Below are 111,580 nucleotides of genomic sequence, written 5' to 3' on the forward strand. Positions count from 1 at the left end.
GAAGAAAACAGTTAAAAAAAAAAAAAAAACATGCAGGAGGCTCCGCCCACCTAAGTATATTCTAGTGTTCTGAAAAAAGAAAGTTCCAGGCCTGCACAGTGACATCACAAAGCTAACCCCCACAGAGCCTTTATATTCCAGACGCATAGGGCTCAGCCTCAGATAACACAGAGCGTTGAGGAGTGTGGATGTGTTGTTATTTGTCTCTGACAAAACAAGCGAAAATGAACAAGTTATTGTCATTATTTCTTATTGTGTTGGCCATGCCAATTGCAATGATCAACGGATTACCGATTCCATCAAAAGGTTAGGACTCTATTATATATTTGTAGTTTTCATTGGAATAAAGAAGAGTACACATTATACACATTGCACTTTCATATTCGGAGCTTTGCTTCACTCATGTGACTTAAATCTTCCTGGATTCATTTGAAATCAAACTGTCACTTTGTAAAACATGAACCTTCCCCTCCCCCGAAGTGTCAGTTATTTATGAAAATGACAAAGACCCTGAAAGCTTTGTGAAGTGAGCCCAATACACTGCAGTGTAGTAGATAATAGAAGCCATAGAGATCCATCCTATATACAGGACATGGGAATCCCAGTGTACATCACATTGAGGGAGGAGATTACAGCTTCTTTACAATTACTTACATATGGTCACAACACCCGTGTGAGAAGGCTGTGCTGGAAGCAACTTCATCACCCTAGAAATGGCATTCAGGGAACGGTTACTAGACATACAATAACCCGCCCCTCACCTAAGTCACGCCTATATCCACCCCATACCCGCCTCTCATCTCCACCCCCTACATACCTTCTAGCACCGCCCCCTTTTGAGAATAGGGAACCAAGTATGATTCGTAAGGAGGTCTGGCTGCAGAGTGGAGCTCCACCGATGACAGGAAACATATGGCCTCCACTCCAATTTTTTTTTTTTTTTATTACTGAACTTCATTGGGAATCTCTGCAGCTGGAGCGCCATAGGAAACATGTGTCCTCCACCTTTTTTTAAATGAACTTTAATGTAACAAAACAACAAATAGACAACACTACAGGAAGTGGAGCCTGGGATTTGCAGAAACACAAGATATTTTTGGGAGGTTTTGTACTTCCTGTTAAAGTGCTGTCCTTCAGTTAAAGCGGAGTTCCACCCAAAATTGGAACTTCCGATTATCCCACCCCTCACCCCCTTACATGCCACATTTGGCATGTAATTTTTTTTGGGGGGGAGTGGGGGCTTTAGGAGGAGTGGGACTTAGGGTTGCCACCTCATCCCTTTAAAACAGAACACATATTAATTACACAGGTTCTGTGGCTAATTAAGGTGGTAATTAGGACTCATTTGGTGCCTTACCTGCATTCAATTAGCCTCAGAACCTGTGTAATTCATATGTGTTCTGTTTTAAAGGGATGAGGTGGCAACCCGAGTGGGACTTCCTGTCCCACTTCCTCCTTCCGCTGAGAGGCTGGTTAGGCGATTAAGCTTAAATGCCTACAACAGCCCCTCCCTGTAGGCGATCGCCTAGGACACGTCACAGGTCCTAGGTGATCTCCTGTCCAATCAGACGGCGCCGGGCCACGCCGCGCGCACATGCGCAGTGCCGCTTGCGCATGTGCAGTGGGTGCCTGGCCGTGAAGCCGAAAGCTGTCACGGCCGGGTGGCCCACAGTTGAAATGAAAACGCCGGCCGGGGAGGGGGGGAGAGGAGCGGAGCCCCGGCCGACGCGTCGATGGAACGCTGGAGCAGGTAAGTGTATTTTTATTAAAAGCCAGCAGCTACACTTTTTGTAGCTGCTGACTTTTAATAAACATAAAAATTGGCTGGAACACCCCTTTAACTTTGTAAACTGTATTGGTTTGTAAACAGCGATTGTTTAACCACTTCAGTCCCGGAAGGATTCCCCTCCCCCTTAATGACCAGAGCATTTTTTTGCGATACGGCACTGACAATTGCCAATCGTGTGACGCTGTACACAAAACACAAATTTATGTTCTTTTTTTACCCACAAATAGATTATTTAGGTGGTATTTGATCACCTCTGCAGTTTTTATTTTTTGCGCTATAAAACACAAAAAGAGCGACAATTTAAAAAAAGAAAAAATAAATAAATTGTTTTTACATTCTGCAATAATAAATACCCCAACCCCCCCCCCCAAAATATATATATATATATATATATATATATATATATATATATATATATATATATATATATATAATGAATTTATTCATCAGTTTTAGGACAATATATATCCCTGTACATATTTTTGGTTAAAAAAACAAAAAACTCACAATAGGCGTATATTAAGTGGTTTGCACAAAAGTTATGGCATCTACAAACACTGGGATAGATTTTAGGGATTTTTATTTATTTTTTATTGTTTTTACTGGTTTGTGATTTTTAGCGCGGACAAATCTGACCCCAAATAACACTTTTTGGGGACCAGTGACATTATTACATTGATCAGTGCTATAAAAATGCACTAATCAATGTAAAAATGACACTGGCAGGGAAGGGGTTAACTGTGTTCCCTGGGTGGCTGCCTGGGACATGACAGATATCACTGTTCCCGATCACAATAGACAGTTCCCAATATCTAGCAAGAGAGACAGTCCCATATATACAGCAAGAGAGACAGTCCCAATATCCAGGCAGCATTATAAGACATCCCCATATCCTGACAGCGGCATTACTAGACAGTCAAGCAGCCCCTATATTCATCCAGCAACAACACTGACAGTTTTAAATAATTACCAAAATCAATGTACAGTCTTCCTCAGGCAGTGAGCAGTCAGAAGTTTCAGGACAGGACACCACACTGCAGCTCTTCCTCACACTCACAGGAACATCCACTCTACTACAGGGAGAGGCAGAGTGCAGCTGATATTGCTCCACTCTCTTAAAGGGGTTATAAAATAAAATAAAAATTCCCCCCTAAATAGCTTCCTTTACCTTAGTGCAGTCCTCCTTCACTTACCTCATCCTTCCATTTTGCTTTTAAATGTACTTATTTCTTCTGAGAAATGCTCACTTCCTGTTCTTCTGTCTGTAACTCACCACAGTAATGCAAGGCTTTCTTCATGGTGTGCAGAAAGCCTCTTGAGGGGGGAGGGGGCAAGCAGGCAAGTCAGGACACTCTCTACTTTGCAGATAGAGAAAGGAGCTGTGTGCTAGTGGGCATCCGGACACTCCTGCTCGCCCTTTCCCCCCTCAAGATGCTTTCTGCACACCAAGAAGAAAACCTTGCATATGGTGGTGAGTTACAGACAGAAGAACAGGAAGTGAGCATTTCTCAGAAGAAAAAAGGACATTTAAAAGCAAAATCGAAGGATGAGGTAAGTGAAGGAGGACTGCACTAAGGTAAAGAAAGCTATTTAGGGAAAAAAAACATTCCTTTACAACCCTTTAAGGCTGCTGCCGGTACTATAGGAGCTGTGTCGGCTTATGTGGCCGCCAGCTGACTCTGCGGGCTGAGAGCTGCTTAAAACAAGCTATATATTAAAAAAAAAACTCTGCTCCCTGTCAGAAGTACCAGAACTCAGTTCTGGCACACACACACAAAATAACTGAATATAATATAATAGGATTGTACTTATCTTTCTTAGATAATATAAAATTAATATTTGTATTTATTTTCTCTTCTGTGATTATAGATCCGAATGAACGTTATAGATATGTTGTGTATGAGCCGTCAGGCAAGGAGTACAAGATTGAGATATTTCTACCTGAGCCAATAGTTGAAGATACCAAAGCTGATGAGAAGGATTTACCTGCGGAGTCCAACCTCACACCTGAGGAGCACAAAGTAGACGTGCTATATGCACCTGAAGAATCCAATCTCACAGCCGAGGAACACAAAGCGGACGTGCTATATGCACCTGAAGAGTCCGAGCTTGCCCCCGAGGAACACAAAGCGGACGTGCTATATGCACCTGAAGAATCCAATCTCACAGCTGAGGAACACAAAGCAGATGTGCTATATGCACCTGAAGAGTCGAGCTTGCCCCGAGGAACACAAAGCGGACGTGCTATATGCACCTGAAGAGTCCGAGCTTGCACCCGAGGAACATATAGCGGACGTGCTATATGCACCTGAAGAGTCCGAGCTTGCACCCGAGGAACACAAAGCGGACGTGCTATATGCACCTGAAGAGTCCGAGCTTGCACCCGAGGAACACAAAGCGGACGTGCTATATGCACCTGAAGAGTCCGAGCTTGCACCCAAGGAACATAAAGCGGACGCGCTATATGCACCTGAAGAGTCCGAGCTTGCACCCGAGGAACATATAGCGGACGCGCTATATGCACCTGAAGAGTACGAGCTTGCACCCGAGGAACACAAAGCGGACGTGCTATATGCACCTGAAGAGTCCGAGCTTGCACCCGAGGAACACAAAGCGGACGTGCTATATGCACCTGAAGAGTCCGAGCTTGCACCCGAGGAACACATAGCGGACGCGCTATATGCACCTGAAGAGTCCGAGCTTGCACCCGAGGAACACAAAGCGGACGTGCTATATGCACCTGAAGAGACCGAGCTTGCACCCAAGGAACATATAGCGGACACGCTATATGCACCTGAAGAGTCCGAGCTTGCACCCGAGGAACACAAAGCGGACGTGCTATATGCACCTGAAGAATCCAATCTCACAGCTGAGGAACACAAAGCAGATGTGCTATATGCACCTGAAGAGTCCGAGCTTGCACCCGAGGAACACAAAGCGGACGTGCTATATGCACCTGAAGAGTCCGAGCTTGCACCCGAGGAACATATAGCGGACGTGCTATATGCACCTGAAGAGTCCGAGCTTGCACCCGGGGAACACAAAGCGGACGTGCTATATGCACCTGAAGAGTCCGAGCTTGCCCCCGAGGAACACAAAGCGGACGTGCTATATGCACCTGAAGAGTCCGAGCTTGCACCCGAGGAACATATAGCGGACGTGCTATATGCACCTGAAGAGTCCGAGCTTGCACCCGAGGAACACAAAGCGGACGTGCTATATGCACCTGAAAAGTCCGAGCTTGCACCCGAGGAACACAAAGCGGACGTGCTATATGCACCTGAAGAGTCCGAGCTTGCACCCGAGGAACATATAGCGGACTCGCTATATGCACCTGAAGAGTCCGAGCTTGCACCCGAGGAACATATAGCGGACGCGCTATATGCACCTGAAGAGTACGAGCTTGCACCCGAGGAACACAAAGCGGACGTGCTATATGCACCTGAAGAGTCCAAGCTTGCCCCCGAGGAACACAAAGCGGACGTGCTATATGCACCTGAAGAGTCCGAGCTTGCACCCGAGGAACACATAGCGGACGCGCTATATGCACCTGAAGAGTCCGAGCTTGCACCCGAGGAACACAAAGCGGACGTGCTATATGCACCTGAAGAGTCCGAGCTTGCACCCAAGGAACACAAAGCGGACGTGCTATATGCACCTGAAGAGTCCGAGCTTGCACCCGAGGAACACAAAGCGGACGTGCTATATGCACCTGAAGAGTCCGAGCTTGCACCCGAGGAACACAAAGCAGACGTGCTATATGCACCTGAAGAGTCCGAGCTTGCACCCGAGGAACACAAAGCGGACGTGCTATATGCACCTGAAGAGTCCGAGCTTGCACCCGAGGAACATATAGCGGACGTGCTATATGCACCTGAAGAGTCCGAGCTTGCACCCGAGGAACACATAGCGGACGTGCTATATGCACCTGAAGAGTCCGAGCTTGCACCCGAGGAACACAAAGCGGACGTGCTATATGCACCTGAAGAGTCCGAGCTTGCACCCGAGGAACACAAAGCGGACGTGCTATATGCACCTGAAGAGTCCGAGCTTGCACCCGAGGAACACAAAGCGGACGTGCTATATGCACCTGAAGAGTCCGAGCTTGCACCCGAGGAACACAAAGCGGACGTGCTATATGCACCTGAAGAGTCCGAGCTCACCGCTGAGGAACACAAAGCGACGTGCTATATGCACCTGAAGAGTCCGAGCTTGCACCCGAGGAACACAAAGCGGACGTGCTATATGCACCTGAAGAGTCCGAGCTTGCACCCGAGGAACACAAAGCGGACGTGCTATATGCACCTGAAGAGTCCGAGCTTGCACCCGAGGAACATATAGCGGACGTGCTATATGCACCTGAAGAGTCCGAGCTTGCACCCGAGGAACACAAAGCGGACGTGCTATATGCACCTGAAGAGTCCGAGCTTGCACCCGAGGAACACAAAGCGGACGTGCTATATGCACCTGAAGAGTCCGAGCTTGCACCCGAGGAACATATAGCGGACGCGCTATATGCACCTGAAGAGTCCGAGCTTGCACCCGAGGAACACAAAGCGGACGTGCTATATGCACCTGAAGAGTCCGAGCTTGCACCCGAGGAACACAAAGCGGACGTGCTATATGCACCTGAAGAGTCCGAGCTTGCACCCGAGGAACAAATAGCGGACGCGCTATATGCACCTGAAGAGTCCGAGCTTGCACCCGAGGAACACAAAGCGGACGTGCTATATGCACCTGAAGAGTCCGAGCTTGCACCCGAGGAACACAAAGCGGACGTGCTATATGCACCTGAAGAGTCCGAGCTTGCACCCGAGGAACATATTGCGGACGCGCTATATGCACCTGAAGAATCCGAGCTTGCACCAGAGGAACACAATGCGGACGCGCTATTTGCACCTGAAGAGTCCGAGCTTGCCCCCGAGGAACACAAAGCGGACGTGCTATTTGCACCTGAAGAGTCCAAGCTTGCACCCGAGGAACACAAAGCAGACGTGCTATTTGCACCTGAAGAGTCCGAGCTTGCACCCGAGGAACACATAGCGGACGCGCTATATGTACCTGAAGAGTCCGAGCTTGCACCCGAGGAACACAAAGCGGACGTGCTATATGCACCTGAAGAGTCTGAGTTCACAGGTGGATGGCGACAGACGGCAGTTGAGGAGGATTTAGCTACAGAGTCCAATCTGTCAGCTGAAGATACCAAAGCAGATGATACAAGTGTACCTGCGGAGTCCAAGCACACAGGTGAAGATACCAAAGCAGATGAGATGGTTGTACCTGCGGAGTCCAGGCTCACAGGTGAAGATACGAAGGCAGATGAGATGGATGTACCTGCGGAGTCCAAGCTTGCAGGTGAAGAAACAAAGGCAGATGTGACGTCTAAGCCCCCAGACACCCAGGATACAGGTAAGAGAATATAACGTGATCATTTGAAGTCAGTGCCATGGCTGCCTGAATATAATAGAGATCCCTTCATCCATGCTGCTATTAGGGAAGACTTACACAGTGGGCAGGAACACTATTTGAGGGGTTTGAAAACTTGGGTGACTTCTGGGGAATTGAATTCCATGCACATTCTGTCTGTCTCATAAATCCCCGGGGGCCAGGCCAAAACGGCAGCAGGAGGTGGAACACAGAGTACCCTCCGTTCTTATGCTTGGCTGTGCACCGACCAGCTGCCGAGTCCATAATTTTATAGATGCTTGCACAATCTTTTATTTTTTGGTAGTTCTAGGGGACTTCCATACACCCCTCTGGTGCTGTCCCTGCATGGATGTATATTTTATAAATGTCCAATAGTAAAAGCACTTATGGAATTTGGGGTTCTAAAAAAGAAGGGCCATTATCAGTTCTAAGCAAATACACATTCTTTGTCATGAAGTAAAACGCCTGTGTGAGAAGGAAGTAACCATCCCCTGACTCAGGAGCCACACACCTATGTCAAGTCATTGCCTCGGTGAATAGGTTCTGGCCCACTGCCCCAGAACTAGCATGCAGCACATGAGCCAGGGAATATCTACTTCAAGCCAACAAGGCTTTCTCTCAGGCCCCATACACACGACCGAGTTTCTCGGCAGAATTCAGCCAGAAACTCGATCGGAGCTGGATTCTGCCGAGAAACTCGGTCGTGTGTACACTTTTCAGCAAGGAAGCCGACGAGGAACTCGTCGGGGCGAATAGAGAACATGTTCTCTATTTCCTCGTTGTTCAATGAGGAAAGTCAGCCCGCCGAGATCTCGGTGGCTTCCACACTGAACTCGACGAGGAACTCAATGTGTTTGGCACGTCGAGTTCCTCGGACGTGTGTACGGGGCCTCACTTATTTTATCACAGCCACAACGGCCAGAACGGTGCAAGGCAGGCTGGAATCTGATTGCCCGCTGTGGGGAAATAATAGCCGTTCTTATGCTGACAATTATCTAGAAAACCCAAAGGACTTCTAAACTCTAATCAAATTTTTAATGTATAAATAACATTCATGATTTTGTATCCTTGTAGATAATGTACCTGAGAAATGTATATCTTTGTTTCTTTTCTGTTATTCTAGGACTAGATTTGCTGGGTAGAGACTATCAGTATATTCCAGCCCTGGGAAAAGACAATGAATATCTGGCCATTTTGCCAGGTGGTCAGAGGATGCTGGATGAACCCGAAGGCCAAGATTCCTCAGAAGATGTCCGGGCTTGGTATCACACCAAGGTGCAAGGTAAGTGAAATGTTCTGAAATAAGAATGGGCTTAATGCAGCTAGTGTAATATTAATTATGATTTAAAGCACAGCTCCAGCCAAAACTTTTATTTTTTTAGTTAAAGCGGTTGTAAACCGCATAAACTTTTTTTTTTTCCCCCCAAACCTGCAATGCAAAAGGCATAATAGGCTAGTATGCACCGCATACTAGCCTATTATGAAATACTTACCTCGGAACGAGGTGTGTACCACTTACCTGGTCCACGCCGAGCAGGATGTCATCTTGCTCCGGCGTGTCTTCCGGGTATCGCCGCTCCAGCGCTGTGATTGGCTGGAGCGGCGATGACGTCACTCCCGCGCGTGCGCGCGGGAGATTTAAAATCGGCAGGGTCCGGCGATGCCGGTCCTTCAGCCGTGGAGTCCCCCCTGCGCATGCGCCGCCCGCATTGCGGGGGTAATATCTCCTAAACCGTGCAGGTTTAGGAGATATTCTCCTTACCTACAGGTAAGCCTTGTTGTAGGCTTACCTGTAGGTAAAAGTCCAAATAGTGGGTTTACAACCACTTTAATATGGTGTGGGGAGGAGTTGGGAAGATTTCTTCTTACATCCTGTGTGCTCTCCAGAACACAAAGGGAGGTAATCTCCCCAAGTGAGGAGACATAACGTTTGTTCGCAATTTCCCCACCTGGAGTTCCACATGATTAATTTTACCCAGCTATGTTATCCCGATACATTGAGGCCCCGTACACACGGCCGAGGAACTCGACGTGCTTGGCACGTCGAGTTCCTCGTCGAGTTCTGGGATGAAGCCGCCGAGGAGCTCGGCGGGACGCCTTCTCCCATAGAACAACGAGAAAATAGAGAACATGTTCTCTATTTTCTCGTCGAGCTCCTCGGCGGCTCCATCGAGCCAAAACTGTACAGACGACAGAGTTTCTCGGCAGAATCCGGGTTTTGACCGAGTTTCTCGGTGAATTCTGCCGAGAAACTCTGTCGTGTGTACGGGGCCTTAGAAGTTCTTACATGTGCTCTTATCATTGACAATAACGCTTTATTTCCTTCTTTTTGTTGAAGTCCCTATTTGGCTCCTGGCTATCATGACGGTGATACTCAGTGGATTTATTTTCATGTTGGTCGTCATCTGCATCTGCAAAGCAAAGAATCAGTAAGTATCCACAATTTATACAATTGAAAATATTTGTATTTATTTTTCTGTTTGGCCAGTACTTCAAGACATGTGCCGGTGACAACCTGTGCTATTAAAAATGGGTCACTGATCCTGTACTTCGAGGCATGTGTTGGTGACTACCTGTGGTATGACATGGGCCACTGATCCTGTACTTCCAGGCATGTGTCGGTGACTACCTGTGGTATGACATGGGCCACTGATCCTGTACTTCCAGGCATGTTTTGGTGACTACCTGTGGTATGACATGGGCCACTGATCCAGTACTTCCAGGCATGTGTTGGTGACTACCTGTGCTATGACATGGGCCACTGATCCAGTACTTCTAGGTCTGTGCCAGTGACAACCTGTCATACCACAGATCTCTAATCCAGAACATTCATGCCTGTTTTGGTGTCATACCATGTGGGCCCCTGATACAGTGTTTCTAGGCTTATCCTGCTGTTTACCTCTGACTGTATTTGTTGCCCATTTTTTCTATTGTCCACTATAAACTAAACTTTTTCTTCTTTTTGCAGGTGGAAACAAAAATCAAGATTAAATGAAACAGACCAACTGACAAGCGTTGTTGTAAAATAAAACAATAGATTTTACAAGGAAAGGAAGTTTTTTACCAAGCCAACAAATGAGGAAATGGAACTATATCTTCGAGGACGTGATTCAGGAATTGGAAAGAGAAGGGAGTGAGATGGGTGGGGTGGGTGAGAAGGGAGGGGTGGGTGCAGAGTGCAGAGGGTGAGGTGGGTGTGATGGGTGCAGAGTGCAGAGGGTGAGGTGGGTTCAGAGGGTGAGATGGGTGGGGTGGGTGCAGAGGGTGAGAAGGGAGGGGTGGGTGCAGAGTGCAGAGGGTGAGGTGGGTTCAGAGGGTGAGATGGGTGGGGTGGGTGCAGAGGGTGAGATGGGTGCAGAGGGTGAGGTGGGTGGGATGGGTGCAGAGGGTGAGGTGGGTGCAGAGGGTGAGATGGGTGGGGTGGGTGCAGAGTGTGAGGTGCAGAGTGCAGAGGATGAGGTGGGTGCAGAGGGTGAGGTGGGTGCAGAGGGTGAGAAGGGAGGGGTGGGTGCAGAGTGCAGAGGGTGAGGTGGGTGGGATGGGTGCAGAGTGCAGAGGGTGAGGTGGGTTCAGAGGGTGAGATGGGTGGGGTGGGTGCAGAGGGTGAGAAGGGAGGGGTGGGTGCAGAGGGTGAGGTGGGTGGGATGGGTGCAGAGTGCAGAGGGTGAGGTGGGTTCAGAGGGTGAGATGGGTGGGGTGGGTGCAGAGGGTGAGGTGGGTGCAGAGGGTGAGGTGGGTGCAGAGGGTGAGGTGGGTTCAGAGGGTGAGATGGGTGGGGTGGGTGCAGAGGGTGAGGTGGGTGCAGAGGGTGAGGTGGGTGGGATGGGTGCAGAGGGTGAGGTGGGTGCAGAGGGTGAGATGGGTGGGGTGGGTGCAGAGGATGAGGTGAGTGCAGAGGGTGAGGTGGCCGGGATGGGTGGGGTGGGTGCAGAGGGTGAGAAGGGAGGGGTTGGTGCAGAGTGCAGAGGGTGAGGTGGGTGGGATGGGTGCAGAGGGTGAGGTGGGTTCAGAGGGTGAGATGGGTGGGGTGGGTGCAGAGGGTGAGAAGGGAGGGATGGGTGCAGAGTGCAGAGGGTGAGGTGGGTTCAGAGGGTGAGATGGGTGAGGTGGGTGGGGTGGGTTGCAGAGGGTGAGGTCGGTGCAGAGGGTGAGGTGGGTGGCATGGGTGCAGAGGGTGAGGTGGATGGGTGCAGGGTGCAGAGGGTGAGGTGGGTTCAGAGGGTGAGATGGGTGGGGTGGGTGCAGAGGGTGAGGTGGTTGGGATGGGTGCAGAGTGCAGAGGGTGAGGTGGGTGCAGAGGGTGAGATGGGTGGGGTGGGTGCAGAGTGTGAGGTGGGTGCAGAGGATGAGGTGGGTGCAGAGGGTGAGGTGGGTGCAGAGGGTGAGGTGGGTGCAGAGGGTGAGAAGGGTGGGATGGGTGCAGAGTGCAGAGGGTGAGGTGGGTGGGATGGGTGCAGAGTGCAGAGGGTGAGGTGGGTGGGATGGGTGCAGAGTGCAGATGGTGAGGTGGGTTCAGAGGGTGAGATGGGTGGGGTGGGTGCAGAGGGTGAGAAGGGAGGGGTGGGTGCAGAGGGTGAGGTGGGTGGGATGGGTGCAGAGTGCAGAGGGTGAGGTGGGTTCAGAGGGTGAGATGGGTGGGATGGGTGCAGAGTGCAGAGGGTGAGGTGGGTGCAGAGGGTGAGATGGGTGAGGTGGGTGCAGAGGATGAGGTGGGTGCAGAGGATGAGGTGGGTGCAGAGGATGAGGTGGGTGCAGAGGGTGAGGTGGGTGCAGAGGGTGAGATGGGTGGGGTGGGTGCAGAGGGTGAGAAGGGAGGGGTGGGTGCAGAGGGTGAGGTGGGTGGGATGGGTGCAGAGGGTGAGGTGGGTGCAGAGGGTGAGATGGGTGGGGTGGGTGCAGAGGATGAGGTGAGTGCAGAGGGTGAGGTGGCCGGGATGGGTGGGGTGGGTGCAGAGGGTGAGAAGGGAGGGGTGGGTGCAGAGTGCAGAGGGTGAGGTGGGTGGGATGGGTGCAGAGGGTGAGGTGGGTTCAGAGGGAGGGGTGGGTGTAGAGTGCAGAGGGTGAGGTGGGTGGGATGGGTGCAGAGTGCAGAGGGTGAGGTGAGTGCAGAGGGTGAGGTGGGTTCAGAGGGTGAGATGGGTGGGGTGGGTGCAGAGGGTGAGGTGGGTGCTCTCCTCTCCACCCCCCCCCCCCCCAGATTCCAGTACAGTCAGAGCTCCACATTCAACTTTCCTCGTTCTACTCACAGCGCTCTTTCCTCGTTCTCTTCACTTCCGCCCCCCCCTGAGCTCAGCTGAATAGTCCGTCGGACGGCCGCGGAGCTGGCAGTGGTGAGGCCGGCTGAGCGGCCCCGACTCACGGAGCAGCCCAGATGACGCAGCACTTTGATAAGGGATGGGGACCCCGGCCAGAAGGACATGGATGCGGCTCATCCCGAGGAGCCGGCCACGGAGAGGCCGGCAGCGGATGAGCAGGGCCGGCTCAAGCAGCTGCAAAATCAGGCACAAAATTGACATGTGGCCGGCTGCCGCGGCCCACCGGGCATATGCCCGGTGTGCCCTATGGCCAGTCCGGGCCTGGGGTGGTTGTACAACAGTCCGGGCCAGGACAATGGGTGGGCAGGAGGAAAAGCTGCCCTGGGCACTGTGGTATTATGTGGGTTTGGGGGGCACCACAAGAAGATTAGAGGGAGGGGAATTGTGTTGGGTGGAGGAATTTTGGGAGTGACAGGGGTTAACAATTGAAGATTTGGTGAGGTGTGTGAGAATAGCTAATTCTAATTGGGGGGGGGATTTGTGTTAGGATGGGGAAGAGTATTTGTGCTAAGAGGGAGGATTAGGGGGGTTTGTGCTATAAAAGTAATATGCTAGAGGGGATTTTTTTTGGGGGGGGGTGGGGGTGGGGTTGTGCTAGTAGGAGTGATTGGGGTATTTGTGCTAGGAGGGTAAATTTGTGGGGGGAGATTTTTTCTAGGATAGGGGGATTAGTGAGGGGAATTTCTGCTGAAAGGGGGGGGTGGAGGATTGTGCTTGGAGGGGAAAGTTGAGGAATAGAGGATTTGTACTAGGAGGGGGAATATTTATTCATTATTTTATTTTTTGGGGAGGGGATCGATTTTTATTTTTTGGGGGTGGGGTTGCTGACACATAATGCTCATACATAATGGGGGGGGGGCGCATTTGGTATGTTTGCCCTGGGCAGAGAACACTGCTATGAAGGGGCAGGGGGCACTACAATGGAGCAGGATGTACAACAATCAGGGCCAGGACAAGGGGTGGGCAGGAGGAGAGGCTGCCCTGGGCACTGTGGTATTATGTGAGGTGGGTGGGCACCACAAGGAGATTGGAGGGAGGGGATTTTGTGTTGGGTGGAGGAATTTGGGGGGTGACAGGGGTTAACAAATGGAGATTTGGTGAGGTGTGCTAGGAATTTTAATTTGGGGTAAAGTTGATCCAGGGAAAATCCGATTGCCTCTCGGGGGATCAAGAAGGAATTTTTTTCCCCTGCTATAGCGAATTGGATTATGCTCTGCTGGGGTTTTTCACCTTCCTCTGGATCAACTGTGGGTATATGGGACTGTATGATACTGTTTTATTTTTCATTTTTTTTATGGTTGAACTGGATGGACTGGTGTCTTTTTTAAACCTGACTAACTATGTAACAATGGAGCGGGATGGCAGAGGAAACTGCTATGGGGGGGCAGAGGGCACTGGACACTGCTTTGGGGGTGCACAGGACCCTACTGTTAGGGGGAGAGTCAGAAGATGCTACTGTGTTAGGTGAAGTTTCACTTTAAGTTGACCGGAGATGAATCGAAGTTCGGCGGGCTGTTCAGCACTGCTGTATAGACATGTCCATTCATTATCGTCCGACTGCATTTTCGTCCAAATTTCTGGGATTTTCGTGTTATTTAATAAAATACTATTTTTTCTCAAGATTACTCCCACGATATGTAAATCAGCGACTACATCGCTGTAGAAGGTGATTTCACTATCACAGTTAAAAAAAAGAGCGTATATGCTGAAGTATGGGGGCAGGGGTGGAGGGGTGATTTGCCCCTAACATTAGGGGCGGATTGCCCCCATGCTTCTGCATATATTTTTTAGGCACAGATTGCATTAATATTTTTTTGTTTTTACAATGTTTTATTACATTTGCTTTGCAGTTATTGTATGTCTTACTGTTATAATGTAATGTTACTTTGTTTTATTGTTAACCATCATTTGCTTAGCAGGTATGCCATTCAACTGCAGCACTGATTTATTTATCTTGACAGCAACAGCGTTTGCTCCCACAATACGTAAATCAGTGACTCCAGTGCTGTAAAAGGACGATTCCACTATCACAGTTAAAAAAAAAGAGCATATACTGTATGCCGAAGCATGGGAGCAGGGGTGGAGGGGTGATTTGCCACTAACATTAGGGGCGGATTGCCCCCATGCTTCAGCATATATTTTTTAGGCACAGATTGCGTTAAAAAAATGTTTTTTACTATGTTTTATTGTATTTGCTTTGCAGGTATGGTATGTCATACTGTAATGTTACTTTGTTTTCTTGTTAACCATCATTTGCTTAACAGGTATTCCATTCAGCTGCAGCACTGATTTATTTATCTTGACAACAGCGTTTTCTCCCACGATACATAAATCAGCAACTCCAGCAATGTAGAAGGTGATTTCACCACCATAGTTAAAAAAAAAAGAGCATATATGCCAAAGTATGGGGGCAGGGGTGGAGGGGTGATTTGCCCCTAACATTAGGGGCGGATTGCCCCCATGCTTCAGCATATATTTTTTAGGCACAGATTGCGTTAAAACATTTTTATTTTTACAATGTTTTATTGCATTTGCTTTGCAGTTATGGTATGTCATGCTACCAGCATTTCATGACTTAGGTTTCACCGTATATAAACAGCGCCATTGGGAATTGCATTTTGTCTGAGACATCATCTGGGGTGCGTGCCATTTTATTTAATAAAATACCGTATTTATCGCGGTATAACGCGCTCTGGCGTATACCGCGCACCCCCAAAGTGGCCCCCAATCCTGTGGGAAAAAAAGATTTTTTGTTTTTTTGTACTTACAGTTTTGATGTCTTGCGCGGCGTCCATCTGCGGCCTCGTCGGGTCCGGCGTCCTTCGGCGGCGTCCTCCCGCTCGTTTCCCGCCACGACTTTGAATACTGCGCCCGCATATAGCGAGCGCAGTACACTCGTGAATCTTCGGGCAGGCTCGGGCGCCTCTCGCACTGACGTCCTGTACGCTCAGGACGTCAGTACGAGAGGCGCCGAGACTGGCCGAAGATTCACGAGTGTACTGCGCTCGCTATATGCGGGCGCAGTATTCAAACTCATGGCGGTAAAGCGGGTATCGGCGTATATCGCGCACCCACGATTTTGCCCTGATTTTCAGGGCAAAATAGTGCGCGGTATACGCCGATAAATACGGTACTCCTTTTTCCCACGATTACTCCCACGATACATAAATCAGCGACGCCAGCGCTGTAGAAGGCAATTTCACCATCACAGTTAAAAAAAAAAAAGAGCATATATGCCGAAGTATGGGGGCAGGGGTGGAGGGGTGATTTGCCCCTAACATTAGGGGCGGATTGCCCCCATGCTTCAGCATATATTTTTTAGGCACAGATTGCGTTAAAACATTTTTATTTTTACAATGTTTTATTGCATTTGCTTTGCAGTTATGGTATGTCATACTGTTATACTGTAATGTTACTTTGTTTTCTTGTTAACCATCATTTGCTTAGCAGGTATGCCATTCAGCTGCAGCACTGATTTATGTATCTTGACAGCAACATCGTTTTTTCCCACGATACGTAAATCAGCGACTCCAGCACTGTAGAAGGTGATTTCACCATCACAGTTAAAAAAAGAGCATAAATGCCCGAAGCATGGGGGCTGGGGTGGAGGGGCGATTTGCCCCTAACATTAGGGGCGGATTGCCCCCATGCTTCAGCATATATTTTTTAGGCACAGATTGTGTTAAAAAAAATATATTTTACTAGGGTTGTCCCGATACGATACTAGTATCGGTACCGATTCCAAGTATTTGCGGGAGTACTTGTACTCCCGCAAATGCCCCCCTAGCCCCCCCTAGCCGAATACTCCCCCCCCCGCTGCCACGCCGCCGCTTGGTTAATACGGGCGGGGAACATTACAGCTTTCATTTGAATAGCTGTAGTGTTTCCCGCCGCGTATAGACACTCCCCCTTGCTCGGGTGATCTGTCCAATCCCGAGCAAGGGGGAGTGTCTATACGCGGCGGGAAACACTACAGCTATTCAAATGAAAGCTGTAATGTTCCCCGCCCGTATTAACTAAGCGGCGGCGGCAGCATCAATGTATGGGGGACATGGCTTTTTATGGGGGGACATGGCTGCTTATAAGGGGGACATGGCTGCATATATGGGGGACATGGCTTTTTATGGGGGGGACATGGCTTTTTATGGGGGGACATGGCTTTTTATGGGGGGACATGGCTGGATATGGGGGGGACATGGCTGCATATGGGGGGACATGGCTGGATATGGGGGAGACATGGCTGCATATGGGGGGACATGGCTGGATATGGGGGGGACATGGCTGCATATGGGGGGGACATGGCTGCATATGGGGGGGACATGGCTGGATATGGGGGGGACATGGCTGGATAGGGGGGGGGGACATGGCTGGATAGGGGGGACATGGCTGGATATGGGGGGACATGGCTGCATATGGGGGGGTACATGGCTGAATATGGGGGGGACATGGCTGCATCTGAGGGGGGACATGGCTGCATCTGTGGGGGGACATGGCTGCATTTGTGGGGGGACATGGCTGCATTTGGGGACACATTTAAAAAAAAGTATCGGTATTCGGTATCGGCGAGTACTTGAAAAAAAGTATCGGTACTTGTACTTGGTCCTAAAAAAGTGGTATCGGGACAACCCTAATTTTTACAATGTTTTATTGTATTTGCTTTGCAGGTATGGTATGTCATACTGTTATACTGTAATGTTACTTTGTTTTCTTGTTAACCATTATTTGCTTAGCAGGTATTCCATTCAGCTGCAGCACTGATTTATTTAACTTGACAGTAATAGCATTTGCTCCCACAATACGTAAATCAGCGACTCCAGCGCTGTAGAAGGCGATTTGACCATCACAGTTAAAAAAAAAAGAGCATATATGCCGAAGCATGGGGGCGGAGGGGCGATTTGCCCCTAACATTAGGGGCGTATTGCCCCCATGCTTTAGCATATATTTTTTAGGCACAGGTTGCATTAAAAAATGTTTTATTTTTACAATGTTTTATTGCATTTGCTTTGCAGTTATGGTATGTTATACTGTAATGTTACTTTGTTTTCTTGTTAAACATAATTTTCTTAGCACGTATGCCATTCAGCTGCAGCACTGATTTATGTATCTTGACAGCAACAGCGTTTTCTCCCACGATACGTAAATCAGCGACTCCAGCACTGTAGAAGGTGATTTCACCATCACAGTTAAAAAAAAGAGCATATATGCCGAAGCATGGGGGCTGGGGTGGAGGGGCGATTTGCCCCTAAAATTAGGGGCGGATTGCCCCCATGCTTCAGCATATATTTTTTAGGCACAGATTGTGTTAAAAAAATATTTTTACAATGTTTTATTGTATTTGTTTTGCAGGTAGGTATGTCATACTGTTATAGGGCTGCGCATCTTCACTGGTCTCACGATTCGATGCGATTACGATTATCAAGTCCACGATTCGATTCTGCGATGCATCACGATTGCAGCGCAAGTGCGCATGGCTCTCCCCCCAAAATACTAAAGGAGATGATCAGAGACTGCAGACATGCTACAGGAGATGATCGGAGACTGCAGACATGCTACAGGAGATGATCGGAAAATTGCAGACATGCTACAGGAGATGATCGGAGACTGCAGACATAATACAGGCGATGATCAGAGACTGCAGACATAGTACAGGAGATGATCAGGAAGAGCGACATTTAATGCTTTTCAAAGTGTTGTCAGTGAGAGCCACTCACCCTGGTACCTGTAGAGCTTACCTTACCTTTTAAATGTATTTATGAGCTTTTTTTAATTACAGGATACTTTACACTCAGTGACAAATATTTCACAATAATGAACAATGTGTCCTACTTTATGTGACTTCCACGGAAAGATAAAACATGCATATTACAGTTTACTGAAACATATGTGTCACATCGTTTTCAATTTTCTATACAGGTTTGCCTTAGGCAAAAAAACAGCATGTGTTACATTCTGGAATTCCCTTTACCAAGTGGAAAAATAACATTGGAAAAAAAAATAACTCCTTTTGCTCTTATAGCCATTAAAGGCTTAGCTCTGACCCAATACAAAGTGCTTGACTCTTTCACAAAATCAACTAAACAGACTTTGGGGTGTGCCATAAGAGGACTCGGTCACCAATGGAATTTTGTAAGTGAGAGCCCCTCACCCCGGTACCTGTAGAGCGGGGAGCTCGGTTGTCAGTGAGGTGTACAGGCTGCGCTCCTCCCGCCTCCATCCCTCTCCTCCTCAGATCATCCGGTACGGCCCGCTCCGCTCTCAGGAACTCCATCCAGGGATCACAGGGGGTAGGAAACGTGACAACAGGACGACTGGAGCGTGTACAGGCGGACACGCCCACATAACTATCCTGAGCAGCAGAGTAGGCACGTACAATCAGGTCCTGTGGGAGGAGCTGTGCGAGTCATCCAATCACTGCGGGCCGGGCAGTCACATGAGCAGTCACAAACACTGGGAAATTAGGTAACGGCTGCACGGAGAGTTCTCCCGGGTGGGGGCGGGGCTAGACATTGATTATTATGATCGCCTGCATCGGAATCGCATCAGTGACACCCGAATCGCGATGCACCGATTAAATTCGACACCCCTAACACCTGATAGTAAAAGAAAGCTTACTGGTGTAAAGTGTAGGAACCTCAACCCATTACAGAAAAAAACTAAGGTGCGCTGATAGTCAAGTGCTGACCCTAGTTCGAACAACCAACAGTGTTATACATACAGCTTGTAAAATAAGAATTGAACATGTAACCATTTTTCTAGGTAAATATTTCTAAAGGTGCTATTAACATTAAATGTTCACCACATTTCAGCAACAACCCATGCAATCCATACATACAAAGAAACCAAAACAAATTAGTTTAGAAATTAAGTTACATGTAATAAAATGGAATGACACAGGGAAAAAAATATTCACCACGTGAAGAAAGGGAGGTGCAAAAAAGGCATGGAAAGCCAAAACACCAGCTGGAATCTATCAGTAGTTAGAAAGCAATCCTACCCCTTGTCAGTGCAAATTACTATCAGCTGGTTGTGTCTCAAATGATGGCCTATAAAAAAGGTATAATTACCAGGGTGTCACAAGAAATATCTCATGATCAAACTTATTGTTGCAAAACATACTGATGGCATTGTTTACAGAAGCATTTCTAAACCTGTTCCAGTGAGCACTGTTGGGGCCATAATCAGGTAGTGGAAAGAACGTAATTTCACTATAAACCGGCCACGACCAGGTGCTCCTAGCAAAGTTTATGACAGAGTGAAAAGAATTAAAAGTAGTCCAAGAACCAAGGACCACTTGTGGAGAGCTTCAGAAAGACCTGGAATTAGCAGGTACAATTGTTTCAAAGAAAACAATAAGTAATGCAATCAACTGCCATATCCTGTATGTCCGCTCACCATGCAAGACTCCATAGGTGGAGAAAAAGCCTGTTGAAGCTTGTTTAAAATTTTCTGCACAACATTTAGACAAGCCTGTGAAATACTGGGAGAATATAGTCTGGTCATATGAGCCCAAAATTGAACCCTTTGGATGCCATAATACACACCATGTTTGGAGGTCAAATGGCACTGCACATCACCCCAAAAACAGCATACCAACAGTGAAGTTTGGAGGTGGGAACATCATGGGGATAGATGGGGGGAGGGTTATGGCAGGTGACAAGAAAGTTCCCATGTTGCAAACAGCCACTGGAAATAATAGTGCCATTTGTACTACTATAAATTATATGAAAAACACCGGAGAAAAATGTAACAATACATTTAAGTGTTTGTTCACCAATGCCAGAATTCTGCCAAGCAAAACAGGTGAGCTGGAAGCTCTGGTGCATGAGGAGAGCTATGATGTAATCGGTATTGCTGAAACTTGGCTTCAATCCTCACATGACTGGGCTATTAATATTCCTGGCTATGCTCTTTCGGAAAGACAGGGTAAAAAGGAAAGGTGGAGGGGTCTGTCTCTATCTGAGAAGTGACCTCAAAGCAAGCGTGAAAGAGAACCTGTTTGATGGAGAGTGTGATGAGGCTGAAGCATTATGGGTGGAACTGCATACAGATGTGCGTAGTTCAAAATTAATCATTGGAGTTTGTTATAAACCACCCAATGTTAATGAGGAGGTGGAGACTCAGCTCCTTGCACAGATGGGAAGGGCTGCAAGGGCTGGGACGGTGATAATAATGGGGGATTTTAACTACCCAGAAATTGACTGGATTAATGGCACTTCTGGGACAGTTAAAGGACAAAAATTTAAAAACCTATTGCAGGACAATTTTATGGTGCAGTTTATTGAGGCCCCAACTAGGAATGATGCTGTTTGACCTGATAATCTCAAACCATGCAGAGCTTATTACGAATGTTCAGATAAAGGAACACCTGGGTAGCAGTGATCATAACATGATTTCATGTAATGTTAACTATAAGCAAGAAATACATACAGGAAATATTAAAACACTAAATTTTAAGAGAGCAAATTTTCCAAGGATGAGGGCTGCTCTCCAGGACTTGGACTGGGAGGGACTATTGGCACAGATGAACACAGAACAGAAATGGGAATTCTTCAAAAAGACTGTGTGGAACCTCACTGCAAAGTATGTTCCCATGGGTAATAAGTTTAAAAAGCTAAAAATAAAACCTATGTGGCTCACGGTCAAAGTTAAAAAAGCTATAAACAATAAGAAAGTAGCTTGTAAAAAATATAAAAATTAAGGAACACTAGTGTTGTTTAAATGTTACAAAGGATATGTAAAAAGGAAATCAAGGATGCAAAAATTCAAAACGAACGACAGATTGAAAAAGATAGGACAAACCCCAAAAAAATTCTTTAAATATATTAATAGTAGGGTTGTCCCGATACCAATACCAGTATCGGTATCGGGACCGATACCAAGTATTTGCGCTAGTACTCGTACTCGCGCAAATACTCCCGATACCAAAATAGAATACTTTTTTTTTATTTGTATTTATTTTTTACATCGAGCACAAATTGGATGGCACCATTGGATGGCACTGATAGGTGGCACTGGCATTGATTGAATGGCACTGATGAGATGCACTAATAAGCTGCCTCCCTGCACTGATGCACTAATGGGCACTGATCTGCACTGATAGGTGGCACTGGCTAGCTGCACTTTTGGGCACTGGCAACGATGAGCTGCACTGATAGGTGGCACTGGCAGTGATCACTCCTTCAATGATATGTAGTTTTCCAGTACCGTATGCTAAAAAACAGCCCCACACCATGATGTACCAGTTCTTCATAATTCTATAGAAAATATCATTGGTCTGTATTGTGGTTTGAAAACGGTCACATGACATTAAAAAAAAGTATCGGTATTCGGTATCGGCGACTACTTGAAAAAAAGTATCGGTACTTGTACTCGGTCCTAAAAAAGTGGTATCGGGACAACCCTAATTAATAGTAAAAAGGTGAAGTCTGAGCATGTAGGCCCCTTACAAAATAATCTAGAGTGGGTGACTGGGGACAAAGAGAAGGCAAATTTATTAAATTATTAAATTTATTAAATGCTTTCTTCAGCTCTGTGTATACAATGGAGCATGGGGGAGCTCATGTCCAAAATGGGGGTGGGAGTGACACAGCCCCAAATCCACAATGGCTCAAAAGTGATATGGTCCAGAAATATTTAGACAGAATAAAGGTGGATAAAGCACCTGGACCTGATGGCATCAATCCACGGATCCTAGGTGAGTTGAGCTCTGTCATTTCAAAGCCACTGTATCTAATATTTAGGGACTCATTAAAGACAGGAATAGTACCACTGGATTGGCGCAGGGCCAATGTGGTGCCCATATTTAAAAAGGGAACAAAGTCTTTACCAAGTAACTATAGACCTGTTAGTTTAACTTCTATAGTTGGGAAGATACTGGAACGTTTAATAAAAGACCACATGGATGAGTTCTTGCTGGAAAAAAACTATTTAAGCAGCAGACAACATGGATTCATGAAAGACAGAAGTTGTCAGACAAACCTGATTTCTTTTTATGAAGAGGTAAGTAAAACCCTGGCGTGGCTGTGGACGTGATATATTTGGATTTTGCAAAAGCGTTCGATACAGTTCCGCACACACGGCTCATGTGTAAGGTAAGGTCTACAGGATTGGATATATCAGTTTGTAAATGGATAGAAAACTGGCTGAAAGACAGAATTCAGAGTCGTGGTTAATGATTCTTACATTCTTGGAATGGTCCAAGGTTATCAGTGGTGTACCCCAAGGTTCAGTGCTGGGACCCTTACTTTTCAATATATTTATAAATGATATTGGGTCTGAGATCAAAAGTAACATTTCTGTCTTTGCAGATGACACCAAGCTATGCAGTGGAATAAAGTCCTTGCAGGATGTCTCCAATTTACAAGCCGACCTCAATGCTCTGTCTAATTGGGCGACTAAGTGGCAGATGAGGTTTAATGTTGATAAATGTAAAGTTATGCACTTGGGGGCTAAGAATATGCATGCGTCATACATACTGGGGGGATCTGTAGTGGAGAAGGATCTGGGGGTTTTAGTTGATCATAAGCTCAACAATGGCATGCAATGCCAAGCTGCGGTTTCCAAAGCAAGCAAAGTCCTTTCTTGTATTAAGAGAGGTATGGACTCCAGAGACAGATATAATTTTGCCCCTGTACAAATCATTAGCAAGACCTCATCTGGAATATGCAGTTCAGTTTTGGGAGCCATTTCTTAAAAAGGATATCGGAGAAAGTGCAGAGAAGGGCAACCAAACTAATAAGAGGAATGGAGGAGCTCAGCTATGAGGAAAGATTAGAAGAACTAAATTTATTCACTCTTGAGAAGAGGAGAATAAGGGGGGATATGATCAACATGTACAAATATATAAGAGGTCCATACAGTGAACTTGGTGTTGAGTTATTCACTTTACGGTCAACACTGAGGACAAGGGGGCACTCTTTACGTCTAGAGGAAAAGAGATTTCACCTCCAAATACGGAAAGGTTTTTTCACAGTAAGAGCTGTGAAAATGTGGAACAGACTCCCTCCAGAGGTGGTTCTGGCCAGCTCAGTAGATTCAATAATAGGTGAAATTAGTGCAGCGCAAAAAACTTAAAAATATATATATGATGCTGGTATATGGCCAGCACATTTATGTATAATAAAACAGACCAAATATGTAAACTCAGAATAACGATCCAAAGTCCATAAATGTCGAATAAATAAAATAGATGAAGTAGATATCCACCACGTGATAAACCACCACACTTAAAGTGATCCCTCCACCGTTAGGAATGGCTACTCTCACCTTCATGCGTGGACCACTGAATTAACAAATGGTCAATTAGGCAGGTCTCACAGTAAACAGGAACCAGGCTGATGTATTAGATCCTCATTTAGGCAACCATACCGCATAGGACAGGTACATGGAAAAAGATATCACAGACTAAGTGCTCTCTGTTGCAATAGGTAGATTTATTCACAAAAGAATATAGAAGTCAGGCTACTCACATTTGGCCAGACTAAAAACGGCATGAAGTACAATCATGAACAGATGAAGACGGCTGAAGAGCGACGTGATGTGCAGGCTCCTAAACCCCCGAAACTAGCTCAGTAGATTGCTTTAAGGAAGCCCTGGATTCTTTCCTAAATGTACAGAATATAACTGAGTACTAAGATTTGTAGGTAAAGTTGATCCAGGGTAAATCCGATTGCCTCTCGGGGGATCAGGAATGATATTTTTCCCCAGCTGTAGCAAATTGGATCATGCTCTGCTGGGGTTTTTTGCCTTCCTCTGGATCAACTGTGGGTATGAAGTTGGGTGTATAGGATTGTACTTTTTATTTTTAATTTTTGTGGTTGAACTGGATGGACTTGTGTCTTTTTTCAACCTGACTAACTATGTAACTATGGTGTGGAGCTGTTTTTCAGCGTACAGGGACTGGCAAACTTCATATCATTAAATGAAGGATGAATTGAAAAAAATGTACCAAGATATTGTATATAAATGTCTTCTGCCATCTAATAGGATGATGAAGATGAAACAAAAGTGGACATTTCAGCAAGACCATGATCCCAAACACAAAGCCATATGAACTCTCAATTAGTTTCAAAGAAAGAAAATAAAGCTGCTAGAATTGCCCAGCCAATCACCTGACTTGAATCCAATTCAAGATCTATGGAAATAACTAAAGATCTGAGTTCATAGAAGAGGCCTACAGAACCTTCAAGATTAGAAGACTGTGTGGAAGAATGGGTCATAATCAGCCATCTTGAAGCTGTCATTACCAAAAAAAGGATTTTGTATGAAGTATTAAATACATTTCTGTTAGCCTGTTCAATACTTTTTCATTCCATTTTATTACACAACAATTTTTGAACTTATTTGTATGGATTGCATTGGATCTTACTGAAAATGTCATGTCAATATCACCCTTAGAAATATATTTACCTAGAAAAATGGTGAGTCCAAGATTACAGTTATTTAGAAAAAACACAATTTGCAAAGTTGATATTTCTAAATTCCCTGCTTGTTGATTACCCTTCAGGCCTCATGCACACTGGGTGTTATCAAAAAGCTAGTAGCTTTGCAGTGAATTTTCTTTGCATTTTTTAAGTGTTAGCAGTATTTTTTGTTTTTTCAATGGGACCAAAGATGTTAAAAAAACACTGGCAAGATGACGTTAGAGCGTGTTTACAGCTGAAAAACCCCTCTCAGAACCCACTAGTTTTTAGAGGAGGGTGGGGGGGGGGTTCCAGACAAAAACAGTTGATAACAGCCCGCATGGATACATAGGATAACATGCTGGAGAGTTGGACTGTAGAAAAAAAACGTCTGAAGCCAAAAACAGCAGCTGTAAAAACGTCCAGTGTGCATGAGGCCTTATTTAGAGAATGACATGACTGACAAAGGTACACAGATGTAAATAAAAATTACTAAGAGACATTAAACCTGTATTTTATTTAGATGAATACGCATCAAAAAGGCAACATTTATAAACTTTTTTTTTTAAATATATCCTAAAATCAGTGTACAAAAGCATCAGCATTAAAACCAAGTTGCACAAGCAGCCATAAGTTGTGTTGAGCTGAAACGTATTGATGCCGGTAGGAACAGAGGCCAGTCTACAGACCAGCTTTATTAAAGCCAAGAAAGGCAACATTGCTCTGTATACACTGCACAAACATCCATACTGAAAATGGAAAATAAAAGGGTATCACATTGGCAAACGTACTCATAATAGTTTCTACTGCAAATTTATCACCAACATGGAAATATGGAGTTAGATTTTTAATATGCCTAGAATTCAATTTTTGCTTGTTTTTTTTAAGAACATTTGCCACTGCTGGGTTGAGAAACTACAAGCTAAAAACAATGCTACACACCGAGTTACAGTATAAACAAACTTTAGCAAACTGCTAAAAAAAAGTGTAAAGTGACAGCAAACATGATGTGCCTACACATACCTTTATTTTTCTTCCAAAACACTTGGAAACCTGAAACACTGGGCACTAATTTTGTTTTAGGCCCCTTTCACACGAGGTGGATCAGTAATGATCCGCCTCCTTATGCTCTGTTTGCTTAGCGGGGATCGCTCTGTTGATCCCCGCTGAGCTGCCAGATGACAGGGCGGTCGCTGCAGTTTCTCCGCTCTCCCCTATGGGGGGATCGGATGAACACGGACCGTATGTCCATGTTCACCCGACCCGCAGACTGAAGGAAAAATAGGGTTTTCTTCTGTCTGCAGAATCGGATCTTTGCGGAGGCGCACGAGATCGGGTGTGAGCGGATATTCATAGGGACCAATGTATGTCCCTTTTTCATTCGCAAACGGATGGATGAAAAAGCGGACATACGGTCTGCACGTGTGAAAGGGGCCTTAATGACCATTGCTTTTGTATTATCATCATCATGTAAATACGTACAAAAACGAATGTCTCAATCTAGTTACTAAAGATAACATGCAGTATTAGATTCTGGTACACAATGGCTTTGCATTTGTTCCACAAAGTTTATGGGATTCCTCACAAGAGCTCCGTAGTTTGTCAAACTTATGAGTAGGGTTGTTTCCAGGGCTATTCATTTTACATGCCAGAATCAAAGCTGTGGCCCAACCTCGTCCTGCCTGACGTACCTCGCTACTGGTCACAAGAACATAACTTAAAGTGATTGCAAACATCATTTAAGAATAAATAAAATAACAAACATGTTATACTTGCATGCTCTGTGTAATGGTTTTTCAGTCCATTTAACATGGTTTCCTAGGGTCACAGCTATGCGTTTTTCATCCGGTATATTTCTGGAAAGGGTCAGGGACGTTTTTTACCGCAGGAAATTGCGTGCAATAGACTTCAATGCATCCACACCAAAAAACGCAAGCTACTGACAGCTAAATGTAAAGAAATAATTGCAGGCAATAAAAATAAAAATCACTGTAAATCCGCCGCAATGCCGATAACACCATTTTCGCATTTAATGTTTCCGCGGCAGCAATTTTTGTGCATCTCTAGTGTATACACAGTGGTAAATGACTGCCCACTCCCTTCCTCTTCCTCCATGCCTGCTAACCAGCTAAACACAATGGGGGTTGGATATTACATGTTGATTAATGGAGGGATCACCTCCCTCTTATTCCAAGACACAGGCTGGAGGGGTGTGACACAGCCTGTGACTGGCAGGAATCCACCCACACCATGTTACTGCCAAAAAATAATAAAGATTTAATTTCAAATATATATTTGTATGTCAATTTAAAACTATTAATTGATTTTTTTTTTGATTACTCTGTATTCCAAAGCCATTTCGAAGCCTTCATACTGAGAATCTGAAGGTTTGGGTCTTCTGGAAGAAACTAATATGTATGTGCAAGCCTGCTGTCACTTTACCAACATTAAAATAGTGTCTAAAACTCTTTAAAATTGATGTATTCCCCAAAAAATGAAGTCAGTTTAAGTGAATTAAAAATCATATACACCAATATGCAAGATACAACTATGCAAAATGAATGCAAGCACTACTATTAAAAATCTTCTTGGATTAATTCAATTTCTTTCAGTCTTAAAAGGAGGTGTTGTAATCCACACACGATTTCAGCAGGGGGTGGACAACCTATCAAGAACAATCTGAGACTTTCAGGGAAGATATGCTGACAATGGCCCAGATTCAAGAAGCACTTGTGCCCGCGCAACCATAGGTTACGCAGCGCAAGTGCTTACTTGCTCCGGTGTAACGAGTGCTCCTGATTCAGGAACCTCGTTACACCGACTGCAGGCTAAAATCTGCGCGGCATAAGGCTCTTATGCCTCGCAGATTTTAGGCTGCATTCTTGCGGGGGCCGCTCCCATTGTGTATCAGCGTGTAGTATGCAAATTGCATACTACCACTGATTCACAAGCTTGACCCCGGCGGGATCATTTAACTTGCGCGCGCTTACGCCGGGCAAATTTGCCGGCGCGCCCTCGCAATTCACGGAGCTACTGCTCCGTGAATCGAGGGCAGCGCAAAATATTTGTGGGGGCGCAGGGCAAAATCGTTGCCCTGCTCCCCTGCAAATATCGCGCAATTCTACTTGAATCTGGGCCATTATCAGCAGGAATGGCTCAAAAAATGTTAGCTGCCATGTTAGCATTTGGGCTACTTGGCTCCCAGGATTTTCCAGCACTGATCTCGGGTGCTGTTCCAGACTTCTGCTCTTATTTATTGAAATAGAGTGCAATGTTCGGCGACATGCACCAGCTAATTTCATAAATCCCCCGTTTAGGGATGTTTGTTTCATACTATAGCTTACATTTTAGATCATGTTGATAAAACATGTATTCCTGTTCATATATGCTACATAAATACCCGGATGATAAACTTGCCTTGCTTCCACAGCAGCTATATTAGATAATGGAGCATTTGTGACACTTTTGGTACACATTTTAAAACCTTACTTATAACACATATAAATTTTCATTTTTTTTTTTTTTAGTAACATGAAGGAAACATACTTTATATTTCCATGAATACTTTAAAACTGCATTTAAGAAAAAAAAGTGTTGCAGGTTATGATAGATGGAATTATACCCATAAAAAGCCTAATAAATATCATTACATCTACATGGAAGTCAATACTCTGTGGCATTGTATTCTCCCAAACACAAGACTGTTAAAGGCATGATATCCAGTCACAATATATGGCACATTGAATGAAGCACACATACAAAAGCCACAAAGTCACTCCACATTTGAGGTCTTCTTCGTGGTGCAGGAGGTGGGACCTGCAAACACGCTGCATTTTTCTCAAAGTGCTTGTCGCTGACACTATGGATATGTATATACAAAAGTTTCCCTCTGAGGGGCAGAGTTATTTGCAACTGTATTAAGCAATATCTTCGGTTATAAAATACGAGTATGCAGGGACCCTACATGATAGTACAGAGATATTTAAAAATAATTCAAACAATAAAAACAGTCTTCTCCCTCAGAAAGCAAGCATCCGAGAATGCAAGCAAGCAGCAAGGTTCCCGTCACAGTACACGACTGATCAGTGGTAACAGAGGGAGGTTTTCACATCTGATCCTGAAGGAACTGACCAGACACTGAACGCATGTAACCATTCACTATTATCTCTTAACCCACCCTTGTAGATATTTCTCATGTTCATTTAAAAACTGGAGAAAGTGTAGCAGCACACAATGTCTACAATGCATCCTTCACAGAGTGGTGAACATGCCATGGCTCTTGGTATTCATGGCAATCAGATTTTGTGCAAATGCCACCACTGGAGTGATTTAGGGCAAGAGAGTTATATGGGAAAGGAAAAAATAAAAAAAAAACCTCCCCATCTTGAAAATGGTTGGATCAAAACAGAGAAGACGTGTGGGGTGATGGTATGTGTGTGTTAATGAGGGGAGGTATATTATATACAGATATAAAAAGATTTTAGCTTTTCACAGCCTCCTTTTCTTTGCTTTCTGTATCCTCTGGATAGGCATGCCACGTCAATCTCTCCTCATAGAATGCAATAACTATTTGTGGACATTTCACATTGGCTTCTTTTGCTAGTACCAGATCGGCTTCATCAGAATCTTTCCTATGAAAGAAAACATGTGTTAATGATGCAGTACAAAAATGGCAATTACCGTATAATAAAGTCCTTTAACCACTTCCTTCCCTCCCATTGTCATACAATGGGAAAAAAGTAAATATTATTGTGTTTTTTTCAAACTTGTCACTCTTGTTTTGTTTCTAGCGCAAGAAATAAAAACCGCAGAGGTGATCAAATACCACCAAAAGAAAGCTCTATTTGTGGGGGAAGAAATTATAAAATCATTTGGGTACAGTGTTGCATGACTGCGCAATTGTCAAAGTGCGACAGCGCTGAAAACTGAAAATTGGCCTAGGCAGGAAGGGGGTGAAAATGCCCTGTATTGAAGTGGTTAATTTACTATGTGCAAAATGACCATGGGTGTGCATATACAAATTTTCCTGGGTATCGAAACTACACAATATTACCAAAAGTATCGGGACACCTGCCTTTAAACGCACATGAACTTTAATGGCATCCCAGTCTTAGTCCATAGGGTTCAATATTGGATTGGATCACCCTCAGCAGCTATAATAGCTTTAACTCTTCTGGGAAGGCTGTCCACAAGGTTTAGTTGTGTTTTTGGGAATGTTTGGCCATTCTCCCAGAAGAGCATTTGTGAAGTCAGGCACTGATGTGGACAGGAAGGCCTGGCTTGCAGTCTCCGCTCCAATTCATTCCATAGGTGTTTAAATCGGGTTGAGGTCAGGGCTTTGTGTAGGCCAGTCACGTTCCTTCACCCCAAACTCGCCCATCCTTGTCTTTATGGACCTTGCTTTATTGCAGGTCACGTGATCGCTGTAGCTTCCCACAGTGATGCACAGACCTGACGATGTCCAATTTTGGGGCATGCACATTATGACAGGTGATGACGTTGCCGCAAAGCATCTGGGTACCCATAGCAAAGAAACGCCATCAGGAACAACTGCACGCATCACTTCCTCCTCTTTGCCCCAGCCGATTGCAATGGCGGATGTACCTGTTACTGACTACAGAAGATACAGGTGCGCTGTGCAAAAAGTACCTCCAGTGTGATGACATAAGGTGTAAACTGATGCTAGCATGGATCCGCAGACATGCTTATTTGGTCAGTTTATTCTGAGGAGGTGCGGCAGAAGCAAGATCAACCAGGTGAAATGGAACATCGGCAGAGACATTTTATGACGGGATAAATCACATTTCAGCAACTTAAAGTGGAAGTTCACCCAAAAATAAATTTCTAATAATGCCTTGAGCTGACCGGTTATTCTGTGAGGATGCTGCTTTTTTTTTTTTTTTCATACATACCTTGTTAGCGGTGTTTCATCCCTCGGCTTCCGGGTACGATTCTAGCGGGGCTGGGCGTTCCTAGTTGATTGACGTTCCTCCGACCGGCGCATACTGCGCGTCACGACTTTCCGAAAGGAGCCGACTCTATACGGCTTCTTTCGGAATGACGTTCGGCTTCTTTCGGAAAGTCGTGACAAGCAGTATGCGGCGGTCGGAGGAACGTCAATCAACTAGGAACGCCCAGCCCCGCTACAATCGTACCCGGAAGCCGAGGGATGAAACACCGCTAACAAGGTATGTATGAAAAAAAAAACAGCATCCTCGCAGTATAACCGGTCAGCTCAAGGCATTATTAGAAATTTATTTTTGAGTGAACTTCCACTTTAAAGAGCCAGCACAAGGTTTTGGTTTTTTTTGTGGCTTTTTTGGGTTACAAACATTTTAAGGCGAGTGAGGAGAGCAAGATCTAACATTTATTCATTTTCCCAATCTGTTCAGGCTAGCATGGATTTATGCCAGTCATAGACAGAGCGATTTTCTTTTCTGCAACCAAGGGTTGATGGGGGAATCCCTCCCATGGAGCCATTGTCTTCTCCCGGCAGGGGAGGGTGGGGGAAGCCATCCCTGCCAGGAGAACACAGTTATTATAACAGCCTCTAACAAAAAATGCATGTAAAATCCTACAGGCTGGTTGTACCCAAGTTGATCGATCAACTTGGGTACATTCAGCCTGCCCATACATGGTTCGAATCTCAGCCAGTCTCTGCTGAACTGGTCGAGATTCAAACCGTCTATGGCTGGCTTTTCAATTGTATCCTATTTTTTTATCTTAACTTCTCACTAAACCATAAACTAACGCTAAATGAAGAAAATATAAACTTGTACCTACCATTTCATGAGAAACATAAGCTCTCCACAAGAATCTGTAGCACCAATAATCTTCTCAGGTTCAAGACCCCTTTCAAAACCCCGGGCAATATCATTGCTCTAGGCAAAACAGAAAAAAATTTAATCGTTGCTCTTAAAATACAATGCCGGCTCACCGTAAAAACATTTCATTCATTTCAAAGTGACAGATTATTTCTAACATTTTTCATGTAAACAATGCAAAATAGTTTTTCAGAATTTAATAAAAAAACAAAAACATTGGAGGTACCCTGTTTCCGTGGCAGGTCCTCTTTTATCCATCCTATGATAACTGACTGCCTTGTTTGTCCTACACTTCAGGATATCTTTGATATCTGTAAACCTGATTTAGTTTGTAGGGTGTAAGGTTTGATCTCTGTATTAGTGATATGGTGACCTGTCCCGAGTTGGTGTCTATATGATATTGTTCTCTGTACATGCTTACTTTTTATTTCCTTCTAATAAAAGCGTTTGTATTAAAAAAAAAAAAAAAAAAAAAAAAAAAACATTGAACATAAATGACAAAAAAATTACTTGACTGCAAAAAGATATTTGACTAACAGCAGAGGTGTGCTTTGCTCATGCAGAATCTTGTACTTCCAAATATAGAGGAGCATGCAAAGGCACTGGTGCTTGCTGATTAGCTCAGAGCTGTCACATGTGGGAGGGAAGAATGTCCGCTGACCTATGTAAGCACTTACTGAAGGCCGTTGATTCGGGAGAGCAGTGAGATGATAAGCAAATGGCCTTAGCCACACACAGATGGCCTTAGCTTGATGTGATATGAATGAGCGTTTTTGGCATTTTAACATTGTGAGTGTGGATTTTATACATTTTAAATAAAAAGTGTGAAACACAAATATACTATGAGAATCACTTGTGCCCTCTTTGCTTTCACTTCCAGCGATACCTGCGAACAAGTGTGCTGATCGGTGCTGAGATTGGACTATTATGCAAGTTTTGCCAATCAGAAATGAGAGGCAATAACTAGTGGTGAGTGAGGCAGCATGCGGGGAGTGAAACACATTACTTCACTGGTGGTGATTTAAAGTTTACTACAAGCAAGCATTTATGGGCTATTATAAGGACTGTCAATTACTAGTGCATTGATTATTGTATTTATCTGCGTATAACACGCACCCTAACTTTAAGAGTTACGTTTCAGGAAAAAACTTTCCAAAGCCCCCTGCGTATAACACGCAGGCACAGTTTACCCTCTATTTTTAGGGTAAAAAGTGAGTGTTATACGCCAATAAATACAGTATGTCGATTGTTTACATGCACTCTTATCACTGGGAGGTTTTCAGGCTAAGTGCTGATGTAGTGGTTACACTTTACTCTGAAGATGAACTGAATGTATTTTGATTAAGCAGATGCTGGTTAAAGTTTACATTTACAAATCAATTTAATGATGTTAACTAATGTGTTGCTTTACTTTCCTCCAGGAGCGCATAGTATTAAGAATACTGGAATTTAGGTACATGAAGAAAACTGTTCCGCTTTAAAATCTCTAAATTACACCCAAATGTGGAACTTCCGCTCATTGTACTGCTCCCCCTCTGGGGGGGGGGGGGATAGGGTACCTGTCTTTCACAGGTATCCTGTTCCCATTTCTGGAATACTCAGCCACACTTATTGACGTCACCGCTGGTGCTCCCTCCTTCTCAGCCAGGTCAGTAGGAGAGGGGAGCGGAGCATCGCACATGCACAGTAGGGTTCCAAGCATGAAGCCGTAAGGCTTCACTGCCGCGTTCCATTACTCGCAATGGAGGTGGGATGGAACCGACAGCTGATGGAAACATCCGACATCGCTGGACCCTAGGACAGGTAAATGTCCGATTATTAAAAGTCAGCAGCTGCAGTATGTGCAGCTGCTGGCTTTTTAAATTTTGCAGTGGTAGGCGGACCTCCGCTTTAAGTCCAACATTGGGCAGACACCCCTTTTGGGTTTAAGGTCTGTGAATAGGTTTGAATAGAAACCCATCTTCTCAAGGAACTGGTACAGCCACTCCTTGTGTCTGAAGGTGCAAGGCCGTCATTAAATCTGCTCTGATTTGGTTTGAAGCTGGCAGATTGGAAAGTAAAAAGCAAGGATAGGCAGAGATAGAAACTCTATTTTGCACCTCTTTGAAATGATAGCTTGAAGCTATACTCAGATGTTTCCCACCCACAGGAGTGGGGACACCCTTTGACTGTGACAATGGCTTCTGGGCAAGCTTAGTGGACTTCAAAATCCAGTGAGGTGAATGCCTGGGGAAAGCAAAAAAAAAAAAAAAGATCTCTTTCGCTGAGCAGAAGTAGTAGCTGTAGAAGTAGGAGACTTTGGCTATTTCTTGTAGGATAGCAGCACCTTTCGTGACTTCTTTAATACATTTATAAAGGAATTCCCCGGATTGGTTTTCACTGTCAAAAGGCATGCCAAGATGAAGCTTCTTACAAGCATGAAAAAACCTGAGCCTTGGACCATACACACAACCACCTTGACAAAAGAAAACATCACATCGGAAGCCCTCTTTCATGTCAGAGACCCTTCTAAACATTATAGCACCCCATCACAGAGCCCCCAATCACACAGTCCACCTCCCAAATAACAGTTATTCACATCAGAGCCCTATCTTATGACTCCAGCAGCGTGGCAGATGGCGAGAGTCGGAACAGATCTAGAGGAGGGGGAGGACTTCAGTGATCTCCTGAAAAAGCTGTGCGTCACCCTGCATTCCGCCTGCCGTGGATAAGCGCAATGCCATGGTGCAGGTGGGGCAGCTGCCAACACCATAACAACAACTGACACCCTGCATCCTGGACCTAGAGAACCATTGGCTGTTATGGTGCTTGCGGGTGAGCCCCCAACACCATGGTAACTCATGACACCAATACAGGGGAAACTAGGTCCTGTGCTCCTGGCACTCTGGTGGAACCCAATCAACTGTGGCAACATCACTTTAATATACCAATCAGCAATACCCCTGGAAATGGGAGAAATTAGTTGGAGTGGGAGGATTCAGGTGAGATTTCCTCTGTCTGGATCAATGAAGGTTACTGAAATGTCAGTGTGTGGCTACAACGTTTTGTTTTTTTCTATGGATGAAGCGAGTGGACAGTCTTTAGCAAACCTTGCAGCCCAGGGCTCTGTGTGTGCCAGTTGAGGCTTATGAGCAGTATTATTCTCTAGTAAACCAGTTGTGATATCACTAGCGAGAATGGCAAAGGGTGCAAGCATTGGACAATTACATGGGGAAGCAACCTTTGGTATAGGAATAAAATCTGCGGGTACTGAAAGCTGTTAGCCTTACCTCTCTCCTCTTTTTGGCCTTAATGTCCTCATTCCCAGCTTTTCTTTTAGTTGCTTCTGCCTTAGGTTTTGGCTCTCCCTCTTTGGGTTTCTTGTATTTTTTTAAGAATTCAGAAATCAACTCAGGACAATCCAAATTACCCTCTGGCTCCCACGTATTGTGTTCTCTTAAATAAAGTACAAAAAATGTTCAATATCTTTATAGTAACTACATTTCAATAAGGTAATATCAATAAAAGATGACTTGTGGGTGGGAACATTTTTGCAATGTACACCAGTCTCCAAATACACCAGTGCCATATTATAAATGTATCACCACTGGTTGACAATCCTCTGCCTAATAAGCCACACTGGAAAAAAAAATGCTCACAATTTCTCAAAACTTCAACCTTCAACTGTCAATTTTACTTTGATCATGAAGTATTGGAGTGGAAACCGCACTCTACACAGAACACACACACACAACACTGAAGAAATTACACTTTGCTACAATGTAAAGTAGTGAGTATACAGCTTGTATAACAGAGTAAATTTGCTGTCCCTTCAAAATAACTCAACTCACAGCCATTAATGTCTAAACCGCTGGCAACAAAAGTGAGTACACCCCTAAGTGAAAATGTACAAATTGGGCTCAACGTGTCAATACTTTGTGTGGCCACCATTATTTTCCAGCACTGCCTTAACTCTCTTGGGCATGAAGTTCACCAGAGCTTCACAGGTTGCCACTGGAGTCCTCTTCCACCCCTCCATGATGACATCACAGAGCTGGTGGATTATAGAGACCTTGTGCTCCTCCACCTTCTGTTTGAGGATGCCCCACAGATTCTCAATAAGGTTTATGTCTGGAGACATGCTTGGCCAGTCCATCACCTTTACCCGCAACTTCTTTAGCAAGGCAGTGGTCGTCTTGGAGGTGTGTTTGGGATTATGTTATGTTGGAATACTGAAGCCCAGTCTCCGAAGGGAGGGGGATCATGCTCTGCTTCAGTATGTCACAGTTCATGTTGGCATTCATGGTTCCCTCAATGAACTGTCGCACCCCAGTGCTGACAGCACTCATGCAGCCCCAGTATCTGGTTAGGTCCACTTGTACGTTAATTTGTTTATTTAGAGTGCAGCTATATTTGTATTTCTATTATTGATCTGTACAGGCTGCAGGCCATGGCTGTGTACAGAAATATGCTGAATTGTGAAAAGTGTACAGCCCTGTGTACCTCTGTGACTGAACCCTTTAATTTACCCAAATGCGTTCACTTATAAGTTCAACTTTAATTTAAACAACTTGTATGCTTAGTTAATTGGTCCATTATGCTGGTAATTAAATTTCTTTACAAATAACTGCCCATAGTTTACTTTTCTTCTATTATTTACACAATACATCTTAGAAGTTTATATTGTAGATTGACTGCTTTGTCACGTTTCCTGTTTTGACCATGATACCAAAATACCCAAATCTAGTGACATGACTAGTTAAAGAGGAACTTTAGAATACCGTGTTCAGTTCTTGAGATCTCGCTTAGGCCCCTTTTACAATTGGGCGGTAGGTGCGCCGGCGGTAAAGCGCTGCTATTTTTAGCATCGCTTTACCGCCAATTTCACAGCACTATTCGGCCGCTAGCGGGTCGGTTTTACCCCCCGCTAGTGGCTGATAAAGGGTTAAAGACCACCACAAAGCACCTCTAGCATTGCCGGCGGTATAGCCGCGGTGTCCCATTGATTTCAATGGGCGGGAGTGGTGGAGGAGCGATATACACACTGCCCCAATGATGCAGCTAGCGCACCGCTCCAGTGTGAGAGCCCTCAGGGTTTTCACACTGGAGACACAGCAGCGGCTGTTTAGGGTCGGTTTGCAGGCGCTTTTTTTAGCGCAATAGCGTCTGCAAACTGTTCCAGTGTAAAAGAGGTCTTACAAAAAGATATTGATAAAATAGAACAAGTCTAAAGAGCAACTGCATTCTGCTCACATAATTTGTAATAAAAACCTCTTTGCCATTCTGAAGCTTCTCTCCAACCACTTTGCATATTATTGTATATATACTGTGATTCTGTACTTGCCAAATATGCTGCAGAAATCTCCCTCCACCAAGTCTGGTTGCATCCATTTTAACCGTGGGCAGCTGAAGCTGCTGCCTGTTCACTTCCTGGATTTACACAGAGGCACACCTCCAGCTCTGCAGTTCTCATTGGCCCTGTTATGACTCATTCCCCCTCCCTTCCTGGCAAACTCTCACTAGTTAGAGAGAGAGCTGTGCATGATATCTTTAGCCCGTGCTTATTGCTAGACAAGAAACAGGAAGTGGGCTGTATAAGGTATTTTACTGGCAGAAAAAAATAGGATTTTTATAACAGCTTACCTGTAAAATCCTTTTCTTTTGAAGTACATCACGGGACACAGAGAAGCATAGTAATTACTATGTGGGTTATAGAGAGTACCTTCAGGTGTGGACACTGGCACGCCCTTAAGGCAAGAAGTTCCCTCCCCTATATAACCCCTCCCATACCGGGAGTGCCTCAGTTTTGTAGCAAGCAATAAGTGTCCCAAATACCCCAAAAGAGGGGCGGGTGCTCTGTGTCCCGTGATGTACTTCAAAAGAAAAGGATTTTACAGGTAAGCTGTTATAAAAATCCTATTTTCTTTATCGTACATCACGGGACACAGAGAAGCATAGTAATTACTATGTGGGATGTCCTAAAGCAATGCTATGAGGGGAGGGAGACCCCAAGAAATAAGCCGGGCGCCATCAGACATGAGGAATCAGACTGCAGCCTGCAGCACACTGCGCCCAAAGGCGCTCTCCTCATTCTTTCTTATGTCCAATTGATAAAACTTAGTGAAAGTATGGACAGACGACCATGTCGCGGCCTTGCAGACTTGAGCCATGGAGGCTTGATGATGCACTGCCCAGGAAGTACCCACCGCTCTAGTGGAATGTGCTTTAACCTTAAACGGGGGAACCTTTCCCCTCAAGCCATAGGCTTGAGTAATGACCTGCCGAATCCATTTGGAGATAGTGGACTTCGACGCTGCCTGCCCACATCTGGGACCTTCTGGCAGGATAAACAATGTATCAGTTTTCCGGACCTGAGCAGTAGCCTTAAGATAGATCTTAACTGCTCTTAATACGTCTAGCGTATGTAAAGACTTCTCCCTTGCAGAACTAGGTTCTGAGAAAAAAAGACGGGAGAACAAGATCCTGATTCAAATGAAATTTTGAAACAACTTTAGGTAGGAAAGCCGGGTGGGGCCGTAGGACCACTCTATCCTTATGGAATATAAGGTACGGTTCCTTACAAGACAAGGCCGCCAACTCCGAAACCCTCCTGGCGGAGGTTATGGCTACCAAAAATATCACCTTCCTGGTCAGAAGGACCAAAGGAATATGAGCCAAGGGCTCAAATGGTTGTTTCTGTAAGACAGAAAGGACCAGATTCAGATCCCATGGACACAAGGGAATCTTGACTGGTGGACTAAGCCGGATCACACCTTGCACAAAGGTTTTGATCAGGGAATGTGTAGCTAGTGGCCTTTGGAAAAAAATCGATAAGGCCGAGATCTGGCCCTTAATGGTGCTTAGGGCCAACTTCATGTCCGCCCCTAACTGCAGAAACTCCAGAATTCTGCCAATGAGATACCTCCGGGGATGCCAACCCCTGGTCTCGCACCAGGCCACATAAGATTTCCAAACTCGGTAATAGATAAGTCTGGATGCCGGTTTTCTGGCATTAATCAAAGTAGATGCCACCGCATTAGAGAGACCCCTTTTCTTTAAGATATGGGACTCAATAGCCAGACCGTCAAATTGAGAGACGGTAAGGAAGGATGGAATATTGGCCCCTGGGACAATAGGTCTGGCCGAAGCGGCAGGGACCACGGTTGCCCCACGGACATCCTTACAATGTCCGCGAACCAGGCCCTTCTGGGCCACGCTGGAGCCACCAGAATCACTGGTCTTCCTTCCGACTTTACCCTGCGAAGAAGACGGGGTAATAATTGCAGCGGAGGAAACGCATACATTAGGGAGAACTGATCCCATGGGAACACCAGTGCATCCGTGCCGTAAGCAAGTGGATCCCTTGTCCGGGACAGAAAGTTGCCCACCCTTGCATTGAACCTCGATGCAAAGAGATCGACATCTGGTGTTCCCCACCTCTGACAAATGCTCTGGAAGATGTCGGGGTGAAGAGTCCATTCCCCTGGAAGCACCTGTTGGCGGCTTAGGTAGTCTGCTCGCCAATTGTCTATTCCCGGAATGAACACTGCAGATATGCATGGGACATATTTCTCTGCCCAGGTCAGGATTCGATTCACCTCTCTTTGGGCTGCACGACTTCTTGTGCCCCCCTGGTGATTTAAGTATGCCACGGCAGTGACATTGTCTGATTGAATCCTGACCGGAAGACCCTTCAACCTGTCTGACCAAGCTGACAGGGCTAGATAGACTGCTCGAATTTCCAGCAGATTTATGGGTAGAGACCTCTCGGAGGCTGACCATTTCCCCTGGAGAGACAAACCTCCCAGGACTGCACCCCAGCCTAGCAGACTGGCGTCCGTGGTCACAACCTGCCATGTCACGGGAACAAAGGACTTCCCCTTTAGCAGGTTCCGGGGAACCAGCCACCAACAAAGGCTCTGCCGGACTGACCGGGAGAGAGACATAGGGAGATCCAAGGCTTGAACCTTTTTGTTCCAAGCGGACAGAATGGCATGTTGAAGCTCCCTTGAGTGGAACTGCGCAAATGGGACGGCCTCGAACGAGGCTACCATCTTTCCCAGTAACCTCATACAGAGGCGAATGGGAGGCTGACGCTTTGCTTTGACTAGTTGAACTAGTTCTCTTAAAGCCTCGAACTTCCTTTGGGGCAGGAAGACCCTTTTTAGCTTTGTGTCTATGAGTAGACCCAAATATTCGAGCCTTTGCACAGGCATTAAGGCTGACTTGTCCAGGTTGAGAACCCAACCCATGGATTCCAGAAATTTTACGGTTCTGTGTACCGCTGAGTTTAGATCGGCCACTGACCGGTCTACTACCAATAGGTCGTCTAGATAGGCTACTATGGATATGCCTTGAGACCTTAGATAGGCTAACAGTGGAGCCAATACTTTCGTGAAAACACGAGGAGCGGTGGCCAGACCAAAAGGTAAGGCCACGAATTGGAAGTGGCGCTGATTTACCGCGAAGCGAAGCAGCTTCTGATGGTCGAGAAAGATAGGAACGTGCAAGTATGCGTCCTTTATATCGATGGACGCTAGTAGTTCCCCTCCTTGCAGGGAGGCCACCACTGACCTGATCGATTCCATCCGGAATGATTGGACCCTTAGGAACTTGTTTAAGGCCTTGAGGTCCAGGATGGGTCTTACATCCCCGTTTGGTTTGGGGACGGTGAAGAGATTGGAATAAAACCCCAAACCTTGTTCTTCCACTGGCAGCTCTCTGATTACCCCTTGGCATAACAAATGATCTAAGGCCAATGCTAAGGACCTTCTTTTGCCGAGGTCCTTTGGGACGTTCGAGGTTAAGAAGCGCGGTGGAGGAAATTCGCTCAACTCCAGCTTGTAGCCCCCGGAGACCGTAGAGAGGACCCACCTGTCTTGGATCCTGTCTAGCCAAGCCTCCGCAAACAGCTGAAGTCTTCCCCCCACCCGGCTGAGTGGGGGAGAACCTTCATAATGCTGACTTAGTTGCTGGCTTGGCCTGTGGCTTACGGTTCCAAGGTTTTTTGGAAGCCTGAGGCTGGCCCTGTGGCTTCCCACCTGCATTGAATCGTCCAGGAGGCCGTCGGAACTGCCTGTACCGGAAGTACTAGGGATAGGAGAGGAGGATCGCTTAAAGGAGGGGGGACCCCTAAACCTTTTCTTTACTGGCAACAGTGTACTTTTGCCACTGGAAATTTTCTGAATGTAAGCATCCAGATCTTCCCCAAACAAACGCTCTCCATGAAAGGGAAACCCCGCCAGTAATTTTTTACACGGGGCTTCAGCAGACCAGTTCTTCAGCCAGAGTAACCTGCGCATATGAACTAGCGAGAGAGTGAGACGTGAGGACTGCTGAATGGAGTCCTTAATAGCATCTATGGCAAAACATAATGCTCTGGGAAACTCAGCCAAATTCTGGGCCTGTTGTGCCGGCAATTCCTTTAAGACCCCTTTAAACTGGTCCTTCAAGGCCTGGCAAATCCCAATAGCCGCAATTGCAGGCTGGGTTATTCCTCTCGCCGAAGCAAAAGAGGTTTTTAATAAAGTCTCTAATCTCTTGTCTGTCGGATCTTTGAATACCAGAACATTGTCTACTGGACAGGTCAAAGATTTGTTTACGCAGGACACAGCTGCGTCAACCTTGGGGATGCCCCATCTTTTAGTGAATTGTTCCTCCATGGGGTATAAAACCGAAAACTTCTTAGGAGGAAGAAAATATCTATCTGGATGTTCCCAATCCTTGTAGATAAGCCCTTCCAGCAAGGGGTGAACCGGGAAGGAATAATTAGCTTGAGGAGCTTTTAAGGAGCCTAAAGATGAGACTGCACTTGAAGCTGGTTCTGAAAGTGGCAACTTGAAGGCCGAACGGACCATCTCAGTGAGGGACTGGACCAACAATTTTTCGGATTGCGACGCCGAAAAGGGTTCTCCCAAAGTGGAATCCTCAGAGTCCACTACTTCCAGCTGACCTTCTGCCAGATCTCCAGAGGGTAAATCAACCTCTTCTGAGGATGCATGCCCCAAATCGAGGGACTCCTCAGAGGGAGAGGGGGACCTTGTGCGTTTTTCCCTTGAGAGAGAGGATGCAATCAAGGTCGCTAATCTCTGCTCCAGACCCCCCATAGCTGAGGCCAGAGCCTCCTGTGTCACAAAAACTGGAGCAAGTGGGACAAGGGCAGAACAGGCATCTGACAGCCCTGATGGTTCACCCTGGGCCTCCTTCAATTTTTCAGGAGAGGAAGCAGCCGCAGGAGCATGCCCGAGATCCTCTGAGCCAGATGGCGATCCCTTTGCTTTTTTGCTTCTAGTCCCTGAGCCTTTAGCCATGATAAAGCTGAGGTTCTCACAATAGTTGCAACTACTTGCGAACCTATAGACCAGCACTGACGCTGCTATTTGATGGTTGGCAAGGTGCAGAGCCCACTATGCGCCTTAAGCAAATGTCACTTTCCACCACCAGTACTAAATACTGAAGTATGTGCACAAGATCTCTGTGTCCACCGTCAGCCAGAACCAGTTAGGTGGACTGGAGCATATAAGGACTAGGTGTATCACCTGACCTGCTCTGTCCTGTAATCTCAAGTCTCATAGAGAACAGCTGAGATAGACCCCCTGCGCGCATGCGCACGCGCGCGCCGCTGTTAGGCGTGCACCACGAGGCTACGCGCGCACACGTAGCCGCACGCGCGCACATGTCGTCACACGCATCTCACGGAGCACGCCGCGCACATTCGTGCGCATCGGAGCAGCGTACAAAAATTTCATTTGTGCGCGCGCGTGCGCCTAAGACACATCAATGTCGCGCGCGCATGACGCTACGCGCCATGCATGAGGATGGAACCCACAGCTCCATGTGAGAACCAGGTAAGCCAAGTGAAGCCAAACATTTTGGACAACTTTTCTCTGCTTTTAACCTGCACAGGAGGGGCTAACTACCTGACTAGAGATACCCCTCCTCCCCACAACACACAGGATCATATAGGAGAAGCACAGACAGTTAGCTTTAGGCAAACATAATGGCTCAAATAAAGGAAGGTTACTCCTAGGACCAAGTCCTGAAGCACCTTCACTTACCTGATCCAACGCTGCAGGACTCTGCATAACAGACAGTCCAATCTTCACCCATCACGGAGAGCAGCGTCTATAGACCTTCAGGGACCGGGGTCCATGGACAGGAACACCACACCCCTGGACCCATATCGCACCCTGTCAGTAAACTTTTGGTATTAGGAAATTGACCAAAGTACTGAATAACCAGGATCCAGCTCTCAAAGAGAAGCATTACAGGCCAAACCCCGTTCTTCTTAACCGGGGCCCGGGTATCGTCCACTTTGGCTCAGAAGCACTTTGGACGGATCCGGATTTCATGGAGGCTTTTTACATCCAATATGGATCCCTCCAGTGGAGCTCCTTGGAGCACATGTTCACTCGTGACCAACACCTTAGACACTGGCAAAAAACTGAGGCACTCCCGGTATGGGAGGGGTTATATAGGGGAGGGAACTTCTTGCCTTAAGGGCGTGCCAGTGTCCACACCTGAAGGTACTCTCTATAACCCACATAGTAATTACTATGCTTCTCTGTGTCCCGTGATGTACGATAAAGAAAAATGTTTTACTATCCAAAAGTTACAACAACAAGGGCAGAAGACTGAAGGTCCACTTTAAATCTACAAGAACTGTAGTTTACAGGCCAATGCCATAAAAAATGCATTTCAATTAAAGGAGTTGTAAAGCTTCCTGTTTTTTTGCATTAAGGTGAAAAAACACCTTGCACTCTTCGGCGCCCCCCCCCCCCATTTTACTTACCTGAGCCCCAAATCTCCATGGGTGCGATGCCGCGTTGCTTTCCCCCTGCTCTTGTGAACTCTTCATTGGATTATTGATAGCAGCGCAGCCATTGGCTCCAGCTGCTGTCAATCAAATCAATGACGTGGCGCGCCAGAGCCGAGTGATACACTCGGTGGCTATTTTGGCCGACTGTATCGCACAGGAGCGCGCCCACAAGCTAACCCACTTGGGAGAGCACTTCCCAGAGGGGGGTTAGCTCTTACGGGAAGGAGCCAAGGGACCCCAGAAGACGAGGATCGGGGCCACTCTGTGCAAAATTAACTGCACAGTAGAGGCAAGTATGGTATGTTTGTTACTTAAAATAAAACACATTTTAAACCTTTACAACCCCTTTAAAATTTATAGCATACTAGTATAGTGCCTTGAAAAAGCATTCATACCCTTTGAAATTTTCCACATTTTTACATGTTACAACTAAAAACAGATATGTATTTTACAACTAAAAACAGAAATTTATTTTATTGTGATAGACCAAAACAAAGTGGCACATAATTGTGAAGTGAAAGATGCGTTGCGCTATACAAGTCATTCATTCATTCATTGAAAGGAAAATAATATTTTAGCTGCAATTACAGCTGCAAGTATTTTTGGGTATGTCTCTGCCAGCTATAGAAGGTGACATTTTTGCCCATTCTTCTTTGCAAAATAGCTCAAGCTCTGTCAGATTGGATGGAGAACGTCTGTGAATAGCAATTTTCCATTCTTGCCACGAATTCCCAATTGGATTTAGGTCTGGACTTTGACTGAGCCATTCTAACACATGAATATGCTTTGATTTAAATCAGGGGTATCTATACTTTCAAAACAAAGGGCCAGCTTATTGTCCTTCAGACTTTAGAGGGGCCGCACCGCGGCCAGCTGGAGCATAAATTTTCCCGGCATTAGTGGAAATAAACATTTCCACATTTGATACTAGAGGAAGAAAAAATGCTCTATTGTTGGTATCATTGGGTGTAATAGTTCCCCATTGTTGATGTCTGTGGGAGAAATGTTGCCCCACTGTTGATGTTAGTTGGCAGAATAGTGTCTTGTATCAGAGGGAGGAATAATGCCCCAAGGGCGGGAAAAAAGGCAAGCAAGGAGTCCGGGCTGCAGTCTGGAGACCACTGATTTGAACGATTCCATTGTAGCTCAGGCTGTATGTTTAGGGTTGTTGTCCTGCTGGAAGGTGAACCTCCACCCCAATCTCAAGTCTTTTGCAGATTAACAGGTTTTCTTCTAAGATTGCCCTGTATTTGGTTCCATCCATCTTCCCATCAACTCTAACCAGCTTCCCTGTCCCTGCTGAAGAAAATCATCCTCACAACATGATGCTGCCACCACCATGTTTCATTTTGGAGATGGTGTGTTCAGCATAATGTGCAGTGTTTGTTTTCCGTCACACACAGAACTTTTTGGTCTGAAAGCAAAATGCTATTTTGGTCTCATCTGACCAGAGCACCTTCTTCCACATGTTTGCTGTGTCCCTCACATGGCTTCTGACAAACTGCAAACAGGAATTCTTATGTCTTTCTTCTTGCCACTCTTCCATAAAGGGCAGATGTGTGTCGTGCAGGACTAATAGTTATCCTGTAGACTGATTCTCCCACCTGAGCTGTGGGTCTTTGCAGCTCCTCCAGAGTTACCATGGGCCTCTTAACTGCTTCTCTGATTAACGCTCTCCTTGCCTGGCCGGTCAGTTTAGGTGGTCTGCCATGTCTTGGTAGGTTTGCAGTTGTGCCATACTCTTTCCATTTTCGGATTATGGATTGAGCAGTGCTCTGTGAGGTGTTCAAAGCTTGGGAGATTTTTTTTTATAACCTAACCCTGCTTTAAACTTTGCCACAACTTTCCCTGATCTGTCGGGTGTGTTCCTTGGCCTTCATGATGCTCACTAATGTTCTCTAACAAACCAGAGGTCTACACAGAACAGCTGTATTCATACTGAGATTAATTAAATGCAGGCGGACTCCATTTACTAATTAGGTGACTTCTGAAGGCAATTGGTTCCACTAGATTTTAGTAAGGGGTATCACAGTAAAGGGGGCTGAATACAAATGCACACCACAATTTTCAGATATTTACTTGTGAAAACCATTATTTTCCTCCCACTTCACAATTGTGTGCCACTTGGTGTTGGTCTATCACATAAGATGCCAATGAAATACATTTACTTTTTTGCTTGTAACATGACAAAATGTGGAAAAATTTAAGGGGTACGAACACTTTTTCAAGGCACTGTACATATGAAAACACAAGGTAAGTAGAAAAGGTCAGTATTACCAATCTTGTATTCCAAATTACATTAAAAAGGCCTTCCACAGATAATAACAACACACCTGATCATGCTTACTTACTCAGAAAAGCCCTTCCATTTAAGTAGGAATTCCACTTGCCCTTTCATCATTCTGCGATCAAGAACTTTCTCTACCGTGTATTCTTCTTCCTCTGAGGAAGAGGATTCATCAGATGCCTTCTTGGACTTTTTGGCCATCGCAGTACCCCTATTCGGCCTCACCGCTGTAAAAAATAAAATCACATCAATGAAAAAGGACCAAATTGACCTCTTAAATGGAAAGGTATGAATTACTTTTATCAGATGCAGGAAGAAAAATATCAAAAGGAAACCTTTTACAAAACCAAAGAATAAAAGCTTTACTGTTACCTAAACAATGGCCAGCCATACAGAGTTCGAATCTCGGCCGATTCCTGCCGAACCGACAGATTCGAACCGTCAATGGGCAGGCTGAATGTACCAAATGGATTGATCAACTTGGATACATAGCGGTTGCTATAGCCACAAGAAATAACCAGTCTTTTAAACCAGTGTTTCTCAACTTCAGGCCTCTAGGAGCCCCAACAGGTCATGTTTTCAGGATTTCCCTCAGATGAAACGGCTGTGGTAATTACTAAAGGTAGTGAAACTAATCCAATCACCTGTGCTAAATAATGAAAACATGACCCGTTAGGCCCCTTTCACACGTGCAGACCGTATGTCCGCTTTTTCATCCATCCGTTTGCGGATGAAAAAGGGACATACATTGGTCCCTATGTGATTGCGGGTGTCAGGGGATGAACATCCGCTGACACCCGTAATCGTCCGCCTCCGCAAACATCCGATTTTGCAGATGGAAGAAAATCCTATTTTTTCTTCCATCTGCAGAGCGGATTGGATGAACACAGACATACGGTCCGTGTTCATCCGCTCCCCCCATAGGGGAGAGTGGAGAAAAGACAGGGCGGTCCCTGCACAGTGTGCTGAGACCGCCCTGTCATCCGCCGGCTCAGCGGGGATATACGGAGCGATCCCCGCTGAGCTTACAGAGGCGGATCATTACTGATCCGCCCCGTGTGAAAGGGGCCTTAGGAAGCCTTGAGGGCTGGAGTTGAGAAACATTGTCCTAGACAAAAGTACGGCAGGAGGGACTCCCACATCAACACTGTCCGTGTTTATGGGGGAATAAAGCAAATTTCTTTCCTGCAACCACAGGGATGGCCAGCCTAAGAGCTGTTAAAGTGGTTGTACAACCACTTTTACCTACAGGTAAGCCTATATTAAGGCTTACCTGTAGGTGCTGGAAATATCTCCTAAACCTCTGCGATTTAGGAGATATTTAACCACTTAAGACCCGGACCAAAATGCAGCTAAAGGACCCGGCCAGGTTTTGCAATTCAGGCACTGCGTCGCTTTAACAGACAATTGCGCGGTCGTGCGAAGTGGCTCCCAAACAAACTTGGCGTCCTTTTTTTCCTACAAAAAGAAGAGCTTTCTTTTGGTGGTATTTGATCACCTCTGCGGTTTTTATTTTTTGCGCTATAAACAAAAATAGAGCGACAACTTTTTGCTATAATAAATATCCCCCAAAAATATATATATAAAAAAAAAATGTCCTCAGTTTAGGCCGATATGTATTCTTCTACCTATTTTTGGTAAAAAAAAAAAAATCAAAATAAGCGTTTATCGGTTGGTTTGCGCAAAATTTATAGCGTTTACAAAATAGGGGATAGTTTTATTAAATTTTTTTTTTTACTACTAATGGCGACGATCAGCGATTTTTTTCATGACTGCGACACTATGGCGGACACTTCCGACAATTTTGACACATTTTTGGGACCATTGTCATTTTCACAGCAAAAAATGCATTTAAAATGCATTGTTTACTGTGAAAATGACAATTGCAGTTTGAGAGTTAACCACAAGGGGTCGCTGATGGGGTTATGTGTGACCTCATGTGTGTTTACAACTGTAGGGGGGTGTGGCTGTAGGTGTGACGTCATCGATTGTGGATCCCTATAAAAGAGATCACACGATCGATGACACCGCCACAGTGAAGAACGGGGAAGCTGTGTTTACACACAGCTCTCCCCGTTCTTCAGCTCCGGGGACCGATCGTGGGACTCCAGCAGCGATCGGGTCCGCAGGTCCCGCGACCCACGGCTGGGTACTAGCACAGGACGTACCTGTACGTGCCCAGCCGTGCCATTCTGCTGACGTAAATGTGCAGGAGGCGGTCCTTAAGTGGTTAAAGCGAAGTTCCACCAGCAATTTTTTTTTTTTTTTTTTTAAAGTCAGCAGCTACAAAAACTGTAGCTGCTGACTTTTAATAAGGACAAACAATGTTTCCCATCTTATACAATGTGTGTGAGTACAGTGCATTCCCCTCAGTGCAGGTGGGGCATGGGGAAATTCTGAAATTGGATTGCATTAGTGTCTCACTGACACTTCCCTGTGCTTCTCTGCTGATGGGAAAAGAGTCAGGTGCTGGTAAAAGAGGCTTCAAGTGGCGCATGCGGCACCAGTGCCGGTGGTTGCCTACCCCTGGTCTACACCGTTTCAAATCCAGTAATACTACACTGTCTCACTCTGCTCTGCACATGCTCAGCTTCTCTGTATTTTTTAGGAACGGTTGAGTTTGTAGAACCCCGACAGCCGTAAAGCAGAATTAAACTCTCCTATCCTTAAGGGCACTTTCACACTGGGGCGTTGCCGGTGAAGCGCCGCTATTTTTCAATGGGCAGGGGCACTTTAGGAGAGGTATATACACCGCTCCTAAAGCGCTGCAAAGAAGCTGCTTGTATTACTTTTTTTAACGTCCACAAGCGCATCGCTTCAGTGTGAAATCCCTCTGGCTTTCACACTGAAGTGACAGGAGAGGTGCTTTACGGGCGCTATTGCGCCCGTAAAGCACCTCGGTTTGAAAGTAGCCTGATTCTGTCTAATCTACAACTGACATGTGATCAGTTAGGACACCAGCCATTCAATGGTTTGACAGTTGGTTGAGGACACAAGCAAATGTGACAGTTAGCAATCCCGTGAACCTCCGCTTGCTCAGCAGGGATCGCTCCGTTGATCCCCGCTGAGCTGGCGGATGACAGGGCGGTCCCCGCACACTGTGCAGGGACCGCCCTGTCTTTTCTCCGCTCTCCCCTATGGGGGGGATCGGATGAACACGGATCGTCTGTCCGTGTTCACCCGATCCGATAGAAGGATGGAAAAGTAGGTTTTTCCTCCGTCACACTTTGGCGGATCGGATGTCAGCGGGCATGTCACCGCTGACATCCGTGGCTCCATAGAGGAGCACAGAGCACCCGTTCAGGTCCGCCTAAAAAAACTGTCAGGCGGACCTGAACGGTCCCGCCCGTGTGAAAGAGCCCTAAGTGTGTTTTTTTTTTTATTATTAATGGGTTTAGTTCCGCTTTATGATTTACAGCTGGGGCCCTGAGCTTCAACAAAATGGCAGACTCCAGCAAGAAGAAACAGGAAAAATGCTGGAGACAATTTACAGCACACACAAATTTTGGTAGCATAATTATTAATGTGGACTGTATGATCCGTGCTAAAGAACATAATTATTTATCAATTTGTTATGGGTAAAGTTCCGCTCTATTAAATGATCTGCATTCTGTTATATCTTGTGTGCTCACTGTTTCTACAATGTTTTCCTTGTTTAGTCACCAATTTTGATACTTAACTACCTCTAACATTATCATGCACAACTTTTTGTTAAATAAAGGAATGAAAAAAATAATTAAATTGAGTTTGCACCGAAAAACACCCCATTTTTGACACTTTCCTCCCCAGGCTGGCCATACTCCGATTCCCCCATCCACACATTTAATGTAGAGGAATCGTTCCCGTTGTGCGATTGTATTCTGATGTCGGGAGAACACTCATCATTCATCCTAAAACCAACAGGCTGGTTGTACACAAGTCAATCAATAGATTGACTTGTGTGCAACCAGCCTGCCCATACATGGATTTAAATTTGGCTGGTTCAGCAGGGACCATTTCGATCCATGTATGGCTGCCCTCAGACTAAAGTTTAGTACACACTGAGCGGGCTGAACATAAAAAAAACTGAAGTGCTCAGGGGGAGCCCATGTACTAACGATCTAATGTTAGTACATTGATTTCCCCTGCTGAGCTATTATGTTCTGGCAGCGGGACAGCCATTGGCTGAGAGCGCTGAACGAATGCCGGTGTGCAGATCTTTTTTTGTCATTCCTCTTCAACAGAAGCCAGCTGTCGTACATACAGGCCGAATGTTGGCCAGTTTCTATTGAATTTGGTCCATGTGTACTAGGCTTTACACCTCTGTGATCCAGTCCCAGTCCAGTTGTAATGACACCCCCCAACCCCCCCAAAGAGGGTGCACCAAAGAGCATGCTGCTGGGAATGTGCCAAAGCAGGGGTGTCAAACTCCATTCTCGTGCGGGCCACATCAGCATTCTTAAAGTGGTAAACCTATTACAACCACTTTAACCTACAGGTAAGCTTTACCTGTAGGTGCAACAAATATCTCCCAAACCTAAAAGGTTAAGGAGATATTTGCAGAAAATACCGGCACCGGGGTCTACGGCGCATGCGCCGTAGACATTGGGCGCAGGCGCACTGAGTGTGGCGCTTCTAACGGTGATCATGCCGTTAGTGGCGGCACCCGTGCAGGAGTGACATCGCTGCTCTGGCCAGTCACAGCGCCGGAGCAGCGATGCCCGGAAGTCACACCGGGTATCACGGCGGCGACGAAGGTGGTCACCCAGGACCGCTGCGGGGGCTTCAAGCTCATGTAAGTAATTCATAATGAACTGGTATGCTATGCATACTAGCCCATTATGCCTTTTTTTTAAGAGAGGGTTTACTGCATGAATTTTGGCTGTTTTTTCCATTTGAATTTTTGTTGTTTTTTCATGTTTTGAATAAAGACATCCTTTTTTGAGGAGTGCGGCGATCCAGGATTTTTCTTTCATCTCAGGGTTTACATCCTCTTTATGGTTGCCCTCAAAGGGCCGGTTCTAACAGCGCCTCACCCCCCTTACATCAGATGCCAAGGGCCCTCCCCACCATCAACAGTCGAGCATCCCCCCCACCCACTATCCCTTACATCAGTACACACCCTTGCCTTGTGCTGCTGCCAGGAGGGCTGGACAGAGAAGTACAGGATCTGGTGGAGGAGACCTGTCCTCTCTGCTGAGACCAGGTGGGGGCAGAGACGGGGCGTGGGCCACATGAAAAGGCTTGGAGGGCCGGATCCGGCCCGTGGGCCTTGCGTTTGACACCTGTGCTAAAGCCATGTGGTGTTGTACTCTGAAGAGGATGGTGGATTTCCAAGAAAATCTGGACGTGGGCTTTAATTGTTAAAGGATTTCCTGCTGTGATGAAAGGACACTTTTTTTACATCCATAATATTTATTTCATAAAAACAAAAAGAAAATGACTACCTACTTTTTACTTTCTCCTTTAGCTGACCACACACAACCATAAGCAGTCACCTTACATCCACATATGATGTCATCACTAACAATCCTCCTGCTGTTCTGAGCTCCTCTGTGCTGCATTATGCAGACAGCTGTCTGGTGCAGACAAAAGTAATGCTGCAGTTCCTTTATCTGTGTGTAGTCCTCGGTAACCTGGGCTAGCTTTTATTATACTATAACCTGATCTATTGTACTACAAATTCTGAGGTTTAACAATACATCTACACAATTCTGTGTATCATAGATTATATTTTATAAGCGAAAGAACCGACGTCAGTAAAAACATAAGCAACTTGAAATAGATATAAATGACCGCTTGAAATAATGAACTTTGCCTGTTATAACCCAGCACATCGTCAAAGTTAAACCACAGCTGTAAGCCTAGGCTCATTTCTCATTGTTGGCCATTTAACTGCACATTTCTCTGCCAAAGGGTTAAATGTGTGTTACCTCCATCTGGCAAGAAAGAAGCCTGGAAAATGGATAGGAGAAAGGGAGGTTGGCGTCCCTTCCCCCACAGACTGCGGGGGAGGGGTGGGAGAGGAAATCAGATACAGCCTCTGTTGAGCACAGAAGAGCTACAGATCTGTAGTCTGGTTCTAGGTTCACATGTGTACGTGAAAGTTGCCATTTTGGTTGCTGCGGTTCTGTTGTGTGTGGTTTTAAATCTCAGAGTGCACATACTTGTAGGTGTTGCAACAAGCACGATGGATACAAAACAAAAAAAAATGCTAATTTCCACAGCCATTATTGTGCTTCTGGGACTTGCTGCAATCTATTTACTTATTGCAATTTAGTACATGCAAGATACAATTTTATATCACATTAATATTTTGGTAGATGACCAAAAAAAAATTCTATTTAAATTGGAGACATTTATGAAGGTAGCAGACTGCGAATTTTGAAAATTGAGAAAAATAAATAAATAGCCAATTGGGATTGATTTAATAGCACTAGATTCTTTGTGAAAATATACTGATCATCATTGGTTGCTATGGATGCTGGACTTTGGTGTGATTGTGCCTGCACTGGAGGGACAAGCTGGATTCAATCTATAAAGCCGCTTCCAGTCTGTGACATAGCTCCGAGCCCCACTGCCAGACTACATATAAGAGGAGGAAAAATCTCTGTACAATGCAATGAAAATGTTATATTTGAAGGCCCTTTTCAGGTCTCCAGTTCAATAAGGAAATCTGTGATGAGATCCCATACTGAATCAGAGCTGTACATTATGTGACATCCGTGTGCCTTAATCTTTATTTTTTCCTGCATATAAATACCAGCGATTTCCAGACCCATATTAGATCTCCAGAAAAGGACTTATACCGATCCCATGTTTCTTTTTACCCGACCGGTCTCTGAGGTAATTGGGTGTAAAGGGATGCTAGGCCACTTACATCTGGACACCCATAGACCAACATGGAGCTTCTCATCAGATCAACCTGAAAAACTGACAGGCGGACCTGATATGCCCCCTTCGCACGAGTGGTCCTAAGAAATAGCTTGAGATTTATGGTCGCATGCATATCCTTTTTAAAATACAAATATGTTTTTTTTTTTGGCACAGCATCAAAAATCCTATTTCTAAATTAAAATGAATTCTGAAATTGGGTGCACCTTGAATGAAAGGGAGAACGCACTGTGCATGTGTAGGTTTGTGAACAAAGGAGAGAACTGGTTCCTGGTATGCTGGCGGAGCGCTCAACTGGCAAGGTGTTCCAGTTTTAATGCCAGGACAGGGTGGATCTGCCAGGATGGTAAATTTAGGACTAGGCTTAGCAAAGATGAGCCTACAGCTATGGCCTCGTACACACGATAGGTTAACCAGAGGACAATGGTCTGATGGACCGTTTTCATCGGTCAAAACCGATCGTGTGTGGGCCCCATAGGTTATTTAACCATAGGTTAAAAAAAAGCCAACTTGCTTTAAAATTAACCTATGGAATCCTAACCGATGGAAAAAAACGATCGTTAGTAGGCACGTCCATTGGTTAAAAACCCACGCATGCTCAGAATCAAGTCGACGCATGCTTGGAAGCATTGAACTTCGTTTTTTTTAGCACGTCGTTGTGTTTTACGTCACCGCGTTCTGACACGATCGTTTTTTTAACTGATGGTGTGTAGGCACGACGGACCATCAGTCAGCTTCATAGGTTAACCTAGGACAACGGTCCTTCAGACTGTTGTCCTCTGGTTAACCTATCGTGTGTACGAGGCCTATGTCATCAAAAACGAAACTTCATCTTTCTAAGTTGGACAATGTATTTTACACTACTGAGGTCTTGACTGAACAGTCATTTTTTTAAAAGATGAACTTTGCCTTTAACACTGAACAGGGCTGTGCTTCAAATGGTCTGTAGAACAGACTAAGGCCCCGTACAGACGAGCGGACAGTCTGATGAAAACGGTCCGCCGGACCGTTTTCATTGGACATGTCCGCTGCCGGATTTTGGTCTGATGGTTGTACACACCATCAAACCAAAATCCCCACGGACAGGATACGCGGTGACGTGCGCGACCCTGGAAGGGCAATGCTTCCACGCATGCGTCAAATTACTTTGACGCATGCGAGGGCTTTCGGCCAAGCGGACATGTCCAGTAAGTCGTACAGACGACCGAACATGTCCGACGGACAGGCTTCCAGCGGACATGTTTCTTAGCATGCTAAGAAATATTTGTCCGCTGGAAACCTGTCCGATCCGCCGCAAAATTGTCCGGTCGGACGTACAGACGACCGAACATGTCCGCTGAAACTGGTCTGCGGACCAGTTTTAGCAGACACGTTCGTTCGTGTGTACGAGGCCTTAGGCCGAGTACTCACGAGCATACATGTCCGATGAAACCGGTCCGCGGACCGTTTTCATCGGACATGTCTGCCCGGGGATTGCTGTTCGATGGCTGTACACACCATCGAACAGAGGTCCGCGCGTAAACAATACGCGGGGCGTGTCCGCGGTGTCGATGACGCGGTGTCGCCGCGACAATGACCCGGCAACGTGGGCGGCCTGCCTTTAAAATGCTTCCACGCATGCGTCGAAGTCATTCGACGCATGCGAGGGATGGCGGGCGGCAGGACATGTACGGTAGGTCTGTACAGACGACCGTACATGTCCGGGCGGACAGGTTTCCAGCGGACTGTTTTAAAGCAAGTCCAGGAAACAGTTGTCCGCTGGAAACCTGTCCGATCCACCCGGGCCTACACACGGCCAAACATGTCTGCTGAAACTGGTCCGCGGACCAGTTTCAGCAGACATGTTTGGTCGTGAGTACAGGGCCTCAGACTTTCGAGAAGAGAGGAACACTTGCACTTCTACAAAAAACTCATGATCACAAACCACAGGTACCAGAGTGCATTGCGACTGCAACGTGGAGGTGTAAATTGGCCCAATAGGGACTTGTCTTGCATTGGGAGTGCACTGTGCAGGGCTGTCCAGTGCGATCCCAACAAACTTGGTGTTAATAAGCCCCAAGTGGTGCCTAAGGCTCTTTTTACACTTGTGCGACTTGTCATGCAATTTTGGACATCAAAGATGCATGACAAGTCGGTCCCCATGCTTGCCAATGATAACAATACATGTGCGACAAAGTTGCAGCAACTTCAAAGTAGTTCATGCACTACTTTGGTCCACCTTTCATGCAACTTGGAGGGCCATATACTTCAATTGTAACCCTCAATAGGTGCATGACAATTGTACCTGAATTTTATATAATGAAACAGTTTTCCATTATCACTGGTCAAAGCCAAAGTTGCACATTAAGGTTGGATGGAGCCTTATAGTTTTAAAAGTTTATAAAATTATCTTTTATTTAAAGAATACTTCTTTCATCAATTATCATACTTTTAGGGGGGCTACGTGTCATACCAGCTTCCTGATAGTGACACTGGCTGTCTACCACAGTGGGAGATACTTGTAGTTCATTCATTCATAAAACTCTGAATGAATGAGGCGGCTGTGTGGGCGGAGCCCCACACAGCCATGCTGTTTTTAGAAAATGACAGCGAATGCAGGGAAAGGATCCCCTTCCTCCTGTCACAATGGGGGATCGGGTCAGGGTGAATAGGGGTCTAACAATGAACAGGTTACTAAAGGTGAAATTATCCTATATCCAATTAAGCTCTTTGGCACTTTTCAGGGGGGGAGAAGATATTTGCTCCCACTTCCGGCAAAAGATCGCTGCAATATCCACGGTGATCTACGCCATGTCCTGCATCTGCTCCGTCCTCCCTGCTGTCTCCTGGAAGACACGCAGGTCCCAAAGAACAGGTCATAATGTGCAGTGCGACTCGCGCATACGCAGTAGGGCAACAGGCTGTGAAGCCACTAGGCTTACTTAAGATGCCGTCCACAGGGAGCCGTTGGTCGGGTCGGCTTCAGGTGAGGACACTGCGGGCGCCCTGGACAGGTAAGTTTCCTTATTTTAAAAGTCATTAGCTGCAGTATTTGTAGCTGCTGACTTTTAATATTTTGGGGGCGGAACTCTATATTAATGCATTCTATGCATTAAGATAAAAAGCCTTCTGTGTGCAGCAGCCGACCCTTAGCCCCCCATTACTTAGCTGAGCCCCATCTCTATCCACGACCCCCGTGGCTGTCCGGAACTCTCCCTCCTGATTAGCTGAGACACAGCAGCAGTTGCTGTCAATTGAAGTCAGTAAGCCAAACAGGAGAGAGATAGGGGGGAGGGCCGAACTGCAGCTCTGTGTCTGAGGAGCTGCAGCTCGGCTCGGGTGCCCTCATAGCAAGCTGATAGCTGTGGGGGCATTCGACAGCAAGAAAGGGGCAGGAGCATCGAAGAGGGACCCAAGAAGAGGAGGATCCAGGCTGCCCTGTGCAAATCCACTGCAATAGAGCAGGCAAGGATGACATTTTTTTCTTTAAATAACAAGAGGCTTTACAATCACTTTAATCACAAGCTGATGGCTGCAGCAGCAGCCATCAGCTTGTACAGGTTTTGTTCAGCCAGCGACCAGCTTCAAAGCAAAAGCTATGTGGCAGCTCCATAGTTGCTGATCACTTTCACACAGCCGGCTGCGCACTTGTGCAAACGCAAGCCCAGGGTGTGCATGCAAACTGCAATCGCACCATATGTGTGACATATATACCTGCAAACATCAGAGTGAGAATAATAATTTTAGCACAAGAGCTACTAGCCAACTCTAAACTGATGAGCTGTAAAGGCTTTTAAAGCGTCACCTATGGGGATTTTTGGGCACCATCATTTTTGGTGATATCACGGGCACACACAATTTTAAGACATGGAATGTTTGGTATCTGTTTACTCAATGCAACCTTATCATTAAAGCGGATGTGCCACTAAAAAAATATATTAAAAGCCAGCAGCTACAAATACTGCAGCTGCTGACTTTTAATATAAGGACACTTACCTGTCCTGGAGTCCAGCGCCGTCCGCAGCAGATGACGAGCGATCGCTCGTCACCCTGCTGCTCCCCCCTCCATCCACGGTGAGGGAACCAGGAAGTGAAGCGCACCGGCTTCACTGCCCGGTTCCCTACGGCGCATGCGCGAGTCGCGCTGCGCCCGCCGATTGGCTCCCCCTGTGTGCTGGGAGCCGAGTGTTCCCAGCATACAACGGGGGACGGACGGGAAGTAAGGAAAAAACCCGTCTTTTGCCTGCATCGTAGGGCCGGAAGTGGGTGCAGATACCTGTCTGTAGACAGGTATCTGCACCCCCCTCCCCCCTGAAAGGTGTCAAATGCGACACCGGAGGGAGGGAGGGTTCCGATCAGCGGGACTTCACTTTAGAGTGGAGATCCGCTTTAATATTTTAACCAAAATTGGGTATTATATGGTGTGGTTTTACTAAAATTCATTTTATTATATTTTTTCCTGAAAATTTGTGTTTAATAAACAGTGGCGCAAATATGACTCAAAAATTTGCAACTATCACCTTTTTATTCTACAGGGCCTCTGATTTAAGAAAATATATAATGTGCTGGGGGTTTAATTTTTACATGTATGCGAAAAAGAAAAGAAAATTGCTCTGGAGCCGAACAGGTTAAAGCTGGCCATCAGTGGATCAAAATTTCAGGAGGGAATTTTGATATGATGGCACAGCGTGCAGGATTGCCGCATCCACCTCAAATGTGTGGATGGCGGAATTGGTCGAGTTTTTGTACAGCTCGCTGACTGAATAAAAAAAAAAAACGAAGCCATGCATGGCAAGCTTTAGTGTGGCCATACATGGATCAAAAGCAGCCGACTTTTGATCCGTGTATAGGCAGAAGATGATCTACCGATTGCCTTCTGTACAACCAGCCTGTGGGTTTTTTCCCCCCAAACAATCAGTGCTCCCTGCCATCAGAACACAATAGCACAGTGGGAGTGATTTCCCCCATCTACGTCAAATGTGTGGCTGTATGCTGGTTGAACAAAAAAATGATTACTGTATGGCTAGCTTTAGTGGCAAATTCCTGGCTACGTACCATTGTATTTCAACAGATGGGAGTTGCCCGCATTTGCACAGCAAAAGGTGTGGCTGATTTGTAAATAAATACAAGCACAATGCTAACACAATGCCAATACATTTCCAGTCTAAAAGCCGAATCTGAGCTGTATTCACTATACCCGTATATTCCAATACACAAAACCATGTGACAAATTTTACATTCGTCCACCACCCTTATCTGATTAAAGGCAATCCACAAAGCTGTAACCAGTTGTACAACTTTGTTCTTAAAATAAACTAATCTTTTACATAGATCTCTTATTGTGATTCAACTGACTGCACCATTTTTATTTTATCTTTTTTACGTATGTGCATTAATAGACATTTAGGAGGCCTCCCAAACCAGGACTACTGTGCATATATAGTCCAATGAACTCTATAGGAGTGCAAGATCGTGGGGGCCATAATAAGCCATCAAAGATTAGGGAGCCGCTCTGGATTTTTGCAGAAAACTGTATTTGAATGTGTTTACCATGCTTGGTAGTGGGATCTTTTTAAAAAATAAACTATAATACTTATATAAAAATGGAGGGGAGGGTTTTCTCTTTGGAGCAGCTCTCCTCCATTAGTGACATACCCGAGGACTGCTCCATGCCCGCTCTCCGCCCCCTCTCGGATGAAAAAAAAGTATCAGTGAAGCATCGGGAGCATTTGCGTGAGTACAAGTACTTGCGCAAATGCTCAGTATCGGTATCAGGACAACACTATTGCAAACACAATTTAAACTGCAGATATATTTGTGTGCATGTGAAAAACGCACAAAGAAAAAAAAAAGAAACGTAATTACAGAAAAAGTAGTCAATGGAAGTGAGCAGAAACCAGCATGATATTGATCATAAATGATAAGGCACCAACATCCCTGAATCGGAAAATAATGAATGTACAGGATTTGGGATTTTAAGGGTGCTAAGTACAAAATTTCACTCAGAAGAATATATATATATATATATATATAAATAAAAATAAAAGAATAGAAAAGTATTTATTGATAACAACATTCTAAAAGTTGTGGGTATACACCTACTCCCAAATGACGATGAACTACTATATTCATGTACAGATTGATGTAGCGTCCATATTTTCAACAGTTTCGCCTATAAAGCTTCTTCAGGATTGGACTCAAACTGCACTTTTGTTGTATTTGTAGAAACAATGATTATCCAGCTCAATATATAGCATGGAGATATAAATATTGAAATGGTTCCTCCCAGAGTACTGCACGACCCCTTCACCCAACTCCATCCAAGGAATTGCCAAATCTCCCATAGGGAGGGATGTATTTTATATCACTTAGGTAAGGGTTTCATAAAGTGCCTCACTCCTAACTTTAAATTATATAAACACAATGGGAGCTCCTGCAAATGCTGGGACTGGGGTGTGTAATCTTATATCATCCAGGTGCATTAATCCAAAAACCTATAGATAGATCCTGGCCACTTTTGCCCAGATGCCCCTCCAGGGGCTACTAATGGTTCCGCTCCAAAGAAAAAACGTTTAAAAAAGAACAAATTCCAAGGAAAACGGCCCAAAACTCCTACACCTATATTGAATGTCCCAGTCGGGCGTGAGCTCCCAAACACTTCCCTACAGAAAAAGTAGGTTTTCAAATGTTATGTTAATAAAAGTACTGTATACGTAATGCTATTTTGCTAATGCACGGGAAAATAGGAAATGATTAATTGCTTTTACGTTTTCCAGAACCCATCAGCATGAACACTCTAAGGGCCTGTGTCTATATCAGTTCAACATCAGTTTCAGATTCTTTAGACCAGGTTTTGCATTTTAGACTTGTACTGAAATACAGTTTGAAAAAGCCTAAGTATTCCCATACACATCACTTATGATAGCCTTAAAGTGACACTGGGTCGAACAAAATGAAACAAGAACCTGTCAGGAGAACAGCTTCATATATGTCAGTCCATCTCTGAAAACTTAATAGCTTTATTTCTCCCAAACGCTGATCCAAACACCCCCCCCTCACAAAAAAAGGATCCCCCTTTCATCATCAATCACATGATTGAACCACATGACTAGTGGATGATGACTATTTTACAGGCACAGGGAGAGATCTGCTACAGTGCAAAGCTTTAGTAAATGTGCCAGCATGTATAAAGCAGTTTTATGTATGGGTTAATTTCTTTCTCCAGCTCTTAACAGGGTAACTTAAAGTTGTAGAATACCCTTATTTCTATACCCTGTATGGCTTGGGAGATATTCACTTTGCATGCAGCCGCCGACGTCAGCAACACATGCACTGTGAATGCCCGGCTGAAGGTCCGGACCTTGCCGGGAAGAAGACGCATGCGTGGGAGTGACGTCATCGTGGCTCTGACCACTCACAGCACCAGAGCCGCGAACCCGGAAGAAACGTTGAGGGCAAAATGTCAGCTCCCTCGGTGTGGACCGGGCTGCGATATGGGCACCTGGTTCTAAGGTAAGTATTTCATAATGAGCTAGAATGCAGTGCAGGGTTTTTATTTGTTTACATGTGCAGGTACACAACAGCTCATGCAGCAAAAAAAAAAAAAAAAAAAAAGCTGCTTTTACAGACACTTAGATAGTATTTTTTTAACCACAGTATAAATAAAACAAAAAGCTGGAACAAACCTTTGAGCTCTTGTGAGCACTAGGGGGTTGGGGGTTCTGCCTGTCCGAGGTAATGCCTGAAAAGCCATAGTGTGCATGGACACATTGGCTAACATGAAGGGGAGTTTCTATGGCGAACAAAATAAGAGCTCAAAAGCCCATGGGAGCCTCTTCTTTGAGCTGCATTGTGCATGAGCCCTAAAATGCAGAGGTGCTCACAAGCAATAAAGAGAGCATACACCAGGGGTGCTTTGCAACAAATGATTAACTGTTCCCATTTCTGTAGAAAAAAAAAACAATCCTTTCACCCCGATATATGTATACTGGGGGGTTCTGGAGCGCTCTCATCAAAAACAATTCCTCAGGTATTTTATTATTCTTTGCCAGGAAAACTATGGTGAGAGATTTGTTCCCATCAATATCAGGAAGAATCTGATTAATCAGGTACTACTGCTTTATAAACGAACATATGAAGCAAAGGGAAGTCCTCACAATTTTGATAAAGTATGGGGACAGTGGGTGGGTGCATTTGGAACTTGCAAATTGCCAGAACTTTGAGTCTCACTCCCTCTGCCTGTGAAATATTACTGCAGGGGAGCCCAACCTTTCGAAGAGCGGGGGCTACTTAAGCGACTTGGTAACCGGTCACGGGCTACAATAAGCGGAGCAGGTTCCCACGCTACTCTGTAGAGCACACTCAAGTATTTTTTTAGCACATCAGATTGGAGGTAGGTATTTGTAAATAGACACAAATCCATTTAGATCTGCCACTCCATAGAGGTGAATGGAGGGTCCGATTGGGTCAGACTGACCGCGTGAAAGGGGCCTGAGGGGCACCGTGGGTTCACCTGTGGCTTTCCTGCAGGTTAGATGCACTTTGCCGTAGGCTTCTAATTATATCCTTTAGGTGTGGTGCACTTTCAGAAAGCTCAACAAACTCACAGGTAACAGAAGTCTATGCCTCAGTGCAGGTAACCCGCAGGTGCACTGATCTGCACCTGCGCATCCGTTTGAAAGCAGCCCAAGTAACCCCTGCAAAACACATGCTCACACTGTGATTTTAGTAATAAACTTACCTTTAATAACAGCATTCTATTCCATCGAAGAGCAGGAGGTCGTGGGCCACATCCGAGGGCTCCGCGGGCCACATCAGAGGGCTCCGCGGGCCACTGGTTGGGCACCCCTGTATTACTGTGTTAAGATGCTGTATCATATTTAGGTGCCAAAGGACTTCCTCCCTTTGGTATGTGGAAAAACACAAAGACCTGCGATCATATACGCAACCTTTGACTAAATGTGTTTATTGTGGAGACTTTCTTCGCAGACCACTACATCAGTTTTTTTATTCTTAAGGTTTAATCGTTTTATTACTTGGTTTTTCTACATGTGTATTTTAAGATCTGAGATCATACCAACATTCTGTGGAATCCTAGATCTATAACAGCACGTGGACTGTTTCAGACCATCAGATTCTTTTAAGAATATTACTACATTCTCCTGTACAAGGTTTGATATAGGTACAATCTATCTATTCTTTTTGTATGGGACATACTGCGACAATAAACACTGTACTGTTATCATTTATATATGTATAATAAAAATGAAGTTTAAAAAAAATTCAAATAAAAAACACACAACACAATATCGCTCAAGTTAGAGAAAATTTGCAAACGTTCTACTGATCCCAGTGACAGTGAACATTTCTCTAATTCCCCAGAGAAATCTGCTTATACATGACCAAATCTTTAGCTGCCACACTTCTTGAAATACACACAGAAAGCACTCCCACCACTCAAGAGCTTGCCCAATCCCTGTATTCGCCTTTATATTATACGTAAGGTATAACTGGTATTTAAAGTAGAACTAAAAGGCAATTTGTTTCTTTCATTTTGGCTAGTATAAGGGACAGTTCTAACCCCGTTCAAAGCTGTTTTATGCCATCTGTATCCTATTGGGGGGGATTTCATTTCACTTCCTGTCCCACAATCAAAACAGGAAGTTAGAGAAAATTCTTCCAAAGTAAGGGTACCCAGTTTGTCATAAAGGTTCTCAGTGGAAGATTCCTCTCTATTGTTGTTCTGGGGACAAACCAAAATTTGGGATTCTCTTTCACTTGTAGCTGTAAACAGAACAAATAGAGAGAGTGAATCTTGGGGAAAGAATAGCATTAACCCCCGCTAGCGGCTGAAAAGGGGTTAATACCGCTGGCAATGCCCCTCTGCACAGGCACATTGCGGTGTCCCATTGGGAATGAGCAGTATACACACCGCTCCAAAGATGCTGCTTGCAGGAGATTTTTTTTTCTCCCGCCGGCGTATCGCCTCAGTGTGAAAACCCTCTGGCTTTCACATTGAGAATGCTGGGGCAGAAGTATTTCAGGCGTTATTTATGCGCTATTTTTAGCGCTAAAACGCCTGAAATATGCCACAGTGTGAAAGGGGCCTAAGCACTATTCTCTTTGCCAAATTCAGAATTTCAGCAGATTTTATTTTCTACTGAGTCACCATACCATTGTGTTGCTAGTTTCAGTAGAGTGTGAGAGAAGGGGACATCAATGGCTTAAATAATTTAAAACGCAATAACATGTGGATATCAGAAAAAAGAACATTATGTCACAAAACTATCACATTATGCAGTTTCTTGTACCTGTAGGTGCCTCAGTGCTGTCCATGATCTACGTCTGATTTAGGTGGAGCTGGAAAACGTTTTGTAAAAAAAAAGAGAGAGTTTTGACTGATACACATGTATACACCACAACAATACTTTGATACGATAGATCAGGGGTAGGCAACCTCGGCCCTCCAGCTTGAAACTACAAGTCCCACGAGACATTGCAAGACCCTGACAATCAGAGGCATGACTCCTAGAGGCAGAGGCATGATGGGATTTGTAGTTTCACCACAGCTGGAGTGCCGAGGTTGCCTACCCCTGCGATAAATAACAGATATATGAAAACATGTCTTCCATCAACATAGCTAAGAACAAACTGCAGGACGTAGTGCTACAGCAGATAACTTCAGACATTAACGCTTTTGCTATGCAATTCACAAACAGGGCTTAACGGGAGACAGTTCACTGACATATTACTGAACAAGACCAGTCACCATTCCCATCCCACAAAGCCATAAACCAATTAAAACGAAATTCAGAGAGCTCAGCACGACCAGGTTCACTGATCTCATTTACATGGGTTAGGACAATGCAAACCTTGTCTAGCGATACTGAAAATGCTGTTCTCATTAGCATTTGTTTTGCAAACTTCTAGTGTCTTCACATAGCAGCATTAGCAACTCTATAGTCAAAGCTTTGAAATCTACTCTGTAGCCTGGAACTAAACTAGAAATAACTGGTAACCGATGACTAGGGCTGGGGAAAAAATCGATTTGAATCTTGAATCGAGTTGTGAGGGCAAATTGATGCAGATTTTGACCAAATCGATTTTTTTTTTCCAAAGGACCGGCGCTCCGCGGACTAGGCCGAAGCCGCGGCCTTGTCTAAAAAATACTGCCCGCAGCTCGCCGCGATCCTGTGAAAAGGCCGCAAGCGGCGTCTGGCCTCTTCCCAGGATCGCTGCGGGCAGGAAGTATTTAGGCGAGGCCGAAGTTTTTAGGCCTAGTTCCGCGGCCTTTTCCCAGGATCGCGGCGGACTAGGCTGAAGCCTCGCCTGAAAACTTAGGACTGGCGCGGGGTCCATCAGGAAAAAACAACTTGTTTCGAATCGCGAATCGATTTTTTTTTTTAAATCACTGATTTTTTGGGGGGCCAAAATCGCCCAGCTCTACCGATGACATTTATATTTTTCTCACTACAATTTCCTTGTAGTGAGACTAATATAAAATATACCTCTAATGCTCTGGTTTTTATTATAACAGGGTTGGGATCTTAGATACTATTAGGTAGAGTCAGGTACGTTCGCATAACTTTGCGGCGGCGTAGCTTAAGGAATTTAAGCTACGCCACCGTAAGTTAGCGAGGCAAGTACATGATTCACAATGTACTTGCCTGCTAAGTTACGTCGGCGTAGCCTGAATCGGCGGGCGTAAGGGCGCCTAATTCAAATGTGTTTGAGGAGGGGGGCGTGTTTTATGTTAATGGCGATTGACCTCACGTTTTTTACGTTTTTTTTAACTGTGCATGCGCCGGGCGCCTACATTTCCCAGTGTGCATTGCGGCTAAGTACACCGCACGGGCCTATTGATTTTGACGTGGACGTAAACGACGTAAATCCCGATTCACGGACGACTTACGCAAACTACGTAAAAAAATCGAATTTCGACGCGGGAACGGCGGCCATACTTGACATTACTATTCCAATAGAGCCTAGCTCTAACTTTACGCGGCCTATCTCTTACGTAAACGGCGTAAAAGTACTGCGTCGGCCGGGCGTACATTCGTGAATCGGCGTATCTCTTCATTTACATATTCTACGCCGACCTCAATGGAAGCGCCACCTAGCGGCCATCCAAAATATTGCAATCTAAGATAGGACGGCGCAAGCCGTCGTATCTTAGATATGTTTAAGCGTATCTCTGTTTGAGCATACGCTTAAACATAAGTCGGCGTAGATTCTGAGTTAGGTCGGCTTATCTACTGATAAGTCGGCATAACTCTTACTGAATCTACCTATATGTGGTCATTTAGCAAACATGATTTAAGCCCTGGTTCACACCAGTGCGATTTGACATGTCAAATCGGCAGCATTTGCTGGCAATGGCACCATCATAATCGGTGCGGCGATACACCAATTCCGAAAAGTAGTTTCTGTACTACCTTTTGTGATTTCGGCCCGCGATTTACATTGACATCTGTGCAGAAACTGCACAGACATGTCTCTGTAATCGCGGCCGAAATCGGGGCTGACAAGCGGGAGTAAAATCGTGCGATTTCAGCTGAACTCGCCCGGCTTCACTCCCGCAGCTCTGTGTGAACCTGGGCTAAATGCCAGTTTGGCAGACACTCCAATGCATTTATGCACAATATGGTATACCTCAATGGACATTACAGGTCCCATATGCTGGAAAACCCATACTGTACTCAAATCTTATCCAAGTACTATTTGTTCTATGTACAAGCAAAATAACATAAACACCATGTATTACATACATATTCGAGAACCAAAAAAATACATGCTAAATGGCTTGTCTGTGTTGGCATTAGGGAAAATTAACACCTATTTATTCCCCCCTCCCCCACAAAAAGTGTTACAGTATTTTGGTTAGAACAATTCTTGCAACTCAATGGCAATTTTGGCATAACAATATCACCCCTTCCTTACCTCAGGAGGGCAACAGCAAAATAAAAACACAAACAGACCAATTGTGATACAAAAACAATTGATATGTAAACTGCATTGGCAGCTACAACAAACTCTGCACCTCACAGACAATAAAGGGCAAATTTCCAGGAATTCGGGTTCAATAAGAAACAAATACTTTTAGTTTGGCTTCAATGCAGAGTAGCCCATACTTCACATGACACTAAATGCTGGCCATACACTCCACGAAAAATCGTTCGAACGAACTTTCGAAAAACGAAAGTTCTTTTGTGAGTGCAAACGATAGTGCCATCATGTAATGGCCGATAAATCGTTCAGTGGACATAAAAAAAAAATGTTTTTTTTTTTTTTTTTTTACATATACCTAGTGCAGAAAGTTCGGACGGGAAACACATTAACCTTCCGATTTATCGTTCGTTCGGCAGAAAATTTCCAAACTTGTCCTTCGTTTTTTCGGCTCAAAAACGTCCAAACGATTTTCGGTTTTGTGCCCATTAACTGGCCGAAAAACGAAAGATCTTTCTTTACGACCGATTTTCGGACCAATTTTCGTATAGTGTATGGCCAGTTCACACCACATGCAGTCCAGTGCATTTTTTTTTTTAAATCAAAAACTCATGGAAAGTAGGTTATATGGTTTTCAATGGCATAGTTCACACCAGTGCTTGCAGATCCGATGCGTTTCAGTTCCAGAAAAAAATATAGAACGTGCTGCATTTTTCCTGCACTAAACGCTGTAAAAAACATCCAAAAATGCACTGGAACACAAAGAACACACATGTCCTTATTTAGACCCCTTTCACACTGAGGAGTTTTTCAGGTGGTACAGCGCTAAAAATAGCGCTGCTATACCGCCTGAAAAACTCCTGCACTGCATACTCAATGTGAAAGCCCGAGGGCTTTCACACTGAGGCGATGCGCTGGCGGGAGAGAAAAAAATCTCCTGCCAGCAGCATCTTTGGAGCGGTGAGAAAAGCGGTATGTATACCGCTCCTTCCCATTTAAAACAATGGGAAACCGCTGCAATACCGCCCGCAATGCGCCTCTGGTATTAACCCTTTATCGGCCGCTAGCGGGGGTTAATACCGCACCGCTAGCGGCCGAATCCCGCGGCAAATCCAATAGTATAGCGCCGCTATTTTTAGCGGCGCTATACCGCCACCGCGCCTCCCGCCCCAGTGTGAAAGGCCTTAAAGTTAGGAAAAGAGGGGGGGGGGGGGGGGGGGGAATGCACTGAACTGTATTAAGGCCCCTTTCACACTGGGCAGGGAAGGTGCGGTGGTGGTATAGCGGCACGATTTTTGGTGCCGCTATACCGTGGTATTTACCGCGATATTCAATATACCCCCGCTAGCGGCCGAAAAAGGGTTAATACCGCCCGCAATGCGCCTCTGCAGAGGCACATTGCTGGCAGTATTACCATGGTTTCTCATTGATTTTAATAGGAAGGAGCGGTAAACACCCCACTCCTATACCGCTCCAAAGATGCTGCTTGCAGAAGATTTTTTTTCCCTCCCGCCAAAGCATCACCTCAGTGTGAAAGCCCTTGGGCTTTCACATTGAGAATGCTGGGGCAGGATTATTTCAGGCGTTATTTATGCGCTATTTTTAGCGCTAAAACGCCTGAAATACACCTCAGTGTGAAAGGGGCCTTAAAAACAGTATCCAGGCAGAAAAATATTAGAGCTCAAAAGCCTGTAGGAGCCGCTTCTTTGAGCTGCAGTGTGCATGAGCCCTTAATAGGGATGTAAAGGTTTATTTATTTTTAATAACAAACATACCTTACTTACCTCCACTGTGCAGTTCGTTTTGCACAGTGGCCACAATCCTCGCCTTCTGGGGTCCCTTGGCGGCTGTCTCAGCTGCTCCCCGCAAGAGCTAATCCCCCTCTGGGAAGCACTATCCCAAGGGGGTAAGCTTGCGGGCGCGCTCCCATGTGATACAGTCGGCGGCCATAGCCACCGAGTTTCTTACTCTGCCCTGCTCCCGGTGTGTCGCATCATTGATTTGATTAACAGCAGTGGGAGCCAATGGCTGCGCTGCTATCAATCATCCAATGAAGACAAGAGCTGGGGGAAAGCAACGCGGGATCGCGCCCACGGAGATTAGGGACTCCGGTAAGTAAAGGGAGGCCGGAGAGTGCTAGGTGTTTTTTCACCTTAATACATAGGATGCATTAAGGTGGAAAAACACAAAGCTTTACAACCCCTTTAAGGCCTCAGCTTACCAAGACATTTGAGCCAATTTCATGTTCCCAACTTTGTGTGAATAGTTTGAGGATGGCCCCTTCCTGTTCCAACATGACTGAGCACCAGTGCACAAAGTAAGGTCCATAAAGACAATGAGTTTGGGGTGGATGAACTTGACTGGCCTGCACAGAGTCCTGACCTCAACCCGATAGAACACCTTTGGGATGAATTAGAGCTGAGACTGCGTGCCAGGCAATTCTAGTCCAACACCAGTGCCTGATCTCACAAATGCGCTTTTGGGAGAATGGTCAACCATTTCCATGGACACACTACTACACCTTATAGACAGCCTTCCCAGAAAAGTTGAAGCTGTTATGCCAAGTTTGGATGCAGATCCTAGTAAGGGTGCAGATATTGTACTGCGAGGATATGTGGATCCTGGTAGGGGTGCAGACATTGTACTGTGAGGATATGTGGATCCCGGTATGGGTGCAGACATTGTACTGTGAGAATATGTGGATCCTGGTATGGGTGCAGACATTGTACTGTGAGAATATGTGGATCCCGGTATGGGTGCAGACATTGTACTGTGAGAATATGTGGATCCTGGTATGGGTGCAGACATTGTACTGTGAGGATATGTGGATCCTGGAAAGGGTGCTGTGAGGATATGTGGATCCTGGTATGGGTGCAGACATTGTACTGTGAGGATATGTGGATCCTGGTAGGGGTGCAGACATTGTACTGTGAGAATATGTGGATCCCGGTAAGGGTGCAGACATTGTACTGTGAGGATATGTGGATCCTGGTATGGGTGCAGACATTGTACTGTGAGGATATGTGGATCCCGGTATGGGTGCAGACATTGTACTGTGAGGATATGTGGATCCCGGTAAGGGTGCAGATATTGTACTGTGAGGATATGTGGATCCTGGTATGGGTGCAGATATTGTACTGTGAGAATATGTGGATCCTGGTATGGGTGCAGACATTGTACTGTGAGAATATGTGGATCCTGGTATGGGTGCAGACATTGTACTGTGAGAATATGTGGATCCTGGTATGGGTGCAGACATTGTACTGTGAGGATATGTGGATCCTGGTAGGGGTGCAGACATTGTACTGTGAGAATATGTGGATCCCGGTAAGGGTGCAGACATTGTACTGTGAGGATATGTGGATCCTGGTATGGGTGCAGATATTGTACTGCGAGGATATGTGGATCCCGGTATGGGTGCAGACATTGTACTGTGAGGATATGTGGATCCCGGTAAGGGTGCAGATATTGTACTGTGAGGATATGTGGATCCTGGTATGGGTGCAGACATTGTACTGTGAGAATATGTGGATCCTGGTATGGGTGCAGACATTGTACTGTGAGAATATGTGGATCCTGGTATGGGTGCAGATATTGTACTGTGAGAATATGTGGATCCTGGTAAGGGTGCAGACATTGTACTGTGAGGATATGTGGATCCCGGTAAGGGTGCAGATATTGTACTGTGAGAATATGTGGATCCCGGTATGGGTGCAGACATTGTACTGTGAGGATATGTGGATCCCGGTATGGGTGCAGACATTGTACTGCGAGGATATGTGGATCCTGGTAGGGGTGCAGACATTGTACTGTGAGAATATGTGGATCCCGGTAAGGGTGCAGATATTGTACTGTGAGGATATGTGGATCCTGGTATGGGTGCAGATATTGTACTGTGAGAATATGTGGATCCTGGTATGGGTGCAGACATTGTACTGTGAGGATATGTGGATCCTGGTATGGGTGCAGATATTGTACTGTGAGAATATGTGGATCCTGGTATGGATGCAGACACTGCACAATGAGGATATGTGGATCCCGGTATGGGTGCAGACATTGTACTGTGAGGATATGTGGATCCCGGTAAGGGTACAGACATTGTACTGAGAATATGTGGATCCCGGTATGGGTGCAGACATTGTACTGTGAGGATATGTGGATCCCGGTATGGGTGCAGACATTGTACTGTGAGGATATGTGGATCCCGGTAAGGGTGCAGATATTGTACTGTGAGAATATGTGGATCCCGGTAAGGGTGCAGACATTGTACTGTGAGAATATGTGGATCCTGGTATGGGTGCAGACATTGTACTGTGAGGATATGTGGATCCTGGTATGGGTGCAGACATTGTACTGTGAGAATATGTGGATCCCGGTATGGGTGCAGACATTGTACTGTGAGAATATGTGGATCTCGGTATGGGTGCAGATATTGTACTGTGAGGATATGTGGATCCCGGTAAGACCCCTTTCACACTGTGGCGCCCATAGCGTCAGTGGTAAAACGCCGCTATTTTTACCGCCGACGCTATGGGCGGATTTCGGCGCTTTCAACTCCCGCTAGCGTAGCGGCCGAGAAAGAGTTAAAACCGCCCGCAATGTGCTGCTGAAGCAGCGCATTGTGGGCGGTATAGTCGCGCTGTCCCATTGATTTCAATGGGCAGAAACAGTGGAGGAGCGGAAAACACGCTCCAAAGATGCGGCTAGCAGGACTTTTTTTTTTACCGTCCGGGTAGCGCAACGCTCTCGGACTTTCACACTGGAGACAATGTAGCAGCTGTTTAAGGGCAGTTTGCAGGCGCTATTTTTAACGCTATAGTGCCTGCAATACGCCCTCGGTGTTAAGGTGTCTAAGGGTGCAGACATTGTACTGTGGGGATATGTATTGATCCCCAGTGAACGTGCAGACATTGTACTATGGGGATATGTATAGAGATTCCCGGTGAGGGTGCAGACATTGTACTATGGGGATATGTATAGAGATCCCCGGTGAGGGTGCAGACATTGTACTATGGGGATATGTATAGAGGTCCCCGGTGAACGTGCAGACATTGTACTATGGGGATATGTATAGAGATCCCCGGTGAGGGTGCAGACATTGTACTATGGGGATATGTATAGAGATCCCCGGTGAGGGTGCAGACATTGTACTATGGGGATACGTATAGAGATCCCCGGTGAGGGTGCAGACATTGTACTATGGGGATACGTATAGAGATCCCCGGTGAGGGTGCAGACATTGTACTATGGGGATATATAGAGATCCCCGGTGAGGGTGCAGACATTGTACTATGGGGATATGTATAGAGATCCCCGGTGAGGGTGCAGACATTGTACTATGGGGATATATAGAGATCCCCGGTGAGGGTGCAGACATTGTACTATGGGGATATGTATAGAGGTCCCCGGTGAGGGTGCAGACATTGTACTATGGGGATATGTATAGAGATCCCCGGTGAGGGTGCAGACATTGTACTATGGGGATATGTATAGAGATCCCCGGTGAGGGTGCAGACATTGTACTATGGGGATACGTATAGAGATCCCCGGTGAGGGTGCAGACATTGTACTATGGGGATACGTATAGAGATCCCCGGTGAGGGTGCAGACATTGTACTATGGGGATATATAGAGATCCCCGGTGAGGGTGCAGACATTGTACTATGGGGATATGTATAGAGATCCCCGGTGAGGGTGCAGACATTGTACTATGGGGATATATAGAGATCCCCGGTGAGGGTGCAGACATTGTACTATGGGGATATGTATAGAGGTCCCCGGTGAGGGTGCAGACATTGTACTATGGGGATATGTATAGAGATCCCCGGTGAGGGTGCAGACATTGTACTATGGGGATATGTATAGAGATCCCCGGTGTGGGTGCAGACATTGTACTATAGATCACAGTTATGGGTTCAGACATTGTACTATAGATCACAGTTATGGGTTCAGACATTGTACTATAGATCACAGTTATGGGTTCAGACATTGGAGTGTAATCTTGCGGATGCTAGTGGTGAAGCCGGACCTATGACATGTGTCTGGGAGAATAACATCCATCCGTACGGTAGATCACCCCCTGTGTCCTCCCGGTGGGGCCCCGGTACCCGCATGCATGCTGCCATCGGCGGTCCTCCTATAACCCGCCCCCACCTGGCCCGCCATTGGCCGCTCCGGTGGTTATAGTGCAGCCATTGGCCGGCTTTCAGTCCTCTCTCTCCTTACAATGAGCCCCGGGAGCGGACACCGTCTCCCCCTATACTGTGTGCGGCGGGTGCAGGCGGAAGTGCCCCGTGTGTGCCACTCACCTTCTCGTGCGGAGACAGGCGACAACGCCGGCTAGACACAGCTGAGCACCACTACCGGGGAGCACGGTGCGCGCACACTAAACCCCGCCAAAAACAAGGACCAACGCGCCTGCGCGACTCCGCCCTTTACCGCTCACTCTAACCTCTTCCCCCTCCTTTTACTATTACTAGGACTGCACATTTCCTGTAATGCCCGCCGCCGTGGTCCGCACAGAATCAGGCCGTAGTACACTCATTCACCGAACAATACGAACCACAAAGCCCGCTCCCTCCCCCCATACAGTACACAGACGTTAGCTGTGAAACATTGATTGGCATCTTTTTCCACCAATCACAGGAAGGGCGGGGCGGAAAGGCGCTGGAAGGCTAAGACCGGTGGGCGTGTCCAAACGGCTGTTTCAGAGGATCCAATTAAAAGAAACACAAAGCAGACTGTTCGTCCAATCAGGGAGGCCGGAAGTAGATGCGGACGAATGAGGAATTTGTTGGGCGGGCTTTGCTGAGGTAAATAGGTCCTGTACGCAAGTCGACGCCCTTCATCGCAGCGGTGTGAGCCTTGTCTGGTCGTCGTCCTTAGAGCGGAGGAACAGTTGCAATTTGCCATCATGCATAAGTCAGAGGTTAGTAAAGGAATAGCGGGGACATATATAAGGGGTTGGGTTATATCTCCGAATATATTCGAGTTTAGTGAGAAAATAATGTCTCCGGTGTGACGCATCTACCCATTAGTTCTCGGCCTGTCTAGGGGTGTCGTGTCTTTGTTTTATTCGGTGTCCCCTTCGGATAGACAAAGCCAAGCGGCTGTTGTCTGTATCCGCAGACATGGCGGGGGAGGGAGGGGGAAGCGCGCGCTTTGTCCGCCGCCATCTTGGCAGGCCGCGGCCTACTCCACGTGCTCTGCGCCATTGTCCCCGGCCGCGTCCATCGCCTCCCTGCCCAGATTCATGGGCACACGGCGCTTTATACAAGGGAAGACGCTTATTATTACTAATTAGAGGAGCCGGGCCTGCCATCTCGTGTGTTGTTTTTTTTTTGTATCCCGAATAGCGACCTTGGCTCCGTGAAAGGACGCCATGTCTGGGGAACCTTGCTCGGAATTTCTATCATCGAATCTATAAGGCCGCGTTTTGTTTAGATAGTGGATGGGGATTTGTTGGGGTTTTTCCCTTCATCTTTGTTCGTTTTTACCGTGATCAAATTTGAGTAATCTTCATTCTAGGCGGTCACCAGAACAGCAATAGAAGGGGACACGAGTTCTAGTGACACGCTGAGATTTTCTCATTTTACAGGAATTTCCTCACTTCCTGTTGGGTTATGGGACAGGAAGTGAGGAAATCTCATCAATGGCCTACAGGGTGACAAAGGGAACATGGGTCACCTTGATGCTTCATTGGTTTCTGTAAATATAGGGCTCATCTGATACAAATTATGTCTGTATATGTTGCAAACTTGTGAATGGGGGGTCTTGATCCAGTTCACTGGGGGGGGGGTTTACATTTGAGTATAAAACTTGTTTGTTCTAGAGCAGGGGTCTCCAAATTGCGGCCCGGGGGCCGGATGCGGCCCTTTCCTTACCTTTATCCGGCCCTTGGGGCACTAATCCTCTCACTGACATGAGACACTATTCTGACATCTAACACCAACAATGGGGCACCATTTCTTCTACTGACACCAATAATGGAGCACAATTACACCCTATATTACCCAACCTAATACCAAATGTGGTGATGTTCACTCCTACTGATGCCAGAAAAATGCTGGCCATCGATCCGGCCCTCCTATAGTCTGAAGGACGGTAAACCGGCCCTTTGTTTAGAAAGTATGGAGACCCCTGTTCTAGAGCCATTCATTCTCTAAGAGTCATTAGACTGTGGTTTTGTTTAATTCCTTTCACCACTAGGGACATGCAGTCCGTGTGTTTATTTTTTTATCAAACTGCCAGGAAAGTTGTTTCCAATCATAGTTCACCTAGTACAGTTAGTTTCCAGGGCAATCCAGTTCCAGAAATAAAGAACATGCTGCTGTTTTCCCAAGACTATACTGGAACATGGTTAACTGCATGCATTCAGCATGTATCTGGAGTGTGGTGAGCCAGCCCTTACTGTTTTGATACAGCAGAATATAAGGCCATTTTTATGGAATGGTGTGAAACTTCACTTAAAATGGAGTCTTGGCTTAATACTAACTAGCTACATATATTTCCCTCCCCCCCATCAGACACGCTGTGTACAATGAGCTTAGGGTGAAGTTGCAGCTGAAACCTAACTTGCTTTAATGTTCCCTGCCCCTTAACACGTGAGCTGACTAACCTGTAGGGGGTGGGCGTGTCATACTTGTCTACTATGAGAACATTGCAGCGCTCAGTAGTGGTGCATACAGCTACATGAAATGTTTTCTGTTTTAGAGTATATGGTGTGATTTGTCAGATATCCCACTTTTTTTTGTTTCACACCAGTAAAGTATGCAGTGCATAATGTGCATCTGCTAGTTTTAATGGGCCTTAGTTCGATTTAACCATCAAGCTGCTTTCCTCTGCTGCTATAATTCGTCCCTTTTTGTTGGTGGTAAGGATGATGGCCAAATACAGATTAACAATATATATATTTTTTAAAGCTTTTATTGCCATGCTATAATCTGCCTTTGTTGTACCCAAGGAACCTGAACAACTCCGGAAGCTTTTCATTGGCGGTTTAAGCTTTGAGACCACAGACGAAAGCCTTCGAAACCATTTTGAACAATGGGGCGCCCTAACAGACTGTGTGGTAAGTTTCACTTGGCCAAAAATAACGTTTTAACTGGTGTTTACAGTATAAACCTATCATATGGTTGAAGCAGTCTCTTTCATTTGTTAGTATGTCTTTTGCCTCATGATTTTGCACCTAATGCAGGCCATACACTATATATGAGAACTTTCGAATATGCTTTAGGAAAATGAAAAATTCAACAAGACTCACAATACTACCATCATGTAGTGACCAAATTTAGAATGCAAAATTGTGGCCTGGAAGTTGATCGATTTGTTCACCTAACAAAAAGTGACAAAATATATATTTAGCCTTTTCCACCTGGGCTCTCCCTCCTTTATTCCCACTTCAGTTGTGTGGAGAAATGAGCTAAAGATCTTCCAGGTTACCGTTTCCATGCCTATTTTTTTTACCATGTGAAAACGCACGGTTTCATTCAATACGTTTTGCAATCTATATGGTTTCACACAATTAGAAAAGCTAATCAACATTACTGTTAATATTTCGTATTAATTTTCATATGGTAGTATTAGGATTCGTTTTGAACAGTAGTATAGGCTTCCTGATCTAGCAGGAAGGTACCCTAAAAAAAATATAATTTTACAATGCTAACAAATTATAATTTATTGGCGGGCACATTAAATTAGGGACACAGCTGGGGGACTTAATAAATGTTACAGGTTTTTGTGGTAACAAGGGTTGGTCTTATCTTATAGGTCATGAGAGATCCAGGCTCAAAACGGTCCCGTGGCTTTGGCTTTGTTACTTATGCTAACACTGAGGAAGTTGATGCTGCTATGAACGCAAGACCGCATAGGGTGGATGGTCGCATGGTGGAGCCTAAACGAGCAGTTTCCAGAGAGGTATGTCTACAGGAAAAGTCCTTGATTGTATTCTCATTATTTTGTCATACTGAAGTGCTAAAGATCTTGTGTAATTTCAGGACTCTCAAAGACCAGGAGCACATCTAACGGTCAAGAAAATCTTTGTTGGAGGAATAAAAGAGGACACAGAAGAATCTCACTTGAGAGACTATTTTGAACAGTATGGAAAGATAGAAGCTGTTGAGATAATGACAGACCGTGCTAATGGCAAGAAAAGGGGCTTTGCCTTTGTTACATTTGAAGACCATGATTCAGTCGACAAAATTGTCAGTAAGTAAATGCTTTCGCCTGGTTCTTAAACTTTGTTTCATAAACTTTACTATGTTGAATGTTTGCATTGTATAACCTTTAACTTTTTACAGTTCAGAAATACCATACCATCAATGACCACAATTGTGAAGTAAGGAAAGCTTTGTCCAGACAAGAAATGTCCACAGCATCTTCCAGCCAAAGAGGTGAGACTTGTAACATGTTAACAAATATTCTGACTTCTGGCCCTTTTGTAGCCTCAAGAAGTTGACATTACTTCAGTAATTTGTGCATGATTGGGAGGGCCTATTGCTACTGGTATCTGCTTCTTGTGGTATTTTAGAATATGCTGGTGCTAGAACTGACATGAATTTGGCTGCTTTACAGTAAATGTGACATTTAAATGGGTCTAAACATACAAAGGGGTGGATTGGTATCTAATAAAGCTGGCTAGGAAGCAAGAGGGTGTAGTCTTGAACTATATGGGACTTCCAGTTTTCAGATTGTCTGAATTTGTGTTTTTGGTACTATAAACTGAATTTTCTAATTTTCCCCAAGGACGTGGTGGTGGAGGAGGAGGAAGCTTTGGACGTGGTGGTGGTGGAGGCGGTGGTGGTGGTTTTGGTGGCAGTGAAAGCTATGGTGGCCGTGGAGGAAACTTTGGTGGAAGCAGAGGAGGTGGTAAGTTGTAATTTGTAACTTCTAATGGAAACCCTATACGTTTTTAATGGCTTTTCAATAGTATTCATGCATCTGTTTGCCTCCTAGGTGGTTTTGGTGGACGTGGTGGATATGGAGGTGGCAATGAAGGTGGCTACAACAACGGATTTGGCAATGATGGGGGCTATGGAAGCAATCCACCCTACTCTGGTAACCGTGGATATGGAGGTGGACAAGGTTATGGAGGCGGCGGCCAAGCTGGTTATGGTGGAAGTGGTGGTGGATACGATGGCTATAGTGGCGGGGGCAGCGGCTTTGGTGGCGGAAATGGTAATTGGCAAGATTATATTGTAGTTTGTTACCCTTTATTTTGTCTATATGCTTTTTCTAAATGTCTTATTTTTTCTTAGGAAACTTTGGTGGCAGCAGTGGTGGTGGCGGTGGTAGCGGCGGCGGCAATTACAGTGACTTTGGCAGCTTCAATAACCAGTCATCATCAAACTTTGGGCCAATGAAAGGTGGTGGAAATTACAGTGCAAGGAGTTCTGGACCTTATAGTGGCGGTGAGAAACCTTTTAATAGTGGTGGTGAGAAACTTTTTTTTATTATTTGTGGATAATAGAAGTTTAAGCTATTCTAGAGTTCTGTATATTCTCGGTGTGGTTTTATCGGTACATAGCAGGCACTTGTACCTGTACGCCAGGTCCTTTAACGACTGTGCAGCACCCCTTAACACCTGAGGTTGCTCTGTCCACAAGTCTGTCAGATTCTTCCTCTTGATTGGCTGAGATATAACAGTGACACATTGGCTGCTGTCAGCTTGGCCAATCAAAAGAAGAGACTGTCAGGGCTACGTGTCTGAATAAATAATAAACACAGCTGTGACTAGGCTTGGGTGCCCCATAGCAAGCTGCTTGCTGTGGGAGCACTAAAAAGCGAATGATTCAAAAAGGAGACTGGGCTGCTCTGCAACAGAGCAGGTAAGTAACATAACTTTTATAGGGAGGCACAAACAAGGCATTACAATCACTTTAAACCGACCATAGATCGAAGCTTGGCCAGTTCAGCATTTATGGGCAAGCTGGCTGTACTCAAATCAATTATTTAACTTCAGTACCACAAGTCTGGTTTCATGTGGTTACTGCCTATAGGTGCCATGAGTAACCAGGGGAGTGCAGCAGAGATGGCCCCCATCACCACTGAGTGGGGGGAGGGGCGTGGTTATTAAACAATTTAAAGGTGCAGCAAACTTGCATTCGGTCAAACACCTGGGTTGACAAGATGCTGAAAAGCATTTCCATGGGTTTTTAGCAGCCTGATATCCTGGCTGTTAAAAGGCCTGTGATGGTTACTGGCCATTAGGGGGAGCCTGATGTGCTTTAGTGATTGCATGATCTCAAAGAATTGGAAAATAACCAAAAATAAATGTGGGTCTGGTGAATGTTGACCTTTACAGAAAATCTGTAAGGTGAATTTGCACTAAACTCACCCAGCCCCCCCCCCCCCAAATCAGAACCTGTCAGCGCTGGAGAAGGCAAAGCCAAAATTATTTCAAATCCCCTCCCTCAGACTGGTAAAGCAGCAACTTGTCTAACAGGTGATCGTAGGACCTGGGGGGTGAGAAAGCGGTTCAAGTAATTTCACATGACAGATTTTCTGTAACTGAACTTTCACTTCATGCTTTTATCCAAAACCATGCTTGGTCTGTCCTCTTGTAAAGATCAATGACTAGCCTTACAGAACCTAATCTTGTGCTGTATTTTGCATGCAGACTTTGTATTGATTGCCCCTAATCTTTGGGCTGCCAAAATGGGGAATTTCAAAAAAATTCTAAAGTGCTTTTTTGTTCCCCCCCCCCCAGGTGGCTATGGAGGTGGTTCCAGCGGCGGCAGTGGATATGGTGGCGGAAGAAGATTTTAAACGGCTTTAGGTAAGTTGTTATGCAATGGCAGTCTTTCTAATGGAACAAATCATGCCAAACAGGTAACTGCCATTACACATTGGCCTTTGACACGTGTAGATTAACGCACTTATTCCATATTATTCAACAGGAAATGCTTAGCAGGAGAGGACAGCCAGGCAAGCGACAGGTTACTACACAAGTTGAATTCAGCCAAGCACAGTTGTGGCAGGGCATAGCTGCTACATGAAGAAATGTTAGCAAATCTTTATGTGTGAGGAAAAACACAGGAAGAAATATGAAGACTTAATATTAATGTATTGTTGAAGTGTCACGCATTCCTAGGACTGGGTTTTATTGTATAGGATTCCTTTTTTTTTTTTTAGTTTTATTTTTTAATTGTAAAGGCATCATGACTCTTGAATAAATGTGTCCCTTTTTTTTAACTTGTGTTACATTCTTGTGGTTGGTGTCCTGAAGACTGCATGTAAGCCTAGGTTTGTGGTTCCAGAATTTAGTGGGATTTGTAATCAGTCTTCTGTTGTCCACCTATGCCTTGCATAAGTCTAGTGGTACTTCTGCCATATAATACTACTTATCCTGCAACAACAAAGTATACAGTTTGTTGACTAGGAAAGGCTTTTAAGGTTGGTTCTATATGCACCATAAGTCCTAGATTGTATAGGGCTATATGAAATGGTGTCCCATCAAAGGTTTTTGGGGCTGTTTTTTCTCCCCTTTCGCCAAGGAAGTCAGTCTTGATATCGTGCATAAGGGTGACTTGACAAATAACTACAGAGGTCTTAAATCAGACAGGCGACTTGATGCTTGTGCTGAATTGGCTTTGAAGCCCGATACAGCACACTTTGCTACAACTTCTTAGTACCCTAATACTGCGAAACTCTGGTTTATTATCCCCCTCATTTAATTTACCATGCTAACTTTTTAAAAAATTAAGATGCTGCACTTGGCTTTCTGAAATCACGACACCCTAATGTAAGCGGTGGGCTAGCTCCTGGGAGGAATATGCACTGGGTGGAAGTCGGTCGGCTACCTGGGTACAGACCACCATAGGTAGGCTGGGAAGTAGACTAGATGCTGGATGTCTTCTGGCCAGGAAATTGGCAGGCTCTTTATTTGCTACAGCTTGTAATGTACATTGTGATAGCTCGGTATGAAATTAAGAGCTAGTAACTTCAGTATATGAAAGGAGACCATAAATGATGCCTCTGCACCCGGGCTGCAGGAAAATGTATACATTTATGAAGAGTTCAGGGCTACTGTAACTGATGTATTAAAGGTCAACTCCATCTTTTTAACCCATATTTGGGATGAAGCATGGTGCCAAGCGGACCCACCCCACAGAAAAACACTTCCCCCTGTGACAATGTGCCCCTTCTCCCTAACAGTTGCTCACATTTGAAATCAGATGTTGGTGTTCCACCCACACAACTGAGTCAATCGTTAAAGTCCAGTGACACCTCCTCTGGCTGTCATAGCCAAAAGCTTGTATCTGTTTGGATAGGAAGCTGGAAGAGGCTGCAGGAGCCTGGCACTGAGTAATCCACTGACTGCAATGCTTTTCATGCTGAGGGTGTATTTTTCTGTTACATGCAGATCTTTCCCCCATGCTACCATCTCCATAAAAGCAACTGTCATAGTGGGCCAATAAAGAGGTTGGGTCAACCAGATTTGAGGGCCAAATTTGCCAGTTACCCCAGCCTAAGAACTGGTTACTGTAAAGTTCTTTCTTTAGGTTTGTCTTAAGAGGTACATTTTGATTAAAGCGGATGTGCCATGGGGAAAAAAATATTAAAAGCCAGCAGCTACAAATACTGCAGCTGACTTTTTTAATATTAGGACACTTGCCTGTCCTGGAGTCCAGTGCCGATCGCAGCAGAGGACGATCGATCGTCTCTGCTGCTCCCCCTGCCATCCACGCTGAGGGAACCAGGAAGTGAAGCGCTGCGGCTTCACTGCCCGGTTCCCTACGGTGCGAGCCGCTCCCACTGTGTGCTGGGAGCCGAGTGTTCCCAGCACATGCCGGGCCGGAAGTGGGTGCAAATACCTGTCTTTAGACAGGTATCTGCACCCTTCCCCCTGAATGGTGTCAAATGTGACACCGGAGGGTTCCGATCAGCGGGACTCCACTTTAGGGTGAAGAACCGCTTTAACCACTCTTGACCAAAGGTTTTACCCCCCCCTTCATGACGTGTTTTTTTGCAATGCAGCTCTGTTTGACATATTTACCCACAAATAGAGCTGCCTTTTGATGGGTTTTTGATGACCTCTGCGTTTTTGCACCAAGACAATATTGACTTTTTCCCATTCTGGTATAAAACATACCCAGTAAAAGTTTCAGTTTAGGCCAATATGTAGTTATCTACTTTATTTTTTTTGTAAATCCTAAATAAGCATAGATTTCCACAAACCAATGTTATAGCTTCTACATACTATGGGGGAGATAAATATTAATGGCAGGACTGCAATATAGCGGCAGATAAATCTGACACTTGTGACACCAATACAGTGATCAGTGCTAAAATATTAATCACTTTACTGGCTTGGAAAGGGTTTTTTAACTGTGCCTAGGTTGTGCTTACTAACTGGGGTAGGTGCTTTGAAAAAAAAAAAAACAGATCTGTGTTCCTGCTTTGCAGAAACTCCAGGTCAAAGTCTTCCTCCACTGGCAGAACGACAATTTGACTTGTTTAGGACACAAGCAGAATGGCAGTGTATATAATTTCGTCAGGAATTGGGGCCACTAGACCCACTGGCTTCTGCTGTGTCCAAGGCCCAGACCATAAATGTCAGATCACATGCATGATCTGGCAGAGCGGCCGCAGTAAACATGCATGGTTTGGTTGCTAAATTAAGGCAGCTTTTTTCCTCTTGCAGAAATTCAGAAGCTGGTGCAAAATGTACTGAAGCTTCTGAATTTTTTTTTTGTGCTTAATCGGAGACCCAGTTATTCTCAAGCACAGCATAGAGAAAATGGCAGACTGTCCAGCAACCTCCCACACGTTATGTGACTGCCTCATACTGTCTGGGGCAGTGGCATAACTTGCTTGGTGTGGGAGATTGCATATCTTAAATGATGTGGCTTGGCTTTAACAAGTCAAAATTGACATGTTGGCCTGCTTGGAGTTTGTTGGTCGGGGGGGGGGGGGTTTGGGTGACCAGAGAAGACTACTATGCTACTTTATGGCGAGGGGATAGATGTAAAGGATTCAGTTAACCATATAAACTTGGGGGGGGGGGGGGATATGCTTGACAAGTATACTATTGAACTGTGCTGCCATATTGGTTTCAGCTGAACTGATGCTTAACTGCCCAATACGCCAAGTTGGCCTAGTGTGACAGTAAAAAAAAAAACTTAATGCATCTCTAGTGTCCTTCACATGAAATATTTATCTTGGTGGATCCTTTTGATGAAAGGCTTTGACTCAACTTATACCTGGTTAAAAAAACACAATCAGCTAGAATGGTCGCCTGAGGATGAAGACAGTCAGGAACTGAGCCATTTTAGAGAGACAATCTCCAGTGACTGCTAGCAAGGAAGATATTATTCAGCAGCTCAGACCAGTCTTGCTACAAGAGTAGCCGGTCATCCATTTAATTCAGATAAGCTGACACTTAAGCAACTAGCAAGATAAAGGGATTCATCAGCTCATCGGAAGGAGTCAGACCAGAATACAGAACCTTCATGTTAAGCCTAGCAGGCAGTGCGAGCCAGATGGGGCAGTTATGTGCTTGTAGGTAAGAACAGACTTTCCTTTGTCATGACTTGTTTGTGATTTTGATCTTTTTAAAAGTTTAATGTGTATGTATAGCCAGAAATTATTTGAATGGAATAGGGAAAGGGTTAAAACCGTTTTTTCCCTCCCAGGCTTCTTCAGAATTTATACTTTCATCCCTGTAAGCTTACTGGGTGTAAGTCTTTTGGTGAACTGAGGTCCCCCTAAGGCACACGTCACTGGAATAAGTACAAATAAGATTTCCCCCTCCAGTTTGTCCTACTGACCACAAGAGAAAAGTGGTGGCATAGGTAAATCTCCCCAGACAGGGCATGAACCACAAACGTTAACCCTTACCCTTCTCTAACCAAGAACTTGTCTATACGTACACTTTAATGCTAACTGGCTTTAGTGATAGATTGAATCAGCTTGCAATGTTGAGGGATTTTATGAAGAGAGGTTGACAGTACATGACCTACTATAGGTAGCATGCACATCTTTCAGTATCTGCTTGATTCCAGTAAGCTCCTATTGGCACATAAAGCTGTATACACTATACAATTTTTTTTATCACTTTTAGATTTACTATAACCATGAGGTCAAACATCCAGTCTCAATTTGTATGAAATCAGGCAGGCCCTTGCACTTGCTACATGGTTTTGGTAAATCTAAAATCGAACAAATGTCTAGTGTGTGTATCCAACTTTACGCTGTTTCTTTTGAGTTGCACTGTTGCCCCATCGAATATATACATTTATTACTTGGCGCAAAACTACAGTTCTCATACTTTATAACAAAGCCTCAATTTTTTATATATGTTATATAGTAGTAAAACTTGTGCTCATTAACCATTTTTAATTGCCCAGCACAATTACTGATGCAGACAGTACAACATGTAGATGGTTCAGTTTTGACTGCAGAAACTGTTTTCCACAACTATTGTAACGCTCTTATAGCTGCAAGTTTAGACAGGGTACACTACTTGCTACATTTTGCTTAGGGAATTTCTTTTTAGCTTTATATGGGGGGAAAAAAGATCAAAACATGTATTGACTGTTGTAATATTTTTACAGGTGGCTATTCTGTATTACCTTGCTTTACTGCCTGACTTGAGTTTGGAAATCATCATATTCTGATGTGTACAGTAAGTAAATTTTGGGGTCTACTATAGAAAAACGGTTGCACAATCTGACATTTCAACCTCCCACTCTTTCCAATATCTCTGAGAACACCACAAATCTTTCCAGTTTCCCTCCTAAAGTAAAGCAGTGTCCATGCTTCTAGTTCAAAGATCGTTCTAAAAGCCCTTTAACACTGACCGTGTGGGCCTGTTGGCAGTAAAGCACAGCTAGCTTTAGCAGTGTACTTTTAATCCCTGCTAGCGTCCAAATTAAGGGTTAAAAGCACTCTAGCTGTCACACTGGGACTGCAGATGAGACGCTTTATATGTCCTATTAGTGATAAAGTGCCTGAGCCTCCAGTGTGAAATTAGTCTTAAACTGAGCTTTTAGTAATCCACCCCCTGCTTGTCTTGACTTTTCATAAAGATCATACAACAATCTGTCCCTCATGCCAGGGTACAAGGTGTGATAGCAAACCTTGGCACCCCAGATGTTTTCAAACTAAATTTCCCATGATGCTCACTGCAGAGTGCATGAGCCTCATGGGGGAGGTGTAGGTCCAAAACTTCTGGGGTGCCAAGGTTTGCCATCACTGTCCTTGACTGACTTGTTTCAGCCCCAAATCCAGTTGCTGTCAAAATGCTTGTTTTCACCATTGCTAAAATGTGCCCCTTTTACATGAAACAAAACTAATTCCCTTCCCATAGGCCTACCTCTCTATAGGCTATCCTTCAATCTATCATGAATGCTGCCAACTAGTCTACCTTACTAACCACCATCCCTGAAAATCATTCTCTTCAGGGAAGCCTTTCCTGCCTCAACTTACCACTTGGGGATGAGCTGATCGTTTAAAGTTCAGTGTTGCCTTTTGTACCACTAGCCCCACCCTATTAAATCGTAAGCTCTTATGAACAAGGGCCCTCTTGTACTTTGTCTCCCAATTTTATATTGTGATGTGCAAACTATTGATGTAACAAAATCCTGTACAATACTTTTCAATGAACACAGCCAGTGTCTTTTATTTATTTTTTGGCACCTACTTTGTGTAACCCTGTAGGCTTAAGGTGGTTGTCTTTGCTTTTGGCATGAAGATGAGAATAAGTTCTAGCTTAATGAGCCTGCAAATTGCATCTTTCAAATTTTAAGATTAAGTTGCATTTATACCAATTTCCGTGAACATGGCTGCCTGGTTCTGGGTACAGCTACTTTGGTATTTGCGTTAAGTGACAATACAAGTCTCAAAATGTACACATAGCCACTACTATGGCCCTGTAATCTAATCCCTATAATCTAAGCTTCCTTGTTAAAATTCTTGAGCCACTGAACCAAATTTCCCACTTGTAATGCCTCATGACTGCAAACGTGAACTTTGCAATTCCAATATGTATGTGGCACTGATCTGCCAGCAGTAAGCGCATCAACCTTATCACAGAATCTTCTTGTCTTTAAATTTTAGAGCCCTTGATTTTGCGCAAATTGGATTTATACCTGAGAATTGCAGCTAGTTTCAGAATGCCCATAATATAGCTTTGGAGTGGTCTTTTCTATTTTCCAACATGCTTGCCTTTTTTTTTTTTTTCTACCATATGTCGAAAATGCGTAAGAATTCATAAATTATTTATTTGTAGGTTACCTGGGAGTAATGGGATCTTCCATCAAGACAAGATGTCGATACCTGTGCGTCAGATGGGTGGACCACCAGATGTCAATGACATATTCAAAAACTGTATGCTGCTGTGCAGTACTTTTACACATTATTTTTAATAAACTTAATTTTTATATGCGTTGTCTTGCTTTTTAAGTGTATGTAGTTTCCTTATACATGTCCAAATGTTATAGCTGTGACTTCAAACTCAACATTAGAAAGGACTAGTTGCAACACAACTACCTCTGATATAAAACATGTGAAACTGCAAACCTAAAGTCTCTAAAACATGTGTTTTAACATCACTTAAAAATGCATCTAAAGGTTCTGATCGTGCCTTAAATTCAGTTGACTTGGTGATGTTTCAGAGACTATCATTGGGGTGCAGTAGCCTTTAAAACCCTACATGTGCACATATTTAAAGGGTAAAACGTACAGTAAATACTTAAGCTCTAACTTAAATGCGCGCTCATCTCGGCACATTAAACAATGGTTGTCGGGCAGTTGTAAAGGTGTTAGACTTAATATTTCAGGAGTTGCGTTTTGCAGACAACTCCAGGCCTTGACACCATCTCTGTCCTTGTGACAGTCCCATGCAATTTGCAGCTGCCGGTGTCTTATACAGACTACCCTGAGTTCTGTAAGTGTCAACCTATGCATTCCCTATTGCAGGTATATGCAATTGGCAGACCTCCAGCTGTTGCAGAATTAAGTCCCATGAGGCATAGCAAGACTGATAGCCACAAGCATTACACCCAGAGGCATGATGGGACTTGTATTTTTCCAGCAGCTGGAGGCCTGCTAATTGCATATCCCAGGCTCAATTTAAAATCCTGAACTGTGCTAGCCAGACCTAAAGGGTTACAAGCCACCAGTTGCCCTGGCCCTAAACGCACCCTCATGAAATGACTTATGGTTTATGCATAAAGAAGTTCTAAAGAACTTTATCTGTGTGTTAATCCCCGGGGGGGGGGGGGGCTGTATGACAGCGCACGGCAGGGAACACACTGCTATTAAAATCAAAGCTGTTATGTTCCCTGTGCGCTGATCAACCCGACAGCAACTCCTCCCCCCTACAATTGTGCTCCCAGGCAGCCCTATCTTATTGGATCCATTCGTGTAGTCAACTAGAAAATTATTTTGCTCCGCCTATGGAAGAGGGGTTTCTATATAATGCTTTGTCCCCATTGTTTACCCAACTTGCCATTGCAGCATGCACATTTGTCAACCTTTTTAGCAGTCTGATGCAAGGGTTTAATCAAGTAACAGATTAGCCAGCACTTCCCATTCCTCATAAAACATGCAAAATCACTGCCTGATGGTACTATGAGCTAAAATACAGCCTATTTGAATGTGCCTATGCACACAGGTGCGTGAACAAGTCCTTTGTACTCTTCCATTAAAAAGGCTAATTAGAGTCTGTCCTTAGCCCTGCTTTACAGCACAGTCCCCCATTATATCCATGTCCTCAGTTCCCCTTTACATTCATTTAGGGGGGGACTGATATAAAAGGGACTGCACTGTAATTATTACAGTGCCCCAAGCAAACTGTTTCCTCCATCACAGTGCCCCCATTACTCTCTAACGTGGCACTTTCCCATTCTAATGTTTGCCTCCCCGGTACTGTACTGTAATCGGTCCTCCCCTCAGCAAGGCAGAGGGTGGGAAGAGCTCTCCATTTTGATCTGCTGCTGATTGGATGACATCGGCTGGGAGAGGACAGACAGGCATGGCTGCACAGAATGGGCTGAGCGGCCAATCTCCTGCGTTCAAGTCGTGAACCTGCAGCTGGGGGCTGAATATGGTCGTTTTTTTTTTGCCCTTGAGGCATTTTTTTTATCACTGCCCCCACTGTTGGCAACAGTGGGGGATATATATATATAATGGAACTTTGGGTTACGAGCATAATCCGTTCCAGAAGAATGCTCGTAATCCAAAGTACTTGCATTACATAGCGAGTTTCCCCATTGAAGTCAATGGAAACGAGAATAATTTGTTCCTGGTTGACTTCAATGGCATGCAATACCGCATGCAGCCAGAGGTGAGGGGGCACTGGAGAGCCTCAAACGGCTGGAAAGGCCCAAAAACACCAGCAAACGTCAGATGGACTCTGTTCCCGAGGTCAGCCAAACTGTCCTCGTGTCTTTCCGAATGCTGCCCCCCCACCTCAGGCCAAACACGGTACTTCACACCGCTTTGGCCTGAATCCTACTAGTTTTGCGAGACAACACTCGCAAACTGAGTTACGTTTTTTTTTTTTTTTAAACCACTTCTACATCGATGACGTCCTCGACTTTGTGCGGTGATATCTGATGCTGCAGCTACAGGCATCATTCAGATATTGTTTGCTGCCAGCGATTCTGCGCACTGTAAGAACGATCATAGTGGCAGTTCTGCCGATTGATCGTTCTTATAGGCAGCGGGAGGTGAAGTCCGGTGCTTCTCCGGTCTCTCCCGAGCCATTGGGGGCCGGAGAGCGACGATAGAGATTTCCGGTGACCAGATAGTTGCCTGTCATCTCTGACTGCCGTGATGTAACGCCCAGGTACCTGGATTTTTTTTTCCCCCCGATCTAATGCTTTCCAGCCCGGAGGAGAGATGCGTGGTGAATAAAGAGCACCTGTCACAATATATTCCTATGTTTACATGTAATAGGAATAAAAGTGATCAAAAAAATAAAACCCCACATGTGAGGTATCGTCACGTGCGTTAAAGCATGTGCAACAGTACTAGAACTCCTCTAACTCAAATGGTAACCTGTAAAAAAATGTAAAGCGTCGCCTATGGAGATTAAGTACCGAAGTTTGGCGCCATTCCATGAGTGTGCGCAATTTTAAAGCGTGACATGTTGGGTATCTATTTACTCGGCGTAACATCTTCCACATTATACAAAAAAATTGGGCTTTATTGTTTTGTTATTTAATTCACAAAACCTTTTTTTTTTTCTCAAAAAAGCATTTGAAAAATTATTGCGCGAATACCGTGCGAGATAAAATGTTGCAATGACCGCCATTTTATTCCCTAGGGTGTCTGCTAAAAAAATATATATATAATGCTTGGGGGTTCTGACTAATTTTCTAGCAAAAAAATTATGATTTTTACATGGAGAAAAGTGCCAGAATAGGCCCGGTGCTGAAGTGGTTAAATACAGTGCTCGTATTGCGAAATGCTCGTTAACCACAATCCGAGGTTCCACTGTGTGTATTATATATGAGAGAGAGACACTGGCGATGAGGCGCTGTTCCTAATACGAAAGAGCGGACACTAATTCCAATAACACCAGGACAAACATTTTCTACTCCAGCTGGCCCCTTTAAAGTTTGAAGGACAATAAACTTTGTTTAGAAATTTTGAAAACCCCCTGGTATAGCGTATATGGGCCCTTTCTTGGATATGTACCTGATTTTCATTCACCTGGGCAAACTTCAGACTCTTCATTCTCAAGTTCAGACACTGCAGTCCAGGAGCCAACCTGGACTGCAATGTTTATACAACCTGGACTTTTTTTTTTATACATATATACACACACTCTCCCTCTCACAAAAGTGAGTACACCCCTCACATTTTGTAAATATTTTATTATATCTTTTCATGTGAACACTGAAAAAATTACACTGCTACAATGTAAAGTAGTGAGTGTACAGCTTTATAACAGTGGAAATTTACTGCCCCCTCAAAATTACAACACAGATATTAATGTCTAAACCACTGGCAACAAAAGTGAGTACACCCCTAAAGCCTAGAACACACAATCGGATTTGCCAACAGGAATTGTTTGATGACAGTCTGTTGGCCGAAAATCTGTCCGTTTGTACGCTCCCTCAGATAATTGTCAGACTTTTCGCAGACAAATGTTGGATGGAAGGCTTATACATTTTCCACGGGCAACGGTCTGTTGCAACTGTCTGTTCCACGGGCAACACGCATGCACGGAATCAATGCTCACCAAACAAGACGTTAGCAGAAGGTGCCCAAAGGGTGGCGCTTAAGAGCTGAAAATCCACCTAGTGCGTCACTACGTTCGTGTTTGTTGGCCGACAATTGTGTGCCGTTTGTATGCAAGACAAAATCCAGGTGCATGCCCTTCGGACAAAAGTCTGACACTTTTTTAGCGGGAAATCCGATTGTGTGTACGAGGCTTAAGTGAAGATGTCCAAATTGGGCCCAAAGTGTCAATATTTTGTGTGGCCACCATTATTTTCCAGCACTCCCTTAACCCTCTTGGGCATGGAGTTGATCAGACGATACCGCACATCATCAGCATGTGTAAGGATGCTGGGCTGTCCAAGGCCGACATTTCTGTTGCGTTCAAGCTTCTCCCCATACTGCCTTCCCTCTGGCAGTGGCATAGTACCAAGTGGAGAGGTCTATATTATTTTTCTTCTATGTACTTTTGGGTCCAAATGTAGCCCATGGCTGTTTGATACTTTCGCGCAGGCACTAAATTGGATTCTCACGCATAGAGAAGTCTGTCAGAAAGTCATCCACTTAGATGATTACCTCCTCATCGAAAGTCCTAAACAAGCCCCTGCCAATCAATGGAAACTCATGGCAGTGTTTTCTGCACTTAACATCCCAGTGGCAGTGAAGGAAGTTGAGGCCCGGCTACTGCACTCAACTTTCTGGGGATCACGTTAGACACCCAGTCCATGCAAGCTAGTCTACTTGCAGATAAATTAGCGAGAATTAGAGATCGTATCCATGCGTTTACGGTCTCCCAAGCCTGTTCCAGGAAGGAAAGGCAATCACTGCTAGGTATGCTCAACTTTGCCATGTGGATAATTCCCCAAGGTAGGTCCTTCATTTCTAGGTTGTTGGCACTGTTACCCATAGCCCCTGACTCTGGGATCAAACTAGATTCTGCGGCTTTATCCGATTTACACATGTGGGACAAGTTCCTCCAGCACTGGAATAGCATCGCCATGTTCATTCCTGCAGTGTCAGTATCATCTGCCTGCGTTATTACTGATGCTGCAGCCACCAAAGGCTATGCAGAAATGTTTGGCACTCACTGGCTAGCAGGGCCATGGCTGGACGAAAGTCTGGCAATTCTCAGGTTTGAACAAACGTCATCCCTGTTTGAAATGTACCCTATAGTTTCTGCAGCACAGGTGTGGGGTCACCAATGGACAAGTAACATGGTAGTTTTCTCCACAGACAATCAGGCTACCTCCGAAATCATCAACAAGGGGTGTCCAGTTTGTTACTCATCATGTCCTTCATACGCAGGCTCATTTGGCTTCCCCCCCCCCCCCCATATTCACTGCAGGTTCATCAATGGTGTAGAGCAGGGGTGTCAAACTCAATTTCATCGTGGGCTGCATCAGCATTATGATTGCCCTCAAAAGGGCCGGTTGTATCTGTAAAGTGGAGTTCCACCCATAAATATAACATTACATCAGTAGTTTTAAAAAAATGTCATTAGTCCTTTAAGAAAAAAATTTTTTTTTTTAGATGCCTTCAAAGTGTTGTTGCTAGGCAGAATAATTAATCTTCCCTCTTCCTGCACCTAGGTGCTTAAGCTTCCTAACCTACACCACACAGACTCCTGGGAATGTAGTGGGTGTAACTTTCCAGGAGTCTGTGCACTCCCCAGTCTCGAAGAATCATGTGACTTGGACAGTACAGGTGCTGAAACCTGATCTGAAACCTATTACACTGCTTGTGCAGCACTGAGCATGTGCGAGATCTGCAAGGCTGAAATCCAAGAAGTCATACAGTCTGGCTTCATGATGCCCACACTTAAGATGGCCCCAGTCAATTTCTATTTTATAAAGTGTCTAAATGCTGTAACAACCTAACAAAACGGACCTTAGTTTACAGACTAACTTTACTAGAATACATTAAGCTTGTGTATTACAGGGGTATTTATATTTAAAAAGTGAAATTGTGGCCGGAACTCCGCTTTAAAATTAGATGTCCAGCGCATCCCCTCCCCATATATTAGATGTCAAGAGCCACCCCACCATCAGAAGTTGAGTCCCCCACTCTCCCTTACATCACAGTGCACCCCCCTTTCCTTATGCTACTGCTGGGAAGAAGCTGGATGCATTGCTTGAAAGCAGAAAGTAAGGGTCTATAGTAGGACCAGGGGAGGGCTGGAGCTCTTCTGCAGCTGCAGGAGAGGTGCGAGGGCCACATGAAATGGCCTGGAGGTCCGGATTCGGCCTGCGGGACTTGTGTTTGACACCTGTTGTGTAGAGCAGGGATCTGCATACTACGGCCCTCCAGCTGTTGTGGAACTAAACGTCCCATAAGGCATTGTAAAACTCTGCAATTCACAGACATGACTAGGCATGATGGGAATTGTAGTTCCTGAACAGCTGGAGGGCCATATTTTGGAGACCCCTGGTGTAGAGGATACAGCTGCTTATGCTTTATCCCGATTTAATTATCCACTGTATTTTCAGCAGGTTCCAGATGCAGACGCCTTTGCCACTCCGGCCCCACACTTCTCACTGTTAACGATAGATTAGATGTTCACTGGACCGGCGTGGTTGCATTGATTGACAAAACACAGCTTGGAATACTTTCCAGTCGTTTCATTCTCGGTACCCCAGGCTAGATTGCTACAACATTCCATACCTACTGTGACAGACTCACCCGGGACATCCCTGAACCATCTTATGTCTAAAATCATTCAATAGGGGCATAGGATGACTGAGAAATGATATCTTGGACTACTTGAGATGGGATTTTTATGTATTTATTATCCACAATATATTCCAGGATATCTGTAGAACTATTTACTGGTTGTTGATTCTGAACTCAAAGGGTTAATTGTAAGAGTGACTCATTCATAGATGCTAATGCCATCGCCTCCAGCCATCTCTCTGTTCTCTGTGCTAATTGACCCTGCTATTGTGTGTGAAGATGTCCTGTGTTTACACTTAAGATAATATGTATTGTATAGCAGGTGATCGGAGCCGGGATGTCTACCATGAAAATCTGAGTCGCCTCGTCTGGGTAAATGATTAGTTAATTAGCTCATGTTAATTTATCTTCTGGTTACCTTCTCTAACTGTATATAAGGCTGTATTCTTGGTTCTAATAAACACTCCGGGCCAGATCCACAAAGAAGTTACGTTGGCGTATCTATTGATATGCCGCGTAACTTCTAGGATGCGCCGGCGTATCTTTTTTCTGTATCCAGAAAGCAAGATACGCCGGATTTTTGCTTAGGTACAACTGACGTAAGTCTCTTACGCCATCGTATCTTAGTTGCATATTTACTCTGGCCACTAGGTGGCGCTTCCGTAGATTTACGCATATAATATGCAAATTAGGTAGATACGCCGATTCACGAACGTACGTGTGCCCGGCGTATCTATATGCGTCGTTTGCGTAAGGCGTCGGACCGGTGTAAAGTTACCCCTGCTATAGTGAGGTGTACGCAATGTTAAGTATGGACGTTGGGACAGCGTCAAATTTTTTGTCGTTTGCGTAAAACGTTCGCGAATAAGGCTTTGCGTAAGTTACGTTCACGTCGTCTAGGCATTGAGTGGGCGTAATTTAATTTGAAAATTCGACGTGATACTGAGCATGCGCGCGCATGTGCCGTTCGAAAAAAGCGCCATCTACGTGGGGTCATGCTTGGTTTACATAAAACACGCCCCCCTGTTCCTCATTTGATTTAGGCGCGCTTACGCCGGCACATTTATGCTACGCCGCTGTAACTTTAGACGCAAGTGCTTTGTGAATACAGCACTTGCCTCTCTAAGTTGCGGCGGCGTAGCGTAACTACGATACGCTACGCCCGCTTATATTTACGCCTATCTACGTGAATCTGGGCCTCCATGTCTTAGCACACAAACAAGTCTCGTCTCGTTGTGTGTTGAGGGCAGCTGGAATATCTGATATCTATGTCCAGACTCATAGGAAGCGGTGTATGACGGAGGCACTTGGTCGGAGTGTGGGACGTTCCGTTACACCTACTTACTTTTGTGGCCTGCTGCCACTCCCAGCTTAAACTTTCTCACAATACCGTTAAGACATATTTGGCTGTAATCCAACACTTTGCGTCCTTGCTGCACCCCGATAGGCCCTCTATTTTCTCAGCACACACCATTAAGGCCATATTAAAGGGAATTCAGAGGAGTAGCCCACCTGCTGCGGCTAGCAGGCTCCCCATCACGGGGAGCATTCTGTAGCATGTCCGATATGCTTACCAGGTCCCCTTTCAGGCAACTACCTAGCCTAGTCCTTAAGGCAGCCATGTATCTGGCTTTTTATGGTTTCCTAAGGACAGGACAGGCAAATTCACATGTACAGGTAAATAAGTTAGACAGATACCCGGATCATTTCCGGTGTCACCTTAAGGCTTGCAAGACGCAGCAGACAGGAGCCAGTACCGATATTACAGTAAGTTCTTTGAGACCCATACTGCATGGTGCCTGGTAGCAGTTCTAGACCAACTTGTTGCGCAGATAGCAGACAAACCTAAGGATATTCCACTCTTACCATTCCCTAATGCCCCCCTCACCACAACACAATTCGTTAAACATTGCCGCACCCGAGGGAGGCGTGGCCGGATGGTGGTCTGAGCCGACGTGCAAGTAAAGAGCTCCTGCCGTCCTGACAACCATCCTTGGCTTTTCTTCCTCAATCAGACCCACCTCAATTTCTCCACACACCACAAAGTTCCCCAGTCTGTCAGCGCGCCGCACGGGCCATTATTGCAGTACTTCTCTGAACTGCAGCCACCTCGGGGCCGGATACGGCCATCTTACTCCTCCCGGATACTGTGCCAGCACTGCCTCCTGGCTTTCCTGACTCCCCTCTCTCTCCTCACACATTACCGGAGACAACCATTGCTGCCTACAGCCCTCACAGTGACGCTGCCTTATACCAGCTTGCGGGTGATTCCTGGATCCAGCACGTGAGTAGCGGCCATTTTGCTACACCCTAACGAACACCCACGGCCTCCCCGTCTCTCCTGTGCCCAATCAGGGCCCCATCTAGCCACCGGAGTACCCTAGCCTGTTAGAAAACTATCCCTGTGAAAAAGTGGGGAAAAAATGCGCTAGAACCCAAATAAACAAAGAAGGGAGCTGCTAGCACTCAAACTAACAAAGTCTGGTATAAATGGTGGGTAATTAGTGCAGTGCTAATGATCAACAATATGGAAAGTGCATATTTTCCTCTCACTCTGAGCCATCTAAATGGGAAGAATTTTCCTTCATTGTGTTTTCTTCACATGGACTTCTCTCATATTGTTATTTAAAGCCTACTCATTTCTCTGAAATTGTATTATTAGTTTATATTACTCACATCTTTGTTTACATTTCACAATTCACATTGTGTTAGTTCCAGTGTGCACTTTCCATATTGTTGATCATTAGCACTGCACTAATTACCCACCAGAAAACTATTCCTGGCTGGGTTAGCCGTGGTTATCCAGGTCCATCTGTGACGGGTAGCGGCCACGGCACTGATCCCGGTGACATGTGTGGTGGCCATCTTGCTCCACCCTGCTGCAGTGTCTATACTCACTCCCGGTCTCCATGCTCCCCCAGTGCCCGGCTCACTCCCTGTACTGACACCAGAACTACTCAGCCTGTTAAACTGCCACCTCTCCATAGCAGGACTCCTCTGCAACCACAGCCACCCGAAGAGTAGGTAGTTCCCAGCACCAGTTCTGTGAGTGGAAGCCATCTTGCTACACTCAAGCATTTACTCTTAGTCTCCCTGACTCCTCTGTGTCTGGTCATTGCTCTATCTGGTCATTAAAACTTCCTCCCCAGACAGTCTGCTGCTCCACCAAAATATTACAGCAAGTTTCCAGCTCAATCTGTGATGGGGGGGGGGGGGGGTCACAGGCCACGGTCCTGGCTCAAGTACCGCATGTTGTGGCTATTCCCCCCCCCCCACTAAAAACAACCCTACCCAGATCCTCCTAACAAGCATCATCCTCCATAGAGAGCCGAATTTCCCTGCCCGACAAACAGCTGTCTGATGCCCCCAAATAGGCGAGCCAAAGCTAAACAGCAGCCCAGGGCACAGACTGCAACTCCAACCACAAGTGTGGATCCCAGCCTTCTCAAGAAACTTCAAACCCTGTTGGCGGATATGAAAGAAAATTCTCTTGCTAAAACCTCTGTGCCTCCTATACCCCCGTCCTCTACAGGTGACACAAGCATGATCTTAGCCGCGATCGAATACAGCAGAACAGCTCTATTGATACAGATCGATCATCTGGCAGAAGAGTTCAACCTTATTTGGAATGATTTAGATTAAATACGGGGGCTTTTCAGAATCTGAAACTCGGATCTTGGAGGTTGAGGATTGAACGGGACAACATACCAACCAGCTCACAGATCTGCAAAACACAATAAAATCTCTGGTGGCGAAATCTGATGATGTCGAAAATCAAATTAGATGCAACAATGTCAGGGTGCTGGGACTTCCTGAGGGCTCGGAGGGAGGCCACCCGGCAGACTTTGCAAAAGCCTTCTTTAAACACTTGCTGAGGTTCACTGATATCTCCCCTACATACGTGGCGGAACGCGCTAATCGAGTTCCAATGGGTCGACCTATCCCAGGGACCCCTCCTCGTCCCTTCCTGGTACGTTTCCTAAACTACCGAGACCGTACACTATCTGGAGCCAGGAAGCACCCAAATGTACAATATGGCAATGCCCACATCATCACATCATGCTGTTTCCTGATTTCTCTCCGGAACTTAAAAAAAAAAAAACATCTTCACTGAGGTTCGCGGCAGACTACGAGGCCGCAACATTAAATATGGAATGCTCTATCCCAGTCGCCTATGATTTCAACATGAGGGCGCTACCAAATATTTTGACACCCCAGCTGAGGCAGATGCCTGGCTCACTATGCACCGTTAAAGACACGATGGGCTGCTCTATAACACAAGTCTCAGAGGTTGCTCTGCAGCTGTTCCTCCTGAAAAATGATGATATGGTTATATTCTACACCCCTATCTGTTACCTGGGGTCTATGCTGTCTTAGACCTTTATCATCTTCCTCTAGGAAGCCTGGAGTTATGACCCATGGTTTTTGGATAGGTTGGATCAGGCTTACTTTCCAGATGTCACACCCCTTTAATATGTGCGGGGATCATGATTATTGTCAACTTGAGACTTAGTCTCTGCAAGACTCTCCATGTTACTCCCTTCCCAAGTGCTGAGCCCCCATCCTTGCAGGTCTAGAAGATCCTTTGTTAAGCGAGCTGCTCACATGAGACTCTACAAGATAAATTGCTTCCCCTCCCCACTGGCTTATCTCAGCGGTAATTGAAGTTGTACCTGGGATGTAATTTGTCATCCCTGTAGGAACTTTGTTTGGGTATTAAGCTGACCTAATTGTCTGTTAGTCCAATGGTTAGTTGGGTGCTCATAGCCACATACAAGAGCGCTACTACAGGACACACTAAGGCGTTTCAGACCTCTCGAGTGGACTTCGTCTGAGTAGCAAACTTTCTTTTCTGCAATAGTCCAGGGATTAAACTACTAGCCTAGTTATGTTGGGGGGTTGGCTACATAGTAGGGTGTTTAAATGCAATGTTTTTACTGCTTGTGTATCCATTTATCTGATTGTGCTTACCATAATTATTCCTCATTATTTGTACTTAGTTGCACTGTGGAAATGTTATATATGGTCACCCTCGAGGAGCAGGATGGTGGTCTCTGCCTGTCATTTGTTCTTACTCCAATATGGCTGTATCTGATATAAGAGTGATCTCCTGGAACATACGTGGCCTCAATGACAAATTCAAACGCTCCCTGTTATTTAAATTTATTTTGTGTCACATAAGCCCCACATACTCTTCCTGCAAGAGACCCATCTCACGGGAAGTTGTAAACTGGCTTTACGTAGATCTTGGGTGAGACAAGCTTTCCATGTTACCTACTCCTCCTATGCGAGAGGAGTTGCCAGTCTTATAAATAAAACACTGCCCTGTAGGGTGGAGAGAGTAATACTGGACCCCGGAGTCAGATACATATTCTTACTGCTGGAATTTCCCTCAATAGTTTGGGCCTTTGTATATCTACATCAACCAGGGAACCACGCCTTGCTATTCTCCATCTTTGAAAAGCAAGCCCCCCTCCCTTCTACACACATCTTGTTTGCTGGTGACTTTAATTCTATCTTAGATTCTTCCTCTAATTTACAGCAAAAAGCCTCCCTGGGTCTCACCCAGTGCGTTTTTTTTCCCCACCTGTCTGCAGCCCACAAATCAGGCTCCAGAATAGAACTTGCTTTCAGTAGCTCCCAGATTATCCCAAAAATATCTGGAGCCTTGTATCTTCCAAGGAGTTTTTCTGACCACTCCCCCCTCGAGTTGTGCCTTCGGTTGGACAGCCGGAAGGATCCAGGTACTTGGAGACTGGCTCCCAGGTGTATTCACAATTAAAGTGTGAATGAAATAGTATCCCCTCAAATTGACTCACATTGGTCCCACAATATGAATACTGCATCAACCATGGTGGCGTGGGATGCCTTCAAGGCCACAATCCGAGGCAGCTACATATCAGCTATTAAATCCACAAGAATTGATTGTAATTCCGAAACCTCAAGATTGGAGAGTTTGGAAGCCAATGCTTCTGTCTCATTTGCAGTGCATCCCACATCATCGAACCATCTCCAACTGGCACAAGCCCAGACGGAAATTGCGTTGCATTATACTTCTTTGACTCAGACGTATGTCCGCTTACTGACAGGTAGAAAATTTGAATCTGGGGATAACAAAAGATCGACTTTGAGGATTGTAGCTCGGCGACCAGGGGTCACAGAGACCCCACATTTGGGTAGGTAGCTGAAGACACTGGTTAAAATGTGGAACTGTTATCATTTATGGTTCCGGAGATACGGTGCTGCGCGTGCAGCCGGTCAGAAGGTACATACAGAGCGGCCAGTTTAAATACAAGCTTTCACACTCTGCAGGAGACTGAGATGATGAGTTCACAGGGCTTATAATAATTATTTGTATATTACTTATGGTAATCAACCCCTTGCCACACAGGCCAATTTTGACACTTCTCTCCTACATGTAAAAATCATCTTTTTTTTCTTGCTAGAAAATTACTCAGAACCCTCAAACATTATGGGCCAGATTCACAGTGGACTTACGATGGCGTATCTCCACGTACGCTGTCGTAAGTCCGAATGTGAGCCGTTGTATCTATGCGCCTGTTACTTAGAATCCGTTACGCATAGATTTGGCCATACTTGCGCCCGCTACGCTGTTTATGTTAGGCTTACGTCCGGCGTAAAGTTACCCCTGCTATATGAGGCGCAGCCAATGCAAAGTATGGACGTCGGCAAGTGTATCTTTTTACATCGTTTACGTAAGTCGTACGTGAATGGGGCTGTGCGTAGGTTACGTTCACGTCGCAGGCACTGGGCCTGGCGTATCTTATGGAGTAAATTCGACGTGATACTGAGCATGCGCGCGAATGCACCATTCGTTAGGCGCGTCATTTACGTGGGGTCACGATTCATTTACATACAACACGCCCCCTACCAGCCTATTTTGAATTAGGCGGGCTTATGTGCTTTGTGAATACTGCACTTGCCTGTCCAAGTTGCGGAGGCGTAGCGTAAATAGGATACCCTACGCCCGCACAAAGATACGGCAAGATACGTGAATCTGGCCCTATATATATTGTTTTAGCAGACACCCTAGGGAATAAAATGGTGGTCTTTGCAACTTTTTATGTTACACGGTATTTGCGCAGCAATTTTTCAAACGTGTTTTTTTTTAAAAAGAAACTGTTTCATTAATAAAAAAAAAAACACTAAAGTTAGCATGTTTTTTTTTTGTATACTAAGCGATGCTTTCATTTTTTTTACAGGTCACATGTTTAGAGTTACAGAGGAGGTCTAGTGCTAGAATTATTGCCCTCGCTCTAAGGATCGTGGTGGATGTAACCTGTGTGTATCTGGCTCTGATACTAGCCAGTGCCTTCCCAGGGACTGACTAGTATCTCTCCCCAGCTTGTCCCCACACACCCTCTCACCTGCTGACCTGTGGATGGGGGAATCCCTCCCGTAGTGTTGTTAGACATGTGCACTGTCCAAAAATTCGTTTTTTTCGTTTGTTATTTTCTTTTTTCGTAAATTCGGGAAATTAAAAAAATATATATTTTTTTCATTTTTGTTTCTTTCGTTTTTTTTTTTTTTTCCGTAAATTCGGGAAAATCGAAAATTCGAAAATTCCGAATTCCGAATTTTCGGATTTCCGAAAAAGCAAAAAACAAATAAAACGGAAAAAACGAAATTTCTGAAAAAAACGAATGAAACGAAAATTATTATTTTTTTTCTCATTCGTTCATGGACGGACACAGCCTTAATCTTGACTCTGTGTGATATTAGCCTTCCATTAGTAGCTGACTAGGCAGAAACTTATCTAAAAGGTTAACTTATCATACACACCCTATAGCCCCGCCCAGGGGGCGGGCCCTCTGGGTGTAACCCCTCTCTGCATCTCGCAGATCAGTTTTTTTCTGCCTAGTTTAAGGAGAAGACATGGCCCCTTCAGGCCCATGGCTTGGAAGCTGTTAAGATGCTGGATTTTTATATTTTTCCTGCGATCTTCGACCAACTGCCGACTGGGCGACAGGCTGGATCTTGGATCCTTGTATTCTTCCCAGTTTCGGCCATCGAGCGTGTGCCGCCCGTAGCTGCGCACTGGGTCATCCACGACATGTCCGTCGCTCTACGGGTGGCCGGTGAGCTATACGCTCCAGGGCTTGCATACCGGTCTGCAGGGCTGAGTCACAGTAGCCTGGCCGACAGTCATCTCCATTACCATGCAGGAGATGCACTGTCCAGGATGCTTCCAGCATAAAACCACAGGAGGGTAAGTACTACTACCTTGCTTCGGCAAGAAAACAGAGCTGGGCATCCCTGGAGAGGTGAGTAAAGGGCTATATATTTCCCTTCTCCCCTCCTTCCCCTTCCCTCCTCCCTAAACTGCTGTGATGGGGGTTCCCCTGGGGAGCCCCACCTGAGAACCAATATAAAGTATAAGTGCATAGATATTGCTTACCTGTGTCCATGTTGTCCGCTGCTGCTTCCCTCTTTCAATGTAGAGAGCTGCATAAGAGATTCTGCTGCTGTGTATTTGTACCATGCTGGATTGATTGTATACCTGGCGGCCATTTTTTTGTAGACTCTATTCAGAGCTCGGCGGACATACTTCTGGGGTCTATATACACTATAGCGGCCATTTTCTTGTAGCCACTTGGCCTCTACTCAGAGCTCGGCAGCCATACTTCTGGGGTCTATATGCACTACGGCGGCCATTTTCTTGTAGCCGCCCAGCGCTGGAGGGTTGCTCACACAGCGCCCAAGGGGGGCTGTACTGTGTCTCCTGGTGGCTCAGCGACCTGTGCAGTGCGCCCCAAGAGGGTGTTTAGAACGGCTTCCTCCAGCAGCATCTCCCCATGAAACTGGGGCCTCTAGGTCCCGCTCGGCGGCCATTTTTTTGTAGCCCATGCAAGTATTACAGCACTGGTGGCCATGCTTTTGGGGCCTCAGTATGCCTGGCTCAGCAGCCAAACAGACACACACTGCTGACTAGCAAACAAGCTGATAAGCACAACAGCCTTGTAGATAGCAGCCATTCAGCAGACTGACAGTTATAGTCAGCAGACAAGAAGCAGCTCAGCTAAAACGGCACTGCACTGCTGGTTCCAGGGTGGTGAGTCCTCTGGGGGGTACCCCTCATCTCTGCTGCAGTTAGGAGTAGTGTTGCTCACGAATATTCGCATTGCGAATATTCGACTCGAATATAGCATATTCGAGAAATCGCGCTATATTTCGAATTTCGCGGTGAATATTCGCAATTCCGAATATTCGCATTTTTTCAATTTGATTTTTAAAACAGATCACATCCTATCGACGTCTAAAAGCATTGCTGTATGATTAGAGACCCTGGGCCGAGTAGCTAAGCTGAGGCGATCCTTTTATGTTGCCAAATTGAAAAAAAAAAAAAATTGCGATTTTTCGCTATTGCGAATGCGAAAATGATTGCGAATTTTCAATAACTGTGGTAGGAGAACTCTGATTGTCTCTGATGCAAAAGGGGGGGGCTTTGTGTATGTTATGAATATTTGTATGTTTGATATTATTTTTTTTTGTAAGAAGGAAAAAATTGCGCATACCTTAAAAAAAGGGGAGAATACAGCAGCAACTCAAAAATGTTATACAACATAAATTAATACAAGACAGAAAATGGAGTCGCTCTACAAGAATAAAAAATATGTCTAGTGACAAGACATGTGGGCAAATTATAAAATAAGCAAGCGCAAATAACTTGTGAAATACACAGTGAAACAAATATATAAAGAAATATAGTCCCAATAATAGAAAAATAATCTTTCATAAAAATGTCTTTGATATGTGAAGTGAAAAAAAGTCCAAAGCATGCAGCATGAACGTGTTCAATCTTTAAGGTGTTTGATTGACAAACGGCTGTGACAGATGGATAGAGTAAAGAATCACCACCAATGCAAAACACTTTTTATTTTCTATTGTAAAATATCAAGAATATTCTGAGCCAATCAGAGTGCTCCTTCCGCATTTGCCGAATATTCGCAATTATTTTGTATTGTAAAATATCAAGAATATTCTGAGCCAATCAGAGTGCTCCTTCTGCATTTGCCGAATATTCGCAATTATTTTGTATTGTAAAATATCAAGAATATTCTGAGCCAATCAGAGTGCTCCTTCCGCATTTGCCGAATATTCGCAATTATTTTGTATTGTAAAATATCACGAATATTCTGAGCCAATCAGAGTGCTCCTACAGCATTTCTCGAAATTGCGCAATAAATATCGCATTCGCATGTTGCGATATTTCGATAAAATATCACGAATATTCTGAGCCAATCAGAGCGCTCCTCCAGCATTTCTCGAAATTGCGCAATAAATATCGCATTCGCATGTTGCGATATTTCGATAAAATATCACGAATATTCTGAGCCAATCAGAGTGCTCCTACCGCAGTTATCAAAAAATCGCAATTATTTTCGCATTCGCAATAGCGAAAAATCGCAATCATTTACTTTCGATAAAATATCACGAATATTCGAATTTAGCGAATATATCTCGAATATTCGAATATATATTCGAGATATATCGCGAAATCGAATATGGCATATTCTGCTCAACACTAGTTAGGAGGGTGGGTTGTCCACCTTGCTTGGAAACCCTGTGTCAAGCGTGTGGGCAACATGGCGTCAGAAACAGACGTTGCTTTCCCTGAAACACCTGAGCTGGCAATTGATGCCCCTGTACCCGATGTACTGGTGGACGCTATGTCGGCAATCCTAGAGGCCTTCATTGCCAAGGTGGAATCAGCGCGTGGAAGAATGGGGGCTAGAAAGCGCCCCCTCCCCCAGTCATCCTTTGGGGACAACTCAGATACGGAGCCAGGTCTAGCTAACACTGCAGACCTATGGCGGCCAGACAGTGAGGATGACTCTGGACCCAGGTCAGCTTGCGAGAAGGCTCTGGTGAGTGACCTTATCACCGTAGTGAGGGGTCTGTAGAAGCAGCAGAAGCGCCGGTCCCCTTTGGGTTCCGTAAGACGACCCGCACTGCTAAGGTGTTCCCTTGTGTGTCTTATTTAGACAAACTTTTATAACAAGGAATGGGACAGACCACAAAAGACCTTTTATGTACCTAAAAACCCAGTGGTACGTTACCCACTGGAGGAGAGTTTCTTAAAGAAATGGACCTCGCCCCCCACCTGTGTCCAGACTAAACAAGCTGACCATCCTTCCGGTGGAGGGGGCTCCTGCCTTCAAGGACCCGGCGGACAAGAATGAAAGGAGTCAATATCCTGTAACCTATACACCTATACACACTAGTAGGTTCAGCGGTACGCCCAACCATAGTTGGGGCGCTGGTGTCCCAGACACTCACGGAGTAGGCAAAGTTACTGCTCAATGGGTTACAAACACTTCACGCTTCCACCCACGAGGTAGCCTTAGCGGGACAACTGGTTCAGGGTCTAAAATTTGTGTGTGAATCAGCCTTGGACACTATTCCCCTGCTGGCCAGAGCTTCTGCTCAGGCTGTGGTGTTACGCCGTCTACTGTGGTTGAAGAATTGGTCGGCGGACCAAGCTTCCAAGAAGGCCCTAATGGACCTGCCCTTAAAGGCGATAGACTCTTTGGAGCTTGCCTGGATGGCATTATTAAGGATGCCACAGGAGGTAAGAGCACCTTGCTCCCACAGACCTAAGGGGAAGGAGCCACGTCGGTGACAGGGGCCCTTCTTTACCGCACCCAAGCATTTTTTTCGCCCGCCCAGCACTGCGGGAAGAAAACCACAGGCCAATAAAACGCCTGCTCAGGGACAGAGATGTCCCTGGTTTCGCAAAACCAACAAACCTGTTAACAAGGCCACGTCCGCATGAAGGTGCGCCCCCACCCATCCCTCGGGTGGGGGGACGTCTTCGCAAATTCGCGACCCGCTCGGGTTCCCGACCGGTGGGTTTGCGAGGTAGTCTCATCAAGGTACAAGATAGAGCTCCTATCTTGCCCACCAAACAGATTTTTTCCCTCCAACCTCCAGCTACTACCGGCTCCTCGGACCTGCTGGAACGTGGGGTGGTTATCCCTGTCCTAGTACAGGATCACGTTTCAGGGGTTTCACTCCAATCTGTTCATTGTACCAAAGAAGGAGGGCGTTCGGCCTATCCTGGACCTCTGGGCCCTCAATTGCTTTGTGAAGGTACAAGGATTCCAGAGGGCATCAATCCGCTCTGTCATTACTACCCTCCAGCCGGGGGACCTTCTGGCATCCATGGACATCAGGGATGCCTATCTACATGTTCCCATATGCACAAAGCATCAGAAACTTCTGCGCTTTTCGGTCGGGGAAGACCACTATTAATTTGTGGTTCCCCCCTTTGGCCTGGCATCAGCACCAAGGGTGTTCACCAAGGTGATTGCCTCAATTCTCACCCAAAGTCTTTGACAAAGCGTCTGGGACGCGAAACATGTCAGTTACGGCTCTTCTCTACCATCCTTGATGTCCGCTGATGTCCGCAGAGGTTTCATATAAGTCTTTTTATTTCATACTGGCATCCTGTCACATTTACAGAGACGCTCGTGTATGTTTCAATAGTTCCTGTGGTCCTCTTTTCTGATTGGCTGCCGCTGTCACATGATCGGAGGAGGTCGGCGTCCGGACACCGTATCCTCACTTCCCTTCAGTGACGCTGTGAGTGTCCCGCCCTCCATAGCCCCAGCTGACGCGGCTGCCTTACCATCCAGCAGCGCTGTGTCTGGGCTTCCCCGCCGCTGTACATTGCGGCTGCGAGGGGGATTCCATCCTCCACCCCCCATTGGCGTTCCTAAGTCATCTGGACTTCCCTTCACTTTCCACACATCCTATTCTCACAATACCATGGCGGTGTTGTCCATCTCCCGCCGTGCAGTGTCTCTCCACAGTCATCGGATTCCATCTCCAGACCGCCCACAGCTGTCCTGTTTGGATCTGGGAGAGTTCAATTGTTGAGGTGTTGTACCTTTTCCCTCACCTCAGTTTGCTCACTATTTGGATGTACATCCTGTCAGCATGAACTTTCTTTTAATCATTCCATCATTTTGACAATCTCTGTGGACTCAATGTGGACTGTGATTTTATTATGAATTTTTATTCTAATTATACTTATGTCATTCATTGCCACATAATTGTATTTTATATCAGTCTGTGCTTATTTTCATCTTTTTATGCTTATTAAGACTATAAAGTGACATTATCCATTTACTTACTGTGCGCTGCATTTTTTGTTTGTTTGTTTCCTTGTCCATCTTCCAAGTGGTTGACAGCTGCACTTAATTTTTTTGTACTTATTACCATAGAACACTGTGGGTCTCTATGCCATGTGGTAGCGCTATTAGGGGTATTTTTTGTATTTTTTCTTGTCATGAAAGACTGCCTATCTGATCTTCCACAAGGATAAGATGGTGCTGCGTTCGCAGCCTTAGATTCTTCCTAAGGGCATTTTGACCTTCCATCTCAAGGAAGACATTGTACTGCCATACTTGTGTCCTCAATCCTAAGGAGACGACGTGGCATTCCTCGGACGCTGTCCGAGCTCCGAGAATATACTTGTCTGTTACTGCTCCGTTCCGGAGTTCAGACTCACTGTTTGTTTCGGTGGCTGGTCCCAAGAAGGGCCCAGCGGTCTCATCAGCCACCATTTTGAGGTGGACCCGACAGATTCTGATCAGGCTTGCGCCATAAAGGGTCAGGCGCCCGACCCATCACGATGCATTCAACCAGGGCAATGGTGCCTTTTGGGGTTTCTGACATCAAGTGTCTGTTTCCCAGGTGTGTAAGGCGGCGACCTGGTCGCCCGGTCACACTTTCACTAAACTTTACAAGTTGATGTGAGTGCATTTTCGGATGCTTCTTTGGCCGCAAAGTTTTTCAGGCGGCTGTTTAGAGTTACAACTCCTCAGTTGAGGAGCTCTGTTTTGTTTTGGGGTGAAGTTTAATTTTTTTGCTGTTCCCACCCCTCATTTTGACACTGCTTTTGGATGTCCCAATAAGTCAAGATTAAGGCTGTGTCCGTCCATTAACGAAAGAGAAAATAGGATTTTATGCTCACCGTAAAATCTCTTTCTTTGAGTTCATGGACGGACACAGCACCCTCCCCTCCCCTCCTTTTTATGTTTGTACTACTTTTTGACGAACTGATCTGTGAGATGCAGAGAGAGGGGTTACACCCAGAGGGTCCGCCCCCTGGGCGGGGCTATAGGGTGTGTATGATAAGTTAACCTTTTAGATAAGTTTCTGCCTAGTCAACTCCTAATGGAAGGCTAATACCCACCCAAGTCAAGATTAAGGCTGTGTCCGTCCATGAACTCAGAGAAAGAGATTTTACGGTGAGCATAAAATACCATTTTTTTGGAAATTCTAAAAATTCGGAAATTTCCCATTTTCGAATTTTAGATTTTCGAACTTTAGATTTTTGAATGTTACAATTTCAAATTTTGTAATTTTCGAATTTCTTAAATTCAGAATTTCAAAAATTCAGGTTTTTTTAATTTTCAAATTTTCTAATTTTCTAATTTTCGAATTTGTCACTTTCGAATATTTAAATTTTCAAAATTCGGAATTTTCGATTTCCATAAATCCGAATTTCCAAAATTTCGGAAAATTCGGAAATGAAAAAATTCGGAAATACGAACAATTTTTAATTCGAAAATTCGGGATTTCGGAATTTCTAAAATTCTAAAATGAAAAAAATCGAAAATTCCACAATTTTGAAAATCCCACAATTTCGAAAATTCGAGAATTAAAAAAATTAGAATTTTCGAAATTTCGAAAACTAGAAAATTCTTAAATTAGAAAATTGCAAATTTCGAAATTCGAATGTTAAAAATGTGAAAATTCTGAATTTCGAAAATTAAAAAAATCTGAATTTTCGAAAATTCGTAAATTGAAAATGTCGAAATTCGAATGTTAAAAATGCGAAAATTCGAAATGGAAAAATTCGAAAATTCGAAATAGAAAAATTCGAAATAGAAAAATTCAAAATTGAAAAATTCGAAAATTCGGAAAAAAATAACGAATATTCGAAAATTCGAAAAATAAAAAAATCGAAAATTCGAAATTTCGAAAATTGAAAAATTCGAAATGTGAAAATTCGAAAATGGAAAATTCGAAATTTTGAAAAATAAAAAATTTGAATATTCGAAATTCGAAAATTCGAATATTCGAAATTTGAAAATTCGAAAATTCGAATATTCGAAAATTCGAATATTCGAAAATTCGAATATTCGAAAATGCGAATATTCGAATATTCGAAAATGAAAAATTAAAAAACACGAATTTCCGAAAATCCTAATCTCCGAAATTCGGAAATACGAAAATTCGGAAATTAAAAAATTCGGAAATTAAAAATTCGGACATTAAAAAATACTAGAAAATTCGTAAATTTCGAAAATTCGTACATTTCGAAATTACGAAAATTAGTAAATTCGAAATTTCGAAAATTTAAAATTCGTAAAATCAAAAAATACATTAGAATATTCGAAATTTCAAAAATTTAAAATTAGAAAATTGCACATTTCGAAATTCGAATGTTAAATATGTGAAAATTCTGAATTTCGAAAATTAAAAAAATCAGAATTTTCGAAAATTCGTAAATTGAAAATGTCGAAATTCGAATGTTAAAAATGCGAAAATTCGAAATGGAAAAATTCGAAAATTCGAAAATAAAAAAATTCAAAAATTCGGAAAAAAACAACGAATATTCGAAAATTCGAAAAAAAAAATCGAAAATTGAAAAATTCGAAATGTGAAAATTCGAAAATGGAAAATTCGAAATTTTGAAAAATTAAAAATTTGAATATTCGAAATTCGAATATTCGAAATTTGAATATTCGAAAATTCGAATATTCCAAAATTCGAATATTCGAAAATTCGAATATTCGAAAATTCGAAATTTCTAAAATTGGAAAAATTCGAAAATGAAAAATTCGAAAATTAAAAAACATGAATTTCCGAAAATCCTAATCTCCGAAATTCGGAAATACGAAAATTCGGAATGAACGAATTTCCGAATTTTTGTAAACTAAACAAATTGCACATGTCTAGTTAATAGTGTCCCATTGACTATATGCACTACTGTGCAATATTCAAATTAAATTGATTCTAAAGGCTTCATTTATTTTATTTTATTTTAAATAACAAACATACAGTATGTCATACCTGCTCTGTGCAATACCTGCTCTGTACAGAGCAGCCCTGATCCTCCTTCCTCTGGAATTCCTCACTGGTGCTACTGGTTTCTTCTGTCTTCTTAGTTCCCTATAGCAAGCCGACTTTTTTCTTCCCACAAATAGAGCTTTCTTTTTGATCACTTCTGCAATTATTATTTTTGTGCTATAAAAAAATTGTGACTATTAAAAATATATATATTTTTTTAACTTTTTGTTATAAAAGCGTATTTTGATGGGACTATGGGAAAGATTTATGGCATTTTTATGGCATTTTTTTTTTTACTAGTAATGGCAATTTTTAGCGGTACTGCGACATTGCGGCGGACAGATCAGACACTTTTGACACTTTTAATGCACTGATTACTGATTACTGTGTAAATGTCACTGGCAGGGAAGGGGTTAACACTAAGGGGCGATCAAGGGGTTAAATGTGTTCCCTAGTTAGTGTTTCTAACTGTATGGGGATAGGACTGACTGGGGGAGGAGACATATTGTTGTTCCTACTCTCCTCTCCCCTGACAGAACAGGTATTTGTTGCCCCGCCGTGCCTCTGGTGGCTCTTAAGGGGAAAGACGTAACCTTATGGCGATTCGCGGGAACGGGCCACTTTGCCAACGTATATCGGCGTGAGTCGGTCGGCAAGTGATTAATGCAGAGAATGCATTAACCTCTTGCCAAACCTCTGCAGTACATTTACCGCGGCAGGTCGGCTCATACAGGCACAATCAAATGTGTGCATGCGCAGACCCAAAAGACTGTGCCAAGCACAAGCTGATCAGTGGCTGAGTGAATGGCAGAAGAGAGACCTTTTTTTATTGGATATAATTTATAGCAGAAAAAAAACTCGGTGGTGATCAAGCTCTATTTGGGTGAACAAGAGATATACATTTTGTTTGGATACAGTGTTGCATAACCACGCAATTACCAGCTTAAGTGGCGCAGTGCTAAATAGCAAAAAATGGCCTGGTCATGAAGGGAGTAAACCTTCCATAGCTGAGGTAGTTAAGGTAAAAAAACACTTTTACTTTTACAACCACTTTTACGTTTATTATTTGTTTAGGTATGCCTCTGTTAAATATTACTATCTTTCTCATTTTTACTAATTCTACATAATTTTGTGTCACCAGAAAAATATACAATATTGCTACATATTTCATCAGTTGTGATGAAAGTTGTGATTAGTTTCTCATCAGTTTCACACATTGTGAAGCGTTGGACCCAACACCGCACTCTGTGGTACTCATCTTCTCTCCATCAAAAATTGCCCTTTTGTCTTTTAACCAGTTTGTTACTTTCTTCCCAAATGCTTGTATGCTCAGTTTACCTGATGGTACCAGACAATATTTAGATTTTGCAAAGGCACCTACCAATAGCATTTCCAACATCCAGATTTAAACTTCATAAATGCTGTTCCACCCTTGCTGATTCTCTGTATTGGATTGCTTGCTATTTAAAGTGAAACAGGCAGAAATTTTAGTGCAGAAGAGACAATCTTCGCAAGAACAGCTCACTGTACAAATACGCCAATGCCAAATCTCGGCCTGGCCAATGACAGATATCTGGTGATCTAAGACCCAGAAGCCAGCTGCCCGCAGATGTCAGCAGTCGGCGGGGAGTTCCAGGATGGCACACATTGCTGAAGCCCGTCGGAAAAATTGTGAACGGAGCACGCGCAGAATGTTCGGCGCGGGAGCGCGCCTAATTTAAATGGTACACGCCCCATTTGAATTAGGCGGGCTTGCGCCGGACGGCTTTACGTTACACCGCCGTAAGTTTACACGCAAGTGCTTTGTGAATCAGGCACTTGCGATGAAAACTTGCGGCGGTGTAACGTATAGACGATACGTTACGCCGCCGGAGTTATTTGTGAATCTGGCCCAGAGATTTTTACCATGGTGGAAGATAATTGTTGGTGCAGTCCATAGCTGTGCACAGCCTATTGCATTAGGGTGTGCACCCCAAAGCTCAAACGCATATGCATGTAAATGTGTATGTATACTGACGGTCTTAGTAGAGCAGTAAAAGGTGTCAGTAGAACAGAGATTTTACTTTGTATTATTTTTTACATTTTTTTTAGGAGAGCTGTTAGGGGGTTGTGGTATCTTTGGATACCAGGGGCCAGATTCACGTAGGAGGGCGTACCTTTGTGCGGGCGTAGCGTATCCTAGATACGCTACGCCGCCGCAACTTAGAGAGGCGAGTACCGTATTCACAAAGAACTTGCGCCCTAAGTTACGGCGGCGTAGCGTAAATGGGCCGGCGTAAGCCCGCCTAATTCAAACTAGGCTGGTAGGGGGCGTGTTGTATGGTAATGAATCGTGACCCCACGTAAATGACGCACCTAACGAACGGCGCATGCACGCGCATGCTCAGTATCAAGTCAAATTTTCTCCCTAACTTACACCGGCTTAATGTTTAGTCGACGTGAACGTAACCTACGCCCATCCCCATTCACGGACGACTTACGCAAACGACGTAAAATACGACGCTGTTCCGACGTTTCCGACGTCCATACCTAACATGACTTACCCCTGCTTTATGAGGGGTAAAGTTACGCCGGTCATACTCCTTACGTAAACAGCGTATTTTAATACGCCGGGCGCAAGTACGTTCGTGAATTGGTGTATCTAGCTCATTTGCATATTCAACGCGGAAATATACGAAAGTGGCCAGCGTAAATATGCACCCCAAGATACGACGGCGTAGGAGACTTACGCCGCTCGTATCTTGGCAACCGTGAGGCTTATCTGATTCTATGAATCAGGCGCGAAGATACGACGGCGCACATTCAGACTTACGACGGCGTACGTGGAGATACGCCGTCGTAAGTCCTTCGTGAATCCGGGCCCAGGGATCTAGACAGGGGAGTCTGCACCACATGGGGTGATTCAGGTGTGCCTATGGTACAGCCACATCTGTTTGGATGCTGTCACTGTTCAGCTAATAATTTTTAGCCTAGAAAAGTTGATTTTTTAATCGACTTTTGTTTATCCGAGTGGTGCCAACATGGCTTCCCACAACTTGAATTTACACCTATTCAGCAAGAATGGCTAGCTTTACTGTTAAAGAGTTATTTCCGTTTTAGTGCATTTATTATTTTTTCCTGCAGGAGCCTGGAAAGCATTGCACCCCTGATCACTGGATCAGGGGTGCAATGTCAGGCTTCTGCAGACAAGCCCTATAGCTTTCAGCCTGTACCTGCCTAGGAGCTGTCAGTTACAAAGCTGCAGGCTTGTGAATGGACTGCAGTTCATTCAGAACTACAAGCCGTCAGCCGCAGTGGCTATCAGTAGTTGTAGTCTATTCATTCACAGGAAACTTTGAGTGAATGACATGACCGTGTGGGCTGAATTGTGACAGCAGGTGCAGGGAGAAGATTGCCTGCCTACTGTCACACTAAAGCAATGATCAGGGGGAAAGGCTACAGGGGTTGGAACATGTTACATGTTCCACCCTAAATACAGGTGGAACGTGTAACATGTTCTGAAAGGTGAACTTAGCCTTTAAGAATGCAACAAAGGTAGCGTGCATAAAAAATTACCAGGCAATTGGATTGCTGATAAGCTCAACAGCACTTAAAGGGGTTGTAAAGGATTTTTTTTTTTCATAATAAGCATCCTTTACCTGCAGACATTCCTCTTTTCACTTCCTCATTGTTCGTTTTTGCTCAGAAGTTGCTCTATTTCTTCTCTGTTCTGTTCACTTCCCTTCACTTGTTTGTCTGATTGTTACTCACCACAGTGAAGTGAGGCTTTACTGCGGTGGTCAGTAACGTGCTCGCCCCCTCCTGGGAACTACATCTGTGTGGCAGGAAGCTCAGACCAGTTTCCGCGGACATGTTCGGTCGTCTGTACGGCCGACCGGACAATTTTCCGGCGGATCGAACAGGTTTCCAGCGGACAAATGTTTCTTAGCATGCTAAGAAACATATAAGTGAAGTGAACTCCTGCGCTGTCTAGAGTGAGGGGACAAGTGAAAAG

General features: G+C 45.0%; 2 protein-coding genes across 5 annotated transcripts; one reads left to right on the forward strand and one right to left on the reverse strand.

Moving 5' to 3' along the window:
* Positions 1–28,478: 28,478 nt before the first annotated feature.
* Positions 28,479–72,159, reverse strand: CBX5 (chromobox 5). The gene is made up of 6 exons (XM_040340744.1): positions 71,946–72,159; positions 63,003–63,051; positions 45,905–46,067; positions 35,026–35,191; positions 31,716–31,813; positions 28,479–29,563 (listed from the first exon to the last, which is right to left on the reverse strand). The coding sequence occupies exons 2-6, from the start codon at positions 63,025–63,027 to the stop codon at positions 29,413–29,415; spliced, it is 603 nt and encodes a 200-aa protein (XP_040196678.1). The 5' UTR covers positions 63,028–63,051; positions 71,946–72,159; the 3' UTR covers positions 28,479–29,412.
* Positions 72,160–72,456: 297 nt separating this feature from the next.
* Positions 72,457–84,901, forward strand: HNRNPA1 (heterogeneous nuclear ribonucleoprotein A1). 4 transcript variants are annotated; one of them, XR_005747379.1, is made up of 11 exons: positions 72,457–72,565; positions 74,600–74,707; positions 75,406–75,552; positions 75,633–75,843; positions 75,936–76,028; positions 76,381–76,503; positions 76,591–76,812; positions 76,893–77,069; positions 78,344–78,412; positions 83,193–83,263; positions 84,869–84,901. XR_005747379.1 is itself a non-coding variant. In XM_040340742.1 (10 exons), exons 1-9 carry the CDS (start codon positions 72,551–72,553, stop codon positions 78,400–78,402), a joined length of 1,155 nt encoding a protein of 384 aa, XP_040196676.1. In that variant the 5' UTR covers positions 72,457–72,550; the 3' UTR covers positions 78,403–78,412; positions 78,534–78,828. The 4 variants fall into 4 exon arrangements, 2 of the variants coding, with proteins under 2 accessions (XP_040196676.1, XP_040196677.1); XR_005747380.1 differs by having other exon boundaries at positions 76,893–77,045; XM_040340742.1 differs by lacking the exons at positions 83,193–83,263; positions 84,869–84,901 and adding an exon at positions 78,534–78,828.
* The last annotated feature ends 26,679 nt before the right edge of the window (positions 84,902–111,580 follow it).

This window comes from Rana temporaria, chromosome 2 (assembly GCF_905171775.1).
Source record: "Rana temporaria chromosome 2, aRanTem1.1, whole genome shotgun sequence".
NCBI classification, from domain to species: domain Eukaryota; kingdom Metazoa; phylum Chordata; class Amphibia; order Anura; family Ranidae; genus Rana; species Rana temporaria.

Bases quoted from the DNA above. Each gene is read 5' to 3' on its own strand.
- CBX5 (XM_040340744.1), bottom strand. From the start codon at position 63,027: ATGGACAGCACTGAGGCACCTACAG. The intron at 46,068-63,002 runs GTACAAGAAACT...TATTTTTTACAG, and splicing joins CAGCACTGAGGCACCTACAG to CGGTGAGGCCGAATAGGGGT. The intron at 29,564-31,715 runs GTAGGTACAAGT...TTTCTTTCATAG, and splicing joins CTTATGTTTCTCATGAAATG to GAAAGATTCTGATGAAGCCG.
- HNRNPA1 (XM_040340742.1), top strand. The intron at 75,844-75,935 runs GTAAGTAAATGC...AACTTTTTACAG, and splicing joins TTCAGTCGACAAAATTGTCA to TTCAGAAATACCATACCATC. The intron at 76,504-76,590 runs GTAAGTTGTAAT...TTTGCCTCCTAG, and splicing joins TGGTGGAAGCAGAGGAGGTG to GTGGTTTTGGTGGACGTGGT.